This window comes from Miniopterus natalensis, chromosome 1, assembly GCF_054644295.1.
Source record: "Miniopterus natalensis isolate mMinNat1 chromosome 1, mMinNat1.hap1, whole genome shotgun sequence".
NCBI classification, from domain to species: Eukaryota; Metazoa; Chordata; class Mammalia; order Chiroptera; family Miniopteridae; genus Miniopterus; species Miniopterus natalensis.
Genome location: NC_142081.1, coordinates 187,507,406 through 187,651,584, shown reverse-complemented (window position 1 = coordinate 187,651,584; position 144,179 = coordinate 187,507,406). Strand labels below are relative to the sequence as shown.

At 40.2% G+C, this 144,179-nt stretch overlaps 1 protein-coding gene, 1 long non-coding RNA gene and 1 pseudogene across 3 annotated transcripts; 1 reads left to right on the top strand and 2 right to left on the bottom strand.

Annotated features, from left to right (window-relative positions):
- Window positions 1-30,621: 30,621 nt before the first annotated feature.
- On the bottom strand, window positions 30,622-37,770 carry LOC107541222 (uncharacterized). Its single transcript, XR_001603596.2, has 3 exons — window positions 37,687-37,770; window positions 32,292-32,452; window positions 30,622-32,202 (listed from the first exon to the last, which is right to left on the bottom strand). It is a non-coding gene; the product is annotated as an uncharacterized LOC107541222 (long non-coding RNA).
- Window positions 37,771-39,075: 1,305 nt separating this feature from the next.
- RBPJ (recombination signal binding protein for immunoglobulin kappa J region) lies at window positions 39,076-123,572 on the top strand. 2 transcript variants are annotated; one of them, XM_016218223.2, is made up of 12 exons: window positions 39,076-39,154; window positions 72,706-72,888; window positions 88,303-88,341; window positions 96,596-96,691; window positions 103,717-103,882; window positions 108,786-108,960; window positions 112,463-112,600; window positions 112,753-112,865; window positions 117,065-117,205; window positions 118,649-118,804; window positions 119,174-119,277; window positions 119,424-123,572. In XM_016218223.2, the coding sequence occupies exons 2-12, from the start codon at window positions 72,872-72,874 to the stop codon at window positions 119,737-119,739; spliced, it is 1,461 nt and encodes a 486-aa protein (XP_016073709.1). In that variant the 5' UTR covers window positions 39,076-39,154; window positions 72,706-72,871; the 3' UTR covers window positions 119,740-123,572. The 2 variants fall into 2 exon arrangements, with proteins under 2 accessions (XP_016073709.1, XP_016073708.1); XM_016218222.2 differs by lacking the exon at window positions 72,706-72,888 and having other exon boundaries at window positions 39,109-39,154.
- LOC107541227 (zinc finger CCHC-type and RNA-binding motif-containing protein 1 pseudogene) lies at window positions 65,422-66,289 on the bottom strand (annotated as a pseudogene).
- Window positions 123,573-144,179: the final 20,607 nt, after the last annotated feature.

Below are 144,179 nucleotides of genomic sequence, written 5' to 3'. Positions count from 1 at the left end.
TGCCTCTTTCATGTCAAGGCTTCTCTGACTCCTCAGATCAGAGACGCCGTCCCTCCCCACTTGTCACGTCTCTCTGTGTCCAACACTGTGTTTTATTTTCTTTCAAGCACTCAATACTCTGATTTCATCTTTACCATTTATTGGGTAACTAACTTGTGCTATAGCATCTCTCCCCTAGAATGTAAGCTGCAGGAGTATCTTGTCATTCAATGCCTAGAATGATACCTACGCGTGGACATCTTCCAATAGTGTTCCTTAAATAAGCGACTGAATGAATATACAACCTTAGGCATCACCTAAATTCTATTCCTCGCTTGGTTACCATGTCATGGAGTAATCTCTGGCAAACACTGAACTGCTTTAGGCCTCAGATTCCCCTATGAATAATTAGTAAACTGGACGAGATGTTTGTTAAGGGCTCTTCTTTTGTATTTCCATGCTTCATATTCAAGTATTATTTCACACTTTTCCTCCATTTCTTCTCTTCTTCCCCCCCCATCTTCTCTCTCCTCCTTCCTCTTCTCTCTTTCTTTCCACCCCTCCCCCAGCACTTCCTTAAATTCATGAACAGTTCTAAACCAGTTGGAGATTTTTTATGCATAAACACAGACCTCGCAAGGATGTACGATCTCTAGACACTGAACTGCCCTCACGACCACATGTTGTAGTGTTTATTTTCCCTGCCCAGCCAACCCCTTCCAAACCACACCCTTCGCTGCCAAGCCACAGCCCCACCCTGCCTTTGGAAATAAAAATGGAATAGAAGGATCCCTGGCTTCTGAAAAAAAAAGCACAAATTTTAACTAGTATAATGTTTCTGAAGAAATCAGGGTGCCACTGAGAGGCCTGATAACAACTTTATAAAATTTCTTAATATAACAGAGTTCATGACAATAATAGGAGACAGTGATGTGAAATTTTAGCTACTGCCAGAGACAATTTCTAAATTATTTTTTCTTGTCCATGCCTAATTGCACTGACTGTCCTTGTACATGCTTAACTTGTAGCCATTTAGTTTATACTATGCCAGAAATATACATTAAAAACAATATAGTGATGATTAGATAGCAACATTACACACTGGTCCTTATTTCAGATCCTGTTTAAAATGGTTTCAAAATGAAAAAGGAAATTTCTTGCAGGTCTAGAAGAATTGAAGTAATATCAGCTGCAAGGATAGATTCTGATTTGCTAGTAAGTGCATATCTACAAACCAAGTTTCAAAACCCCATGAAGACTTAAAATCACAGCGTTTATGAGCTGGAAGAACACTGTGGGCTTCGTTAACAAATGAGGGCATTGAAACTCAGATCAAATGACTAGGCCAGGGTCAAAGAGCTTATTAGTGCTGGAGCTGGAACTAAACCTCTGGTCTCCTGGTTGGTGACTTTCTCATCACATCAAGCTGCCTTTCTGAGACCTGGTAGTTACTTGCAACTTTCAATCATCCATGCCAACCCCGTAGATTAGAATGTAAAATGATCAGTCCATTAAATGAGAGAGCACTTGAGGAATTAGAATGTTAGTTGTTATGTTATTGTTATACTACTTGCTAATATTTGTTTAGTTTATGTGTCAGGTACTCCACTATGTGTTACTTGTATTATCCTATTGAATCCCCAACTAGCCCTACGGGGATTACATTACTATGTGTCAGGCACTTTTCTAAGCCCTTTATATCTAATAAGCCCTTTAATCCTCAAAATAGTCCTATAAAGTAGTATTATTACTCCTATTTTACAGGTGAAGAAACTGAGTCAGAAAGAGGCTGAGTCATGCTCAAGTCCAAACTCAAGTACACCCCCTTAAACCAATGCCTATGCTGCTTCTCTATGCTATACCACCCACCTATAGTTTCTACTGTCCCATCACCACACCGTTAGGAGAAATAATAAGTAGCCAACGTGAGCTTCTTCTCCCTGCATTCACCTATTTTCTCAATATTAGCTGGTGGTAGAGACATTTAAAGAGAGGAGCTAAAAAGAAGAGAAGGCCACCTGCAACCTGAATAACCTGGACAATCCAGGATTTTATCATATCAATAATGCTTAAACTTCAACAGGTTATGACTGTGGCCCATGAAAGTATGTTTTCTACACATGGTGGCTGGGTGAAAACATAATCTGTAAATTACTATCTGAGCTAGATTGTTTCTGCAAGAAGTAGAAGAGACAAGCTCGAGTTACATTAGTCAGTGGGAAAGAATATATGGATCCCGGCTGGTGTGGCTTAGTGACTGAGCACCGACCTAGGATCCAGGAGATCGTGGTTGGATTCCTGGTCAGGGCACAGGCCCGGGTTGCGGGCTCGATCCCCAGCAGGAGGCGTGTAGGAGGCAGCCGATCAATGACTCTCTCCTCATTGATGTTTCTCTCTCTCTCTCCCTCTCCCTTTCTCTCTCTGAAATCAATTTAAAAAAAATTTTTTAAATGACCAGATACTGGAGGTTTTTGAAGTTGTTTTGTTGATGATGTTGACTTACAAGGGGATGGAAATAATAGCACCTTGCAGTTGCAGACCATTTTGTAATTTTGAAGTGCTCTGCATTGAAATGTCACTTTCTTACTCCTTTGTACTTCCCTGGGGCCCTGACTCTGCCTAAGCATAAAATGCAAATTCTTCACAGTCTCCCTCAAGGCTCCTCTCCTTTTCCATGATGCCATCTTGGTTTCCTGAATCCACCTCAATCCTGTTTTCTCTGAGCTTACCACCTGCTCATTGCCTATGCTGTTCATACACGGCACCTCTTACTATAATTACTTTTAGGAAAACATACATTTTTACTTATTTGTGGTTAACTCCTCATGAGCAGAGAAAATGGCCGATGCCTTATTCCCTAAGCCACTTAAAACAGTATATCTTGCCTATAAAAGGTATAAAAATATAGGAGAGGGGGATGCATGAGAAAAGGCATGATTGTGCCCACTTTATAGATGAGAAAATTAAAACACACCTTTTGGGAATTGAGGAAAATGTTGCATTGGCTCATGGTAGCCCTAAACCAAGGTCCAGAAGCAAAGAAAGAAACTGTTTAAAGGTAGAAGAGAAGATTGGGAAAGAATAAAGTGAGCAGGGAAAGAATGTGAAGAGACAGGAGGGAAAGAGGTGCATCGACTGAGGGTGGAGGTGATGGACAAGCAGGAAAGAGGAGGTGAATTTTTTTTAAGAGGGAGAAGGTAGGAAATAAAGGCAGAATAAAAAGCTAGGAAAGCGTTTTTATAATCTCTTGAAGAAAATGCTTTATGTCAACCAGAGGAGCTAATCTGGGCTTTGGGAAGTAGAGAAGAAATGAGGAAGGCTCTACCCCCTGGTCAAAGGTAAGAGAACTGAGAAAAGTAAATAGAAGATAAAGGGGAAGAAGAGAGGGAAGTGGTGGGTCCTTTTTTGGTTATTAAAATTATTCCAAACAAAATCAGTTTTTGACAACTGTGCAAAATCAAGAGGAAAAAAGAAAACCACAGTGAAAGGAACTGAAGAGTCCAGATTGTTCTTGTCTTGTTACGAAGGAATATCTGACTATACTTTTGAAGTTCCTTCCGCCTTCTGCTTTGTTCTGATAATAATGTAGACCCAAACAGCACCCTGCAATATCAAATGTTTTGTCAGGACCAGGGATGTAACCAGGTAGGTGATGCTTTGAATCAGAAACTCTGTGCAGTTTGGATAATTGTAGGCAAAACTTCTAAAGCATGAGTTTAAATTCTCTGTCATCACGTAAGAACTTTTCAACCATTTTAAACCAGAACTTTCCAGTGACTGTCTAGTTAGCAATGTTTTATGACCATCCTAAACTGATTCCCATAATGAAAAATTATCAGAGAAAAATTAGTTCTTGATGGATCTCCAAGTCCCCACTGTAAAATATAAGAGGACCTGATCTTCCCCAAGTCGTAGTTGCTTGTGTGTGCTCCAGAGTCTTGGAGTCTGAAAGGGGTGGGGCTTGGAGATGGGACAAGGCTTGTTCTGGGTTTAGCTTCCCAGAGTAAATGCAATTCAGCAGCTAGAATAACAGACTCCCAGTTTAGGAATTTGCCATGGACGCTGCCCAAGGATCATTCCTGGACTCCTCTGAGTGCACTGGACTCACTGAAAAAAAGAAGCAACTTTTATTCGTATGAAAATGTCAATAATCTATCATCACCTGAGCAAGAACAATAGATTTCTAAGTGCATGTTATTGCCAGAGGCAAAGGAATGAATTTAATTAGGCTTTTTCATGTCAGGAAACTTTACAATTTCAATATAAGAGTAACAGCTGACTAATTGCTGTAGTCAGAATAAAAAGATCTTCCGACTTAATTTACCTGCCCAATCACATCTGACATTCTTATAATAATAAGTGAATTTTTAAAGTGTAAGCTTCTAAACCAATGCTTCTATTCCAAGAATTTGACTGAATTTCCTAAAACTTGGTGGAGTGAAGTCTGTAGTCTGTGTTGATTTTTATATGGAGGGAGGAAGGAACAGTACATGCCACGATTTAGCTTCAATTTCCCTCTCTGCTTTATTTTCAGCCCCGTCAGAAAACCACCCTCTCTGCTTGCCTCACTCCTTTGTTTTTCTATAAAAGTATCCTCTTCTGTGTAAGGTTCTGGTCCAAAATAGTCAGTATTGGAAGCTGAGCTGTTTTTGCTTCATTTCTGTGGCCTGAGTCACTCTCTCCAATACCAGGATGCCCTCAGGGAAGATACAGAGGAAATGATGTAATTCTCTTTGGTTTCTTTGACGCTTTGGGCTTTTTCTTTGGGCCTGAGCCTTAATGAATCTGTGTTCTAATTAGCCAGCAAGGAGCACGAGGAACTAAAACCTGGGTCTCCTCCCTCCTCCTTGCTAAAGGCACACACACCTTTTGCTCCTTCAGGCGGTTCAGGTGATTTTGCCAGAATTCCTGCATGAGTCTTCTGCGTGGCATTGTCCAGCAGCTGGAAACAGGGATTTTTAATGCCTATTTTACCACTTGGAAACCAAAAAGTAGAAAGTGTCTTGTCCAAGGTCAAGCAGGACTGAAAGGAGAGGGAGCAGCATCGGAGAGGGGTTGGGGACGCTGGCGGGGAAGGGAGCTGTGAATATCTGGCTCCCAATTCCTCTGCTCCCCCCTCCGCTCCTCCACACAACCCCCTTCCTATGCAAATGAAGAAAGCCCAACTCTAAACTTAGAAGATCTGTTTAGAACAGATTTCATTTTTGAATTTGATAAATGTGTGTTCAATTCCTGGATATTTGGACACCGTATCATTTTATAAGTAGAATTTGAATCAGCCTTGCTCTTAATTGTTTGGCATCCTGGGCTGTTCTCCTGGTACTTTGGCAATTGACAGATACATGCCCCTTAGTTTGGTGGTGAGGGTGGGGGTGGGGTGCTTGGACTAGGGTTTGCACTGTTCCCCCACTTCAGCTAACTGGAAAACCAGAGCAGCTGGGGCTGTTCAAAGCACTCTCCCAAATACCCTTTCTTCTGAGCCCCACTCGCGGAGGCTGCCGGGAGGGCCCACACTTACAGCTATTTTAACATGTGGCTCTCCCTGTTGAAATGATCTGTTTAATCAGTGTCTCCTCAAACAGACGTCAGCCTCTTAAAGGCAGGAGCTGTGTCTTAAATCATTTTTATAATCCCAGCACCGTAAAGTTCAGTGAAGTTCATGAAATGGCCTTTTGAACTAAACTCAGGAACAGGTAAGGAGGCAGAGGGAGAATCCAAGGGAGGGAAATGAAGGGGGAGATAAGGGGAGGGGAACCCCTGAGGGAAGGAAGGAAGAGCCAAGGTCAGTGGGCATCCCAATTTATTTCCAGGCAGCTAGCATTTATTTTTAAGAAGGATCCAGGCCCTCAGAAGGAGGCAACGTACTTGCTAAAGGGCTAACGGGAAAATTGATGGAAATGGAAGATTCTGGCTCAGAGGGTGACCCGGTGTTCCTCGGCAGGTGAAATTACTGGTGTGTGGTCGAAAGGCTGACTCCTGGCCCCGCCCTGGACTGGGACTCAGAGTCTTTGGGAAGGGGAGCTCAGAGATTTTTCAACAAGCGTCTCAGGTCCTAGAGTTTGAAAAGCACTGGGTGTAGTCTTTCCTGAGTGCACTTCATCCGCCTTCATAACACTCGAGCCCAGTTCGTGTGGAGGGTTTTACATCGGAGACCAAGCCTTCCGTGTGAAAGCCAGGTTTGTTGATTTTGGGGAGACCAATGAACTATGATATCCTTTCATTCGCTCTGCACAGCATCACGCCACATCCACGTGTGTGCGTGCACAAACATGTATGCACATACATACAGGCATGCACATAGGCATGTGCACACATGTGTACACATGCTTCCTGTGGATTGCGGGTCCCTGCAGTGCCAGTGCCTTGGATCACTTGCCTTGTCTCTTAAAATGCCTCCTGACCAGGGCAGCCCTAATCAAGACTGAGGATAGAAATCAGAGGGGCTGGGGGAGAACTGTTTAGGGCAAAAACTCTTTGGACAAAATTCCTCTTATTTCAGACATTTGACTTCTGTTTCTAGATCAAACCAAGAGATATTTGCAGAAACGAGAACATGAAAGGTTACTTATATTTTCTAAAACTCCCTACAGACTTGGTGACAGATGAACGTGCATTTTGCCTTCCTTTCTTCCCAAGTGATTCATCCTTGGTTGCTGAACACCTGCTTAAAACAGGGCTTTCTTCTCTCTGTCCTCAGGGCGTGCCAAGCATGTTTGAAACCATGAGGTAGGCCTAATACCAGGGCAGGGGTGGGGGGTGGGTGGAGGAGAGTCCCATTTGATCTACATAATGTATTCATTGTTTGAAATCCTCCATACATTGCACAGTAAGCTGTGGTTGGGTTTGTGGTGTGAAACAGGGAACTCAGGCAAACTCTGAGAACCAGCATTTCCATGCCCAAGGTGAGTGTCTACATTGCAGAGGCCGAACCCCTGTTAATACCTTTGCTCTCCCCTCCATGAAGACAGCATTAAGTTTGGGATTTTCTTTGCCTCCAAGTTTTTCAGAGCGACCCACCAAAAAAAGGCATGTTCAAGCAGCAGAACTGACTTGCAATGAAAATTGGCCTCTGTTCCCCAAGTTTAGTCATTTGCGGGACTGCGTTTTGCTCTCTCCCACTTCCCGTCCGGGTTGCCTCAGTCTCTTTTTTCAGCTCCCCGTCAGTTAATTCACATTTCCTGATTTGGCAAACAGCCCCCCACCCCCACCCTCCTTTTTCTTGGGTAAAACTTCCTGAGTTGACTTTAAAGCAAACTGTTACCTCACCCAGGAGCTTTAGGAGCAAAAATGGCATTTAGGTTTAATTGCATAGAGCCCCACAGTAGTTACCACTTTATAAAACTCAAGTGACTTTTTTCCAAGCTCCCTGGTTTCCAAAGCCGGCTGGCTGCTGACCTCCAGGAGGGCGAGCTGCCTGGGCGCCCAGCACGCCTCCCGGCCTTGGCAGGCTGCAGGCTGCAGGCTGCGAGGACACAGGCCTCTCCAGCTCCCACTGCCTGAAAAAGTCGGCAGCTGAGGGAACCAGATCCCCAAGGCCGCTCTGGAATTTCAGAGGAGGGCATATGCTACACGCCCGTGGACGAACCTCTCTGTGGACTTTTTCACCCAGAGATGACACCCCCCTTGAGAAGGGCCTAGAGGAACAGCTGCCTCTGTCCCCGTGGGCCTTGGGGCAGAAGTGGGGAAGTGGGCAGTTTTCATCAGTGGTGACCACAGGCTCTCCGGGCCCGTTGCAGACACTCTCAGAGCCGCTCCAACCGTCTGCCCCGCTCCTGGAGAGCTGCACGCAGCCCAGGCTGGGCCAGCTCCTCTGCTGCTTTCCCGGGATCTGCTCAGGACCATGCTGGCGCTCGTGCCAGTGTTGGCCTCATCTCTGATTTTAGGGGAAAGAGTTTATTGATCCACGCCCCTGCAGCCTGTGGGTCTTTGCTCAGATGTTACCTTCTCCGAAAAGAGGGCTTTTCAGACCACAGGTGTAGTCCCCACCCCAGATGCATCCAATGCTCCCCTCTTCTCTGCTTTTTCCTCCAGAACCCTTGTCCCCGAGCCTTACAAAGTACCTTTGTTCTCTTCTGCAACCGACCCCACCCGCCCACACCCTCTGCCTCTAGAATAGATAATTTAAGCCTCAGGAATTTGGGCTACTTTGTGTCCACGGCTGCACCCCCAACACCTAGAAAAGCGCCTGGGACATACTAGGTGCTCCATAAGTATTTGCTGAATAATGAAGGAATTTGAGAGATTTCTGAAACTGGAAAATAGGAATGGGAAGGTATAGTTTTTGATCGAGGAGAATCTTCCTAATGGGCCAGGGCTGGAGTTGGGAGATCAGAATGCAGGGAAGAAGAGAACCTTAACGGGGCAGGGAGCCGGCTGCTTCCTTCTGTGTTTACAGTAAACTAGCGAGTTAGCTGTCACTGTTGACATTTCCTAAATGAAGGAACAGAGGCACGGAAACTTCACGCGCTTAGCCAAGGTCATACCCAAGGTCACACAGAGAAAGCTACCGACCACCTCGGGGATGTCTGACTCTAGCTGTGTTGTTTCCACTGTGCTGTCTTCGGTTCCCTGACTTCTGTTTGGGACAAAGCCTGGTAATGTGGCATCCTAAACCGATTCAACTAAAATGCACAGACCTGGAGGCAAACCCCGGCTCTGCCACTCGTTGGCTGTGACAAGGCCAGCCTCCGAGTCCCTGTGGGTGCCCGTTTCCCTCTGAAGAAAATGAAAAGGTAGGACCTGGCAATCGATGATTCTACTTACTCCTGCCAACGGCCGGGTGGGGTAGGAAGGGAATAAGTATCGATAGCTCCGGAAGATGAAATTAAAACCCAGAAAGACTGCATGACTCACGTGTGGTTAAGCAACATGTCAAGTCAGTGGTCCAGAGAAAAACCACCCGGGCAGAAGGTGTTTCAGCCTATTACAATTGTCATCTCTTCTCCAAACCACATAATTTTTATGGCTCAAAAGAGATATTAAGATAGCATGCTAACCTTGAGCTGTTGTAAATTTAAAGGATCTATTTTTAAAGTCTGATTTAAAACACTTTCAGGAAAGTGACTAAAACAGAGCATTGGAGTTGGTGGCATGCTGGCTGAGCTCTGGGCGCTAAGGTGCTGCTTGGGCCAGGCTGGCTGGATGTGAGGATTAATAATACTCCATGTCCTGCTGACACTGGTCCCTGAAAGGACACAATCCACAGAAATCTATTAAAATACAGTCTATGGAAATCTAAACTCACCTTGGGCTCTAGGCTTGTCCTTGCTCTGTTGTTACACATTGGAATGCTATCTCTGGTGGTTATTTTCTATTTATTGGTTTGCTGGCTAAATGCTCTATGAGAAACACTTGGGATCATTGAAATGTGAGAAAGACAAGTCTTTGCTTCACCATGAATCAGACACACAGTAGTGGTTTTGAGTGTTTGATGTTTAATTGAGCACATACTGTGCTAAGAAATAACTTTAAATAAGCAAAATTAAAGTTAGGTTTAGTGTCCCTGTATCTTCAGAGAAATGTTATTTGAGCGAAAAATGAAAATATAAATCCTTCTCTGTTTCCCTCGCAGCAACGAGAGTTAAATAGTATCTTCCTTCTTGGGCCTGTAAAGTCAGTTTTGAATTTTTTCCCCTTTTGGCTAGAGAGCATTTTATCTTTGCTGGCACAGAATCATTGGGCCACACAGTTTACTATAAGTGAAAAAGCCAAACTTGTGAAAATTGGGCCCTGATCCCTCTCTGTAAAACTAGCACTCATGAAAAATCCAACTTTAATGGAATTCCTTAGTTTATGATTTAGGAATCTCCGCTCCACCCCCTGCCCCACCAGATAAGAGCCTCTCTCCCCTCTTGGGTCGGGGGCTAGGCTACAAGCCTGAGGGCCATGGGCTCTGGGTTCTCCAGTACATGGCCCTTGAGGGCCAACCTGGCGGAACTGTAGGTGCCCAAGAAAGTCAGGCAGCCTCATGGAAAATCTGATTTGTGTGGAGGAAGATATGAAGGGCACACAGGCTTACAAGGGTGCAGGGGGCTGTTCATCTCTTTGGCGGGACTTGAAACTATCTTGGATGGCAGCAGAGGAAAAGATGGCGAAAGTTACAGAAAGGAGAGACAGTCTGTACTTACAGGCTCATATTTTTCCCTGAGAGAAATGCCCTCCTGACCCTCTTTAGCCCCAAAAGCCCAGAGGAAGGGTTTTGCTGGCACAATTAGTGTTTTTTTTAATGTATTGCTTTTCCCCATAGGTTTCTGTCATGCTTTTAAAAATTGGATCCAGCATCTTTACAAGTTATTTGTGCATGATGTCTTCGTGTTCTTTTTTCCAGTTGCTGCTTATTTCATCTATCATCTATCTACTTATCTGTCATCATCTATCTCTCATCTATATCTACCTGTCATCTATCTATCTATCTATCTATCTATCTATCTATCTATCTATCTATCTATCTATCTACCTATCTATCATCTATCTATCATCATCTATCATCTATCTATCTATCTATCTATCTATCTATCTATCTATCTATCTATCTATCTATCTATCTATCATCTATCTGTCTTTCTATCTATCATCATCTACCTATTGTTTTCCAGGCTACTAGCTCCTGTGAGGAGTATTTATTGAGTACCTACTAGGTGCTACGTAGTGTCTATGGTATTGTGATTGGGAATCCCCAGTTGCTGGCATTCTAATTCTAATTAGGAGCTCTTCAACAATTCTGCCCCCATATCCTCTCTCTGCTGCTTTTGCTTTCTAGTTACTTTATCACAGATGCTTCATGTTCATCTTCAATTTTTCATCTAAAGATAAGGTCCTAAAATATAATTTTCGGTAAGGTAAAATCATGACCCTTGTACAAATATAAAATAACCACATGCTCAAGACTTTAACTCATTAATTCATGAGGGAAGCAGAAAGATGTTAATTCCGGTTCAAAGGACAGTGTGAAGAACAAATATATATGTAGGCAAAGTGGAATGCTGGAAGAATTTACTAATAAGTAGATGTGAAATTGCCTGGTAGTCGGTACTCAATAAATGTTAGCTATTTGTTTGTGTAAATGTCTGCCATACCTGGCAAGTCTTCATAAATATCACTGAATTAAACTTCACTGAACAGAGCGGTGGGTAGGGAGGGAGGGGATGGAAACTCAAGCCTAGCCATGAACATGGAGGGGCCACTTACAGAAGACAGGTTTTGCATAGCAGGCTGTTCTGCAAATGATACTTGAAATGTTTATGCCAGTTTCTGTAGTTGCTTAGACTTGCTTTAATTTAGGATGAATCTAAGACCAGACTAGACAAGCGGTGATGAATTTCAGTAAAACCTCCCAAGAAGGTGGCAGGTTTTTGCATGTCACACTTGAACTTCTCATTTTTAGGTAGAGAGAGGTAGAAGGGTTTTTGTAAGTGAAGTTGAAATTGTCTTTCAGGATTAGAATCATAAAAGTTGTTGGTATTCCAGATGGCAGTGTTAAAAAGAAAAAGCACTCTTTGGTGGCCAGGAGAGTCCCATTTCTTTCCTAGTCTAACCACAGATAGTGGTACTTGTCCAGGTCAGTTAATTCTCTGTGTCTCAAATGAGCAGATCATACTTTTTAAACTGTTCTATGAGGTGCTTTAGGAGATTTGCAAACATTTGATTCAAATTTTATTTTTTACTGTTTAAAAATTAGTTATTAAAAGGAAATGATTTGATTGATGCCAGACAAAGCATTTTTCGGAGGCCCCACTCGCTGCCTCACCCTTTCTCTAGTTGGCAGAGAGCACAGTGAGAATGGTCCCCTCCGTCAGGGTGGAGCCCTCCCCGGGGTCCTGCTCGGGATGAGCTGTCAGGCAGAGTGGGGTGCCAGGGGTGGGATGAAAACCCATGTAACGCTTTCATCGTCTTAACATTTCCAATACCCTGCAAATAGCTATTTCTCTTTCATGATGTGCATTAGGCGCCTGATATTTTACCTGCCTTTCTCATGTGAACCTTCCGAAAGGAAGGCAATGAAATAAAATAATTTAAAAATTGAGCTGGAAAGCCTTTCTTTTAAAAAAGCAAATGGTTTGGCATAATGAAAAAGTTCTCGAGTGGACACTGGTAATGACTGTAGAAACTTGTGAATGGACTTAATGCCATTGAATTATACACAATGATTGAAATGGTAAATTTTATGTTGCTTATATTTTATCACAATAAAACAATTTCAAGCAGATGTACACTCTGCTTAAAAAGAGTTAAATCCAGTTCAACTCAATACTGTATTAATTTTTATAAATTGGAGACTTTCCATGTGCTATCCAGTTTCTATGTAGATTTTGAATAAAACATTTCCTCCCATCTCTATTTACTTGAAGAATATTCTGAGATTGAAAGGTGACTTTTAAAAAATTGTTACCATATGAAACTACATTTATACCCAAATAGAAATTTTCTTAATATTTACTGATTAACCAAAACTAAATACAAAAACCCATTAGATAATGAGGCCATCATTATTTTTCCATTAGGTCCTATTTCTAAATGTTTGTGTTAAACAAAAGCAACCACTTGGAATGACATTATAATAAGGAGCTGTTTTAATTTTAACATATGAAAAACAATTTATGCTAAAAATGCCATTTTAATCTGTTATATTTTATGATATTGTTGAGAATCCCGCTGCTTAGAAAAAAATACTTGAAACCACTATACTACATCATCTTGAAATTCTGACTTGTTTATTATAATTTAAAAATACTTAGTGTTTGAAAAAGATTTATATTCTGTGGGTTGCTTTTAGGAGCCAATGACAAAACAGTATAAGAAAGTGTATATTTATCTTCAGGATGGACAAAAAAGATGGAATTATTCAATGTGCTTATCTCCTGTCTTCAACTGGCTACATGCAAACAATCATAGACACTGGAGCTCTAATTTCTTGATGTCTGGGCAGAAGAATTATGCTAATTTAACAGTTTTTCTGTCTTGGTCTTATGAAGTTATTTCTTAAAACTCTTTTGTTCTAATTTAATCCCCCATTCTCTCTGAGTTATACAGCTCTTTCAAAGAAAGTGCTTCATTCTTTCCAAATTACCTACATCAGGAAGGTCCTCCCACCACAAATTTTCATGCAAACTCTATGAGTACATGTCTATCTAGGGAGACCATCATAGTTTTATGCAATTCTCAGGGAATTCTGCAAGGTGCAAGTAATCGCCTTCATCCTGAATCCTTTTTTTCTTTTTTGCTAATGTAAATTTTGCCTATGACTCATCTAAAAGGGAATTTTGTTATGAACAGTAGGATCAGGTCACCAAGAGAAACAAATGAACATGTCCATGTCTGGTACATTTATTTCTTCTGGGATAAACTGCCAACACCATTTAAAATTCCCACACTACTATGAGATGGCACTTGAATTTTAATTTCCAGTTTAGTATTAAACATGAGAACATAGAAAAAAATCATCTGATGGAAAAAAAATTAACTGGTACAAGATAATTTAATGATACATTTCATATTCAAATAAATATTTGAGAAATTTAAATTATGACATATCAAATGAGCTTGATATATTTCATAATAGTTTAATATTACAGTAGAGCCCTGGTTGGGTAACTTCATCCCAATGCACAGGGTTGCAGGTTCAGTCCTCAGTCAGGGTACATACAAGAATCCACCAATGAATGTATAAATCAGTGGAACAACAAATCAATCAATAAATTAAAAATTAAAAAAAATAATAAAAGGAAGTATTTAGTTGAGACCAGGAAAATATTTGTTTCCCTTTGTTTTTTAAGAGTACACTCTTATTTTTTAATTAAAGATATGTTATAAAATTTTTTAAAACAAAAAGGGTCAGAAGCTACTAATTGTCTCTTCTTTCCTACTGAATATATTTGAATAAACTTTGAATACAGTGCAAGTTTTTGTGGTTTGGCAGGTCACCTAATCCCCAAGTCTCCATTTTCTCAAAATATTCAAATTAATTGATATATCCATATTACAGGATTAAATATAATAATGATTATTGAGAGCACCTCTTGAGCTCAGTTCTTTTTAATCTTATTTATTTTATTGTTATATGTTACACTACCTACCAAATTCGAAATTGAGAAACAAGGAGTGAAGAGAAAAAAAAGGCTACGAAATACAAGATTACTGACCTCACACTCATTCATCAGAACAAGCTATAATATTTTCCTTAACAGGTGTGCCATTGGATTTTTAAAGGTGGTCTTCCACTACTAACCCCTTCAGCCCTGCGCTTCTTACTTAGTGGATCTAAATTTTTGGTTTGGCAACTAACAATTGTTTGGGTAGAAACAGACATTATCTAGTCGAGAGTAGCTCAAAGCATCTTATCCGGTCCATATCAATTCTATTTTCCCCCTCTTTTGTTCAGGATGGGAAAGCCTACTGTGTGGTCTCCATCCCTAGAATGAATAAAGCTTAAATGTTCCTTCAAACATGTATCTCAGAGTCCAGAGTCTGGAGAGGCATTTCTGCATTTCTGCATTTCTGCATAGCAGCTTCATCCTCAGACAAGTGCTCTAAACCCCCACTCGCCCACCACTGCCACAGTGACACCCAGGCCCAGTGATCTGGAACCAACAGCATCTGCCCCTTTCTTTCGGTTTTCTATTGCTTCATCAGAAATCACCCCCTAGCCCTAGCCAGTTCGGCTCGGTAGTTAGAGAAGGTCCTGGGTTTGATTCTGGCCAAGGGCATATACCTCACTCAGCTGCAAGCTCACTCCCCGGCCCCCGGTCAGGGTACGTGCGGGAGGCAACCAATTGATGTGTCTCTCTCATATCGATGTTTCTCTCTGTCTATCTGTCTCTCTCTCTCCCCCTTCCACTCTCTCTGAAAAGCAATGGAAAAAATATCCTCAGGTGAGGATTAAAAATTAAAAATAAAATAAAAATTACCCCCTAACTTAGCTATTTAAACAATAAACGTTTATTATCCCCACCCCACTGCATGCCTCCCACCCCTAGTAGAGGAACAGCTGTGTCTACGTCAGTACTGGTAAAATCCTCACAGTCAGTTCACAGAGTTTGCTCCAAGAGCTCTCCGCCTTGAAATTTTAGCAAATATCACAGCCTGGTTCTTTTCACAGTTTGCAAAGAGAGAATGCATGGGAAGGGCAAGGGGTATCATTTGGTGCCAAAGACAAGTACGACTCCCATATTTAATACATGCACAATAGTGGCTCCAAGGGTCATGATCGCCATCACTTCTGAATTTCTCACTAAAACCTCTGTGAAAATGGCATGTCATCAAATGCAGATTCCAGACAAGTACTCAGAACCATCTTCCAACCAGATTGCTACCTCCTTAACCTCTTACACAGACATTCTCAAGCCATCTCTGTCTAAATGTCAATTATTATGTATATGCCCAGGGTCTAGTACAGGGCCTGGTGCTCAGGAGGAGTTTGTTGAATACATGAATAAAATTACCCATTAAGGGTGCATTTAAGAGTTTCACCTAAAATTCTTTAAAATGCTCTTTTCATCCTAGCTTATCACAGACTTACATTAGACACCACTCTGGGGGAGCGATCATAGAACATGGATTGTAGGCTCTTGGCCAAATACAGTTTTCTGTCCCACATGTGATCTCGCTGCGCTTCAATATCCCTTAAGTCATTGTTCTGACTTCACTCAGAACATCCTGTCTCTACCAGATTGTGAGAACCTTAAGGGCTGGAATTTAGGCTTCGTTCATCTTCTTGGATTCTGTACAGTATCTGACAAGCAGCAGGTGTCCATATCAACACTTATTCTTTTTGTGCAATTTCCTTATCTGAAGGACACCCTTTCTTTCGTAAAATGGTATCATAAACTAAAAACTATTGGTTGGCATGATTCCAGGTGAAAAAAGAAAAGGAAAGATAGCATGGCAGAGTAGAAAGAGAATAGCAGCTTTGAACATTTTACTGTTAGATCTGCGCTCAAAAGTAACAGAGCTTTTAATTTATTAATTTATTTATGAATTTATTTATTATTGATTTGAGAGAGAGAGGAAAGGAGAGGGAGAAAAAGATTAATTGGTTGCCTCTCGGATGCACCCCAACTGGGGACCGCACCCGAAACCTGCCTGAGAATGGAACCAGCCACCTTTCGGTGCACTGGGCGGTGCTCAACCAACTGAGCCACACAGGCCAGGGCAGTGACAGAGCTTTTTAGATCATTAAAAAAAGAAGAAAAGAAAGATGACAACAAATAAATGAAGATCAGGGAAGGGTCTAGCCCAAATTTTGTTATTCATTTAAGTGTCCTTGAGCATCTCGTTTAACTTCTCTACATCTCAGTTTTCCCATCTGTAAAGAGAGGGAACTGCCACCACATGACGAAGGTGATTTCCAATGCGATGATTCCAAGATATTTGGCACCTGAATTTCTTTTCATTAGAACATCTGAGAAGAGTAAGTTTTGCTATTTGTCCTTAGCAGTGTTCTTCAAAGGATGAATAAACCCGTTCATCTATGGATATTTTATTAGTTGTCTGTTGCTATGTAACAATTACTCCCCAATATAGGCGCTTTAAGCAAGAATTCAGGTTTATTCTCTTGTAGAGTTTCTGAGGGTCGGGAATTCAGGAGTGGCTTAGCCAGGTGTTTCTGACTTGGGGTGTCTCAGAAGTTAGTAGTCAAAAAGCTGGCTGAGGGGAGAACAGTCTTCTGAAAACTTGCTGGGGACAAAGAGTCCGCTTCCAAGATTTTGCACTCACATGACTGCTGGCAAAAAGCTTCAGTTGCTCATCACAGGGACCTGCCTGTAGGGCTGCTCGAGGGGTCTCGCAACATGGCAGGTGGCTTCACCTACAAACAGTGATCTGAGAGCGAGAGCAAGAAGCCGCGGTGCTTTTCATGGCCCAGCTTCATGTGTCACACACTGTCACTTCTGCCACATTCCCCTTGCTAGAAACAAGTTCCTAAATACATCCCACACTCTAGGGGAGAGAAATTAGGCTCTATTTCTTAAAGGGAGGAGTGTCAAAGAATGTGTGGATTTATTTGTGAATTTGTCCAGTTATTTAAAACGCCCACAAACGTCACGTATTGTTGAAAACAGAGTGGCTGTGCACTGCAAGGCAGAATGTGGAAGTTATAACAATGGACACTTCTACAGTGACTCACTGTTTAGAAAGCATCGCCCCATGTTTCTCATTTGGTTGTCACAACAACCCAAAGGATCAATGGCATTAATGTTCCTCTTTAGAAATGAAGAAATGGAGGCTAGGTGACTTTTATAAGGTTATTCAGCAACTACATTGTACAGCTGGGAATTAAGCTCAGATTTTCTGACACAAAACACAAGATCTCTTCACTGTTCCACACATGGAAATGCTGTCAGAAAGGCCTTCACATCTAGACAAGTGTCATTGGCACGTCTGACGGTTCCTTTCTGCCCACCAATTGTTTTCTTCATTAATTTAAATTATTGTCAATTCTTACACACTTCCAAAATTGTTTGAGGCAGTTGAGAAATAAAATATTTAAGAAGAAAGCAAGAGAAGTAAATACTTCTAGGCACCAGAGTTGATCAGATTACAACACTTGGCAATAAATTTGGTTTGTATTTTTCTGGCAGCAAAGGTAAAAAGAGAAACATGATAGGCTACAGGGGTTTCGCTTTCTGACAAGAGCCAGCATACATGTTATCATTGCCTGAAACTGAATTCAAGAAGGAATTTATCACAAGGATCTGCGTGGAGATAATACCATTTGACACCACTTGACATTGTGGTCAGTATCTTTCATTGTGCTTGTGTGAAAGATATTCTCACGCCAACCTTGTGTTTAGACAGATCTCGCTTTTAAGTTGGCGAATATATTTGAGCAAGACACTAAGGAAAATGTGGCCCAGGCATATTGCTCTCAAATTTCTTTGCCAAATTAAGGATGAAACTTGGAGAATATATAAATGGATGGTTGATCTGTCTGCTGGACTCTCTCTCTTAAATGTCAGGAGTCATAAGTGGGAGCCCTTGAATGAGCTGCCAAATCTTATTTCTTTGTCTTGACATCTTCTAACAGGCACCTGTAGTACAAATGTTCTATATTTTTAATTACATTAGGGGGCCTTGGATATTTGCTCTAGGAGAGCAAGAAAGGCTAATATAATGTAAAATTGTAAGTTGGACCACATGAACTCTCAAGTCCCTTTTGGGGCCAAAATGCAATGATTCTGTGACTTTAAGGGTGGGATGCCAATATGCATTCTTGCCCCCATGGAGAGCCAGCCCACTTAGGCCTGGCTGTGAGAAGCAATCCTGTCAAAAACCTTGGCCAATTTTCCCCCCTCAAAGGAATTTCAAAAATATCCAAGCTCCTGTGTTAGTGACTGATTGAAACCAAAGCTTTATACTGCATGATATCAGATCCTGGAATAGATAACTTTAGCCTGAAAAAAGTTAAGGCAGGTGCAAGCAGCTGTCTAGTCCTGCCTTAAAAGAACTCAAGTTTAGCTCTTGTAATAATGTGCCTTTTTCCAAGTACTGTGGTTCTATCAGGATCTCTCTTGACAGCTGAAAAATACACCCTAACTATCCCCCTAAAAGTAGATGACTTAGTGTACTTTTATTTAGATGTTATAGTACTTAGTAATGTTTCCATTTATTAATTGGAATTCCCCTTCCAGAATAGAACTGTAAATAAAATGAATAAAAACTAATAGTCTTTATTTCTGTTTTAAACCAGTTTGTCTTCCTCCAAGGAAGTAGGTAGATAATAAAGTAAATAATCTTTCATTTTAAAAATTAAAAGTATTCTCCTTGGACACTATTTATGTGCCCTGAGAAAATAGGTATTCACTTACAAGTTTATTACCTGTATTTATTTCTATAATATCTGGTTGAAGAGTATTCCAGAGAGACAAAACTAATTTGCATGTTAAAGGTAGAGAGAAATGAGTGTTAATCTTCATGCAATAATCCGAAGTTGAAAAGGAGGCGGTTAGAGTGGAGAAACTACTTGTCAGAATGACTAGTAGATTTATGTTCTCTTTTGGTCCAAGGTTAAAGTCTAGTCGCCTTTCTGATTCAACAAGGCATTGTTCAGTGTAATTTTTTTTTTTTACATCCAATAGAATTATAAATATTAATTTTCATGGCATATAGAAAACTTAAAAAGTTGGAAAACTACTAAAAGATGTTATTACAAAGCTGTCATAGAGTAAAAGAATAGAGTTACAATTGTACAAACTGCAGAGCAACGGAAAGAAATTAAGAAATTAATTTGTACTGAGGGAAATGCACTCTGGGGAATTGTATGAACTGAATAAATATTTACCAGGAAGAAAAGCTGGTGAGGGCCTTTCTAAGCAGAGAAAATGAATGGCCAAGCAAGTTGGGGATCCCTGCGTTCAGGAATGAAAGACATTTGAATGTGGCTGGGGCACAGGACTCAGGGAGAGTAGGGAGAGCGAGCAGAAGCCACAGCCTGTAGGGCCTCATGGGCCAGTTAAAGGTCCTTCTACTGCTCAGCCCCGGCCCCTTCTCAGGTCCAGTGAGCTCTCAGCACTCTCCTTTCTTCCTTGACTGCAGGCCCCCAGTACTCTACTAGCTTTCCTCTCTTTGATAGCTGTCGGCACCCACCTTTTCTCCCGCATCTGTAATGTGGTGCCCTAAAGCTCCTAGCTTCTTTGTTTCCTATAAGACGGCACACAGCCTTTTTGTTAAATAATTTTCAATGCTAATTTTAAGAGATCACTCTAGGATGTTCTGTAGAGAACAGACTGGCGGGTTTAGAGGCAGAGGAGAAGTAGGAAGAAGGTGGGAAGGTCAGGCAGGTACCTAGAGAGAGGTGATGGTGCCCTGGACTAGAATTCAGTGGGAAGATGGTAAAAATTATTAGATGTGGGGCATAGCTGGAGAATAGAACCAACAGGACGTGCCAGTGGATGGACAGGGTTGATGGCAGAGAGGAATCAAGGATGAACTACTGAGCACCTGAGTGGGTGTTGCCCTGTTTACCAGCCTTTTTGCCCTACCTGCAAACGACCTCCCTCTAGGCATTGCCTCTGGACTGACTACCTTTGGGCTTTGCGACGAATCACTGTAAATAACTGAACATATTTAAGTAGGAAAATGACAAGATAATTTTTCTCCTCTCCCATTAGGCTTACATTTCCTCTATCAGAATGACTTTGTTGCCTGATGACCAGTTTGCTGTCTCGGAAGCAGGGGTGTGAGTGTGTGTGTGCACGCACATGTGTGGGGGAGAGGAGTGCTTCTCTCCCATTCACAGTACGAATTGCTTCATCTGGTTAGTAATTGTCTCTTTAGAAAGTAGAGAGTTGGGCTTTGATGTGATGGAGTGCAGGACTGAAATGTTGAGGAGATGGGAGAGGAAAATGCTGATGTCAACTGTAGTTGAAAAATAAAATCAAAAACAAGATAAAATTAAAAAAAATTCTGATAGTGGTAGAAGAGGTAAAAGAATGCAGGGCATGCAACAGGCTGACTTATTTCATAGGGAAGGGGGAGGGGTGGAAGGTTAACAAAAGAACTTATATGTGTAACCCACGGACACAGATAATAGTGCAGTGAAGGCTTGGGGAGGGGGGAGGGGGGGAGGGGGGTCAATGGGGGAAAAAAGGGAACATCTATAATACTTTCAACAATAAAGATAAAATTTTTTTAAAAAGAATGTGCAGGGATTCCTAAAGCACACTTCACCCTACCTCAGCCAATTCTCTCTCCCAAAGAATTGGTTCTGTGGAAAAGCAAGTCTGCTGGAGGTCCCTCCCACCCCTCCTGGCCGTAAAGCACCAAGGAATCAATCATAGAGCTAATTTGGGGCTTGGAAGAGAGGCGATGGCTGTAGATCTTCAGCAGCTCAGTCCCTGCCCATCCTGTACTCATATGATTCAAGGATGTCCGAAGGGAAAGAAGTAGCCACTTGAGGGAGTCCCTCTCTCCACAATCTGGCCCCTCTGCTGGGTTCACATTCAGACTGCGATGCTGTGGAGTTACCCCAGGGGGGAAATTGAAGGAATTGTATAACCACAGTAAATCACATCACTCCTGCAACGTTCACTTGACATCAGTAATTGAGAAAACACACTCCTCCCATTTAGAACTGCTCTGACAGCGGCTGGATTCATGAGCCCGGATGAGTCCCTAAGTGTGCAACGGAGAGAAAGTGCTCTCTCTGCCTCCACGGAAGATCCTTCCTTTGGATCTGTCTTCAGTGGAGTTTAGAAGGACTAATTGGACTCCCTGAATTAGCAGTTTCTGTAATCACCAGTAGAAGTAGCATAGCTTCCTGATGTCATTGCTTCTGTAGAATAGACAAGTTGCTAACATTTAGTGCAGTGATCTCCCGCTGTAATCACAAGGACACAAGGCTGTCAGTCACATCCCTACCCACTCCACCTCTAACAATGCTGTTGTTGTTTTTTCCAGTACTGGGTAGCTGAGAGTAGACTTGAGCCTAAGACTCCACTGTTGAATATAGCTGCTAAGCATAAAGCTGTGAATGGTGGCACTGTTTGGGGGCAATATTAACCAGGTTCAATATCAGTCAGGTGGCTTAGTGCAGAAGGTCAATACTTAAGGCAAGTATTTACTCATTTCTTCACTCCAGTTCATGAAACTTTTAAGGAAGCTGCCATATATTACCTATTAATATCTTATTCTTTACCTTAGTGAATAACAAATGATTTTTTTAACCAGTGACATTATTTTATATTGCATTTTTTTCTAAGTAGCATATTTTCCTTTGTGCCTAATGTAAGGTTGACATGTGCAGTTACCTATCTACCACACCCTCTCTGAAAATCAATGTCAACAATAAAAGAAAGAGCTTAATGCAGAGGCCGTAATTCATTGTCATTCTGTTAACAAGCAGCATCCTTTTGAAATAGCGATCGTGCTTTCAAGGTCCTGCTATTATTCAGGCAGGGACTCAAAGCCATCACTTTCTTGGATCACTTTCTTGGCATACGTAGAAGCCCAAATGTAAGATGTGTTCTGTGGGCAACTGTCTGCTTATTTTCTTTCCTAGACAAGTGGTTAACCCGTGTTTCATATCCTGTGTTTATAGAATTCCAGAAAGGTTATGTCATAGAAATCACTGGTGCGTGTGTGCGTGTGTGTGATTTATAGAGAGAATGTAAACTGAAACATTTTGAGGAGAAATCCACCAGTTTACGGCGACTGAGAATGTGGATAGAGGAAGCTGGCCTTAGTTTACATGTGTTGTCTATTGTACTCACTGTTTGCTGTTTTCTAAGCAGTGGAAAGTGAAACAATACATCCAAGTGGCAACAGGCGAAAGAGCCAGAGCCTGAAACAACTAAAGTCAGACACACTGGTTCATTAGGTCTATCATTAAGTCTTTCATTTTGTCCTAAAATCTAAAAGGGTTCTTTAATTAGCATCGGTTTCTAAAATAATCAAAGGGTACGAGGGAAAAAACCTAGAATTTCTTAGAAGAAAAACGTCCCAAGGGAGCTTTTATATTTTTTAAGCTTTTTCATAAAAGCTTTTATTCTTTTGCCTTTTTAAAAAGTTGCTATTAAACTGTTTATCCCCAGGAACTTAACTATTTTTGGGGTGGAGTGAGGGGGCTATTTTAAATTCAGGGTTTTGTTTCTGATTTTAAAATCACAATTAGCACAATCACTAAAGTAAATGGTCTTCCTGATATCCATAGTACAGCTTAATGTTTTAATCCACCTAAACACCACTGAATGCTATAGGCCATTTTGAAAACATTCCCTAAGTCTTGGAAATGGCATGCTTTCTTTTATATTCTTCCAAACACTAATCCTTGGAAAAAACACATACCTTTTCTATTCAGTGTTTGCTATTGTAATTGAAGTAGGGCCTCTTTGAAAAAATGCAAAATTAAGTTTAACCCACAATTGAGTCGCACATCCTGTGGTCTTAGAATTTTAAAATTTTATTCAAAACACACATTATAAACAAAGTCTCCCAGATGACCATCTAGGGAGGAATGTGGCAAAAATCCAGAAACTATTGTAATATTTGGAACTAGCATAAGCACAAATAATCAGTGTTTTTTTCAAGAGGGAATTATGGGTTGCAGTTTTACAAACCCTGCGGGGATTCGCACGAGGTGGACAAAGCTAAATTCCATACGAATTGGGTACTTCCAAAAGAAATCAAATTCTTTATAGTAAGAGGAAGAAGAGGTATTAAAAGGATCTTATTAATAACTAATATTTGTTCAATATAACCATAATTCTACTTCCAAAAGAAACCAAATTCTTTATAGTAAGAGGAAGAAGAGGTATTAAAAGGATCTTATTAATAACTAATATTTGTTCAATATAACCATAATTTAAGGAAACATTCTGGCTTAGAAATTCCTATAAAACTCAAGTTCAAAGCAGTACACTTGACAAGCCTGTTCTTTCTTTGACAAGCCTGTTCTTTAAGGCCTTAGTTTGGTGTTATTAACAGTGTGGAGTGATTCGGGGTGGGAGGGGGCTGTGGGGAGGCCAACAACAGCCAACACCAAGAATGACATCACCAAGTCAGGAAAGTCCAAATTTTAGAAGCAGGAAGACCAGTGTAGTTATCGAAATACAAAGTAATATCCTGAAAAAGCACTTTCAAGAACTAGATCTGTAAAATGAATTTAAGTAGAATTAAGACTAACCACTACAGAGGCACCTGAAAGCTAGCCTTCCAAGAGAAACGTAGGACAGAGAAAGCTGTATTAGTACCTCAAAATATGCAACCTGCCCTATAGCAACATCACGTTCCCCAAACCCCTCCAAAAATGTGAAAGTAAAGAACTAAAAAAAAAAAAAAAAAAGGCAGTGAAATAAATACTTTATATCTCAAAAGATAAAAGATTCAGGGACAGAGGAGGGGAGGAAGAGTCAACTAAGAAGCTGCAAACTAGTGACATTTTCAAAATGACTTTTCTTGGCTAAGTTTAATATTATTATATTTCTGTGTTTCTCATTTTATACCTCAGCTAATTTTAAGGGTCTGCTAAGTTCATCAATTCTTCTAAAACTGTTTAGAAGAACATCCATATCTAGACGATTTGTTCTAAATTTCACACTTATTTTTAACATCATTATTAACACATTGTGTAGATGTGCAGACACCGATGGTATCTAATAAGTAATTGAATGTGAGTAGATTTTACCACCTCCGTAATGTTTCGGTTTCAGTTTTAATACACCATTCTGAGAAATTTTTTTGAACTAATATAGCATTTTAGGCTGTTTTGCTCTTAATCATCATGAAAATGCATCATTTCACTGGGTGGAACAAAGGAAAAACACTTTCTTCATCTAAATTGTAGTAAATTTATAATATACAAACAGGAATTGCATTATTCTAGCAACCAGGTAGCTTCTCAGAAAAGATAGTTAAAACTGCTTTTAAAATAATTTAGTATTCCCATTACAAATATGTAATTATCTTTCCATATTAATTCTGATAAGAAGTGACCCTACAGGTAAAATGAAGTGGGAAGTTATAAATTTTTAAATAATGCAGAAACATTTATTCCAAATCGACTCCCTACACAATAATTTCTTTAAAAACGAAACTTCCTGATGAGAAAGCAAGGTTTTGAAGGCGTAGGCAAGGCGTGAAATCATGGGTTAGCTGGCAGTGTCGGTAAAAAGGCTCTCGACTTGGGGGCATAAGGATGGCCGGCTTCAGATCTGGTTTGTTCACTCCTGACCTCAGTGTCTGTGGACAAATCACTTGAACTTCGGGAGCCTCACCTCCGACATCTATAAAATAAACACCCAACTCCCAGGGCTGGGCATGAGTGTGTCTGGGGTGGGGAGTGGGGATTATAAATGTGAGTAACTGGTGTGTGGCTTTGCCCATTTATAATCGGTACTCAGAATTTGAATGCTCATAGCTTTCTTTTCTCATGTATTCTTTACAAAAGAAAGTAAATATATCCAAGTCTCTACCTTTGAGAGACTGTGGTATTTACACATTGCTAGTCTGAAGAATGAATTTAAAATTGTAAAGGTGGTTTTCTACTTGTATGGTCTAAAAACCTTTGGAAAAGAATTACACAAAGTACTTGGAACAGCTTAAGGGCGATGAAAGGAATTTACTATTGAGAGGGCAGTGGATCTAAATGAAGTCAGCTTCCCTCACCCTCTCCAATTTTTCACTCCTGCTTAATTCTTTGCATAGTTATTATCATTATTAAAAATGGTCTTATTTATTTGTTTACCCTTTTATTATCTATGTCTCCATCCTTCAATACAGAAGGCAGTAATCTAGCCTTACTTGCCCAAACCTGTCTCCCTAGTGCCTAGAACAGTGCCTGGCTCCTAGAGCATGTACAGTAAATACTCCTTTTTGAATACGTGGGTGACAGAGGAAGGGACTCAATAAGGTGAAAGTACGAGAGAATAAACTGAGGCACAGGGCCCTGAATGGTACAAGTATATGGTGGAGTAGAGGCTGTAAGGAGACAGTTTCCTGAGTTGCCTGATGGCAAATTTGGATGGTTATACTGAGACAGACTCAGTTTATCTGGCCTGTGCTTCCGGACAGGGGCCTTCACTTCCTGATGGGATTTTAGTCCTTGCAGCCCTGACGATGATCCTTCAACTGTGGACCCTGAGACAAGACTGAGCCAGGAAAGAATGAAATAGCTATTTGAATTCCAGGGTTCCTTCAGCTCCTTTAAGGTGGAGGCTTAAACTGACTAAACTTTAGAGCTGGAAGGCATCGCTGGGGTTTTCTTTTCGGTGTCTTCCTCCTTTCCTCCACAGTGGAAAGTAAGGAAGTCCTATTTCAACTCCACCCCACTCCCATCATCAGCTCTCTGGAGTGGACTAGAGTGGCGTCCTGTTTCTGCGTCCTCAAAGTAACATTCGCACACCCTTCAGGTAATTTCCCTTCCAAGTCCCCAGGTCTTCGGGTTCTTGACTCACCAGTGGTAATGAAGGTACAGTGACTCAGCAGGCGGCACAGGGCAGGTTCCAGGAAAGGGTAGAAGAGCCCTCCCATTCACTTTCTGGCCATTCCTGTAGCTGTGTGAGCTAAGGAAAGTTTCTTAATTTCTTCCTTAGCTGTTAAAGGGGAGTAGGAGTCCTGTCCAGGAGTGTGGGCAGATAAGATAAAATCATGTACGTGAAGTCCCCTGGATTAAGCTGGCACTCAATAATTCCAGCTCTCCTTTTTTACCTTAAAATAAGATCAGTTCATTTACTTGGGGTCAGGAACATACAATATAATATACAGAGGATGTACTATAGAATTGTACACCTGAAACCTATATAATTTTATTAATTAATGTCACTCCAATTAAAAAAACACACCATTCCTAAGTGTATCTGAGAGATACAGTTTACTTATGAATTAAAAAGTCTTTTTCTCAGGCTCTTACATTATGGCTTTCATGTAATAAGGATGGTTTGTAGTTTTAGAGAAAAGTTTTCTGTTCAAATCCAGACCTTTCAAAAAAAAAAAATGATTACCTTTTCATTTGACACTTTTCCTGTTTCTAACCTTAAGAAATCCAGAATAGTATTTGACAAAAACTATTTTTAAAATTTGTCGTTGACATCTGTCCCGTTCCATTTTGCGTTGTGACTTCTTCATTTAATGATAAATTATCTTTTAAAAAAATCAGTTCACTTCTGAAATGTTAAGGAATCTTATTCTTGCCAGAAATATAATTTCAAACTTGCTATGAAGCTAGAGGGTAAACCAACTCTTCCCTGATTTTCTATGGAGTTTATTACTTATTTGCTTGTATTTGAACATTTATATCAGCCTATGACTAATATAAAGGCTATGATCACAGTGATTTTTAAAGCATCTAATTGAATAAAGTTAAATTATTTTTTTCTGCCTTTCTTGTTAACAGCTTTATTGGGATATACTTTACATACTATATAATTCACCCATTTAAAGTGTACATTCAGTTGTTTTTAGTATATTCACAGAGTTGTACAATCATCACCATAATCAATTTTAGAACATTTTCATAATTCCAAAAAGATGTCCTATGCCCTTTAGCAGTTACTTACAACACCCTCCAGTGCCAGACTCCCTAGCTTTAGGCAACAATCTACTTTCTATAGATTTGCCTATTCTGGGCATTTCATATAAACAGAATTATACAATTTGGGATCTTTTGTGAGTCCTTTCATTTAGCATGTTTTCAAGGTTCATCTGCATTGAAACATTTATCAGTACTTCATTTCTTTTTATGGCCTAACATCCCATTTTATAGATGTACCATATTTTATTTATACATTTTCCAGTTGATGGATATTTGGGTTGTTTCTACTTTTTGGCTATTATGATAAATGCTTCCATGAATATTCATGTACAAGTTTTTGTATGGACATACGTTTTCAGTTCTCTTGGGTATATATTTAGGGGCGGGATTCCTGGGTCATATGGTAACTCTTATCTTTAACCTTTCAGGTTCATACACCAGCAGTGTATGAGTGTTTCAATTTTCTACATCTTTGCTAACACTTGTTATTATCTGTATTTTATTATTTCCATCCTAGTGGGTGTGAAATGGTACTTCATTGTGGTTCTGCTTTGCATTTCCCAGATGGCTAATGATGTTGAATATTTTTCCATGTGCTTATTGGCCATTCGCACATCTTTTTGGGAGAAACATCTCTTTAGATCCTTTGCCCACTTTTAAATTGAGTTATTTATCTTTCTATTATTCAGTCTTAAGAATTCTTTATATATTTACATATTCTTGACCCTAGATCTTTATCAGATTTATGATTTGCAAATATCTTCTCCCATTTTGTACGGTTTCTTTTTCACTTTCTTGAGAGTGTCCTTTAAATCACAAAAGTTTGGTTTTGATGAAGTCAAACTTACCTATTTTTTCTTTTGTTGTTTGTACTTTTGGTGTCATATCTAAGAAACCACTGCTAATCCAGGGTCATATTTACCCCTATGCTTTCTTCTAAGAATTTTACAGTTTTAGTTTTTAGATTTAGGCATGATCCAGTTTAAGGTCATTTTTATATATGTTGTGAAGTTCAGGCCTAACTTCATTCTTTTGCATGTGGATAGACAGTTGTTCCAGCACAAGTTCTTGAAGACTATTTTTCCCCCATTTAGTTGTTTTGGGACTCTTGCTGAAAATCGACTGACCATAAATGTGAGGGTTTATGTCCGGACTCTCAATTCTGTTCCAGCGATCTACGATCTACATGTCTACCTTATGCCAGCACCTACCGCACAGTCTTTTTTTTTTTTTAATTTTTAAAAATTTATTTATTATTTATTTATTTATTTATTTATTATTTTTGTTTCTTTATCTTTATTGTTGAGACCATTACAGATGTCCCCCTTTTAACCCCACTGATACCCTCCACCCCACATCCATCCCACCCCCAGGCCCTCCCCACACCAATGTCCGCATCCATGGGCCATGCCCATAAACATGCAAGTTCCCTGATTAATCTCTCCCCACCCACACCCTGCTCCCCGCCTTCCCTCTGAGATCACTCACTGCACAGTCTTGATTACCGAAATTTTGTAGTAAATTTAAATCCTCCAACTTTGTTCTTTTTCATGATTGTTTTGGCTATTCTGGGTTCCTTGAATTTCTATATGAATTTTAAAAACAGTTTGTTCATTTCTGCAAAGTGGACAGTTGGGATTTTGATAGTGATTATGTTGAATCTGTAGATCAATTTGAGGAATGTTGCCATCCTAATAATAGTATCTTTCAACATATGAATGTGGAAAGTCCTTCCATTTATTTAGATCTTTCAAAATTTCTTTTAAAAATGTTTTATACTTTTCAGAGTATAAGAATTATACTTCTTTTGTTAAATTTATTTTTAAGTATTTTATTGTTTTTGTTATTATCATGGGATTGTTTTGTTAATTCTATTTCTGAACTGCCCATTGCAAATATAAAGAAATACAATTGATTTTTGTATATTGACCTTGTATCCTATAACCTTGTTGAATTTGAATATTGACCTTATTATTAGCTCTAATAATTTTTAGTAGAGTCCTTAAAATTTTCCATTTATAAGATCATGTCATCTGCAAATAGAAATAGTTTTACCTCTTCTTTGCTAAATTGCCAGGTTAAAATCCAATACAATGTTGAATAGAAATGATACTAAGGGAAATCTTGTCTTTTCCTGATTTTAGTTGGAAAGCGTCAGTCTTTTACTTTTAAATATGATGTGAATTCTGAATTTCTCATAGCTATTCTTTAGCAGGTTGAGGAAGTTGCCTTCTATTCCTAGTTTGTTTGATGTTTGCTTATCTTTTGTTGAAGATTTTTGTGTCTATATTTATTGGTCTGCAGTTTTCTTTTCTTGAGATGTCTTTGGTGAATTATTTTTTAAAATAATAAATATGGCAAAAAATCCACAAGAGTATTTAGGTCTTCTCTTGCCTTGGCCACCCATCCTTAACCATTCACTATTACTAGTTCATATCATTGATACGTGTGTGTGTGTGTGTGTGTGTGTGTGTGTGTGTGTGTGTCTGTATAAATTGCCAGGTATTTAAAAATAAACTTTTGCATTCCTTAGCATTTATATTTTTGTAAATAATGTATTAAAATTATAATTTGGTACTCTGCATATTTGACACAAAATATTCTCTATCAGGTTGTAATAATAAAATAATTTAAATTTCTATAGCAAAAAATAAACAAAGGACTCACTGACAATCAAAACTTCTACTTCTAGCCCTAGCCAGTTTGGCTCAGTGGTTAGAGTGTCGGCCTCCGGACTGAAGGGTCCTGGGTTCAATTCTGGCCAAGGGCACGTACCTCGGGTGCAGGCTTGACCCCCCAGCCCTGGTCGGGTGTGTGCAGTAGGCAGCCAATTGATGTGTCACATCGATCTTTCTTTCTTTCTCTCTCTCTCTCTTCTATTCTCTCTGAAAAGCAATGGAAAAAATATCCTCAGATTAGGATTTAAACAAAACAAAACAAAAATTCCACTTCTAGCAGTATAACTGTGTGAGCCATGCTCTCTGAGCCTCATCTGTAAAAACAGGATAAAGTTACTTACCTGCAGCTTTGTCTGGAGGATTGACTGAATGTTTGTAGGAAGGTGTAGAGTCAATCATATTTATTGTCACTTCACAAATTATATATCACAGTATCTCTTTAAATAGAGAGCTGATCTGCTGTGTTAGATTGGCATACAGCTTTTTGAAAACCCTCCATGGCATACAACTAAATACTTCTGTTATAAGCTCTTTCTCAGAAGTTATCTTTCAGTTCTTAAGTCCTTTGTTTTTGCCTAGATTCTGTGATTTGGTGCCTATTTCGGAAACTTGGAAAGTACCATGCAAATACAGATAGAGCTGTGCTATTTAAAAATAAAATACTTAGTATTTGCTGGTGAAGGAAAATATGATGCTATGTAGGTAAAACTATGTGATGAAAATCAGATTCACATTTCATAAGAACATTTCTGGAGAACTTTAGACTTGAAAGTAGAAGCCAAATGCTTCTCCCAGATGATCGTTTATAACTCTCACTGAAGTCAGAAGTAAATCTGAGGGTAGCATTAAAGCCAAGTGTTTGGAAAGCTGGGAGAGAAAACAAAAGCATGCATAAATTTCCAAACTTTTCCAAATTACTTAATGGGATGTGATTTGTAGTTGAGACCTTGAGAAATATATTTCCACTAGTGGGATATTTATAACACCTTAATGGAATTTATTTCACCTTCCACTGGATGCTAATCATGAGAGAATTTAGTTAAATAAGCATTTAAGTAGCAAAAAGTACACATAGGGATTATACCAGTTACAATATCTAACATGGAGTCTTTAAACATTCCTTTAGAGTTTTGCTAATGCATTTTACAAATTAAATACATCATTATGAGATTGAGATGAAACTTTTCAGACATATCTACTGCATAAAACCAAGTCTGTCCTCAATATGTAGTAAAAGCTTAATTAGAAAGTATCTTTTTTCCTGCAGTAATTTCACAAGATTTTTAAAAATTCCCATACATTGACATAACAAATAAAATTTAAAAATTAATTAAAATGAGAACTATTGACATACTGACATAACAGTAATATTAAAAATTACAGTGTACATGTCGATTATGACATTGAAGGGGATTCCTGTTAGTCATCTGTCTTTGACAGAGTTAAGTATTTCGCAAGATGGGATTGTTTATTCTCTCAGTGTTTGTCTATGCTTGAACAGGATGGTTCCAAAGTTGATCTTCTTAGTCCTTAGTCTATTTTGGGCAAGGGCGCTAGCCACAAAGATCAACTGCAAGTTGATGTTTATCATTACACTATCTGTGACACAAAACAGTACAGATGCAGAGTGAAACCTTTCTGGTAGGCTTGCTTTGAAAAACTGATAAAGGCCATCCGTGCCCAAGGTTAACAGTAAGACAGGCCAGAGGAGAAAACGTAGGTATCTTTTTTGTTTCATTGATTTGCTATGTAGCCATAGTCAAATTTTTACAAATAAATGTGCCAACCCCAAATAAATACAATTAATTTATTTGAAGACAGTTCTATTTAATTATTTCCATAATTATCTAACTTGACCTGTGCAACAAATCTGTAAGGCAGGTAGCATTAGTCCGTCAAATAGAAAACAATACCGAGCATTGGGTGTGAGTGGGAGTATATCCTAAAGAAGTAACATTTACTGAGCACCTACTGTGTACCCAGCAATTTCATGGAATATCTCAGCTAATTCTCAAAATGACCCTAAGCAATACGTTTCCCATTTTGCAGACAAGGAAAACTTAGCTAGCCCAAAGGTAGGCAGCTGGCCAGTGGAGAAGGAAGGACTCAGTGGTTGAGGCAGTCCAGTGCTCTTTCCTTCATACCCCAGCTGTGTGTTTTTTTAACTATGGGTGTGCAACATTGCCTCAACACAGAAACTCAGGCCACTACAATCTATGCTACATGGCAAAAAGGAAAGTTTAGGAAATCAAAGTTTAGATATAGTCCTTTACAAACAGATCACTGGAATTTTATGATTCATATGGTGTTGTCATTTTTTGTATAGTCAGGGTTAACTGGCTTTATCTTGCTCACGACATATAAAGAACAAGATATATCAATCACACATGGTAACATTTTCTTCCAATTACGTTAGCTATGAAAACTTCTGACAAATTATTAGATTTGTACACATTCTTCTCATGAAATGTGCATTTGATTCTATTCTCGTTCCACGTCACTGGAGTAAACGGCCCGTGCCTTTTCTTGTTTCACCTTCTTGAACTGCTGCATATGTTAGCAAGTTAAGCAAAGCTTGACTTGGGCCTGCCAAAAAAAAAATCAAAAAAATCTCAGGGCCAAAGAATCCCGTGAAAATCAAACGCAACTGGGAAAATAAAAGGATGAATACTTACTTTTATTTTTCAAGTTCTCCTGAAGCCCCTTCCATGATTCATTTTCAGTGTTCTCTTCATTTCTTGTAATCCTAGAGTTAGAGCTTATTTTCCTCACAGAATTGCACAGTCTGATGAAATCCTTCTTGCCACTCTTTCAATCTTCTGTACTATTTATTAACCTTGATTAACACATAGTAGAAAAGAATAGGGATACTGTTATTTTAAAAAGAGAGACATAAAGATGAATGAAAACCACAAGTTAAGAAACTTCTGTGGAGTGAAAGCTCCTAATTTCTAATGTTAGTTATCAGTAGGCTTTCTTCGGCACATAGCCACCTCACAATCTGATCACATCTTTACATCCTCAGAGGCTCTCACTGGCATCTACAACATGTTTCCCAACCTGTTTTGGACATGTGAGCCTCTTAGAAATTAAATAACAGTAATAATGATATTGACATTTTTTGTAGGATCAGATAAAGAAATGAATGAACGCTAATCTGGATAAAATCATCACTATATTTGACCAATTTAAAATTGATTTTTGACGTTTTAAAGACATTTTAACATGTTTTGCAAGAATTTTCATCAGATGAATGCAACTTCTGGATTTATTAAATAAAATAATGATAAAAACTAACACTACTATTACAATTATGTTACAGGTATCATTCTATGTGCTTTAGACATAATAAACACTTTGAATCTTCATAGCAACCCTATGAATTAGGTGCCATTATCTCCATTTTACAGGTGAGAAAACTGAGGCACTGACAGGTTAAATAACTTGTCTAAGGTCTTACAGCTGGAACCACGCAATGTGACACTAGAGCCTGTCTGTGTTCTCCATCATGAGGCTGCCTAGTAAAATTTTCAGTATCTTAGCATGTCTCATTAATATGAGATGGTATAACTTAATCTTAGAATGAAAGCAATATTGAAATGTGTCACTGTGTTTTAACAATCACAGCAAAATATGACCCACTTGGGAATGTTTATCTCACTGCTACTGAATGCTTCACATGCCCACTGGATATATACTTAGGGGCTGACAAACTCATTCCTCTTCCTATTTACATATTTCATTTATTGTTTTTTAAAAATAAACTATATGCCATACTCCCTTTAATGAGAAACTCCTTAAGAAAGATTACACCCAACTCCTACAACAAAGATTCTCAAAGTTTGGTTCATGGACAATTTGCATCATAATCCCTGACCTGCCTGCTAGAAATACATGCCTGCTACTGGGTTCAGCCCAGATTTCCTCCTTTAGTTTTAGGTAGTGGGACCCAGGTGATTCCGATGCCCACCCCACTAATTTTGAGCCCGTCCCAGCTTCTATGTGCACCAAACCCCCACCTGGAGTTCCCCTGAATGCAAGATGCTTTTTTCACACCTCAGAACCTGAACAAGCTGTTTCCTGTGCTTCTCAATGCTTCCTCCTCTTCTTGTCTTCTGAACTCCCACTTAAGAGTCAGTTCAAAAGTCACCTCTGCAAGGTTTCCCTGGGCCCATCAGGCAAGAGTTACATGCTTCTTCCATTGTACCCCAATCCATTAAACTCATCTCTCTATCCCAGAATTACATTGCAACTGATCCGTGAACTCTGTTACCCAGGAAGTCGCCTGAGTCCCCTGCATTATCCACCTTTACAAACCATCAAAGATCATGACTGATGTAAACCACCAAAAATCAAGACTCTAAACTTGCTGTTTGAATAAACGGCAAATTCAGTGTTAACAAAGGACTGGGGTGAAGTACTGACAGTTCTACAGTTCCTAATTCTACTGAGATGGTATATCATATTCACAACCTCTATTAGAAAACAGCTCTCTAGCAAGTGGGAGAAAGGAAACAAATTTATTTGGCCAATTTTTTCTTCTGGTACATTTATTCCTTTGCTTTATTTCCCCCCTTTTTTATGTTTTATATTTTGAATAGGCAATACATGCATTTGGTACAAAATTCAAAGAATCCAAGATAGCCCTCTCTGAGACAAGCCACCTCCTCACCTACAGTTCTCCAACCTTTGAGTCCCTCAGAACTAAGCAGTCACTGTTACAGGTTCTAGTGTGTCCTTCCAGAGCCATTTTAGATACATATAGGCAAATAAGTATATATTTATCTATCACTATTTTTCACTTTGTTTTTTAAAGTTTGTGATTCTTCCACATAAGTACATAAAAAGCAGTCTTGGCTTATTAACAGATGCATACTATTCAAGTCTATAAATATATCATGATTTTTTAAAAAATAAGACATCTCTTGTTTGACATTTAGGTTGTTACCAGTATTTTCTTCCATCAATGATGCTGCAATACAGGTAATTTCACATATGTGTGAGTATCTTTGTAAGACAGATTTGTAGAAATGGAATTGTAGGACTAACGAGTAGAGTAAGTTTTATCAGAATGGTTTTCATAAAGATTACACCCATTTTCACTCCCACTAGCAACACATGAGAATACCTGTTTTGTTTTGTTTTTTAATATCCTGCCAATAGTGTTTTCTTTTCTGAGGTTCTAAAATGCAGAGTAATGGAAACCCTTCAAGTAACTGTAGGCTCATCTACTGGTCTAACCCAGAAGTAAGAACTTTTTTGGCAGAAAGTCAACACAGGTGGTTGCTCTATAGGCTCCTTTCTCCTCTGCAGGCAAGCTGGCACTGGGGTATTCATTGCTGGTCTAACTCAGATACTGTTTTGAATCTTAGAAGGCTTAGTGAGCCTTCAGGATCATTTCCATTCCATTCTAAAGCGGAAGACATCCAACCTGGCCGGGTAGCTCTGTTGGTTAGAGCGTCCTCCCCATTCGCCAAGGTTGTGGGTCCAATCCCCAGTCAGGGCACATACAAGAAGCAACCAATGAGTGCATAAATAAGTGGAACAACAAATCAGCATCTCGCTCTCTTTCTCTCAAATCAATTTAAAAATATTTAAAGTGGAAGACATCCCATTCATTCTACAAATGCTTACTGAGTTTGTTCTAGTGCCTGAGGTTTGAACAATTAAAAAAATAGACAAAAATCCCTGCCCTTATTTAGATTACATTATAATGGGAGTAGGCAGAGAGTAAACACAATACACAGATATGATATATGGTATGTTAGTTTATAAGAAGTGCTGTGGGAAAAATAAAAAAGGGAATGGGGACTATGAGGAGTCACTTTTGTGAAGGGGGTGGTAGGGAAGGCCTCACTGAAGTGACACTTAAGCAAAGACCTGAAAACAGTGAAGGAATGAGCCATAAGGCATCTGAGGGAGAGAGCAAAGGCAGGGTTGTTATGTTCTAGGAACAGCAAGGAAGGCTGCCGCTTAGAGCTCAGTGAGCAAGGAAAAGAGGAAGAGGTGAGTGAGGTCAGGGAGGAGGGGCTGGAGTGGGGGGTTGGGTGGCAGGGGGAGGGGTGTTGGGTGGCAGGCGTGATTGTGTGGGTCCTCACAGTGAAGTGGGAAAACCAGTGGAGAGTTCTAGAGGGTTACTCTGAATGATCTATTGAGAACAGAATGAGGGAAGGCAAGAACAAAATAAGAACCAGTTAGGAGACTTCCTGTAAACCACGTGAGAAATGAGATGGGTTAGACCAGACTGGTAGCCATGAAGGTGTGGAACTGGTTGGACTGTGGGTATATTTTGAAAGTGGAGCAAGGGTGATTTTGTTAGATTGCATGCTGGATGTGAGAAGAAAAGAAGGCAAGGATGACTCCAAGGTTCTTGGATTAAATAAGTGGAAGGATGGAGTTCTCACTTATTGGGATGGAGAAAGAACACAGGAGCATGTTTTAGGGTAAAGATGAGCTGTGATTTGATTTGTGGTTCCCACTGGCTTTCCATGGTTGGGGTTCTCATATGGCCATGGTTCCAAATTAGATTAATGGCCTGGACTAGACCATGACTGAAATGCCTTCTTGGGATGAAGGCTCCAAGGAATGTGTGCCTATGGGCATTGTCTTCCTCCTGAGCATCTTGTTTTAAATCATACTTGAACTGCAATATTGCATTAAATGTCCTTATATATACTTTTGCTGTGTGAAATATTTAATCAAAGGGATAGGTTAATGTACACACACACAACGAACAACCTTGAAAACAACTCAAAAAGTCAATTTCTTGTCCACTACATAACCAGCAGAATAGGACTTACTGTCCTCCACAACTCAAAACTGAACTCATTTTTACATTGGTGGGTCTATGAAGTTACCAAGACACCAGTTCCTAGACAATGCTAAGCTAGGCTGGTACAGAAACTACAGCAGGGCAATCTGAAATGTGCCTGATTGGAGAATTTAACCAGAAATTCACTGGACAAATAAATAATCCAAAAAGAAGGGATGCATTTAAAACAGCAATTTTCAACGGATGCGGTACAAGAATTTCTAAAACATGCAATACCTGAGTATTAGTCAGGGGCATTGACCTCTTTTCCCTTAGATCATCAAACAAAAAAAATGGCAACAGCCAACGCAATAACAGTCGTCCATTGTGAATGAATCCAAATTATACTTTTTTGTGTGTCAAATCAGGCACACAAGACTTTTAGTAATTAGTTGTGTGTGCCATGAGATGAAAAAGGTTGAAAATCGCTATTTAAAACCACTGTCGCTAAAGCACCTGATTAAACAATACTTAAAATGGAATGGATATTTCATCAAACACAAAGGTGAAGGAAAGCAAAACCAGTATTTTAAGTCACATTAGTGAGAGCAAAGGGGGGAAAAAAGAACAGAAACTGTTATATAGGGATCATCTGAAAAGGCTAGGAAGAGATTGGTGGCGGAGGGGTGGCGGGGGAGTTGCTTAAAAAACTGTGTCCACGAATGGAAGGCGACAGCTAGGGAGCAGCTTTTTGCTTTTTTTCCCCCTCTCCAAATCGCAAGGCCAGCAGGTAGATCAGAAAGAAAGCCACCGATGGCTAGAAGAGAAGCTCAGAGAACCCGAACTTGTTTCAAAGCAGGAGAAGCGGTGGCCAGACCAGGCGCCTTGGAGGCGTGACTCCGACCCGACGCCGGGGCGCCGGCTTCCGGAGACTCGGGGGACAAGCGTCTAACACATTTTAGGAAAGTACCAAGCTCGCGGAGGGAGACAGGAAACCTCCTGCCCCGGCGTCTGACCTCTCGCCGTGCGCCCTAGGAGGTGTTTCTCATCTCCCGGCTTCCCCTTCTTACTTCAGACCCCCCCCACCCCCGGCCCCTTTTTCTTCCACCAAGTGTCAGGCCGCAGGCGAGCGCGAGACGTCGAGCGCCCGCCGGTGTCCCTCCGCCCCGCGCTCCCTGCCACGCGCCCACCGGCTCCGCCTCCGCGTCTAGTTGCTCCCTTCCCACCCCTCCTCCACCTTCCACCCCCGCGCGGGCCGCCTGCCCGCGGGCCGGGCACGCGCCGCACGAACGGTTCCTGGAGCTGCGCTAGACAAACACCTGTCTCGCTTGGGCTCCGCGAGATTTGGGGAGAAAGCATAGGCAACGGCGGGCGCGTTCTCGCGAGGTTTACGAAATTTCCCACGGCCCGTGTTGTGTCTGAGTCGAGTAGTGGAAGGCGGTGGGAAGGAGTAGCGTGAGACTGGGCTGCCCGCATTGGGCGCATGCGCAGTGCCGGTCGCGCGTGCCGCGCCAATCCTGCAGCGCGTTCAGCAGGTTTCGGGCAGCGAATTCCAGTTCTCCGGGTTTTGGGGCTCCCTGCTGGAGGCAGTGCTGGTTCTGGGAATCTCTAGGAATTGAAAGGGCTCGGGGAAGGGGGCGGGTAAGAAAGGGGTGCTGCAGGTACGGGGAGGGAGTTCGGGCCCAGCTCCTTTTTGTTAAAAGCCCAGTCGGGCCAGGTTTGCTCGGAAGGCTTCCAGGCTTAGATCGCTTGCAGGACAGTGTCGTCGACTGTGCCAGGCCCACGGGAGGGTCTGTCCCTACATACACCTGGGTTCACACACGGCTTGGGGCTGTGGGAGACCCAAGGAAGGCTCAGACAGCCGGAGCTCTCTGCCCAAGTGGGACCTTTGGTTGGAGTGCGGGGCGGGGGAATGGTGGATCTCAATTCCCAAGCATTGTTCACCGCCGGAGAAAACTGCGCGGCTCTCTGGTGTGTGTATGCAAGGTGGACATTAGGGCTGTCTTTGCCAGAGGTCTTGGCCTGACCTCATTTCATACCCAAGAAGAAAGCTAAGGCGACAGAGCTCAGCTGCAAAAGCTTTCCATTTGCAGCGTTCTGGAGGGTCGGACCACATTGTTCTCTCCGTCTCTCCGCTAGCATGGGGGGTTGCAAGAGCGAAGACAGTTCCTGGTTTGTCACTCGTCCAACTCCAGGCATCAGCAGCTCCAGCACCTACCGCTGATATTAGCATAAAGGAGGCGTCCAATGAACGCTTGAATGAATGAAAAGGGCTGGGAACCGGGGTGAGCGGGAAGCCACTTGGAAAACACCCATTAGAGGAGGTGTTTCATCCAGGCCTGTGAAACGCGGCAGATTTTCCCAGGACCTTCCCCTCGGCCCCGCCTCCTGACCCCTCCATTCCCCGTCCCCGTTGTAATCCCCTCCGGTTTTCCTCAGTCTCCACGTACGTCCCTCTGGGCGCGTCTCAAAACCCGGATAACCGGAGCTCTCCCCATGGACCACACGGAGGGCTCGCCCGCGGAGGAGCCGCCTGCGCATGCTCCATCGCTTGGGTAGGTTTCCAGGGAAGGCAGCGAACAGGATCCCCTATTTCGAGGGCGGCGCGAGGCGTCTGGCTCTTCGCGTCGGCTGCGAGGGGAAAAGGAGCGCGGGGGCTGGGTGGAATCGAGGAGTGAGGAAAAAGGGAAGGGGCGGGGGAGAGGGACCAGGGAAGGCGTCGGGGGAATCTCGCGAGGGTTGGAGTTTTGGCGAGAGTTTGTGGAAGATGGCGCCTGTTGTGACAGGGTAAGTCTAGGGGAATCGGAGCGCTGGGAACCGGGAAAGTTGCGGGCGTCTCGCAGCCCGCGTCTCTCCGCGGGTTCCGAGACCGCGGCGCTCTTGGCGTCTGGGGGCCGCGGGGGTGGTGACGCGTGCGCGGAGCGCGGTGGTGTGTGGCCATGCGCTGCCCGCTCTGCGCCGCCGTGGCTCGGGCTCCGGCGCGTGAGGGCGGCGGCGGCAGCGGTGAGGCCGGCGGCTGCGGGAGTGAGTGCGGCCCGGCGCGCGGGGCCCGCTGGTGCGGTGTCCGCCGGGCGCCTCCCGCGCCGCCGCCCGTGGGCCCTGCCTCCCAGCCCCGCGCAGCTTTGTTCCCGGGGTTGTCGCCTCCTCTTTGCCCGGCCCGTGCCCTCCGGCCCCCGGCGCTTTGTCTTCCCCGGTTGCCCCCCGCTACTCTCTCTACCCCCGGCCCTTTGTTTCGCCGCCTTGGGCGCTTTGTCCGACCCGTCGCGCCCCGCATCCCTCCTCTATCACCTCCCCTCAGCTGTCCTTCCGTGCCCCTTTGTTGTTTCCCTCTCCATTCGGTACCTCAATGACCTGCCGCAAACCACACACCAGATTTCTGTTTTTCTTTTAATATTTCTTATGTGTTACCCTCTCACTTTTCTGCTTGGTGCTTGATCACCCCCAGAGGCTTTGTCTTCCTCATCCAGTGGCTTATTCGCTTGGCACCCCATTCCCCTCCCATCATCGGTTGATTATCCAGTACCCACGGTGTGTGTCGGTCGAACTGTCTCAGCCCAAGGGACCCCATCTGGTGCTCGTACGTGCACACAGACCCTGGGGTTAGTTGTTTTTGTGGGTCTGAAAGCTGCGTGGGGATACTTACTTTCCTCCTGGGCGCTCCTCCTCCTCTGCGCACCCCTTTCTCTCGGGATTGCACCCCCTCCCCCAATTTCTCCCAGGATTACAATGTCTCCAGTTTTCTTCGCCGCCTCTCTCTGGGCCGGTGGTGGTTTTGCTTGTAAACAGTAACCCTGGAGAGAGATCGGGTCTTTGGTTCTTGCCCCCCCCCCCCGCCAGGTCCTTGGTTTCTGACGTCCTAGGCCAAGGGCAGCGGTCGTAGCTTCGCTTTTGGCTTACCTGAGGGTATTGTAGGACTGGTGGAAGAGGCGCAAGGCTTTTTGTTTGTTTTTCTGTTGGCGTATGAGAATAATTTCAGATACCCACATTAGTTACTCATTTGGTATGTGAGTAGAGCAGTTAAGTGAATTTTGATGTTAAAAACTTGTGAATGTTGGGATGGAGAATTTGAGCATTTTCTAGACTCTAGGTGTGGAGTTTATTTTACCAGTAACTCCTGCTTTGTAAGGAAAAAGGAAGGCATCTTCCTTGTTAATTGATATCAATTGTTCTACTTTTTCTTAATCATTAGGTAGTTTGCAATTGTGTTCTTTCACTCTGTAGATTTATGACAACCTTTCCGCTCCATCTTTGGAGTTGAAATGAGTCAAGTACTTAAGACTGCAGTTTCTGTTTGTGGAATGCATTAATGAAATGCAATGAAGACATTTAAGTAATAGTCTTAAGGTGCTGGCACTTCTAGTGTTAAAGGAGCTTTAAATTTTCAGAGTGCTTATTGTTATGCTAGCATTAAAAGCTTGGAGTTGTGTGGGGGGTGTAAGGGGGAGGGCTAGGGGTGCGTTTAAATAGGCTGAATATTCTGGTGCTGGGACTAAGACCTATTAATTCGATTTACCAGGATTTCTGCCCTACTAGTTGATCACGACTTTTAGGAGACATGTTACCCATAAAATCATCTGGAGTGTCATTTCATTTATAAACTGAAGTTCTATATAAAGTACTACTATTAGGGATATAAAAGATTTAGTATGAGGAATGTTGGTGTAGTGGAAAGCATTTTATTTTTAGGTTGTGGTTAGAATTAGTAGTTTGAATTTTAATTTACCAAAAATCATGTTTCATGAGTGATAAATAGGTGAGGCTTTTGTGAAAATTTGCAGTTTAGGTTCCATGAGTGGATATTTACCAATAATTTGTCTTCCTTGTTCTTAGTGTATAATCATTCTTTTGAAGGTAAAATTTTGAGCACACTGTTGTTTTGCACTATAAGCGAATGTTAAGTATTGTAGTAGTGGAAAGACTTGTGTATATAAGAATGATCACACCAGTATTATAAAAGCAACTTGTACAAATCAGGTTGTGTTAGTTGTTTCCACAATGTGTAAGACCTGTATATTGTGATCAAGTAAAACAGTGCTTTTACTAAATTATATCAAACTATAGCATATTTAGAAACACATGGCATGAACTGTCGTTGAGAGGCTTGCTTTCTGATTTTTGATGATTAAAGTTTTAAATTTATTCATGCATATTGCAGATATGCCTATAGAGAGTATATTTTCAGAAAAAATATACAGCTCACTGGCAGTATTTCAGATTTATTCTAATTTATGCTTCTAGGTGTTAAATTTTAAGCAGTTAGGTTTGTTAAAAAGTTACCTGTTGTCCTATAGTAACAGATTTCTATCAGTGTCTTTTAAGTAGCTAAGGAAAAAAATGGTTTGGGAGAAAAGCCACTCTTGCCAGCTGTAATTCATTAAGTCATTTTTGGCACTCTGGATAAGTTATTGGGGGAAAATGGTGTGTTTGAAAGTTCTTGCAAGTCGTCTTAATTCTAGCATTTGGTCATTTTTAAAAATAAAATTTAAAAACCTAGAACCTGGCTTTGAAACATTATTTTGCATTTCACTTTCTCCTAATAATGAATTTCATGTTATTTCAACTAGGGGCAGTATTTTCTCATGGATTAACTAAAAGTTGTTATTTTTGGCATCAGGGTTTGTGATTATTTCCAAGTTACTTTACTTCCCCGGGCCAGTTTCCTAACTGTGTAGTAAAATGGGAATTGTAACAACTTGCCACATCTGCACAGGACTGCTGTGCTTTAGGATTTGCAGAGAGCATCCTTGGGTGAAAGGTGTGGTTAGAGTCTAGGAATTGTTACTGAATTAAGCTGATGTGAAGTAGGTCATATTTTATAGGAAGTCAAGTAGGAGGTTATGAACTAAGTTCTTGGCAAGTCACAGTGGTGATAGTGGGATGGAAAAAAAACCCAAATATGTACTATAGTTTGGATAATAAAACAGATACTTTTTTCCTCCTAAAAGCTTAGAGGGAGAGGGAGAAGTAAAATAAATTACAGGATGGGGGGGGGAGGTGTTGTGTAAAAGACTGAAGATCTGTCAAACTCAAATGTAATAAACAGTAAAATTATGGGTTGCTTTTCTCTAGTGACTTGCTTTTTGCATGTGGTAATATTTTAAAAAAATAGTAGTGCAAAATGTTTTCCCAAATGTTTTCAGACTAGGCTAAGTCTGTTAATAGTAATGATTAATTTTCAGTGTACCTTATATTTTGAATACTTTGTTACTTGTTTTCAAGAATATTTTGTAACAACCACAACCGTAATTTTAGACTTGACCCTTGGCCTAGGAAAGTGTTTTGCACTTGGAATACTCCTCCCTTCCCCCGCCGTGTGTGTGTGCGCGCGCGCGCGTGTGTGTGTGCGCGTGTGTGTGTGTGTGCGTGTGTGTGCGCGCGCGTATGCATGTATACGTATTTGTTCCTGGTAGATGGTATCACGTCCTAACTGGTTCCCCAAGCTAGGTTTCTGGATTCCTCCCACACACTAACCCTTTACATTTAATCACTGAAAACATAATTTTTTCTTCTGAAAAATTGCATGAATCTGTCTCCTTCATGTTCTCTTCATTTGTCACCTAGATTAATTACAGACATTGGCAGTTTCTTCTTTCTGCTTCTAGACTCATCGCCCTTTATACACCTCCCACAGTCTTTCTAAAGAGCAAATCTGATCACTTCACTCCTAACTTACAAAACCTTTCAATGGCTCCCCCTAGCAGCCTTCATTAAGAGAGGCAGCTGAGTGGATAGTTTATGAGCTCACATTTAGGATTTAATCTGAACTGGGTTCCTGTTCTGTGTCTGCCACTTAAAACCTCTGTAACTTTGACAGATGATCTAACCTCTCCTTGCCTCTTCCATCAATTGCAAGATATCTTGTAGCTCAGTGGGTTGTGAGGATTACATGCAAGAAAATACTTTATTGGATGCCTGCCTGGCACATAGCAAGTACTCAAAAAAATGTTAGCTAGCATAGCATATAGGATTCTCTATTTCATTTCCCTTTCTCCAGATGAGCTGTTTGCGTTTCTCTCCCTTCATATTCAGTGTTTCAACCACATCTAAGAATTTGGTGTTCCCTGCATGGAATTAGCAGTTTAATGCCTTCCGGTGCTTGAAAAGTGCTGGTGTGAGTTATCATTCAAGACCTGGGTCTGAAGATATTCTAACCGGATCCACCTAGCTGCATTCAGTCCCCCTCCTTGTGTGTTCTTAGAGCACCCGGTAATTTTCACATGCAAAAGCTATTAGTTACTTGGCGGTAGATAGCATTTTCTTCTTAATCATTTATATATTCTTAGACTCAAAAGGGTGTCTAAGGGACATGATAGGGATTCAGTAAAAAGGTTTTTTGAACAGAGGACTCAGAATACTTTGATGCAACATGGTTCATGTAGGCATAATTTGATATATGCAGGAAATTTACTGAGTCTATAGGGAATTTAATTGCTGAAGTACCCAAAGGAAGTGATATTTTCAGCTATAGGCAGTCTCATAGCTCCTGAGAACATAATAGTAAAACTCTTAGGCAAAAGCTCTTTTTGGATTATTAGAAAATACTATATCATTGTACAAAACTGACAGCCTTAAATTTCACATTTTTTTATGTTCACAACTTTTTAATGTTTATCAAGTGTTTCTCAAAAGGTTACATTATATTTAAGTGTTTTAAGTACGTAGATGTATAGGCTTACTATAGGTTACTATAGATTACTATAGATTACTTTTGTAATCTATGTATAGGCTTACTATAGATTACTATAGATACACTATAGATTACTTTTGGGGAGATCCATGCCATAAAGCCAGATAATTAAGTTGATCATCTTAAGAGCGACTCAGGTCTTGTGGACATACTACTTACAGGTGATTTCTCCATGCTTCAGGTTCTGTCTCTATAAAATAGGAAGTGGTAATTTGGTTGTACTTATCTGCCAGACATGTGACTATCAAGTAAGGTAAACTATGTGAAATTATAATTGTTAAATAAAACTTTGTGTAAGTTATTTGTAAACAGTAAAGCACTCTATAGAATATTGTAACAGTTGGTTTCTCCTAGTAACCCTTTCACAGTCAGGGTTCAAGTGGACTTTTTATATGCAACCTGTGGTTTGTGGGTCATGTTTTAGGAAGGCAGCAGTGTATTTAGTGCAGAGGACCGCAGCCCTTGAAATATGTGCCTTGGCGTTTTGAGCAGACATACTTGGTAAATTACTGCTTGACCACAGATGTTGTCATTGAGTCACCCCCAACTTTTTGGGGTCTGCTTTTTACTGCATTCTTCTCTGCTTGGACAGCCGTAATAATGTAGGAATGTTGAATGCCCATCTTTCAGACACCCTGCCCACAGTTCTGGATGCCCCATAGGCCTGGCACAACATCATGCTGTCACATATGCCTCGTTAGGCCTGCTTCTGCTCCAGGGAATGAAATGATACCCTAATGGTGTGAAAAGAGTCATGTATGTCCTGAACGTACTACTGGGGGAAAACAAGCATCGAAGTCTCCATGGCTTGGTTTGTATAATTGGTGCTAATAACCCATCTGTATAAATATTTGTGTAGGTTTGTTATGTTGAGACAGTGCATGATGACAAGTATGACATTTTTTCATTTAGATTGGTCATGTTCATGGCAGTCTTGGGAATATTTACACTGTTTTAAGTTTACAAAAATGAGAAGATAGAAACCACTGCTGCTTAGGTATTCCAAGTTGCAAAACCCTTGCAGTGAAAATGCTGCACCTGTTGGACGTGAGATGAAATATACTAGAAAATCAAGTTGACCCTTCTAATTCCCTTCTCATGCTTCCTTTTCTATATTCAATAGTTTTAATTTGGCCTTAGAGCTAATTTTTTTGGTGCATTGTACATTAATTAGATTATAGAGTCGTAAATAAGTTTCTCATAAAATTTTTGTATAGCCAGGAAAAAATGGTTATCACTTTATAAAACCCGTTTTTTTAAATTAGTGTGGTAAACATTGTGTTATATAACTACAATATTTGTTGCCTTACATAGTATAGAACCAATGTGCTGAATTAAAAAAAAAATTATTATTATAAACTTATTTTGGAGCTAATCTTGCTCCAGATAGAACATACTAGTTTTAAGCTGGTTTGCATAAATGAAATGAGTATTTGTTCCCTTTTTGGAAAACTGCAGACCCACTTGCTTTATTTTGCCAGCATACATTTTTATAAAAAAATGTTTCTATTGATTTTTTTATAGAGAGAGAGGAAGGGGGGAGAGAGATACATTGATGTGAGAGAGAAACATTGATTGGTTGTCTCCCACACACACCCATATTGGGGATCGAACCCGCAATCTGGGTGTGTGCCCTGACCTGGAATCAAATCAGCGACCTTTTGGTGCACAGGATGATGCTCAACCAACTGAGCCATAGCAGTCAGGGCCCAGCATACATTTTTTTAAGTGGACTTTATTTGTTGGAGCTGTTTTAGGTTCACAGCAAAATTGAGGGGAAAGTGTGGAGATTTCCCATGTATTCCCTGCCCCCACATATGAATAGCCTCCTCTATTAACAACATCCTCCAGCAGAGTGGTACATTTGTTATAACTGATAAACTTACATTGATACATTATTATCTCCCCAAGTTCATAGTTTACAGTAGGGTTCACTCTTGGTGTGTATTCTTTAGGTTTGAACAAATGTGTAATATATCTGCAATGCGGAGTAGTTTTCTGCCCTAAAAATCCTTTGTGCTCTGCCTGTTCATTCCTCCCTCCTTCCTAACCCCTGGCAACCACTGAACTTTTTATTCTCTCCATAGTTCCAGCATACTTTTTCAAATCATTTAACTTTTGGTTAGAGTGTGAGAAAATTTTTCATGCAAAAATTATATAGTTTTATACGAAGCTCCTGATCCATATAGCAAATGGAGGAAGCAGAAACATTGAGGTCCCCAGGCATGAAGGAAGGTTACAGGAAATAAGGAGTATAACCATGCTTTAGTGCTTCTCCTTTGTAATTGTTTTAATAACATTATATTGGAGAAATAGTTGCTGGTATGGACTAGTCGAAAGTTCATAGAAAGTGGAAGAGTTGGTAGGGAGTGGTAGGAAATAAAACTGGAAAGGTGGTGGGGTCCTCTTAGAAGACCTTTAATGCTAAGCTAAGAATTTGAAGATCAGTCATTCATATGGGGGGGGGGCCTACTGAATGCTTTCAAAGAAGTGAGGCCGAATGTAAACAGTATAGTAAAATAAATTGGAATAGGTGGAGACCATAAGAGAAATATGATCAAGGTTTGATCTTGGTAGGCCCAGGAATGGAAAAACAAAGCAGCTCTTTTTGAGGCAGGGTTGTGTAGGGAGCTTTGGAATCAGTGCATTATCTCTAAAATAGATCTGTGGCTATGAGCATGTCACTTAATCTAAGTCTTACCCTTGTCTAAAAATTGGAGAAAATACTTCATGGTATTGATGTGAGGATTAAATGAAATAGGGGAAATAAAATTCCTAGCTCAGTTCTAGAAGTAGTAGGTCCTTCTCCTTCCCCTTTGTGGAGTAGAATGTAAAGAATAAGATGGGTTAGGGAAAAACAACTGAACAGTTAAAATCTTAGTAGTGAAGTAATTAGAAATGGGAGTCTGAGTGAGGTGAACAGGTGTAATATAAGAGAACTTACCTAACAGTGTTTTGTTTCTTTTAGCTTTTAAATAAATGCTGCATACTTAGCATGCTTCTGTTGTAACATTTTAACATTTCTGCAATTTATAAATATACCTGTATTGATTATCTGTCTATCTATTTAATCTGTCAGTGAGCTCCATAAGGACAGGGTCATTATTTTACTTATCTTGCATAATTATGGACCAACTCCTATGGCCAGAATGTTGCCTGCTGGATGAATGTGACTTGTATGGATTTAATAATATATAACACTTGCCACTAGGTGGCATTTAGTTTAAGTGATAAGGCTTAGTTACATTCAGCAAAGATTGGTTTTTCAATCTCCAGATTGAAATTCTTCAGAATCCCCAGAGAAACTGACCGCTGGATTTTATGTTCAGTTTTCTGTCATTTCAGGACCGTACTTTTTGAAGTTAAATATGAAATATATATCAAATAGAAAAACTTAGAGTGTTAAAAAATAGAAAAGCATAATGGCATTAGAATATGTCCCGTAGAAAAGCTGAAGGGAAGCTCAGTGAAATTCACAAGGGACTAAATTTCCCATATCTCAGTGTATTTAAAGTGAAGCCTGATGGTTAAATTTTAGGGCCATGGTTTTTCTTAAGATTGGATGGAGGAGATGGAATTTGTTTCTTATCGGACTTAATGAAAGATGCTGAAGTATCCTCTGTAGGGCTACTGGGCTATGATGCTATGTTCTCATATTTATATTCTGGTATATTGTACTCTCTCTGTTGTGGACTAACATAGCATAAAATGTAACTACATCCTGCCGTGACAAATGTTGTAGATTATTTCAATTCATTGGATTCAGTAAACTTCAGAGCTGGAGAAGACTTTTCTAACCTTATGTTCTAAAGTAACCACTCTTTTTTTTTTTTTTTTAAATATATCTTTATTGATTTCAGAGAGAGGAAAGGAGAGGGAGAGAGAGAGCTAGAAACATCAATGATGAGAGAGTCATTGATCGGCTGCAGCCCGCAACCTGGGCATGTGCCCTGACCGGGAATCGAACCCTGATCGCCTGGATCCTAGGTCGATGCTTAACCGCTGAGCCACGCCTGGCTGGGCTAAAGTAACCACTCTTAAATATAAGTACAGGCAAATTAAATAATTTACAGTTAGCTGATGGCTGAGACACATTCAATGACTGAGTTGGTTCTAGTTCCTGGTTTGATTTTGGGGGAGAGAATTCTGCTGGGTTTTTTTTTACTCTTTTCTATTTGTATCATTCAGCTGCCTTTTAATGTTACATGCACTTTGTTTTAAAAAGTCCCCCCCCAGCCCCCGTTTGTGGGGACTTAAACCAAGAATACATATCGCAGCCCCAAGCCTGGTAGAGTGTTGCTGCCAGTGTTGCTTAATAACTGGTCAGCTCTGAGCCTGCCTGTTCTTTCCTCCTTTGCTATTTTCCCACTCTTGGTGCTGCTTGTGTTCTTTATCTTGTATTTCTGACTGACCAGGGTGGCCTCTTTGAGAACACATTTGTTCTCACTGCACCCCTCCTTACCCACTGTGCTTTAGTTACCCCTACTCAAGAACTGCCTGGGTTCAGTTACCCCTGGCTCACTGCAGTCTCTCTCTTGCCACCCTAGTTTCTTAGTTTTGCCACCTGCACTAAATTCCAGCTATCTGAATTTGTAACGCATCTGGAAGAGAAAATGCATCCACAGAAGAGACTGAGAAAAAGGAAGACTCATACAGAGAAGGAGGCCACAAGTTGAAATTTTATACCGAAAGATGGGCTTGTTTATGAACCTGATGATTTTCATACAGTGATTTTTTTGATTTTTTTTTTTTTAGAGTATGTCAGGACAGTATTACTCTCTTGACTATGGGATTCATTAAAAATCTGTGTATCTGTCATGTGTGCTTATATGAATGTCAAGGAAATGAATTAAATGAATTTTATCGTTTGAAAGATAGTACTAATAGTTATGGTAATTTACTTCCAATTTATACCTAGTGTCATTATTTGATTAAATGGATAGTACTGAATTAGTGGGAGTCGCGGCTTCACTATTGTAATGTTTAAAAAACTCCAAAAACCTGGATAGCTATAGCTTTCAAAGTTTATTTCGTAATTATGGGTAAACAAGCCATTCTTCATCCTGGCCTTCCTCAGTGATACACAGTGTGATGTGTAGGCTTATCCTATTTTCTTAGCTGTAACTCCTGGAAACTGTCAGTTGGTAAATATATTTTAAATTACATTGGAATTTAAATTCGTGTGGTAGCTTAGGTGTGCAGTTGATTTTTTTTTTCATTTCATTTTTAGCTTATTTCTATAATTATTTCAGGGAATTGACTGTCTTGTGGAAGTTTTTCTTAAGGGTTAATGTCATCTGCAAACACTCATCTTGATTATTTCTCTGATTGGAAAAATATGTGTTACAGAACCTCAAAAGTTATTTAAATATATCATGTAAAGTGAGTCACTGTAGTCTTCCATCAGAAAATTAACTGCTGTTAACAATTGGGAGTATATTCTTTAACGTGTTTTTTCTTCTTCTAATGGAAATGCTAACATTCTCTTTTATATTAAAAATGGAATAGTTTAGCAAACATAATATTAAGGAGATTTGGGCACTGACATTTGGTTGAATATTTGCTGAATCCTCAATTACACAATGAGGGAGATGATATCCATTTTATGGATAAGTATGGAATTTAGTTCACACAGCTTTGCTTCTGCCTGTGCCATTTCCACTACCCTCAGCCTACTGATAGAGCTTTTGTTTATCTCTCCACCTAAACAGTAATCACTTGAAAGCTTCCAAGCTCTCTACTAGGTGGCAAAACTGTCTCAGGTATAAGACTAATACAAGGCTTAAAGGAAAAAGATTATATTCTCTATTAGATTACTTTAAAAATCTATTATCTAGCCCGGCCGGGCGTGGCTCAGCGGTTGAGCATCGACCTAGGATCCAAGCGATCGGGGTTCGATTCTGGTCAGGGCACATGCCTGGGTTGCGGGCTTGATCAATGACTCTTTCATCATTGATGTTTCTATCTCTCTCTCCCTCTCCTTTCCTCTCTCTGAAATCAATAAAGATATATTTAAAATATATATATATTAAAAAAAAACCTATTATCTAGAAATGCTTTCAAAGTTAGACTTGACTAGTCTTCGACTTTAAAGTTTCTCTGAAGTAGCATAGCATCATTTATCTTGAAGTAAAATTTACTGTGTAATTTTTTAAAAACTATGTTTTATTGATTTCAGAGAGAGGAAGGGGGGAGAGAGAGAGATACATCAATGATGAGAGAGAGCCATTGATCAGCTGCCTCCTGTACCTCCCCAACTGGGGATGGAGCCCACAACCCAAGCACGTGCCCTGACCAGAATTGAACTGTGATCGCCTGGTTCATAGGTTAACGCTCAACCACTGAGCTGCGCCTGCTGGGCTATCCTGCTTTTTAATCCCACATTTTGTGTTCCTTTCCTGTTTTGTTTTTCTCACTTGTATGTATCAATTTTTAGCAATATGTTTTATTTGCCTTTTTGTTTTGTCTTTCTCTCCCCCACTGGAACATAGTGCATGGTATGAAATAGATATTCAGTATTTGTTGAATGAATGAAGTGCTCTTAAACAACATTGCCTTTTTAAAAAATAATATATCTTTGCTTTTTTAAAAACAAATTATTTTAATCCTCACCCACCTATCGTATCATTTAGTGATTTTAGAAAGAGGAAGAGAGCATCAGTGTGAGAGAGAAACACTGGTCAGTTGCCTCCCATACAGGCCCGACTGGGGGTTGAACCTGCAACCTAGGTATGTGCCTTGAACTGTACTGGGAAATGAACCTATAACTTTTTTGGTGTACTTGGGAAGGTGCTCCAACCAACTGAGCCACCCAGCAGGGGTAGCAACATCACTTTTTGGAAAGCTCTGTTCTTTGCTCTGATTTCAAATCCTGCTTTTACTACTGTATGTGATACTTAAAAAGTTTTATGAGCCCCCTGGCATTAATACAGCTTCATCTAATGTGTTTTAAATATACTCTGGTGACTGAATGTGGTAGTTAGTCGCCTTGAGGTCTGTTGCATTTAGCGTTTGCCATGTCTGGTGGGGAAGGTAGTATTATTGTCTTACACAGAAACTTAACCAAGTTCACCTGCTAGTTGATGGGGGAGTTGAAATTCAAACTCATGTCTCTGGACTCCAATTCAGTTGCCATGAACATCTAGCAGTTGTGAAATTTGGGGTGTAATATTGCTTCTGGGCATTCCTGCTCTTCCCCTCTCCACCCCCACCTCCAGTTTTGTAGTTAACCCTTAGTCATCCATCAACACATGATTGGCTGTACCACTACCCAGAGTAAGCACCTTCCCTCAGTCCAGGTAGAGTATATAGCTCTGACGCAAGAGGGTAACGTTGTAAAGGAAATTGGTTTATGTGGATTTTTTTTAAATCAACTTTATTTTTTAGAACAGTTTTATTTGGGGTTTTGTCTCTGCATTAGATTACACAACTTTGGAAGAAAGGTTGTAGAAAGAACACAGGCTGGTGCTCATGATACAGATTCTGTTCACCACTAACTAATTTGGTGATATCTCTGCTTCACCTTTATTCAGTGTAAATGATACCTCGTTGATCTAGGCATTAAGTTAAACATGATACTACACGTGTCGGAGAGCTTAGAAAATATTTCTTACACTATGTAAATGAAAGATAGTACTATTCAGAATTACTCAAGTGTCATGTTTCTGGTATTCCAGAAACATTCATTCTTTCTATTATACTGAAGTACTTTTAATTTTGTTTTATGTAAAAGTGTTATATAAATGACATTTTAAAGTTTTTGCTGTCAAGTTTTGTTTTTCTAACCAAGACAGCAGCTGTGGATGTGGCTTAAAAACTGATGAGCATCTACAATGCTAAGCCTTTTGGAGCAATGAAAGGCTGCTTACAAATGGTAACCACAGTTGCAATGAATTCTGTGTTTGTTATTTGTGAATCCCTAAGGGTGAATGTGTTTTGAGGGGGGTGAGTTAGGATAGTACAAACTGAGAGTGTTTCTGTTCTGGGAATCTTTGGAGCAGTCATTCTGCTACTGCTCTTTCTTTTTTCTGACTTTGAAGCAATTTGGAATATTTTGCTTTACTCTTGATGATTCTTTCGCTAAACGTATTATTTGGATATGTGTAAAGGTAAATTGCAATTTTAAGATGTTATGGACATGGTTTTTGTCATCAGATATTTTTGCTCTCAGCAGTTACTGTGTATGATCGCACTTGTGGATGATGCCTTACTTAGTCTACTGTTTAAAGCTATAAATGTTGGGCTGTTTGGAACTAAATATTTTCTATTTAGTATGATTAGCTCATACATGTAAATAGTTTTAGGTATAGAGCATATACTCATCTTTATTTCAGAAGTATATGGTTTTAATATGTTGAGTAGATCCAAATAGTTAACTGTAAATTATTAAAAGTAGTTTTACTCAGAGATATTAAAGACCACTCCTGGAGATGAGCTACAAGAAATGAGGGAGCTGTGGTATATCCTATCAAAAAGTCTAGAAGAAAAATTTCTCAAAAGAACTCTAGAAATATTTATTTAAGAAAAAGGAGGGGGCGGGGTGGCACATAATAAGAGCAATAGCTGAAACAAATGAAGATCCCTGACCAAAACATACCCTCCTTTGGGTATGTGGTATTCTGGTAAGTATTTCTGAAGGTCTTAGAGTATATATTTGCAGATCTCTGAACTCTTTATGTACTTAAATTATCATAATAGATTCACTTTATTTGTAAAGGCAATGCTTAACATACTTCCTCATTATAAATTGTTGAGCATTCAAGATATTCAAAAAGTATGGATTAAATATGCTGTTAAAATTAACTTCTTTGTTGTTTAATTGTCTCATTCTTCCTAGTGGTTGAAAGAGTTTAAACTTTTAGTCACATCTGTTCTTTTATTGTGTGGGACATGTTTTCAGGAGGGTTTTATGCATATTAAAAATAACTATTTTTTGTGAATTTAGTTATTACCCACAGTCACTTTGAGATATAAAAGCATTCCCAGTGAGTTACTTCTGATTCATAACCAAATTTTAGCAGAGCAGATGTAGACTACCAGTGGAATAGTTAGCCAAAAAATATTAAGGGGTATGAGAGCCCTTTGTGTAACATTTTACTTTAATTTCTTGGCCAGTTTATGTGAATAATTAAAGTTTTGAGGCAGTTAACATTTCTTTTCTTCCCTTGGGATTTCACAGTTGTCACTGATAGCTGTAATCACCAGGGAAGGAGAAGTAGTATTTCTATCAAACAGATGGCTTTTCTAGCACTGGTTCCTAACAGTGCCTATCGAGGTTCATATTTATGTTGGATGATTTCCTGGTCACACCAACTTGGTATACTTTTGAAAGATCACATCTGGTAATAGAATATGATGTAGATATTAAAATGATGTAGCAGACTTCAAAACTTCCAGAAGTCAGAAGTGTAATATACAGTTCCTGTGCTCCTGGGGAAGGTAGTCTGCTCTTGGGAGAGGAATCACCTAGTAGTGGATATGGATGCCTCAGCTGTCCTCAAGGGTTCCGTAGCTACCTCTTCCACTGTTTGACTTTCATTAGCTCTGACCTCAGTGTGCTGTTTTCATTTCTGCTTTAGTCCGATGGCCAGTCCATCCAGTGCTTTGAGGCATTGGCAGGTGATTGTTAGGTTTAAGGATAGGTTTCTGTTGTGTATGAGGAAGGCTGGCTGAAAATACAGTGTGGAGGGGCTATGATTACAAAAGCACATCTTTTTTCAGCTCTAACGTGGAGATTTTACTTGTTATAAATGGGATTATCTTGCCCTTTTAAAATGTTTTCCTTTTCCCACTGAAGATATAAAAACTTGCACACACACACACATATTGGGAATACACAATATGTACTTAGTGCTCCTGGAGTTTCAAAAACACAGTCAACTGCTAAGATTCTAAAAACTTTACATTTGTAGGCTATATTCTATAGCAAGAAATGTTTTTTGAAGTCATTTCTCAGGAACATTGGAAGAAACTCAGTGACACTTTGGAGATATGAGGAACAGGTTGCCTTTGGAAAGGTAACATGGGGCTTTATTTTTTTAATACTGTAACTGGTTGGGCAAGTTTTAAGAGTGGATAGAGCCATGGTGGATATATCTTGACTTAGAGCTATTAAAAATTATCAAGAAGAAAAAAAATTCTGTTGCTTCACACGTTGGGGTGGGGGTGATGGTGCCATTTGTGGAGATCAGGTGGCACTGAGAGAAATGGCATAGTAGAGGAGTGATGGTGTTGGTGAGAAGTTTTTGGTTTTGAAGATGTTGAGTTGAGGCCCTTGTGAGAGGACTAGATGAAGATACCCAGTGGCCAGTTACATGTATATATATTATGTCTGTGGTTTCTGGAGTTCAGGAGAGAGAGAGGTCAAAGTTGGAAATACATATTGAAGACTATTAGATGGTAATTAAAACCTCAGGAGTGGGTAAAATATCCTGGGGAGAGTTGGAGTTAAGCAGAGACAACAAGCCACTGGTGAGCGTCAACATTTAAAGAAGGGGTAAATGTGTAGAAACCAGTAAAAGAACAGTAGTAACAAAAGAGGTGGGACAAAAACCGAGACAGTGCAGTTTTACAGAAATGAGAGTACTTTCTAGAAGGAGGGAAACTGCTCAGTTGTGTCAGATTCTGCAGAGGACAAATGAGATAAATCCAAAAGCTCACCAGATCTAGGACTTCAAAGACCTTGGCAAAAACAAATGAACCGGTGGGAGCTGTAATGTGGTTTGTCATGAGTTGAGGAAGTAGAGACTTTTTCATGAGTAACTGTTCTGAACGTGGTGGTGAAGCCACAGGTGCTGTGATGCTGCTTTTTAAGGTGGAATAGGCTTGTTACAAGCCTAGTAGGCTGGAAAGGAAAGAACAAATAAAGAGGTAAGGGAATGAAACAAATTGAAACTGCTATTGCTGCTGTTTCTATAACATTGTGTAGCTTCTGGTGTGTGAATGGAAAGCCTGAGTGAAAAGGGGCTTTGTTGGGGAGGGGGATACATAGTAATGCTGTGACTGAGGACATTCATGAATTTGATTTAACTTTTCAGAGTCTTATCACAATGACTATCTTATTTTAATGAGGGAAAATACTCTATATTGTTTTTTCTCCTGGAAAATGTGGTATTCATGCTCTGATTCTTTCAAAAATTTTGCATGTTGTCTAGTGATGAACTGAGGTGGTGGATTTAGTTAATTCCTGTGAAGGTAAAGAAGGATGCCCGTGTTTGGGGTCTTTATCCATATACTGCCAGAGCTGTGTAGCACATGCAGCAGTTTGTTTTGTGTTTGCATAGTCTCTCTTGTGCTTGCTCACCCATTTCATTAGAAAGTGAATATGTATCCCAGTATATGTGAGTATGTATTAATAGATTATAGTGAAGCGTTGTACTTTACTAATATACACATTAGAATATGTACAGAAATTTGAAATGGTAAAAAACATTGTAATAAAAGTGAGGTAAAGTTTTAAAGATGCTTTTAATAGAATGGTAGAAACCCTTTCTTTGTATCTTCACAAGTATTTTTTTAGTGATAACAGTGTATTTTAAATATCATTTTGTTATTTTTAAAATTGTGATAAAGTATGCGTAATACACTTCATTATTTTTTAAAATCTTAAAACTTTGTGATGGAGTCATTCAAAGGTCTAGTTCCAAGTTCATTTCATTTCTATACAAATTAAGGGATTTTCATAGCTGAAAGCCATTGTTTGAAATGCCAGGCTTATCTTAAGAGTTTTTAATTTTATAAAAATAACTGCTAGGTAGCATACTCCAGAAGGTTGCTTGTCTTCACAGGAAAAGTAATCAATTTTGGGACATGTTTGTATAAGAAAAACGAGTAACTCATCAAGTTTCACAACCTTTCTGAGTGCTTTGCCACAAGATAAAAAACAAATGTTTGTGCGGTACAAGAAATTTTTGTGGTTACTTCCTATCTTAGGAAGATACATTGTTTTGTAAAACTAACTGTCCATAACATCTGGTGGTACTTTGTGCCATTCTGTGGTCATTTGCTTGCTAATGAAAGATGAAATGAATGTGTTTGTGCGATAGATCTCAGTAAGCTTTTAGAAGTTTTTGCATTTCATTAACAAACCAGCAAAAACCATCTATACTGCTTACCAACTTTATGGCAAATTTCCCACACTATGTAACTTTTCTTAATAGTAGTTTTTTCTCCCCACCCCTTATCTTCAACAATGTTTTCTGTACATATTTATACAGTAATTTATTTATTGACAGAAAAACATTTTGGTTTATGTCCATATTGTTTCCCAAGCCCTAATTCAGCCCTTTCTACCTTGACAGGAAGAACAAGTCCTTCCTCATGATATGTGGCTTCTTAATCTTACACGATTTTATAAGAAACTGCTAAAGAGGCATCTAAACATACATAGTTAAATTCAGTGAAATTTTTCAAAGTACTGAATTGAAAATCATGACTTTCAACTTTGCCAGAGAGAAGAAACTCACTACATACAGAGATGTGACATGTCTTTTAGGTACTAAATTTTTTAAGTATCTTACTAATTGTAATTGCTTTCCACTGTCATGTGGTCATATTTCGAGGCAAGGTGTACATGTAGGGTGAGGTTATTGTTGATAGTAGATATGAATCTATATTTTAAAAAGTTATCTTGGTTATTTCTATCTTCTTTTTAACTTGTCTTCTTATAGCCATTTTTGATTCATTAATCATTATTTTTACTTGGTAAAGAGGGATACTGGAAGGAAGAGGTACCCCACTCCCATTTACTTCCTTACTGTGCTTGAGTTAGTATTTTCTCCAATACCTGTTCTGTTGTGGAAATCTTAAGACCTTTGCCTGTTTGCTGAGGGCTCAGGTCATTAAACTGGGTAATTTGTGATAATGCTGAAACAAATCAGTCAGTGAGAGCACCACTGTCAACCCTTTCACCTTGTGGACACCTGCCCTTCCCTCAGGTTGGGATCATCTGACATAGACTGACTGAGACCGGGTGATGTACCCTAATTTACGAGTACCAACTATGTTCACGCACTAGGATATACAAGTGGACAAAACAGACACAGACACACACACACAAATCTCTGCAAGTGTATAGAGGTTACATTTTAGTGAGAGAAAAAACAAGTAAGTAAAATATTTATTGAGTTAAGGGCTTTAGAAGAAAAAGAAAGTTGGGAATAGGATAGGGAGTGTCAGGAAGATGCTGCGCCAAGATCAAGTGCTCGACAAGATCAAGTGCTCGTGGAAGGTCTCACTGACATAGTGACCTTTGGGCAAAGGACCTTAAGGATAAGAGGAGAATGTGAGGCACGTATGTGTGGGGGAAGAATATTCCAGCAGGAGGGAACAGCAAATGGGAAGTCCCTGAGGCAGTGTGTGCCTAGATTGGATATGGTGAATGAAATAAAGATAGGAGTCGAAGGTGACTTCATGGGTTTGGGCCTGAACAATGGTAATTGCAGGGTTGCTCTCGTTTGATAGGGGAAACTGGTTTGGGTGTGAGATTGGGACATGAGGATGTTTGCAAACGAGTAATTTGCTTGGATTGCTTCTGGATTTTGCATGGTGACAGATTTAAAAATGTCAGGCAGGTCAACTCTTGGTAAGAAACAAGATTTCAAATACCTATTTTACTCTAAATTGGTGCTATTTAGGGGAGAATAATTTATTTGCCCAAACTGAACGTAATTATAAAGAAAGGGAACTTTTCTGTAGTAAACCAAAATGTTTTTATACTAATTTTGATTACCTAAATAATTACTTGAAAATTTTTGCTTTATTCTATTAAAATGCATAACTTTTCTCCCAACCTTGCAGATTTAAACAATAAATGTGATAATACTGTACAGATTAATACATAATCTCTGACATGTGAGGAATGTAAGTACTGAGATTATTTAAATAGAAACAAAACTTGGGAGGCATAAAGGTCCAATGTTAAGACTAATGGGAAGAAGACAGAATTTTTTTACCACTGTGATACTGTGATTTATGAGGAGTATATGTTTGAAAATGTATTCCTCTCACATATATTTGGTCTTCGTCCACAATTCCTTGCTCACTGCTCCTAAAACCCTTGGAATTTTGTAAGCCATCCCAGCAAAAAAAAAAGGTGCTTTTTGTTAGGTTAATGAAGCTACTTTTGGAAAACGACAAAGGAGGGGGGCTTGTTGCCTGTGGGGCCAGCGGCCTTGCTATTAGAGGGTTGGAATTTTCAGTCCTACCTCCCAACCTCCAGGGAGCAGGCTGTATGTTGAATCAATGGCCAGTGACCAATGATTTAATCACTTACAATGAAGCCTCCATAAAAACTCAGATGACGAGTTCAGGGAGCTCCTAGGTTAGTGAACACGTGAAAGAGAAGGGAGAGTGGGACGCCTGGAGAGGGCTTGGAAGCTTCTTCTATTTGGCTGTTCCTGAGTTATGTCCTTTTATAATAAAACAGTAATTTAATAAGTAAACTGTTTCCCCGAGTTCTTTGAGCTGTTTTAGCAAGTTAATTGAACCCAAGGAGAGGGTCATGGGAACCTCCAGTCTATAGCTGGTTTATCGAAAGCACCTGGGCTTTCGACAGGCATCTGAAAGGGGAGAGAAGTCTTGTAGGATGGAACCCTTAATCTGTAGGACCTGACTGTCTCTGGATAGATTGTGGCAGAATTGCATTGAATTGTACGATACCTTACCAGTGTCCAGAGAATTGCTGCTTGTTGATGTGGGAAACTCCCTTCCCACACTGAAATGGGTACCAGAACCCATTTAACCACATACTTAGGTCTCCAGGCATCACTTGAAAGAACTCTTTCAAGAATGCTTATGTTATGAACAATTAATTCAGGGCAACTGTATCTATCAAAGTAGCTGCTTACAGGCTACAGTTATCTTTCTATATGAGCTTTCTGTTTTGATAGTGTGTTTGTGTATTTGGAAATATATGCACGCTGGATAGGAACCAGTGCCTTAGTTTATACAGTAGATTACTCAGTAGGGTCACTCTGTCGTGTTAGCTCATCTAGTAGTGATGCTAAAAAAGGGTGTACCCAAAGAGCTGCTTTAATGGGTGTGTTTCTCCCATGTCTGCTTTGTCTGGGATCACATTGAGTTGACACTGATCTTTGTTTAAAGATCAACAAAAAAATCGTCTAAGCTGTTTTAAATTCAAAGTAGTATTCTCCACTTCCACATTTTTGTCCTAATGGTAGGGTTTTAACACAAATTCATTGTTTTCTCTGTAGGATTGGAGTTTATCTCACATCTTTTAAAAACTGAAAGCAAAACCAAACAAAAAACTATCCTGGTGTTTTATTTAGTCCATATGTACTGAAGGTTCATAGGGATTGTTTTGATGCATACAGGAAAACAGTAACCAATTCTGCTAAAAAACAAAGGACTAGCATTTGTAGTTTGTATTACCGTCAACCTTTGGATTCTTAAACTTTAACCTGGGTTCTAGCCTCCTCCTTCTAGTTGTAGGTTCCAGAAGGGCATTGCTTCTAAGGGACTATGTTTATTAAAATTAAAAATCTAAGCCAGTGTGTAATCTTCACTAATCCATTGTTTTTAATTCAGGGGGAATTTTTTATTTTATTTTTTTCAGCTGTTTCATCTCTACAGGCAGCTTTGTTAAAGGTTAACCCAGTTGAAAGAGTAACAATTCCTGAAGCCACCAAATGAACTACTACCTACGAGAAGAAAAAGGTTTTTTTGTAGATTTTCACGTTTTCCCTCCCCTTAAAATATTCATCTTTTGCTAAGGTTTTATCTTTAATTCTACAGAAGCTTGTTCCAAATCACGTCAAAACAATATGCTAGGAAAAACCATGCATGAAGCAGTGTGACTTACTTTTACACCAGCATCATTCTATTTCTATTTCTAGTTTCTTAAGAAGTAACTCATAAGAAAGAAACACCTTGTAGCAGAACAGATTTCATTTTTGTTTTTATTTGATTTGTTAAATGCATAGGGTGAGTGGCAGGTACTAGTTTTGGAATCAGAAAGACTAGCATTTGAATTCTGTCTCTGTCACTTAAATGTCACTTTCTGCAAGTTACTTGACTTCTTTAAGCTTCAGTTTATGTATCTATAAAATAGAATATTAACTACTGTACCTACCCATGGAGTTGGTAGTAAATAAGTGAGGTGATACTAGATAATCTTCTTGACACACTGAGCTTACTAATAAATGTTAGTTCTTACTTGCAGTTGTCATAATTCACAATATTCTTCAGAGCATGACATAACATAAACCACTACCAAAAAACATTGTCCAGGAAGTTTAACATTTTAAAATAATTTTTACATTCTTACCAATTTTATTTAATATAAAATATTTACAAGAAGGTAGGATTTTGTTCTTGACATCAAATATGGGTCACAAGGATCACATACACAGAATGTGGTAAATGATATTTGCATTTTTATTATTTGGCAAAAATTTACACAGGAAACTGATCAAATAATCAGAATTTGCAGAAGCCGTAATTGCATTTAGACTCATGATGTAAAGTGGATATAAAGGTTTTTCTCCTTAGGTTACAGTAGAGATGAACATTTTCCTATTTAAATGCCATTAAAGGTTTTATACTTTTACTCTTTTGCCTGTGACATGTCTTGGTTTTTGAGGTTTATTCTGTCTTCTTAACTCAAAGCTTTCATTTAACCAAATAAGTTGAAATGGAATTCCATTTAAACCATTTTATTGATCCTTCTTATTTGGTTTGATATTACCTGTTGACATTTTTATTGGGAAGTTAGATACATCCCACCTGTGAACTGTCTGCTATTGTGCACTGAACTGTTTTCAACAAATTCTATTCAGGATTCATTTCTTGAAAACCTGTTACAGTCAAGAACTTTGAACACCTTATGTTTTTATAAAAGATGAGTTAAGACAGTTTGGTTGTCGGTAGTTTGTGCCTTAGTGGGGAATCCAGCTGTGCTCATAATTAACTATAATGTAAGGAAGAACACACAGGCTCCTGTAATAGAGATATTTCTCAAAGGAACATTGAGGTACAGAAAAAGGAATGATGAATGCACACTGGGGGTTTCAGTGAAGGATTCATGAAGGGTTTCTTCCTCTTCTTATTTTTATACTTTTGAATTAGACTAGAAAAGGTGAGTTCTGGAAATCTGGAGGCAGGAGATTTTATCAGGAATACCTGAGTACTGACTCCGTCCTCTGCTATTCCCAAGCCAGATGTGGTTCTTGTTGGAAACATAAGTTTATTCAGAAACCAGCAGTGCCCAGTGTTTGTAAACATTCCTTTAAATGGAAGAAAACAAAAGTCAGTAGACAGGTAAGCCTGAGCAGTGACCAAGTAAGAATGTGGCTTTCTCAGCTCTGCTGGAGCTGGCCCTGAGGAGTGTGGTACTGACGGCTGTGAGAGCCCTAGGGAGCCTGGGCCAAGATAAACCTGTGCCAGGATAGGCTACGTGCACTTCTGCTCTGTGTGGCCACCTCCATTCAGTTCTGGCTGAATGGAGTAGGGAGTAGATCATGCCAAATAGGTCAGGAGTGAGATTGTCTGTCTGTCTTCTTGTCTATGTGTCCACTCTTCCTGCCTGTTTGTAACACATTGGAAATTTTACACAATACAGGAATATATATCTATATCTTTATTATTATAGTTTTAGAAACCCCCAGTTCTACTCCCTTCCCCAAAGGTAACCACTGTTAAAAATTTGGATGTATTCCAGACAATTTTCCACGTACTTAAATATACATAAAAGTACGTAAATGTAGTTTGGGGTTTTTTTCAGAGCAGATGGACTTATATTATTGTATTTGTATATTATGTATTATGTTTACTTTTAAAATTTAATAATCCTTGAATTCTTTTTTTTAGCATGCATTTAGGATTATTTCTGTCTTTAAATCTGTATAGTATTCCATATCCGTAATATAGGGGTAGCAGAATTTAGTTCCCATTTGGCATACAACTAGATGTACTTCTCTTTTAGGAACAACACTGTAGTAAATATCTTTGTGTACCTTATGTGCAGGAGTATTTTTATAGGACATATACTTAGAAGTGGAATTGCTGGTTGCAAAGATATGTACATTTATAGTTTTGATAGATGCTGCCAAGTGCTCTCCAAAAGCTTGTATTAACATATCCATATTTATAGCAGTATGAGAGTTAATGAATAGATTTCAATAGGAAAAGCATGGAGGCAGGTGAGGAAAGAGAGAGTAAAGAATCTGGTACAGAGTATAGAACGCAAGAGCGGCTTGTGGAAGATGAGTTCAGGAAGATAGGTTGGACTAGATAAAGTATTTTTTAATGTGTTGTTCAGAACTTTAAGCTTGAATAGACAATGGAGGCTTTTTGAAAGGTTTTATACACAAGCTTTATTTCAAGATCAAGAACTGTGAAGGCTAGATTTTGAGGATGGGAGGTTGGCTGTGAGGCTGTTACAATGATCATCTGCTGTTTTGAAGGTGTTGGCATTAGAAATGAAAGGAAGTCAGATTCAAGCAGTGATACAGAGATAAAATCCGTGAGACTTGGTGGCTTAGAATGAGAAGGGAAATGATTGAATGTTGTGGCTATTTAGTGGATAGGTGGTGCCTTTTATGAAGATAGAATGAGAAATAGGTTTGGGGTAAAATAAGGAAAAAATTTACTAAAATATAAGGAAGAAAATAAGTTACTATCCATTGTTGATGTATTTCCACAAAGTATGTTCAGTTTTTTTTATTGTGGTAACGTAAAATTTGCTATTTTAACCATTTTAAAATTTATTTTTGAAATTTTTTCAGTTGCAGTTGACATTATATTAGTTTCAGATGTACAGCATACTGGTTAGACATTTATATAACTATGAAGTGAGCTGCCCCCCCCCAGTCTATATCACCTGGCACCATACATAGTTATCACAATATTCACTATATTCCCTCTGTTGAACTTTATATCCCATAACTATTTTATAACTGCCAATTTTATTTAAACCATTTTAACTGTACAGTTCAGTAGTATTAAGTACAACCATCACCACCATCCATCTCCAGAACATCTTCTGTCTTCCTAAACTGAAACTCTGAACCTATTAAACAATAATTCCATCTTCCCTTATTATAAACCCTTGGTGATCACAACTCTACTTTCTGCCTCTGAATTTGACTGCTCTAGCTACATCATATAAGTTGAGCCATACAGTATTTGTTTTTATGTGACTGGCTTATTTCACTTAGCATAATGTCTTCAAGGTTCATTCATGGTATAGCATGTCAGAATTTCCTTTTTATAGCAGAATAGCATTTCATTGTATGCATATACCACATTTAAAAAGTCCATCCATTTACTGATGCTTTTGTTTGTTTTTTAGGGGATGTTCTTGTTTGTTTTTAGTTATTGGAGAGTGAATACAATAAAGTCGAGTTTGTAAAATTGTTCAAAAACACTGCATTCTTTATATACATCTGTTTGTTGTCACAATGATTACAGAAGATCTTACTTTGCACAACTCAAAAATATCATGGCTTTTGGTAAAATGACCTAAAATGCTTATCCTATTTGTGGTAGGATAAGCAAAGTATTATCATAATATTACCATATGGTTAAAGGTATAGTACAAAGTTAACTGGATTTAGAAGACCTGGAGTTCTTAATGTAATCATTGGATTATTGTGAGGGTTAAGTAATACATACAAAACTATGTACACTTTGAAATGCCCAGAGCAGTTGTGTTATAATACATGTTCTAGGCTAGTTGACTGAAGAATTGTTTGGAAAGAATTTGAATTATTAGATAGATGAAATAAAACAGCCCCTGCATCTGATGAAATAACTTAAGCAATATGGGTATCATAAAATAGGAATGATTGAGTTGCTATCAAGTAGGTCTTACCTGTTAATTGTGAAACTATCTCCAAAATCTTGATGATTTTGTGGCAGTGACTTTATAATTTAGGGTAAAATAAGAATAGCTGGGTGAGAGTAAGTGTATCAGGGCAGTTCCTTTCTCTTTGTATTCATTACTCTCTAGAAAATACAGATTCTCTTTCCAAGTTCTCTGTAGTCCATTTCTATTTGATCAGAGTTGTACTTGTAGGCCTATAGCCTGAAATTGTGATTTCTGTTAATACATTTTAACACAGTTTCACCTCAGGGAAATGTGCTAAGTTTTGGAATTCATTAACATAAAATTTTCCTTCATGTTCCTTTCCTATTAAAACATATACCCACACAAATTGCTCTATATCAAGCTTTCATAATAGTTGGCATTGGAAAATTGAAAAGCATGAAGAGAATACAACATATAAATGAAGAATGGTAATAGAAAACAACATATCAAAAGAATTTCCTAGAGACTCTTTTTTTTAAAAAACAAACAAAATTCTCTTGAAATTTTATTAATATTTAATAACAATAAATCATTCAACTTTTTCAAGTCTTTATGAAGCTTTTGTTTTGCAGATGAAATTTATTTTAAAAGTCCTCATGTAAACCAATCAAGACGAGTAAAATTTATAATGAACTCTCAAACAAATCTTTCTTGTTGTTAATCCTCACCTGAGGATATTTTTTCCATTGATTTTCAGAGAGAGTGGAAGGGAGGCGAGGAGAGAGAGCAACAACAATGTGAGAGAGATATCATTGTTTGACCTCTTGCTGGCTCAGTGGTTAATTTGCATCAGAGAGATGCAAATTAAAACGACAGTGATGTACCACCTCACACCGGTGATCAATAAATCAACAAACAAGTGCTGGTGAGGATGTGGAGAAAAAGGAACTGCTGGTGGTAGTGCAGGCTGCTGCAACCACCATGGAAAACAGTTTCCTCAAAAAATTAAAAATGGAACTGCCATTTGATCCAGTGATCCCACTTCTGGGAATATGTCCTAAGAAGCCTGAAACACCAATCAGAAAAAATATATGCACCCCTATGTTCATAGCAGTGCAATTTACAAAAGCCAAGATATGGAAACAGCCAAGTGCCCATCAGTAGATGAGTGGATAAAAAAAGCTGTGGGACATCTACACCATGGAATACTATGCAGCTGTGAAAAAGAAGGAACTATTACCCTTTGAGACAACATAGAGGGACCTGGAGATCATTATGCTAAGTGAAATAAATCAGTCATAGAAAGACAAATATTACATGATCTCACTTACACGTGGAATGCAGTGAACAAAAGAAACTGACAAACAAAATAGATCCAGAGTCAAGGAAGCATGCAACAGACTGACTAATCTCAGATGGAAGCGGGGGAGGGGGCGCGGGAAGAGATTAACCAAAGAACTTATATGCATATAGGCACAACCCATGGACACAGACAATAGTGTGGTTAAGAGTGAAGGCCTAGGGAGGGGACTGGAGCTGGGAGGAGTGGGTCAGTCGAGGAAAAAAAAAAGGGACATCTGTAATACTTTCAACAATACATTTTAAAAAATTATTTGGTATTATTAATTAATTATTTGGTATTAAGTATTTTTATACTCAAATTCTAAAAGCAATCTTTAGTCCCAACTGAACTTGATACTCTAAGATTTCAAAAAAATTTAATGATATTTACATAGTAAGTATAATTTTAATCACTAAGTTCTTCCTTATCACTGAAATATGTCCTTTTCTTTATCCTTGGGCGTCTTGAATCATCAGATGTTGAGGGACCCCCTGAACTGGGTTTCCATTTTTTTGTTCTTCCTCAATTTTGGCTTGCTGGAAAGCTATGGCCTGAATGAGGCTGTCAAGAGCAGGATCCTCCCCTTCATCTTCACTTTCTTCTATTTCTTCAATTTCTTCTCTGGTTCAGGAATTTTCTTTTTTTTCTTCTTCTCTTTCTTCTTTGGAGGTTCATGTTCTCCAAGCATATTTTTAGGACAGGCATAACTTAAGTGTCCACTTTCCCCACATTCATAACACTTAGATTTATCAAAGTAGTTTTGTCTTCGGATGAATTCAGCTGCTCTTCCATTATCAGTAGCAATGCTTGCTTTTATGACACTACCAAACAACTGTTTGTTGTTTATTGACCTGGTACAGTTTTGTGCAGAGTCTTATCCAAAAATAAAATAAATGCAACATCTTTACTCTTCCTGGTATCTTTATCTTTCATTATAGTAACCTTTACAACTTTGCCATACTTGGAAAATATCCGGTACAAGTCATTGTTGGTCAGGGAAAAGGGCAAGTTGGATACATACACTGTGCTTTTACTTGGGGCCAATCCACCACTCATTTCTTCAGGTAGGGCGAGCCCGGGAGATCTGAAGAGTGTGAGCCCTCGGCTCAGTGGGGGCTCAACCCTGACAATTCTCCGCCCCTCGCAGTGGCCTTGGCATCGCGGGTACTGGGAAGGGTCAAGCCAGCAGATGAGAAGGTAACGGTCGTAAAGCCTTTCCCGCCTAGAGACTCTTAAACTAGTTCTTTCTAGGATGACTAAAGGATAGTTCTTTAGCTTAATTTCTTTCAGCCTCATTGTAAAAGATAAGCTACTAGAAGGTAGTTGGTATTTAAATGAGATGCACTTCATAAATGTGTGTTAAATTTATTATTTCTAAGCTTTGGGTTTGAGACGCATTTTGGTGGCTGGAGAGCATCAATAATAGGTTATTAGCTAAAATTGCCTTTATTGTTTTACCTCTACAATGTTTGAATATGGATGTCTCCCTTAAATTAGTTTCTGTAATTAGAAATTTTCTTAATATTTTTACCATATTATAACAGTCACAAGTGCGTATCGCAGAGGATGCATAATTAAAATACTAAGATTATTAAACTACTTGTTTAATACATAATACTTTTACCTTGTCGGTTCTTTAAAAAATCCAGCTGCAAGCAAGAACTAGACTAACTTGTCACATCTTGTACCCTTTGCAGAAAGTTCTGATAAACTGTTAGATTATCTAAGCATATTCAGCTATTATGTCTAAACCCAACTACTGAAACCCCCCTCTTTAAGTCTGAAGTCTTCCCCATCTCAAACTCCATGCTTTAGGTTGCTTCGGCCAGAAGCCTGGACTCACCATTGTGTTCTTCCTTTTTTCCCTTCAATTCCATGATCCAGTGTGTGAGCAGGTGGTGTTAGTTTTGTCTTTAAAATATGTTCACAGGTTCATCACCTGTGACACTTCCACTGCTTTCACCCTGGTGTAAGACACTCATCTTTAACCTGCCTGGTCACAATAGACTGCTGCTCCCCTTACGCCTCACCGGCTCTGTCTTCACTCAGCAGCCAGACTCATGCTGATCTTCCTTGCTTAGCTCTTGATCTCCCTCAACTCAAAATTGGGAGTAAAAAGCTCAAGACCTTCATGATATGTGGTATCCCCAAGAACATGTGTGCACACTCCCACCTGTGCTCACAAACTCAACCTCAGCCTCTCATCTAACGCCTCCACGCTGATCTCTTGCTGAGACACCGTGCTTCAGGGCCCTTGGACTTGCCATGTATTCCATTCGTATGGAATCCTCCTTTCTCCCTCAGGTCTTTGCTCAACTGTTACCTCAGCGAGGGCTTATTTAAAATTGCACCTCAGCCCTGGCTGGTGTGGCTTGGCCAGTTGGGTGTCATCCAGAGCCCTGGAAGGTGGCCGGTTACATTCCTGGTCTGGGCACATGCCCCGATTGTGGGCTCAATTCCCAGTAGGGGGCATGGAGGAGGAGCCAATGGATGTTTCATTCACATATCACTGTTTCTCTCTCTCCCCCCTCCCTTTCTCTCTCTCTTAAAAAAAAAAAATCTTAATAAAATTGCACCTCATCCCGTCTTCCTTATCTTTTCCTTACGTTTCTCTTCATAGCATTTACCACCTTCTAATTACAATGCAAATCATGCTGCTAAGGATTTTGGTCTGATTTATACACTGAGGTGTTATCCTCAGTGCTTTAAAAAAAGGACTGACACATTGTAGATGTTCAAGTGTTTGTTGAACTAGTGAATTTGTCAAAAGAAAGGAGAGAGTGCTTGAAGGCATTTCTTAGAGCCACAGACTTGATCACCCACACAATTGGAATAAATGAGTGTGAAAAAATTTTTAGACTTACAGTATTACATTAAACTTGAGCATTACATTAAACCCTTCCTAGGAAAATGTTTTATTTTGATTTTAGAGTAGTGGCTTTAGCAGTAACACCACCAGATTTTGCCTTCAAAGTCAATAAATGTTTATGCCTACTCTGGCGGGCGTGTTTTCACAGCTCAGCATTATTTAAGCTTTACAACTGCAGTTTTGTACTGGTATCATCTACAGATAAGTTGTGACTGGTCAGAAGTTATATATCCAAGTAAGTTTCTAACCTATGACTCCTGACTCCAAGTTCACAACTTGATTAGCACAGTTTTTATCACTCATGCCACATAATCTATTAAGCCACCAAAATTCACATTTTATTTTAAACTAAAAGAGACCTAAGCAAAAGGAGAAAATGATAGGGAGAAACTCAATTCACCCATAAACATTTTTATAAATATACATGTAAAAAGTACAAAGAAAGTAGAGGTAAATTTGATTTATGCTCTTTAGCATTTTTTTAGTTTCCTCAAATTCTAGAAAGGAAAGAAGCTTCTGTTGATTTGCTTGTTTGGAATAAATGCATCATCGTGCTTATGGGCAGATTTACTTTATTATTACTTTTTCTCCCCTAATCAGCACTTTGGGACTACTGTTCTTCTGTCTCCTCTCTGCTGTCCCACCCTCCTAGCTTTGGTCTCCAAGCACGTACACTAATCCATTTGAAAAAGGATGTGTGTGTGTGTGTGCACACGCGCGCACGTGTGCATTTATATCTAAATTATACCTGTCCATGCTGTGCCATCTAGAATTCTAACAAAAAATGCAGGCATATCCCCATTCAACCCTGGGTGTTGGCTACTTTAAGAGCAGGCACTTTGATAGAAGTTTTTTCAGTGTTACTGAAAATTAGGATATGCATTTTAAGAAAAGAGCTTCTGCAGTTGAGAGTTCCCCAAAGTAAAATTAGCTGAATGTTTCATATTTTAGAATTGCTAGATTACAAGTGTTTTTTAGTTACTGAGTCTCATTGATCCTGAGTTCAGCCTCTTAGCTATAGATGCTTGACATCCCCTTGCTCCAGAGTTTAATTGGAAAAGAATTACAGTTTTACTATAGAGATGGGAATTAGAGCAGTTTATGATTCCTGGAAAGGTTCTTTGAAAATTATTCAAAACCAGGTTTAGCTTTATATTTGAAATCCTTATTAGCATTGGCAAAACTAGTTTAGAATTGAAATTCCTAGAATGTCATTTTCATACTTTTGATAGTAGCAACGGTTAATTTTCTGTCATTATATAATAAGACTGTTTCCAAGTTAGTTGACAAAACTTGTTTAAAATTCAAGTATCTGTAGTAGAACACATCCCCTAAATTTTAGCATCTAATTTAAAGAGTGCATCAACTCAATTTTAGTATTTTTCTTCTCAAAAATCTCTTACAATAAGTCTATGAGATTTATGTAAAAACACCAGCTTGGCTCAGCATGTAGTATGTAATACATTGTAGGCACTGAACATTAATAATTTTTGTTTTTTTACTCCAAATCTCACCTATTTATTTTTTATCCTTTTTATATTATATTTTATTATTTATAGTATTCTTTTAATTATTATGATGCGAGGTTAAATTCTGTTTCAACCACTGCTCCTGAAATAACATGTGCAGAGGTCCAGAGACTGGAAACACCGTGGTATATTCTGAGAAATGTATTCAAAGTCCAGTATGGTGAGAACATCTGTTGTATCTGTATGGGTAGGAGGAGACCAGAAGCTGGATCAGGAAAGACCCTGCAAGGATGCAGCTATCCATTCAAACCAAATCCAGCAACCTATATTTTTTCATACTTCCTTATTAATTTTGTGTTCGTCCCTTGTCAAAACTTAATTTCTTCTGGAGTGAGTCTACCTAGGTATATTTTAAAAGCTGGAAAATTTCTGTATCACCTTTTATCTGTTTGGACATTAATGCTTGTAAAATGAGTTATACAGAATAGTTATGCTGTTAAATGGCCAGTTAATTTTATTACTGTAACAGCTTTCAACCCTTGAATATAATTCTGCAATACTGTGTTTCAGAAATTTAAAAAATGGCTTCTTTGATCCATCTAACATGTTACAATACATTGGTATAGTAATTCTGTTGATCATTTCTTCAGTTAGTTTTGGAATGCAATATGAGCACATGATTTCCATTCAAATCTTGAAGTTGCTTAGGAGTTTCCTGTCCTCAATTTGGGGGATTTTTTTCAGTGCTTTTGGTTATTCTTTTAGTTTAATCATGTTTTAAATAAAGCATTGTAGAGAGCTATCCATCTGCTTTTTCTGGTCTTTTTTATTACTGCTTGACTGAATGGCCTCACCTCCCTCAGCTAATAAATGACTTCACTTCCCATGAGGCTAAGACTGGTAGCAGTCCATGGGACAGGGCCAAGATGGAAATTTGGCAGTACTATGAATTCCAAGTCAGCTTTAAAAGATCAAATACATAACTTAATGAAAATACTGGATTTCATTTGTAGGAATCAAATGAAGTTTCTTATTTGAGTATTAAATATAATTCTGATCCTTCTTACTGGCTTTAGTAAATGTGTGTATAGTCTTGCTAAACCATAGCTAAAAATCTGTTTATATGTATTGACTGGGTTTTGAGTAAGAAGCATTTATAAAGTTAGATTATTGCTGTATCATTCAGGTTGAAAAATAAACTTAAGTGTTGGTGGTTGTTTTTTTTTTTATTGTTTCTGGAAGATAGGTTGGCATAGCAACATGAGAGAGTGGGTTTTAGAGTTGGACATGTGAGATCGACTTTCCCACTACTTTCAAGTCTCTGATATTTGATGTTGAGTAGATCACTTAAATCTCTCAGAATGTGCCTCAATCTACTCACCTGTAAAAGGGGGCAACTAGTCAGTCTTGTGAGGGGTAGATCAGGATAAAATAAAATAACATCAAGTGCTTAGCATGGTACTTGGCATGTTGTCAAGAAATGTTAGTTTAGCCTCAGTACCATGCCCTCCCCATAACACTGCTCCACACAGTATCGTAGTAGAAAAGTGCTGTAATTCCGGCTGGGAGCTCTAGATTTAAGCCCTAGTTCTTTTATTGCATATATTCTTGGGTCCAGTCACTTGATCAGAGAACCTGTTTTTTTCTCTGTAAACAGGGGTTCTGAAAATTAAATGAGGTAATGAGTAAGTGTGTCAGACCTAAGCTTTCATTCTTATTATCTAATGTTCATATATACTGCCTTACTTCCCAGTGGTTAACATTCTTATTTGAGACTGCACTTTAGGAACATTAACCTGATGGTTGTGTGTAGGGTGCATTTATTTGGAGGCAGAGAATATAGGAAATTATGTAGATGTCCTTCCAGGAAGTTGTATACATAATACAGACTATTAAGTGATTTAAAGCTGCAGTGGGAACTCAGGGTGTTGCACTAATGTGGTAAAATGATAAGTTTAAAAAGATGGCTGTGGCTGCAGTGACTTCACTGGGCTAGGGCCCTCGTGTCTGTTCCTTAGTTTCTTCCCACCCATTCTTGTAGCTCTTATCCAGGTGCAGCTCTGCCACCATTGTCAGCCTTCTGAGCAGTGACCTGCATTTTGTAACCTGCATTCTCCACAACCTACAATAGACCTAAATCTTCAGGAACATGCAGTTTTTCTGACGGGCTCGAAAGGTTTTCATCACTTTGACGACCCTTTCGGACATAAAGTAGTTTCACTTTCTCCTTTCTTAGCACATGCCTGCCACGTGCCTTTTAGCTCCCATGAGGCCTGAGCCCTCTTCTGTTCCCTGTGAGCTGGGCCACAGGCCAGGGGTAACAGAACCTCATGCTTCCTCTTTCCTTGGGAGCCCTTTTAGAGCTTGCTTTTATCAAAAATTTCCTGATCAGTCATCCCAAAGTAATTTTAATTGTTCATAACATGGATGTGTGTGTATTATTGATAGTTTGTTAGCTTTACTTTTATAAAGCTTGAGTATTCATTCATTCTTGTAACTATAGAATGCCAAACTTGAAGCAAAAGTAGAGTGAATTCTTAGATTTAAAATGTGATACACTTTTTACTGTATCATTTTAATAATGAAATGTTTTTAATGTATTTGTATGAGAAGGGTGAGTGGGGTGAGGAAGAACCTACCAAGACAATCAGAAAGCAGCAGTAAAACTTGACAGCCACATAGATGTTCATTTTATACGCATGCTCTTCATAGAAATAAGCTTTGGAAACAGGAGCTCTTTTTAATTTAATGACTCCCATGTGATTGAAATGATTCACTAATATTAACACCAGGAGGGGCATTGTTTGAAGGAATCCCTGCAGTCTATTAGTGAATTCCTTTTTATACAGGTGTGGGTGATTTCCAGCTGTCATTCGACACAGAATAGAATAGTTGGTTAATCAGAGGTATACCTGGCATCTACCTGTCTTTTAGGTTATTTTTCATTCCTTGAGAAGAAAATAAAAGAATCAGCTGGGTTGGAGATTTTTGTGGGGTGTTGGTAGATCTCAACAAAGCAAGGGCTGTCACTCTGATTGCTAAGCACATACTCCTAATTCATTTAGGGTTCACATGAAAAACGACAGTGTTACATAATTGTAGCAGCAGCTTTGTTTTTCTTAGTTATGGCAGCAGTTAACACAGTGTACTAGTGGCTTAACATACCAACATTTAAGTCCTTATTTTTTGTTTTTGTTTTTAAGTCATTGAAATTATGAGACTATCATTCAAATGGAAGCCTTGTAGTTCTTCGGAACCATTATGATCTCAAAAGGAAAAGAGAATGATACAGATACACTGGCTGAGGTGTTTTGAGGTGCATCGGAGTGTCCCAGGCTGTGACTTACCTTAACATGTTCTTGAAGCGCCATGGCGTGGATTAAAAGGTATGCTTTAGAAACCTCCCAGTGACCCCAAGGTCATGGATAGAATGAATGTTCATAATTCCATAGTTAATTATCTCATATTTTAAGATATTTTAATATTTAGATTGCAGATGGGTTATGGACTTAGGGCAGTAGTATGTTTATTAGGAAAAAGCCATATATCACAAGCTTGTTGAGTGAATTTTTTTTCCCCTTTGAGATATGGTTAGAGAAGGCACTGGTGTAGATATTTCCCCTAGATTTTAATAGTAATGAGCTGTGATTTCTTCAACCGAATAGTTTAGGGATTATTTATGTGTTAGTCTGTAATTATCTGTCTGGTCTCTGTCATAGACTAGTTTCTCTGCAGTGCTGTCGTTTCATGGTAGCCTGAACAGGAAGTAGTTGGATAAATTCTTCAGTTGAGGTATTAATTTTACCAATCAAAATGATCCTTACTTGGACCATTTATAGTTTGTGCTTGCTTTGTCTTTTATAAAGAATTTTTTACTGAGAGGGAAATGAGTAATTATTAATAGTGGGATTGTATGTATACAGTTAATCATTCATGTGTTTGTGGTGTGTAGTCCTGCTGTTATTTGTGGTTGCTAGTAGTGGTAATTCTAGGTTTTGTATTCCCCACTTAACCATCACAAATCTTTTAGGTTTTTATGTTCATAATATTTTATTTGAGTGATGTAGACAAAACCATTTCTTAATTATTTGAACCCTTGCAAACCTCCTAATTTTGTACTGTGTGCTTGGTACGAAATGATTTCTTAACAGTGGGAGAAGTGAATCAACCCAGGGAGGATGCTAAATTCATTGTTACGTCAGGTTCAGCATTCTTTATATTTAGGTAATGAAGGAAAGAAAATATGTTGGGAAGACCGAGGTTTAAATCATGAATAGATAAGTTGAATAGAATGCACTAGTGGAGTCTGTAATCTTTATCAGTCAGGCTATCTTATGTTAAGATCCTTTTGACATGTCATCAGTTAAATTCTGAATGGAATTTAGTTATTAAATCTAAGATAAAACTGCTTTATATTAAATTCTAGTTCATAATGAGTGATCTAATCAAGTTTCAGGGTAAAGTCAGCTGCTTATTAACCAAGGCAGTCATTCATTTGAAGCAGGCGTTGTATGTCTGACGGTACACAGTATGTACTGTTCAAAAAGACCTTTTCTGACATAATTATGATATTTGATACATTGTTTACAAAATATATTTCTCTATAATATTTGCTAATTCAACTTTAAAAATCTCTTTTTGGTGTAGCACTTAATTACTTGCTTGTTTTGTTTTAACTCCACAGTGGATTTTTGATGTACAGCTAGAGTTGGGAACGCCTGTTCTTTTAGGAAGAGTTTATTGTAACTTAATGGTGAAGAGCTTAGGCTCTGGGGCCAACTGACCTGTTTCACATCCAACACTTTGTTGTTGTTGTTATTATTGTTTTCAATCCTCACCCAAGGGCATGTTTCCATTGATTTTTTTTTTTTTTGAGAGAGAGAGAGAGACATCCGTGTGAGAGAGAAACATTGATTGATTGCTGACTGGGGATCAAACCCGCAACCTTTCGGTGTTCAGGACAATGGTCCCCCCAACTGAGCCACCCAACCAGGGCTGTTATTGTTTTTAAAATCCTCATCCGAGGATATGTTTATTGATTTTTTTTTTTTTAATATATCTTTATTGATTTCAGAGAGAGGAAAGGAGAGGAAGAGAGAGAGACAGAAACATCAATGATGAGAGAGTCATTGATCGAGCCCACAACCCGGGCATGTGCCCTGACCGGAAATCGAACCCTGATCACCTGTATCGTAGGTCGATGCTCAACTGCTGAGCCACGCCCGGCCGGGCTGTTTATTGATTTTTTTAAAGAGAGAGAGGGAGAGGGGAAACGTCAATGTGAGAAACCTATCAGTTGCCTCTGTATGCGCCCCAGCAGGGGATTGAACCCGAAACCTGGGTATGTGCCCTGATTCGGAATTGAAACCACAGCCTATTGGTGTATTGGGTGATGCTTCATCCAACTGAGCCACATGGCCCAGACTTACTTTGTTATTTTGAAAGGCTGTCAGAATGACCTGGGGAAAAAAATATAAATTTATATATTAAAAATAAAGTATATAATTTATATGTTGCATTTTATGTATATAAATTATATATACTTAGTGTAGGGTTGTGTGTGTTGGAAGCCAGTGATTAACAACGGTGATGATTATTAAATGCCAGAACAGGAACCTCTTTTGGGGGGTGGGGGGGTGGAGTACTATTACATTTTTTTGTATTTCTTGAGTCTTATACTTTCTCCTGTGATCTTCCTAGAAGTAAATAAACAGTCACTATTCAACTGACGTTTTCAGTTTTTTGGGCTTTTTCTCATCAGTGAAAGAAGATGATTGACTTGCGCATCTTCTCAAGCTGTGATTTTCAAGTTGCAGGTTGTAGCCCATTCATTAGTGAGTCAAGAAATCGATTTAATGAGTTATAACCAACAGTAAGATGTGTTAGAATAGAAAATGAAATATCAGAGTGCACTGAATATAGAAAACAGTACTTTAAAAAAAAAACTTGATTCAATTTAAAAAATGCTGAGATAAACAAAATATATACACATTTATATGCGTATTGATTGGATCATTTTAGTTCCATTAAGTATGCCTCCCGTAGTCATAGATGTCCCTCAGAAGTATTTGTTTTATGTTGTGTCACCGTGCTGAAGAAGTGGCCGGGATAGACCCCAGCCTGTGGTTTGGGTCTAGTCTGTCCATCACCTTCAAGGATTCCCCCTACCTCCTCCTCGTTGAAATGGTGAAGGGTGTTCCAAGAGATGATCGGAGGAGTGGAGAACAGGACATCATAGCATTGGTTTTTGAGTGGCATTAACCAAAGCTGTTTTCTCAAATATAGTGATATGTATGTTTTAAGATTGTGTCTAAAGTACAGTTTCTTCCTTGCTAGAAAAGAGAATAAAGATTTCTGGTAAATTGTTTCTTAATAGTGGAGATTCTACATTACCTTTCTACACTTGTGAGTTGAAAGTGGAAGAAATCTTTGCCAGAATAAAAGGCCAAAAGATAATAAGCACAATTCATCTTTCTCTGCAAGTTCTTGAAATTGAGTCAAATATACATAGTTCTTGCTGTGAACTGGATACAATATACCAAACTTAGAAATCATGCTTTGAAATTACAGAAGGTGGAGTAGAGTAACTCCCAGCCAGTGGGTCCACTGCCTTGCTGGTGGTGCTTGTCTTTGAACTGGTGTGTACAGGCATATGCTGCTATTTATTGGTGGAGGCAGAGAACAAGAGCCTGTGCATTCAGAGAAAGGAAGACTTGAAGTCCTTTTTTCTATTTGTTTCCCCAAATCCCCCATCCTTACCCAACCTAGTCTACTTCAGAGTATCCAGTTCTTCCTACTCATATCAGTAGCATTGCTTGGCTTTTCATCATTATTTCAGTCAGGTTTCTTCCCAATTTCATCATTTTCTACCTCATGCTACTTGTCCTGTTGAGATTGCAGGGTTTCCTGCTGTTACTTTGTGGTGTTTGTTTCTTCAAAACTGTGTCCCTTTTCTTTGGTTGTCGTCATGCAAAAGAGCAACTTGCAGTCTTTTTCTTTGGTAGGTTTTTCCTCCTAAGGTATAGTTTAGAAGGAAACTCACACTGCATTCTAGTTTAGGTGGCTGAGGCAGCAGCCTCCACACATTGAGGACTAGAAGAAGGAGCTTACCATATTAGACATCACTGATTTCAGTATACTTTTGGTTATTAAAAAACAGATCAAAATCACTGTAAGAATGAAGATTAGCTGCTTTTGAGACTAGTTGAAAAAGGTCTTTTAGGTTCTGAAGTTAACAAAGTTTTAAAATCTTGAGCAATTGGCAGTATTACAATACCATTTTGCAGGTCTGTGAGATCTGGGATATCTAAATAGAAGAGTACTTTAGAATCCCATCTCAAGTATGAACCTAATTGAAAAGTGGAATATATATACTGTATTAGTAACTGTCCTGAAAATCGGGGCCTCTTCCTTTTGAAAAATACAATGAAGTCAGTTTATCTTGTATTGTTGAACTGTTAGGGGATCATGAGGAGAGTATGCAAGTGACCAGAAAAATGTGCATTTATTTCTTCTTCAGAATGCCAAACTTGTTGCTTAAATAAGGAATACAGCTTTCATTATGGACACCTTATCAGATTCTTACACATTTCAGCAAGTGAGGCTTTGTTAGCTGATGAAGAGGGAAGTGCAAATAAAATAATGGCAGTTTCCAAGTACTCAGGTGTTGCTTTAACAACTCTCATGTCAACATATAGACTGAAAATGTGCTACTTTTGTGTTTGACAATGGGTGGATGAAGGTGATTAAGCTAAGCAGCTAGATGAATTAAGTGTGCATGAAATTTAGCTTTATCAAAACTCTTTTATTGTTGAAATACCTGTGGAAAAACTAAGTCACATTAGTACTGTATATGTTAAACAAGGGTGACTTGGAGCAGGTAGACTCAACTGGAGCCAATTTTCAATCCGCCAACTTCCTTCCCCTCAATTACACACTTTTTTTTTTTTTTGGTTGACTCATAATGGGTCTTGTATTAGCATTTGAATAAAAAATTGCCTGCGTGAACTTGCTGGAGACCTGCACTGGTATATGCAGGTTTTCATATGTTAAACTTAAAAATCTTGGGTTTTATTGAGCAAAAATGCTAGCCAAAAGACTGGTCTTGGGACATGGAGCCTAAACTGCCAGGGGAAGGAGAAAGAAAGAAGTGGTCTGAAAGAATTTATTTGAGCTGTAGGCAAAAGGGTGGGAGGTGGTGAAGCAGGGCCAGCAGAGTCCAAATAAATAAGTGTCCATTCCTGTGGAGTGGCTGGGGTAGCAGTCTGGAAAGCCCACAAGAGGGCTTCTGCAGGTAGACAGTGCCTGGCTAAAAAAATGTGTGGGAATCGCCGCCTGAAATTAACCCAAAATTCCAGCTGGCAAAACAGGAATGGGAGAAGTCTTTCTTTGTTGTTTTTTATTTTGAGAGTATATGTTTATTAAAGCTGGGGACAGTGAAACAAGAAAGGGTTTAGGATTGAAGGAGCAACAGGAGAGAAACTAGGTGGGGGTTGCTTTGGCTCTTTAGAAATGTTATAGGGAAGAAATGAACCAAGGCGCAGCTGCGATCAGCTCACTGGAGAGTCAGAGGAAAGGGGGCCTTGGGAGCAAGTTCAGGGGGTTAGGTTAGCCCAGGATGAGCTGCTTCTGCCAATTGCTCCCCTGGTTGCAAGTCTCCCAGGAACCCTTAGAGTTTAGGAGATGCACACCTGAGAAGGAAGAAGAGGGGGAAGTGAAAGGCGCAGCCGTGCTCCTGGGAGGGAGAGTGCCCCAGAAGTCATTTGTTACAGCTCTGTCGCTTTCTCACTCATAGACCACTGTAATTTAAAACATAAGAATTTTTCTGCCCAGCCAGGCGTGGCTCAGTGGTTGAGCATTGACCTAGGATCCAGGGGATTGTGGTTCAATTCCTGGTCAGGGCACTTGCCCAGGTTGCGGGCTCAGTCCCCAACTGGGGTGTGCGGGAGGCAGCAGATCAATGACTCATCATTGATGTTTTTACTCTCTCTCTCCCTCTCCCTCTCCCTCCCTCTCTCTGAAATCAATAAAAAGATTTTTTTTTGTAAAATTTTTCTTATTTTCCCCCTTTTCATTCAGATCTTTTGAAGAAAGCATCATTGTAGAATGTCTGCTTCATTTTAATTATGTTTAAATGGCCCTTTTATGTTCAGGACATTGTCCTATGTTGCTGTGAAGTCTTATTCCTAGATGGTCACGTCCCAGGGAGGAGGGAAATCCAAGGATTGATGAGGGATGTTTTGGTGTTTCAGCCACTGATGAAGATTTTGATTTCTTTGAAGAGTAACTTTTTCTGGAAAGGTATAATGGTGGCTAGTTCAGTCTGTTGAGCAAGCACTGTTAGCTGGGACTTTATTTATGGACCTACATAATTGAGAGAACCAGCATGTATAGCAACAACAAAAAAAGCAAAGTATTGAACCAACTTGTAATAGTTTTATAAATAATGAGGTTATCACTGCTGGCAGCCGCCTAAAAGGTTACTGTAAGCAGTTAATTATCTAAGTAAGAGGTATTTTTGCCCTAGCCAGTTTGGCACAGTGGTTAGAGCGTCGCCCACGGACTGAAGGGTCCCCCTTTTGATTCTGGCCAAGAGCACATATCTCGGCTGCAGGCTCCATCCCTGGCCCAGGTCAGAGTGCAGGAGGCAATCAATCAATGTGTCTCTCTCGAATTGATGTCCCTCCCCCTTTCTTTCCCCCTTCCACTCTCTGAAAAGCTTTGGAAAAAATCTCCTCGGGGTCAGGATTAAAAAAATAAGTAAGAGATATTTTCTATGGGAAGAAAGAAAAAAGTTAATGATTAATGTAAATTATCAATGCAGTTTCTTAATATAAATTATCAGTGCAGTTTCTGGGCCTGTCATTCTAGTTTCTAGGTGGAAGGCTCAGAACTTCTGTTGCTGGAGTGAAGGTGCAGGTGGTGACAGTCTAATTCTCCTGCCTACAGTTGGAATATCTCTGGTGATGTCATCAGATTCTCAGGCTTACATAGCATCAGTTACTGAGATTGTTTAAGCATGACCTGTTGTGGCAATTTCTCTGAAGTTTATGTCAAAGTCATCTAGCTGCACTTTAAATCCAAGTTGTGGGGTGTTAGAAAAATGGAATGTTCAGAGGGCTGTAGCCCACTATTTAAGAAAATAAAAATTCAGAATGTATTCCAGTTTACAGGGGGAAAAAAACTTGAAAGACAATTAACTGAACTAGAATCCATAAATATGCATTATAGTTTCTTTTGAAATGCAGTTTTTCTCTAAAATCATCATTTTTATCCAATATTGCCAAATTAAGACTCATTTATTGCGTGAGTCTAGTTTTAATAAATTTGGCTGGATTATTTGTATAAATATAACAAGAATAGCAATTGATCATATTGGCTCTTTAAGTCTGTTCACACATGACATTCTAGTCATAGCCTTGGTAATAAAGCCAGTTTTCAATTGTGTCCTGTTTAAAGAGAACAGATTCTTACTGAATTTTTGTAAATAACCATATTGCCATGAAAATAACACTAAGAGTTTCCAAATTCTGCAGGGATCAGTTGGGCAGAAAAATATAAATGACAAAGGTATATAATTTACAAAATTGCTCTAGGTCATTAAGTAACAAGATTAGCAATGTTTCAAACAAAAAAGCATAAAATTACCCTCAGTCATTCAGTCCCATAATTCTTGTTTATCTTGATCATTTGCCAGTATTTCATGATTCCAGTTAGAGTTCTGCAGATCTTCATCCAGTTTAGAGGTATGATCTGAAATTTTCTCAGAAACCTTTGTTTTAGAATAAGTCATTTTCTCCATGGATCTTTCTGAAGGTGAGACACATGTGCAAAAGCATGAGAGTAAAACAATAACTGAAAATGGTAAAAGTATTTAAAATGACATGTTATAGATCTGATTATATAATGCATTTGACAAAGAAGTTTGCTTTTCTCTAACATAACCTTTTGAGATAATTAGAATTACAAATGAAAAATATGTAAAATACAACTTAATTGTTATTTCTTTATTTGACAAAGCTTCCCATGTAATTTTAGTAAATCAAATAGGCCAAATTAGTTTAAATTTCTGTTTTATAAGGAGAGAACAAGTCTTTGAGGCATTCGAGGGCCCCACTGAAATAACCCAGAAAGCCAATTCCAGGTTAAGAGAGTCTCCTTTTAAAATTTGAACAATATTAAATTATCCATATTAAGTTTTAAACAATATTAAATTATCCATTTACCCAAAGTGACAATAAAAGATAAACAAAATACAGGTTACCTATTGTTAGTAAAACCTTAGGTCTTAGAATTGAGACTCTTGTTTTCTTGAGTAAATCGAGTACCTGAAGAAGACACTATAAAACACAACTACTTTTATTTTATTTTTTATTGATTTTAGAGAGGCAGGAAGGGGGAGAGAGAGAGAAGCACCCATCAGCTGCCTCCTGTATGCACCCCAGCTGGGGATCGAACTTGATACCTGGGTATGTGCCCTGACTGGGAATTGAACCCTAGACTCTTCCTTTCACAGGATGACGATCCAACCAACTGAGCCACACCAGCCAGAGCTGAACAGAACTGTTTTAATAAAACATAGCATCTTTGCTTTCTAGGTAGAAAACTTTATCTTATCTGGAGCAGAACAATAAGTATAGGAAAAAACTGTCTTTTTAACTGAGTATAAAACTCTGCTTTTGCATCAGCTTACTTTTGATATTTAAATTTGCTTATTTAAGTGAATTCTAATCTTATTCAGCTTTACCAAATGTAAAATTTCCCTTTTGAAAGATTTCTTTTTAGAAACCTATAACTTTCCTTGTCCAATTTAGGGTGTCTTTTCCTGCTCATTCAAAAATAACCAGCTTAGGACAAATAACTCAACATATATCCATACCTTAGGCCCAAGAAGCTAGCTTCACAAGTATTTTCTCCTGCCAACCTAAATTTAGAAGGGAGAAAAAGGTTCTGAGCAATCTAACTTGTCATTTTTAGTAAGGTTAGCCCATTTAGACAAAAAGAAATGTGCACAAACAACCTTGTTTATTTTAAAAGCCCTCCAGTGTTTTGGGGGAGTGGCAGGGGAAGTTTTGACTCACATAATTTCAATTGCTTTCAACCAATTAAGACTGAGAAAGCTGTTTTCCTGGTAGGTAGAGTGCTGCTTCTTGAGTGCCTCTCTCCAGTGGATCAGTGACTGCTCTTACAAGCATGAAAAAGCCCATTTTCACAGTTTCCTAACCTCATCTTGAACATTGGTGGTGGTGACCAGGGGACGGGAAACAGTAATTACACGCAATGGCCACAAGATGTCACTATAAGCTCAATTATCTCAGACAAAGCTAATCTAAGACTGTTAAGGGCTAAGGGCATCCCCTTAAACCCACCAGTCTGGTGAAGGAGGAGGGATTCTCCACATCATGTTCTGGTGCGAATGTGGACTCCACCCCAGAGGGACACCAAGAGAACAATCCCTCATCATGTTTTGGGTGCTACTTCCATAAGCTTTCCCGAGGGAATACCCCTACCATTAAAACCATGTGCCTCAAGGTGTAGGTTTGCACACTCCAGGGTATCAGAGAAATAGAAAAAAGGAGCACACCTGGGGTCTGAGGAGCATCAAGGGGGCTCTGTGGATGTCACACACTGACTTTGGGACAGCAGCGTTCCTTTCTCTTTCAAAGCTTGGCCCCTCATTTGGGTGCCAAAATGTTAAACTAAAAATCTTTAACTCCCATGGCTGAAAGTCTTTTTCAAAGTAAGGTTTTATTGAGCCAAAAATGCTAGCCAAAAGACCAGTCTTGGGGCATGGAGTTTAAACCACCAGCAGCATGGCTGGGTAGAAAACCTGCAACTTTGCCTTGCCTGAGTTTTGCAAGGCTTTTTATATGGGAGTGGGGGTGGGGTGAGAAGAAGGTGTCGGAAATATTAACTATAGGCAGAGGGGTGGGGAAAGGTGAAGCAGGGTCTGCGGCAGAAGAAATGGCTGCTTTTGTCATTTGGCGAGGGGCAGCAATCCAGAAAGCCCCCTGTAAACAAGGGGGGAGGGCAATTAGGTGCCTGGACGAGATAATCTGCCAAAATAGCCATCTGTAAATTAGTCCGGAACTCCAACAGGCAAAACAAGGAGTGTGAGAAGTCTTTTGTTAGTTCTGTCCCTTTCTCTTTCCAGCCACTGTAATTTAAATTAGAATCTCTTGGAATTTTTTTCTTATCACTTATCAGTTTGCTTTAGACTAAGTAAAATGACATGAAGGAATATAAACTTCTAAGGACTCCTTTTCAGGTGTATTTTTGTAGCCCCATTTAGATCTTGATACCACTTTATAGAATTTGTTAGAAACTGGATTATCACTTTTTTGAAGTGTCAGCATGCCTTATCAGCGAACATTGCTACTGTTGAGCAAGTAATAACTGTAACCCTATGGCATGGTGGCTTTGCAAGGCAGTTTTCATGAGAGCATGTAAATTAAGAAACATTTAAACCTGTAGAGAATTTTTATGAGTTAATTTGAGCCAAACTGACAATTGCCTGGAAGCAAACTCTCAAGGATTGAGAAAATGCTCCAGAGAATGACTGTTTTGCACCTTATTTTATACATCACGATCAAAAGAGGAGAAACCCTTCTGTGCACAGGACAGTGCTCCAACCAACACTGGTCAGGGCTTGATGATCTGTTCTTTTTAATCACTTCATATTGATTCTCTCTTCAGAACCTTTCCTTTGCCTGTGCTGAGCAGAGCCTCCTTGAATGGTTGTTGAAGTTTTAGGCCGCCTGTAGTGCCACCCAAGGCAAAGCAGTTTGCTGTCAGATTTTGTATCAGCCCTGTGCCCCATGCTATGTATACCCAGGACTCCAGCAAGGCTGGCTGCTGGCCTGCTCCTTTGGTCCTAGCAGTGCACGAAGGCAGCCTGACACGTTAATGGCTCAGATACGCTTTGGCAGAAAGCCATCCTTTAAACTTTCAATTGTGGTTAAGACCACTTCTTTAGAGTGGTTTTTGAATTTACCGCAAATGTAGGTTTGATTATTATAATATGGCATGTGATAACAGAAAGCTAAATTACAATTCAAAAGAAACGTATTGTTTTGGGTATTAACACTCAAGCAGAAAGGCATTTCCTTATTCATGCAGTGGTGTTATTAGAAACATTTTGGAAAGCTCTTCCCCATTCTGAACGTACAAATTTTAATCATTTTATTATTTTTGCTTATTGAATATTCTCCCTTTTAACTCAATGTCCTATTTTACATGTTTTAAAATGATAATTGTTATTTTTAATTTTTCCCCCTTAGGGACAGGCTCCTTTGAAACAGCTTATCTTCTTACCCAAATCATAGCCTTTCCTTTATGCATTAGACTTTCTTTGGGTTGTCCTATCCATAAGTGTTCTGATCTACAGTTCTTAAAAGGGAAATAAAGGGTTGATGCACCTCAAATCCAAATACTTTAGAATAGCAAGCCGTGTGTGTATTAGAGGTTTGGCTGTTTAAGAGATTAGCTGAGCATGGTTTAATGGAGGTTGGGCTGGTAGTGTGTCTGTATAATTTCTACCAACAGAAAAATGAAGACTGCAAAACCTCTTTGTTAAACTGAACATCTCTGTGTAGACTCTGGGTCCTTTTCAACTCAGAAAAAAAATGTACTTTGTAGAAAATGACTGGTAGTGTAAACACTAAAGTCATGAAACTTTAATAGTTCCCACTGCAGTTGTAACTTATTCCCCTTGTTCAGGGAAAATGAAAGATTAATTGTCAAATTTATGCAATATATACATGCAGTCGCACACATGCCTATATACTTAAATGTGTGCGGTAGCCAGGTGTGGCTCCCATAGCAGATGTCTTGGGATATTCTGAATTTTATGTATTTACAGCTATAGAAAACACCTTCCATTATTATTATTATTATTATTATTATTATTATTTTTGGATAGGTTTGTCACCACCAGGTTTCATGTCAAGCAGGATTAGGCCAGCAGTTTGATAGGAAATTAGTGCTTCTCTGAGTGTAGCCTTTTAATTCTGATGTAATTTCAATTTATAGAAAAAGTGCAGAATATTACAAAGAATTTCCCCCAGATACTACAAGTATTAACATTTTTACCACATTTGCTTTCTTCTTCTCTCTCCCCCCCCCCCAACCATTTGAGGGAAGAAGCAGACATGCCCTAAATACTAAAGCTGGCATTTCTAAAAATAAGGACATTCTGTTAACCTCTGTACAGTTACCAAAACCAGAGAATCAAATTGATATAATTCTGTTCTCTAATCTGGTTTTATTCAGATTTTATCAGTTGTCTAAGCAGTGTTCTATATAGCAAAAGTAAATTCTAGATAGTATGTTGCATTTAGTTATCGTGGTTCATCAGTCTCTTAATCTGGGCCAGTTCCTTGTTTTTTGTGTGCCTTTCATAACTGATGCTTTTGTTGACAATTCCACAATTTAGGTTAATGTTTCTTCATGTTTAGATTCAGGTTCTGCATTTGGGGGGCAGTAATATCATAGAAGTGACACTTTGCTCCTCTTGATGCATCACAATAGGAGTCACTTGATGTCAGTTTGTCCCAGTCATTCTCTTGATACATAAAATTGGAGTATACGTGAAACACTCATCGTCTCATTGCTGCCTCTTGCTGAAGCCATCCATAGGTTTTCGGGTGCATAATTTTCATATAAGGTCTTTATATGTGATGTCAGTGGATGTCATTGGTCTCACAACTCAGTTGTGCCATCTGGACAATGAGGCTTGTGGCTACTGCAGATTTACCGTGGGAAAAATCCATCCCCAGGTGTGGATTTTTGGAAAGGTACCCTTAACCTGGTAATAATATTGGAGATACCCAAAAAGCCAGATACTGAGAATGGCTGGAGGTGATGGTCTCAGTCACCCTGCATTTATATCTTTCCACTATTCCTGCTTCTTTACAAACTTGCTGATAGTGTGTTATAAAGTTGTTTGTTTGCTTTTAATTATTGAAAAAGAAAAGACACAATAAGTGAATTTTAAAAATCAAGGAAACGGTGCTTTTCAAATGTTCTATCCAGTAGAGGAAAAAGAAGGGGAACATGTTACTCTACCTGATGGGGCCATAGTATATTCTATTTGTGAAACATGTTACATACATGTGATAGTCCAGGAGAATACCTCATGCCTTGATCATTTTTGTTACAGCAGCCAAGGTCCATTGGTTACACCTGGAAAGTTTTAAGCAGTATTGCTATTTAATGTGGTTCCTAGGGTAAGAGCAAGTTCAAAACTAGTAATTGAAGTATGACAAAGGCTGACATGTCTTGCTCAAAGTTGTGTGACTTAATAGGCTGTTTTCCATTTCTTTTTTGCAAATACTGCATCAGTGGACCTACTAAATGATTTCATGAATTTTCTCAGAAAACCCCTTTTTGTATTCTTCCCCCATTCCAAGAGATAAGTTACCATTAGTTTTAATGATAAATGGGCATATGATGGAATATGCATTAAAAGGAGAATTGGGATGCACTCAACAATTACTGGAGATGCTGTATTATATACTGAAGAAGCAATTTGATGTTACTAATGTTGGTAAGATTCCTAGCCTGAGGATGATTCCTGACTGAGGATAGAACGGTGCATCAGTGTTGAAATGCTGTTCATGTTCAGTAGGCAAACGATTGGGTTCTGTTGTTCATGTTTCCTATGGGGTAAGAGTGGGTGTTGGACAAGTGTATTATGTAATCGTTGACACGTAATGTATATTCCAAAGAAGACCATTGTTAACATTAAGTTGTTAATCTAATTTTGAAACCATTGCAGAGCAGCAGGAAGAAAATTTACATTTGAATTCAGAATGTAATCAACTAGTCATGTAATAAACCTCTGTTAGGCCCTGTGTTAGATCCCAAAGGGCGCTTGGTGGTTCGAGTATTAGTAGCTACTACAAAGGGTAGTGGCATCATGGAAAAGTTTTATCTCATTTGTTAAGTGTAAAATTTTCAGCATTATAAGTCCTTAGGTAGATTCTTGCCACATCTCACTTTGTTTCTCTTTATAAAGTTAACTCTGCTCTTAAAATATATATGCAAAGAAGTGTTTTAAAGATGTCTTAAACCCCGTGGGTTTTGTAAAATATTCTATGTCTAACCTAGTGAGGCCGTTTTATTTTAATCATATGCTGTAATGCTACATTTAATTACTTTCTAAGGTTCAAAAAAATTTTTTCTATGAAAAAATATTTAGGAGTAGATTTTTGCCTTTAAGTCCATAACTGCAGTTCATGGATTAGCCAACAGTTCAGCGTTTTAAAACCTGTGGTCTTCAGCAGCTTTGCTGATGTTACTACTGAAACGTTGCATTTTTTTTTTTCCATTTTAATTTTAAAAATTGAATATTCTATAGTATAAAATCAAAGAGAATAATAAGTCTTTCTTCTTAAAGAAATGTGGATTATTTGCTCATTTTTTGGTGCTACTTCAACTGAAGCCACTTTTCAATATTTCAGGGTAATGAAAATACCAAAAAATTCAAAGTCACAGACACCCATTGATTATACATTATGAGTTTATAGACAGTGTCATATAGCATTAAATTACTCAACAAAATGAACTGCATGACCCTGGCCAGTTTGGCTCAGTGGTTAGAGCGTTGGCCAGTGGACCGAAGGGTCTCGGGTTCGATTCCGGCCAAGGGCACATACCTCCGTTGCAGGCTCCATCCCTGTCCCCGATCGGGGCACATGAGGGAAGCAAACAATTGATATGTCTCTCTCACATCGATTTCTCTCCCCCCCCTTCTCTCTCCCTCCCACTCTCTCTGAAAAGCAATGGAAAAAATATCCTCTGGGGAGGATTAAAAAAAAAAATGAACTGCTTGGGATTCTAAGACTTTTATCATCAAAGTTAATAACTTTATGGCACATCACAAATACAGAGAAATCTTAAGTCAAGTTAGGCTCCACGGCCTGTAACTGTGATTATGAACAAGCTACTTAACCTGTTTATAACTGCAATGTTGCTTAAAAAAGAAAATGAAATTTTATGGGTTTTTCAAGTGCCGTGCCTCCAGTTCTCTTTCAGAAAGATCTGATTTCCTATTTAAAGGAAATAGTAGGTTACCACATAGGAGTTAGTTTCTTTTCAAACTTATTTGTCTTTATTAACATCATACTTAATTCCTTTATTTAGTTATTTTGGCCTAACCAGTTATAGCTAAAAAATAGTACTACAGCTCACCCCTGAGTAACTGGCTTTGCCCCCTGCCAGCCCGTCGAGGTGCTCCTGTCAGTCCATTTAGCCCCTTCTTCAGGAAGCACACACACCATGGGCTGGCTGGGTTAGCAGGTGCGTCTGAATCTCAGTTCTCCCTGCCATTTACTTTGTGGCATTGGGCAAGTTGCTTTCTACATCTTTTAAAATGGGTGCATCCGTACCGCACAGGATCACTTTATAACGATTAAAGAGGGTAGTGTGTAAAAAATGGATAGCTTCGCGCCGGCATCTGATAAGCACCGAGCTGTGCACACCCTCGGCTGTGTTTCTCTGGGTGCTGCGGATAGTGGGGGGTCTTTGGGTCGTGGTCCTGCAGGCACCCGAAGTCCTCGCCTGGCGGGAGGGCCGCGTGCGCACAGGGGTGTGTGAGGCCTACTCAGGCGGCGCCGCTTTTGCTTAGGAACCACTTTTGTGTTCTGCTGTTCCTGGGCTTAGATGCTTGCGAAGGGCACCTCTTTTCCCTGGCAGGTGGGGCTGAAGAATATGCTATGAAGGAGCCCTCATGCTTCCTGAAGGGCTTGCTATGGAGTGTGTTGTATGCCTGTTTAATTTTTTTTTTTTTTTTTCCCCAGAAAATTTGGTGAGCGGCCTCCACCCAAACGACTCACGAGGTAAGTGCCGCGTGGGCCAGCCTTTCACCCGACACACCGGCGAGCCGTCCCCTCGTTTCCAAATCTCTTAGGTGCTCTTGAAAAGGAGTTATTAATGTATTGGTATCTAGATTGTAAGCTTGTTCCCACCCTCCCTACCCCCCATAAAATAACAGGGTGAGAGGATATATGTCAGAGGGGAAATGAAACCTTTGAATAACTCATCTTGGGTATTATATAGTTAATATAGCAAGGGCTACAATGTAAAAACCGTTTCCCATATCTGGTTGCATTTAGACAGTCACAATTTGTTGATGATAAGTGGGACTTGAAAGATATTTAATAAATGCTTTTAGAAAAGAATTTTATAGAAAACACAAGATTGTACCCACTTTAGTGAGTCTGTAAATATACTGTGTTTTAATTATATAAATTAATTTTATAATATTTTAATTACAAATCTTAAATTTAAAAGTATTAATTTTGAAGATTATTTTTTAAATTTCTAACAGTGGTTATAAAATAAAAAGTAAGACACCCAGTTCTACAGTGTCAGTCCTGGAGTTAATGCTAACCCTGCATTGTGAGTGTCTTTCAGGAGGATCGTAAGCATGCATAAACACATGCCTGTCCCTTTTCTTTTTATCTGACATCATACTTGGCCAGTGTTCTGCACATCATCTTCCTCATTCTCTACGTTGTCTTCACACTGCTTTTATTTAGTTTTCACATTAATGGCCATTTGGGTAATATCCACATTTTTCCTATTATTAAAAAAGCTGTTGCACTCAAAGAATGATGGAGACATGCGAAAGGGATTCAAAGGGAGCCAGCTTGAAGAGGCTTCCGTTTAGCCTAGTCATGGGCACTTTGATCATCAAAATAAATAATGATAGTAATGGATTAAAATCCATATAATAAAATGACAGTTTAGAAGTCTACACTGAGTTAAAAAATGATTCAGTAAAATGAAGCAGAAGAGATAGCTTTTCCATACAGAAGAAATCCACCTAATGTAGAAGGAATGATGGAACCAGGAAATCACACTTTGGGAACCACTACAATCATAATTGTTTTAGGCAAAAATCATCAGTGAATGCTTAGTGTGTCCTCACAAAGTGTGTATCATTATAAAGCGAAAAACAGGAACGTCAATGAAGAAACCTGGCAGACATCACCTTAATTTAGTTACCGAAATTAACTCCACCAGCAATGGACAAATAAATGTTTTGTGCATCCTGAGAAGGACACAACATTACTACTTATGTGGTGTTCTTGCCAAAAATGTGTAAGCTAAATATAAGCATAAGGAAACATCGGACACATTTAAATGAGGGGCATTCTGTAAAATAAATGATATTTACTCTTCAAAAATTTCAAGATCAGCCTGGCCGGGCATGGCTCAGCAGTTGAGCGTCGACCTAGGATCTAGGCGATTGGGGTTCGATTCCCAGTTAGGGCACATGCCAGGATTTCGGGCTCCATCCCCAGTCGGGGACGTGCAGGAGGCAGCCAATAAATGACTCTCATCATTGATGTTTCTCTCTCTCTCTCTCCCTCTCCTTTCCTCTCTCTGAAATCAATAAAGATATATTAAAAGAAAAAAATTTCAATATCATTCAAAACCAAAGACTGAGGAATAGCAGATTAAAGAAGACCAGTAAGACATGACAACTAAATTCAGCTAAATCCTGGACCAGAAAAAGTTTTCTTTTTATCTAAAGCTAGAGTCAGAAAACATTTCCTGTAACGGGCCAGATAACAAACATGTTAGGCTTTTTGAGCCACAGTGAGTCTGTTTCGACTTCTCAACTCTATTCTTATATTCCTAAATTAGCCACAGAAAACGTGTAAATGAATGGCATGTCTGTTCCAGCTTAACTTAATTTAGAAAAACTTTTGGCCACCCTGATTTTGCCTCAGGGCAATAGTTTCTCAACATTGCACCCCCCACCCCCAAATAATGGATATTGGTGGGACAATGGCAGTGGCAACTTGTGAATAAAATCTGTAAATACAAATATTGTATGAGTGCTATTGCATTGTGATTGTATAAGAGAGTATCTTTGTTTTAGGAAATAAAGACTAAAGTATTTTGGGTAAAGGGATTTTATATCTACAGTGTGCTCTTAAATTATTTCAAAACAGTATACAAATATGGTAAAATGTTAACATTTGGGGAATCTGGGGGAAAGGGGACTAGGAATTTTTTGTACTACTTTTGCAACTTTTCTGTAAGTCTGAAATCCAATATTTTTTTGAAAAATCCTTTAAAAAGGCATTACATAAATATTCCACATGAAGTGGGCTGGAAGACTATAACTTGTCTCACAGACTCATGTAAATATATTTTCACTTATTTTTATATCTTTTGAAAAAATCCTAGGTGGAGTTTCCGAATTCACATGTATAGGCAATTTAAAATTTAATTGATAAATATTTTTATTTCATTACTAGCAGCAGTAGGTTGGAGTTGACTTTTTTTTTTTTAATGTATCTTTATTAATTTCAGAGAGAGGAAAGGAGAGGAAGAGAGAGAGATAGAAACATCAGTGAGGAAAGAGAGTCATTGACTGGCTGCCTCCTGCACGCCCCCGACTGGGGATCGAGCCCACAACCTGGGCATGTGCCCTGACCGGGAATCGAACCCCGATCGCCTGGATCTTAGGTCGACGCTCAACCTCTGGGCCATTCCCGGCCGGGCAGAGTTGACTCTTAATAATAAAATATATTTTGATGAATAAATTAGTTACTTGAATGAATACCTCTGTAAAAATAGCAGTCATTACAGTGATAATGAGTATGAGGAAAGTTCCTTTCCTTAAATACATACAATAATATAGTTAGGTCCCATCTACATGATCATGATTTTCTATTTACCCTGGAAGCAATTTTCCCTGTTTGGAAAATTTTAGTAGCTTTTAGGACTTCCACTTCTGGCCAAGATTGAGTAATAGAGACTGGAATTACTCTCTGGCTTGAAACAACTAAAAACCTGGACAAAATATATGAAACAGTGGTTTTCAAGATATTAGGTGGCAGGCAAGAAAGGGCAGTGATCCTTGAGAGACAGGAGACAAATGAGGTGAACCCTGAGGTTGCTCCAGTTTAGTGCCTGGAGAGAGTTTCCAGGACCTGATATAGGGAGGAATCAAGTGGAACCTAGTAAGCACCTTGAGTTGAGATGGAGCCTGGAATCTTGGGAGGCCAAGGTGGCTGGACTTTCCAGGGCATAGAACTGGAGAGGAAAGTGCTGTGCAGAGTTTCCTCTACCTTCAGCTTTGTATTGATCAGCACTTGTGTGAGGAAACTACTCAAGGTTGGGGGGAAACCAACCTAAAGAATTAGAGGAAAGAATTCCTAAAGCTCACTCAGTACTACAAATTGTACCTGTTCCAGTAACCAGTGTGGAAAAGCCTTATGATTCTTGTGCATCAACTGGAGTACTCAGAATGGTTTGCTTCAGCAGTGGTTAGGCCTAGACCACATGTTGCTCTGGTTTCACCTAGCAACTTAAAAACAAGATTAAAAGGATCACACTCTTTCCAGGTAACTGTGTACAGAACAAAGCTCAAGAATATTTACAGGAATAGACAGATATCCAGCATTTGAAAAGGTAAAATTAATTATTGAGTCTTAATATGTAGTCAAAACATACCGTTCATACAAAGAAGCAGGAAAATATGGCCCATAATGAAGAGAAAAATCAGTCAAAACCAACCCAGAAATGACAGATGATAAAATTAGACATTAAAACAGTTTATCTTTGTCTATATGTTTAAGATGCTTAGATCAGGAGTTTACAAAATTTTTCTTTAAAGGGTCAGATGGTAAATAGTGTCATTTTTGTGTGGCTCATACAGCCTCTGTTGTAACTACTCAACTCTGTTGTAGCATAAAAAGAGCCATAGATAATATGTAAACCAGTGGAATATAACTTTATTTCTAAAATAGATAGTGGATTGGATTTGGCCTACAGGCTTTAATTGCACATCCCTGAGCTAGGAGAGAGATTAAACAAGTTAAACAGAGTACACGTGGAAGATAAAAAAGGGAAGATCCAAATCAAATTTTTAGAGATGAAAACTGCAGTACTAAAGATGAAAAGATACACTTTGTGGGATTAACTGCAGATGTGCACCACTGATCAAGAGATTGGTGAACTTGAGGGCAGCAATAGAAACTGTCCAAAATGGAAAAAAATCTGAAGAAAAAAGATCCTTAGCTATGGTTTATGTTCAAGTGGACTAATATACATGTAATTAGAGTCACTGAAGGGGGGAGAGTATGACTAAAAGAACATCTGAAGAAATAATGGCTGAAATTTTTCTAAATTTGACAAACTGTAAAACAGTTTCCAGAAACTCTGAGCCCCAAATACAAACTGCCTAAGCACATCATAATCAAATTGCTTAGATTAATTATGTACAGAGAAACAAAGAGAAATGACGAGATTTTTCATCTTAAAGCCTGCTAGGTAGAAAGAAGACAGTGGAGCAAGACAATTTCCCAAGGGGGAAAAACAAAAGCGACCTAGGATTCTATATCCAGAGGAGGCAAGTAAGACTTTTTAGACGTAAAAACTGAAAGAGAATCGCAATTGGGCATGAGCTGCAAGAAATGTTAAAGAACTCCTTTAAGCAGGACTGTCATACCAGATAGAAGCCCTAATTATGTACAGCTTACGGCTATAGAAAATGAGAAGGTGACATCACTGCAGATCCTACAGATACTTGGAGGATAACAAGCAAATATTATGAAGAATCTTCTGCCGTTAAATTCAACTTTTGAAGGAACATGCAAATTCCTTGAATCCAGCAAACTGCTAAAGCTTACTCAAAAGGAAACTGATACTTTTAATAGCCCCATAGCTAAAGAAATTGAATTTGTAATTATATATCTTCCCACAAGGAAAACTACAGGCTTAGGTGATTCCACTGTTGAGTTAATTCTACCAGGCATTTAAGAAATAAATCATGCCGGTTCTATATATATCGTTCCAGAAAGTTAGCAGTGCACATGTCCCAGTTTTTTCTGCGAGGACAGCATTGCCATGTTAATAAAAGCAAAGCCGTTACAAGAAAATAAAACTATAGACCAGTATTCCTTATGAACATAGAAGCAAAAGTCAGCTAATTTTCAAAATGAATCCAACAATATGTAGAAGGGACAATATATTAGGACCTAAGTGAGGTTTATCTCAGAAGTGGAAATCAGTTAATGTGATTCAATGTATTAACAGAACAAAAAAAAGGAAAATCATATGGACATCTCAAGGGATTTAGGAAAAACTTGACATTTTTTTTGTTTGTTTTTAATATGGTTTTACTGATTTCAGAGAGAGGAAGGGAGAGGGAGGGAGAGAGAAATAGCGGTGATGAGAGAGTTGTCACTGATTGACTGCCTCCTGCACGCCCCCGACTGGGGATCAAGCCGGCAGCCCAGGCATGTGCCCTGACTGGGAATCAAACCTTGATCTGGATCCTAGTTCGCGGCCCGGCAACAAATCATCAATTTTCACTTTGTCATTATTTTTTAACAATTCAGTAATACAAAGTAGTAATTCTACAGGTAAGATGCTTGCAGCCACCTACATTATGTTTTCCAGTGATACAAGTTCATTCTATATTAAGACATTGAATGATTTTGACATATTATTGGAATATTTTGGGGTTTTTTCATGTAGTGTTTTCAACTCAGGTAACTTCCTTCCCCGTCCCCCAGACATTTGGCATACCCAGAGACATTGTTTGTTTGTCACAGCTCAAGGAAGGGTACTGTTGGCTCTCTAATGGGTTGAAGCAAGAGATTCTGCTAAACACCGTACAGTGCACAGTACTGGAATCATTTATGGATGCCAGCATTAAATGGTCCCTTGATACTGACATTCAGTTGTTTTACCTCCATAGTCAGTTTCTTTCTTCATTCCTAGAGCGTATTTCCAAATAGATATCACAGTGGCCTCTCCGATTTTATAAATAATTTGTAAGGCTTTCTGTTAGCTGGCATTTGCTAGGCTTACTATAAGTGACTTTGACCTCTGCAGCATCTCACCTTTTGACTGCTCCCCTCTGTCCTTCGAGGCTGTGTGCTTCCATAGCATCTCATAAACAGTCTCAGTTCTCCCCTTACCAGTTCTTCATTTGATACATTTGTTCTTGACCCTCCCATCGCTGCGTTTTCATTCTGGGAGATTCCATTGACTTCCGTGGCTTCATTTGCCAACTATATACCAGTGAATCCCACTTTTGCAGCCCAGACCCCTCTCTGGAACTACAGATGGGTAACCTGTTGGATACTTTCAGTGTGGAGGTCTGGGGCGCTTCAGCATTGACATTTGTCAAACAGAACCTGTTAATGTAGACCCGCTTCTCCCTAAACACAAGATACAAAGAGTTATTAAGTCATTTCCGTCTTCTGTGGCTTCTTTCCAAGTGTCAGCCATTTTCCAAGTTTGTCTTGTCTCTCTGCTCTCTAATGCTTTCTCTATTCCACCACTAGAATTAACTAAGAAGGAAAATTAATAGTTTAAAAAACCTCAAGATCTCTTCTTGCCTTTGTGTAGATTGAAAGATCCTATATTTCTATAATGGGGTAATGATAAAATTAAATGATTCTTTTCTCAGTTCTCAAAGAGATGGAATTTTATTTTACATTTTAAGTTTTTCTCTAGGTGTCTTAAAATTTTATTTACTGCTACCATTTTGATTCTCATCTATCAGAGTGATATTTGAATTAGCCTAAACTTTCATGCTATTTAGTTTACAAATGTCAGATTTTTATGGGATTTGGCAGGCCTTCCACAATTTGACTCCCCAACCTGTCTGCTTTACTCACTGCCATGGCTCACAGTGGAATCTGAAGAGAATTTGAGATTCTAATTCCTGACTGCCACTTATTCATTGCAAGGCATTGGGCAAGACATTCAACATAGTATTAACAATACTTACCTTTTTGAATTTTGAGGACTCAATGAAATAATGCTTAGTCCAGAGCCTGGCACAATATAAATACTCAGGAACTATTAGCTGCTGTTCTGTTGTTTCGGCTGCCCTACTCCTCAGTTTGAATATCTCACTGTACCCAACCGGGCAGGGTCTGACGTGACTGTCCACACTACTCCCAGGTGCCGGAACGCCTTCTCATTGTGTCTGCTCCTGTTCCTTCAGAATTTACCTCTTCTGAGAAATTTTCCTAGCACGTAGTCCTTATCACCCCTCCTCTCCTTTACACAGTCTTTCCCTTATAGATTCTTCTGTTGATACTTCTCTTTGGATCATGTATTTCATTACAGTTTGTTTTCCAAGCTGTTGTCTTCACTGAACTTTTAAGCGCCCTTTAAGGGGTAGGGATAATATGTTGGATCCCATTGTTACTGCCCTGCCTTATAGCTAACAGGTTTTCGTAAATGCTGTCTTCTGTATTACCTCATATAATCCCTCAACCACTTTGTCATTGGTCAGCATTATCGTCTGTTATCAAATGGGAAACTGAGGCTGGAAGAAGTTAAATTATTTGCCCAGGTCACTTAGTTTCTCTAAATGAGACAGTTCAGAATTCCCCACCTTTAATAACGTACTACTATTGTCTAGCTATCTTAAAACATTTGTCTTTTATTTATAATATAAATAAAACAGCATTTAACTTATTAAAAGTGTTTCTTGATGATTGTCTTTGAAACAACTTTGCTTTAATTTGTAATGTGCGGAACATCTCCAGAATTAGGGTTCTGCTGATACAGAATAGTAAGTTTGATCTCTGTAGACCTTCTGTTCTTTATACTCCATCGTACTGCTTAGCAGAGTAATTGGATAAATAGTTATATTTAACACACGACTTTTTAATATAATTTATACATAATAAAAGGTAGTTGGAATACTTTGTACTTGAAAGAATTAATGTTGTTTTATCCCAAAACTTAATTCAGTAATTGTGTTTTTGTATGATAGTCCTTTCTTAGTCCTATGTAAGGGTTGTTATTTTAAGAACATATAATAGTAAATTTGGATGACCTAATGATTTTTTATGGCTTTGTATTCAGTGAAAAACACTCATTCTGATAAATAGTTTAAAGAACAGTATAGAGTTGAAGATGAGCAGTATTGCCCCCGTCGTATAATATTTTTTAAATTTAGGCCATGGGTCTGTCTTAAGCCTTATTTTCATTTTTAGATTTGCTTGTTTTAAAAATACTCATAAGCATTTTTCTCATTACAGGGCATAGTAATATTCTAAATCTCACCCCTGTAATAGTAGTATTTGTGTTTCACTTTAGGGAAGCTATGCGGAACTATTTAAAAGAGCGAGGGGATCAAACGGTCCTTATTCTTCACGCAAAAGTTGCACAGAAGTCATACGGAAATGAAAAACGGTAAGATTATTATTTTCTGGTGGATAGTTCATTGTAGCTGTCACATGAATTTGCAGGTGACATGTTAATATGCAAGTCAGAGGATGGTTTCTCTTGGGTCATTTGCAAGTACAAAATGAAAAATAGGGGATTTGTCTCTATTGAGGGAGAAACAGTGAATTGTGGCAGATTTAGTAAAGATCATCTGGCTGAATCCCTAATAATCACAAAACATAATAATCTATAATTTTTCTTTTGGGCTGCATGATGTTCTGTAAGTATTTCTGTGATATATTAGCTCATTCAAAAAGTAGCGTTCCTTTTGGTGGAAAATGTAGTGTCATAAACAAATGTGGCCCAGAGTGCCACTTCAGAAAGGAAAAGGCTAAGCAAGCCTGGATTGAACTATGGAGTATTGTAAAGAAGCGCTCCCGTCCTCTCCCCCGGCCCTGTGCCTGTTCAGAGTAAGAAAAAAATGTGGGTACTACAGATGACTTAGAAATAAGATTGGCCAAAACTAAATTATTACAAAGTGATCTTTATGTTTAGTACTTGTCACAGTATCTTATAAATTTCAGCATTTTTTATGTATAATTGGAGACTTCGGTTTGTTTTTTCACTTGGTTTCTAGAATTTTCTTGTTAATAGTTTCAAGTTAAACATTTCGTGGACAAAAGGCTTGCTTGTGGGGGAAGATGAAAGATTTTTTTGAATTGGCTAGAAAGACACCACACTAAAGTGGGAAAAGAAATGAAAACTCAGGTTTAGGTGTTGGGTTGAAAGGAATGGGTGGAATAGTAGAATTTGTGAGATAAAGGAAATCTCAGCGTATATATAAGAGAAGTGAAATGTAAATATATAATTAAATTAATTTACATGCTAGGAGAAAAAGTCTCTTTCTAAAGTTCTCTAAATCTGAGCTGAAAAGAAGGTGAAACTATTTATCTCAGAGGACAAACAAGTGAAAACAGTATTTAGGACTCAGACTGCCAAGTGTTCTTTTTTTATCATTATTCAGACTTGCTAAATTTATGACTATTTTATCTTTACTAATAGAACTTAATGATCTGATATATAGTTAAATATTGGAAAAAGTTGGCATCTGCAGTTTGGGAGATAGAAACCAAATCAAAATAGTGGCCCCCTTTTTCATGACGCTGATACTGGAAATTCAGTGTGTATGTGAAATTGAGTGTGTATGCATAGCCGATCATCTGTTTTTTGTGTTTTGTTTTTCGTAAGCAAAACAGAGCAAGATTATACCTTCATCACTTGAGCTGAGTCTCAAATTAGGCCAGCCATGCACCTCATAGTGAATCTCAGGAAGAAACAGTTTCCCAGTCATGAGCCAGGCATTGTCTTGGAAATGCCTTTACCAATGTTTTTAAATTGTAATTCTCAGAATAATCTTGTAAACGGGTATGTTACAATCCCCATTCTGTGAGTGAGGAAACAAGATCAGAGACTACGTGTGCCCAGGTTTACCTTAGTTAGAAATTGATGTAGCCAGGATTAGAACTCCTTGGTCTGTAATTCCAAATTTCTTATTCTTTTTATCGCCCTAGTTTTCATAGCCTTGCATTTTGTGTGTGAGTGTTGGTATTTAGATCAGGGCTTGAGAATGAGGAGGTTAAGATGCCTGAAGAACACAAACTTTGTAAATAAACATAACTTTGCCTGGGATTATTCCTTCAGCATGAGCTTAGGGAGGCTGGGCTAGATTTAATGGAAGTATGATTAGACACGTGTTTAGTGTATAGCTGCCAACTTTGGCCTTGCTGCTTTCCTTTCTCTGAATTTTTGAAGATGCGTTTTAATACCATCTGATTCATTCATTAACTGATGTATTCTTCATTTCTGATGACCTGTTAGGTGCCAGGTACTGTGCAAAAGGATCTTTACTGGGAATTTTAAAAGTTAAGAATGTCATTTAATACTATGATGGATAATAGGCCCAGTGGAGATAACAGAAGGGAAGAGCTACTCAAAAAATTACATCTAAGTCCAGAGAAGGTTCCTGTTTATTAGTCACTGTTAAAAGTATATGAGTAAGAAACTAGTGGCTTACCAAGTTAAAATGGGTGATTTAAGGGTTATCTTTCATTGTGGTTGCCTTTATTTTCTATTTGGGTATGGCCTGGCCACTCTAAAACACCAGTCAAAGGAAAGCTTGAAGAGCTAAGCTTCTAGCCTTCAAAGAATGAAGGCTTCAAAGAATGAAAAACGATAAAAAGACCTAGAGTAACTACTTTCCTATATTTTTACATATATTTGTATTAACGTTTCTAGAGCAGACATGTATTAGTTTTACAATAAAGATGGAAACCTGTTAAAGTTACCTGTGTGTTTGTGTGTTTTTTTTAAAGTATTAATAATAAGAAAATATTCTTGCAGCCCAGCCTCCTGGATGACTGGCAAGGCTTTTTCCTGGAAGAGGTCTGGTCCCTTTCTCTTTGGCAGAGTGCACAGTGGGAAGAGGAAGGTGTGCCTTCTTGCTTGTTGATCCAGATTTGGGCTTTTCTGAAAAGCTGCTAAGGCATAAAACATGAAATAACCTGGGGACATGACCACAGCCTTCTTAGCATACAAAATAGCTCCAGTGAATGATGCTAGAAAAATTTGGTCAGGAAATTTTACCCTAAAATTATAAATTGTTCTTGAGCCTGATAACAAAATGTGTTTGCTTAGCACATCCGGTACCACATTTATGTTAGTGGTTGGTTTTACCTTTTCATTGAAGAAGGAAGATCTTTTCAAGGTGAAAAAGAAACTTTTAAAAATTATTTATGTAGAGGATATTTTCCATTAAAGAAATGGGAATGCCATTTGACATTAACATTGTCAAGGAAAGTACTTCAGCTTTGTCATGGGAAGTACTTAAGCAGTAGTGAAGGTGATGGTGATGCTGTTGAGACAACAGTAAAGCCATTTAGATAATTAGACTATGATTCTGAAGTTGGACCTGGACCGAGAATGTGTTCATTGAGACAACTGTGGTGCGCAGACAGTTTCAGGTTTTCTGGTTTTATTTGTTTGTTGCTTTAAAAAAAAATTATTTTTTTTCAATCCTCACCCGAGGATATTTTTTCCATTGCTTTTCAGAGAGAGAAACATCGATGTGAGGAGAGACACATCGATTGGTTGCCTCCCGCAAGCGCCCCGATGGGGGCCAGGGTTCAAGCCTGCAACTGAGGTACATGCTCTTGGCCAGAATTGAACCCGGGAAACAGTCCACAGGCTGACGCTCTGATCTCTGAGCAAAACCAGCCAGGGCTGTTTTTTGCTTTTGAATTGAATAGTCAAAGGGTAATGATTCTGCAAAGGTAGTCGGGTCACGTCCTGTCCTCAGTGTGCTTGGATTTCATCTAACCTAACTTGTTTTAAATATTGAGCTGAACAAAAAGGCTGATTTAAATCTGTAGGTATTTTTCAGATCTCATCTCAGGATATGAGGGAAACGTTGAATCATTCTCTGAAAATACAGAGATTGAGCTAGGAAATGAGTAAAATCATAACTGTGTTTATATCACCACCAAGTGGCAGAAAAAAGTATTGTTTGTCATAGTTGCTTAGATACAGATACAGCTACTGGGAAAGATTAGGAAATAAAGGCACATTGTTTCCTAGGATATCTTTTCATAACAGCTGTTAAACTCTACACTGGCCTCTTGATGGTCAACTTTTCACTCATTGAGTGTTTGTTACATATTAACGAACTACTCAAATTCAAAAAATCAATTTCACACCTCATTATAAAGGTGTATTTTAATTTTCATTGTTAACTAGGGCTCTTTTTTTCTTATCTCCCCTTTATTTTCTTTTGTCTGTATTCTTCCTCTTTTTTTGTACATAGACTATTTTATTATATTACTACGTACTACTGAAGTCTGTTGAAATGAAAATTTGATTCATTAGCTGTTTTTAGGGAGGGGTAGCAATATTAGGATGTTTAAAATATTTTTTAAATGACTCATCACATAAAAATAATCTTTGTTTCGATTATATTGGATTTGCTATTTTCTTGCATCACAACTTTTTTGGATAGTTATAGAGTCGATTAGAAAAAACAAGGCTAGTCAGAGGCAGTTAAAGAGTCTTTTGTTTATTACATGATTGAAAAAGCGCTTTTAGTAAAGAACCTTGCTTGGTCAGTGTTGTGAGTGATAAAGGATTCCTTGCCTCTTGTCTAATTGTATACCCCGTTAGTTCCATGCCATTTTATCAGCATCCTTTTGAGAGAACCAGTACTACAGGTTTTCTCCTCTTTATATTTTCCAGATGTGAAATAAAAGTACTTTTTACGAAAACTTGTTGCAACTTGGCTACTGTATTTAGTACAGTATATACTAAGCACAGGACTTTGAATTTTTATAGCTGATATACCAATTTACTAAGGAGTCTTAATATCAGTGTTCAGTAAAATACTAATAGGAGACAAGTTTCCAAAATTGATGTCTTCTCAACTTCCTGAGAGTGTGCCAGTGATGTGTTTGAGTCTGTGCCTGATAATCATTGGGCAGCTCTCAGCAGTAGAGGCCGGAAAGATCCCTGGTGTAGCCTTGAGTGAGCCAACTCCAGAGCTAGCCCAGCTAATTCAGGAGTCTCTCCAAACTTGTAGTGACCCGGAGCTGAGCCTCCTGCCTCAGCTGTGACCTCTGTGTCCAGGTCACAGTGAGTGCAGGCAGGAAAGCTGCTCTGATGCTTTAGATAAATATGAGAAGACTCTAGAGGCTTCCCTCCCTACTCAACTTGACCCCCAAGGCCTGCTTGGTCTGCGTTCCCATTACCTCTGGCTTCATCTCTTCTTTCCTCCTCCTGCCTGCTCCAGCCGCCTGGTCTGTCTGTCATTTCCCCACCACTCATGGTGGTCCTTCCGACTTTAGAACCTTTACACTTGCTCTTCCCTCTGCTGCTGCTTTTCCCTCTGATATGCATGGCTGTAGGTTGTGACTCAGGTCACCTTCCTACAAAAGCTCTCCCCAGCTGCTGGATCCCTGACGTTTTAACTACCCCTTTTCCTGCTTTATTTATTTTCTCTCAGGACTTATCACCAGCTAACAGACTATATACATTATTTTACTCATTTACTTTTTTAAAAAATTGTCTGTCTCCCTTATTAAAATGTGAGTTGCACCAGGACAGAAATTTTTGTCCTTTTTTTTTATTTATTTAAAAAAACCACTACTATATTTCCAGCTCCTGGTCCAGACTGGGGGTGTAATAAGTAATTTGATGAATTAATATTATTTAATAAACCCAGTTCACTTCTTGTAAATTGTATGTAGATTGCCTCTAAAGTAGTCCTTAAAAGTTGAGCAAAAAGTACATGCCGTCATATATTTTAATTCACTTCAATCAGTGTTGCAGTGGGTGCTGAGAGGGGAGCAAACAAGAACTAGGTGTTGCTACTGGTAGGAAGGGCTGAGCGCCAAATCCAGCCTGTGGTGTCAGTATGCACATATACACATTCACATGTACAGTTTTTTTAAGTCTGCACATTGTTGGCTTACAAAGTGTTAAAAAGCATAAATTTTTGGCCATGTTTTAAAATTTTATTTCAGGCATCTATTGAACAGTTGAAAGATGTGACCAACACTAGGTCCACATACCTGTAGTTCAGCAGTGTGAGTGGATATCTACTTACAGGCTTGCCATTCCCCATTGTTTTCTTATTATCAGAGCCACATACCAGTGGCTAATTAGCATTGTATTTAAGCTATTGTTTTTCTTACAGTGGCCTTAAAAGAATTAAAAAATTTTGTATACTCATAACTATGCAAAAAGTGGGAATTACCAGGAGGGCTGTATGGTTCAAGAAAGAAGGGAGGGAACCTCTTTCTTTGGGTTATTAAAGAATATTTCTACTTATTTGTTGTACTATTTATATGTTGTACTGCTTATTTGGCTACTATTTGAGTAGGTATTTGAGTTTTTAGGACCCTTATGACACATGGCATAAATGTTTTAAAGTATGTACAAATCAGCCTGTGTAATTGAGCAAAAACAAATTCTAATCTATGTAAGGTCTGGATTGGTGGTCTGAACTATGTAACATATGGGGCTTGAGCTAGGCTTTGAAATAGGTGTTTTTAATTGCTAAAGACAAGATTATAAGGAAGTTAGTTTTTCTAGGTGGGAAGAATTTATGAGGGCAGGTTTTTTGCAGCTGGTAAAACAAAGGTACAGTATTGGTAGTCTGTGAGTTAAAAGGATACAGTGTATTCTTTCAGTCATTCACATGCATCAGGTGTTGAGGGTGTAAGACACAAAGCATAGTAATTCAGTGATCATTCCCCTTGCTTTTAATTCTACCTAGTTTTTTGTTTTCTTTTTTAATATATCTTTATTGATTTCAGAGAAAGGAAAGGAGAGGGAGAGAGAGAGATAGAAACATCAATGATGGGAGAGTCATTGATCTGCTGCCTGCTGCACGCCCCCGACTAGGGATGGAGCCCGCAACCCAGGCATGTGCCCTAACCGGGAATCGAACCCTGATCTCCTGGATCCTAGGTCGATGCTCAACCACTGAGCCACGCCCGGCCGGGCACTACCTAGTTTTATTACTATTTTGAAAGTTTCTACTTTAGGCATTGCTCTAATTCTATTTTCTAGGTTAATTATCAAAGTTAAGTGTAATATCCATAGCAATAATGTCATTAATTAATACTCATCATTTTGAGACCTTATCTAGTAATTACAGATTCTGTGATGTGTTAGAGTACACATTTATAATGAGTTAGAGTACATTAGATTTGCTGAACTCCAATAGTTTAGAATTCTGAGCTATTTTGAAAATTTGAAGAGCTATTCCCTGCTCTAAAAAGTAGTCTGAATGTATAACTCTAATACAAGTGAACCTTATCTGAACCAATGTAGTCTTAATGGAAGTCTTGATTTCTGTGCCAGCAAGACGATTATTTGCATTTTAAAAGGCTTCGTTAGGAGCTAACTTAGTGCAGTTCAATATGATTTTATATTCTTTTGTTCGAGACAAGGAAATGCTTTTTTTGAATCTAATTGCATTATTTTTGTTTTAATTGTTCCAGGTTTTTTTGCCCACCTCCTTGTGTGTATCTTATGGGCAGTGGATGGAAGAAAAAAAAAGAACAAATGGAACGAGATGGTTGTTCTGAACAAGAGTCTCAACCATGTGCATTTATTGGAATAGGAAATAGTGATCAAGAAATGCAGCAGCTGAACTTAGAAGGAAAGGTAAATTAAGGCTGTTGATTCCCCATAAAGGCACCAATATTGTCCCCTTATTTGTTTTTGTGGTAGTGGTTTTTTTTCCCCTATGGCTATTGATAGCAGTTTTTTGAATACATAAATCAGAACCAGAAATAAACTTCTCAAATAGCTGTGGTCTAGTTATGATTCATGGAGCTCAAGCTGTTGACGTCTAATGGTGGCACTCAGCTTGCTAGCAGTTCTAGCAGGCTGTGAGTTAGATTTCCATTGGAAGTAATACATTTAGGAGGCAATCACTTATCTGACGGTGTGTTCCTCAACGATAAATACAGAGTTCAGTAGTATTTTACTCTGCTCTCTTAATCTTAGTCTTATGCTAGAAACAAAGTGATATAGATAAATTCTTAGAAGCATTTACATGGGTTATAAAGATCATAAATGCTTTACCTAGCCGTTGTGTGGAGTAGAACTATGCTGTAGGAAAGCACAGCCATGATTAGATTTACTCAAACGTTTAGGGATTTTCTTTGATTAATTTTCAAGGGAATGAAATTTATGAATTAGTTTTACTAATTGTATTTGTAAACTTAGAAAGCAGTCATTTCAATCTGTACCTTTGGTATTTAAAAATAGTTTTTTATTGACTTAGCACTTAATATTTGTTTTCCCTTGATATTAAAATTTGAAAAATGGTTAATTCTGATCTCAGTGACCACATAAATGTCTTTTAAAATAGTGCATAAGAAGCTATTTTTTCATTCAATACATCTTTATTGAATGTCTTAGTGTTTGCTGTATTACAGTTGGCACTAGGGATGGGGGATGGAGGGCAACATGGAGGGTGGTGAGCTAGGGGTTTGTGCTCTTCAAGTTCAGTTTCAGCCCTTTTTTAGATAATGAGCAGTAAGAAGCCTTAATATCGGCCCTTTCCAAATACGAGTATTTTTATGTCATTGGTTTCGTTATAATTTTTATCAGTAAGACTTGTCAACTATGTATTTCAAGTTAGGTTTACTATAAAACTTATTACAATAAATGTTTCATCTTAAAAGAAAATAGAGCAGTAAAAAGTGTTTCTAAGTTATGACCCTTGAGCAAAAGTGAAGGTTATATTTAAGTGGTGGGCTTACCTAATAGGCCTTGGCCATGTCTTATCTGTTTTCCTCATAGAAAGTCTCTGAGTTCCATGTCTGCAAGCTATATCTTTACATTTGGTACTATGAATGATTAATCAGATTAGATGGATAGTTATCCAGAAGCCAGGGATTCTAGCGACCAATGTATGTAATAACTATGTTATTTCTCACTTTGACCAATTCCAGCTTTCAGCAATTTTAAGGGAAGTAATATCAAACAAACAGCATCCCACTTGCCTTTCCCAGCATCATGGCTTAGTATATCTTGCTCCAACTTCTACCATTGTATCCTTTCCCTAAGCCCGAGAAATTCACAGAGGAAGAAAAAGAATGTCTGAGAGCTCATGCATAATGGTTTTTTAAAAACTTGCTAATAGGGTAGCACAATGCCTCTAAGCCAAAATAATATGTTAATATTTAGCTTGAATGAAAAATGGTATTAGAGAAGTCTATATAAAGTAAGACTGGTTGAGAGTCAGCAGAAGGCATTCCAGGCAGAAAAGAATGACATAATCATGTACTTGGGGCATCAAGGCATAAGAACATGGTATGCTTAGGCCAAGTAGGCAAAGATGGTCTGAGCAGTGGAATGCTGAGCTTAAGAAAGAGCTCTTTGCTCCTATCTGTCTCACTTAACCTCCATTCATTTAAGGTAATGTTATTTTTTTCAACATTGAATGGTACAATTTGTCATTATTGAAAAAGAAGGAATATTTTACATTATTGGGTATTTGTACTTATTTTCATTACAATAGAGCTCTAGTATGTATAGCCCTTATTTTTATAAAGGCCATGACATTTGACCATGTTTCAGATCCGAGATTTCATTTAATGATATTGTTAATTTGTTAAGTATTCATTGCCTCAATTTCACATCTTGCATAGTTGGAGCTAGGTAAGCTCTGCAACATATCAATTACTTACCTAATTAGCACACTTGTGTCTTCTTACTTTTAAAAATTACACCCTCCATACCTTTCTTGCTAGCTTTGTTTGTTTCTGTAATTCAAATTTTATAATTTAACTATTTCCACAGTATTTTTGCAGCATTAGATCTGGTATTTCTCACTTCAGGCCAGATGTTTGAGTCATTTTTAAGTTAAACTGTTATTTAGAGAAAGGTTTATTGTGTGCCATTTTCTAGAATTTTGTTAGCTAATTTAGCCTTTTGGTATGACGGAACAAATGTAACTAGTTTTTATTTACTCACTTTCTTAAAGCCACCATACTTTTTTGAGTCACTGACTTCTCCCTTTTTCTCTTATGGAATGTGACAAGTTTGTGGTCAGTAGCATTATATATGTTTTTGTTATAATAGTTCTAATAAAATTATCTCAGGTATGATTTTTATGTGTGCCCGTGTGTGTATTCAAACTGCTTACCTTTGTAATCAGAGATATATTTCCTTTCTTTCCAAGGAGATATGTGTGTTTGCTTTTTCCAAACAAAATAAAGCCCTTTGTGTATAGGTTCAACCTTTGTTACTCTTTTTCCTTTCCTGTTTGCCAGTCTATTTTATCATTTTTGCTGGGTTTCATTATTTTCTCTTTTCTGATATTGATTGTATCCCTTAATGTTAACACTCAAATTAGTGATCTTAACATTTAAAAGTTTTCCCATTAGAATGTCATTGTCTCCATTTAGATACATATTTCATTTTTGTTCACTGTGACTGCTGTAGTATACTGATACCCATATTCCTAGGCTTTGCCTTGTATTGCAGAATAATTCCATAGTTTAGGCTTAATTTGACCATAAGTGCTTTTAAAGTATTTTACCCATGGCTCCTTCCACAACATCTGTGAATGCTTGGAGATCCTCAGGTGAAAGGATCTGTGTGAATACAAAGCTCTGTTGTTTTTATTTATTTTTATTATTATGATTAGCTTTATCCTAATTTTGTCTTCTGCAGAACAAAGTCTTGCAAAGCTTTTACCAGCCTTTTGGATTTATAAAAATGTAATTTGAATGTAAAATATTTAAGATGGCATCTAAATTTTTTAATATAACATTGCTATTGAGAAATAAAATAAACTATGGCATTATTTTTGTTCTGCTTCTAAAATTGCCTTTGAGTAAAGTTTAAAGATTAAAAACCTAGAGCACATTAGCTTATTTCTTAAATCAGTACCATTTGCCCTGCATTTTAAAAGAAACAACAGAGGTAGTCAGAAACTTGTTTAGCCTAATTTTAAAGTAGAGCATTGATCTTTTAAAAAATATAATTTAGTCTGATCATGACGCTGAATAAATGTGTATTTTTTTAAATGTGCTGTGTGAAGTTAGTCTGCTCTGAAGCCATCTTGGTAAATTACCCCAACAGTGTGAAGTTAGAATTCCTTCAGGGTGATGCCAGGTTCCATTTGAAATTTATTTACAACCTGCTTGGGCACAGAAGCCATTGTCTTCAGAAACCTTGGTGTAGTTGAATTGACAGTTACTGTGTTGTGGCCTGGAGTTCACCATTAAAAGGGTCACCCCAGCAGATTCATGGAGTTTATTTAGTTATTAATGATTGTTGGCACATCCTATGCAATATATCTAAATTGAATTATGGTACCAGATAAAAATATAGATGGGTATGAAACTTGTGTATCATCCATTATCATGTGTAATCAATAAACGATTTAATATCCTCTTGAAAAAAAATATATATATAATTTAGATATTTTAAATATTTAAGCTGTCTTTGAGCATCATTTGTCCAACCTGGAAAAGGAGATCAATAATTTAGCCCCTTCCTTAATTCACAGAGATCAGGGGAATAGGAAAGATCTTAGAATTGTCATATATGGCCCGGCCGGGTGTGGCTCAGCAGTTGAGCATTGACCTAGGATCCAGGCGATCAGGGTTCGATTTCCGGTCAGGGCACATGCCCGGATTGTGGGCTCGATCAGTGACTCTCTCATCATTGATGTTTCTATCTCTCTCTCTGCCTCTCCTTTCCTCTCTCTGAAATCAATAAAGACATATTAAAAAAAAAAAAAAAAAAATTGTCATATATGTTTGAAATAGTAGCATTTTCAAGTGTCTTTGCTGTTTTGCAAGTGCTATAACTCTTTAATACTATATTTTTAAATATATAGTATTTGGATACCCATATTCCTAGGCTTTGTCTTATATTGTAAATACTAAATTGAAATAATGTCTTGCTGTGTTTAGTTTTTCTAGTACCTTTAAATTCAATTCTTGCAGTGATACAATATGAATTATCCCAGTGGGCAAAGTTAACAATTTTTAAAGAAGAGTCCTTTAAGGTATACTCATATAAGCTCTTTCTGGAATAAGATATTTTGTAATCATCCAGTTAGTACTGATGTTGTTTTTCTCAGACTTATTGGTGGTTACTCTGGTGTTCACATTGTATGCACTATTTGGGGAAGGATCACTGCTGAAATTTTTAAATAATTTTATTGAATTGTGATAGCCTTATTTATGTTTTCTTTACAGAAAGAGTCTTAGATTTTTTTAGCTATAAAATTCTGTTTTTAAAAATTACCACTAATATTGATAGTTCTGTGATATAGATGTAGAGCTATATAAAACAAGAAAAGACTGTTTAAGTCTTTTAAAGAGGGTAAAATGGTTCACAGTGTTAGTGTTTTATATACTTCATAAGGGAGGCTGTACTTTGTTTTCAGAGATTAATTTCAGTAATTTTTATAGTTGGTTGTATTCAGCTTCTCATTGAAATTGACTTAAACCTGATCAGACCTCGCCATGACCACACAGAGTGTAGATACATAACCAACAAGGTTTGGTACTATTAAAACTTTCCTTTTCTTTCACAGAACTATTGCACAGCCAAAACATTGTACATATCCGACTCTGACAAGAGAAAGCATTTCATGTTGTCTGTAAAGATGTTCTATGGCAACAGTGATGACATTGGTGTGTTCCTCAGCAAGCGGATAAAAGTCATCTCCAAACCTTCCAAAAAGAAGCAGTCATTGAAAAATGCTGACTGTATGTATGCTTCAGTTTTCTTTTCCCCCCAACACCCACTGTGAATTAAGATAAATTTATTTTTAAATTAAAAATTGCCTTTTGATAGCCAGTTCATTCTTTACTAATATTTTCGTGGCCCTCACTTTATCTGAAAATGTCACATTCATTAACTGCTGCTTTATTGTCTTTTTAAAAAATTGAAAATGGATAATACCTAGTCTAGGAAGTAGTGCCCACCTAGAGCTGGCTCCTCACTGCTCCCCAGAGGCATTTAGAGAAACAGGAGTTCTTTTCCTTTTGCCGTCACAGTGACTGCAGGGAGTGATGTTGACATTGGGTATCTTGGGCCAAGATAGTCCCCATTCCACAAGGAGTTGATTTACTAAGAATGTCAAAAGCATCTCTTTGAGCAGCAATGTTTATCAAATGGGCTTTGGAAAACCATCCTGAGAACCTCCACAAAATGTTTAGCATGGTTGCTCTGGCAGAGACTGCTGTCTCATCAGCAAAGTCTTAGATTCTCAAAGATAAATAAACATTTCAACCCCTACACCTGTTTTTCTTTTTTTCTTTTAACTTTTTATTATGAAAACTTTCAAACTTAGTGAAAGGGGGAAAGTAGTGTAAGGTGACTATGCACCTGGCCTCAGTGGGTTTTTAATCCATTCTGTTTCATTGTCTTCATCACCACCAGCACCTGTTTCTCCTCCAACTGTTGGGATATTTTAATGTCAGTCTCAAACGTCCTATCCTTTCAGCTACCATTTCTGCAAGTAGTGGGTCTCTAGCAAATAACTTCCTTTTTTAAACATCGTTATACCTAACAAAGTCCACAGTTCTTTGGTGTAAAAGCCAAGACCCTGCAGATTTATCACATTGTCTCAGAAATACTGTTCACAGTTGTGTTTTTGGGTGTTTTTTTTTAACAATTAATTTACTCAAAACTGGATCCAAACAAGGATCATGCATTTTTATCTGTAATAGTTTCTTCTCTCCCGCTCCAGCCTTTATTTCTTTATCATTTATTTTTTAAAGAAACAGGTCATTTTTCCTTTGGAATTTCCATATTCTGGATCTGGCTGATTACATATTTCTGCGTCTTATATTTTCCTTAAACTGGTGGTTAGACCTCAAGACTTTTATTTTAGATTTAACTAGTACTATATATGTTCATTCCTATAGAATCAGAGGTCATATTAATATCTGATCACCCCACTTCTTGTCATGTTTAGATTGAGTATAGTAAATTGAGTCCAATCTACCTATGACAAAGTTCTGAGCAGCCTTTAATCTAATGGTTGTAGAGTCATTGATGATGACTGCTTAAATATTTCATCAAGGGCTGCAAAATGGTGACTTTTCTCATTCTTTTATTCATAATGTCTGCATTTATTAGCTGTTTGCTTGAAATGTAGTCAGTAGAGGAAAGGCGGGATAAATGCTTGTTTACTAATTTGCAGACTAACGATACAGGATTTTTGTTTTGTTTGCTTGCTTTTATTTATTTTGTTTTATTATGAACTTACAGGTTTTTATATACTACTGGATGGTTTTTAGTTCAGTCAGCCATTGTTACTATAATTCATTTTATTTTACGGAAATTTTCAAACATACTAAAGTAGATAGAGTTGCATAATGCAGTGAAACCTTCTGTGTTCTAATTTCAACAGTGATCTTAATTTCATCTTCATTCTATACCCCTGCCCTACTCTGACTTTTCTCTGCCTTCATTTTAGTTTGATATGAAATCCAAGATATAACATCTGTAAATATTTGTGTGTCTCTAAAAGATAGGGTGTCTTGTTTTTTCATATAACCACAATAACATGACCACATGAAAAACAAACATAAAATAACTATAAAAAGAAATAATTTCATCAGATATCTAGTCAGTGTTAAAATTTTAAATTGTCTAAAATGCCATTATTTAGCCCATTGTTTGAATCAAAATTTAAATAGGTAAACCAACTATTACAATAAATATTCTGTTGACATGTCCTTGAGTAACTGTAATCTGTGGATTCTCTCTCCCCCTCCCCCTCCTCCTCTTTCCTTGTAATTTATTTATTCAAGAGACTGAGTCATTTGGCCATGAGAGCTTTCCATAGACTGGATTTTGCTAATTTCATTTCCTTGGTGTAGTTTAATGTATTTCTTGTAAACTGGTGGTGGTAAAGAGAAACGGCCTGACACTAGTTAAAGGTGGTAAAGACAGATTTTACTCAGTACTGTTGCAGTAGGGAAAAGAGACTTCAGTGTACAATTGAGCTCAATTCCAAATGCAACAAGGGCAAATGGGGATTTATATGCAAGGAGCAGAGTGGGGGGTAGGGAGAGTCAGTGGATGGAAAATTACTAAGAGCAGACATCCAGGGGAAGGGGAGGGGTCTGACAAACCAGTCTGACAGAATGCTTGCTAAGGGCAGGCCTGCTATGTCAGGTACACAACTTGGGGGCGGTGAGGAACTTGATCAGATAACAAGAGTGGGAGGATGGCTTAGCAGGATTCTTGGAATAACTGGGCCAGTGACTGGACCCAAGGAAGAGGCCTAGTTGAAAGAGGGCTCAGAGGACCCTCTCTGAAGTTTGGTCAAGGAGAGAGCCTTTGTCAGTAGTCAGTTTAGAGGATCAGAGTTAAGTGAGTTGTTCTTTGGCTCTTTTTGGTTACTGGAGGGCAAGGCTCAGTTCATAGTGGTGAAGGGGTCTTGTTTCGTGAGGCAGTAATGTCATGTGTAGCCAGGCTGTTTCTAATTCAGGCTGCCGGATTTTATTCAACCTCTTCAACTTTGTATTTCTATTGACCATAAGTTTCTTGATGGCAGAGAACATCTTACTTACAGAATATTTTCCTTCTTACATAGATGTGGCTGTTTTGTGTGGGGTTTTTTTGTTTGTTTTTTAATTTTTGCAATGAAGGTATTTAGAAGAAATAAAAATATCTATTAATCACAATATCCAGACCCTCCCTATGAATATTTCCCACAGGATTGGATATGAACACATGGAGACACACCTGCAATCACATAAAAATAGGGGCATTTACCTAATGGAGCCACACATACCAAATGCTTTATAGTCTGCTTTTCCATTCAGTGACATTCCAGGAAGATAAATATTTTCTTATAAATGCATTTAGATACATGTTATTTAAATAGATAATAGATATTGTAATTTATTAGTCCATTTCCACTGTTGGACATTTATTATTTTAAAAATAATTTAATGAATAGCAGTGCATTAAACACACTGTATATTTCTCATTTAAATATGATTTTTATGGGCATATTTTATATCTTTACCTTGACATTATTAATGAGAATTACCTTGACTTCTGGGGGGATATTATCTGTATTTTTTGGAGGGTTAAAAATTTGTTAAAAGAATGTGTTAAATTATATTAATTTAATATAATATAGATATTAGATTATAATAAAGAACAATCATAACTTGCCAGGTACCGATCCCTTCTTTCGCCCTCTCCCCTGCAACCACATAAACAGGAGAGTTTTTTTCTTTGCAGTGTGCATTGCCTCAGGAACAAAGGTGGCTCTGTTTAATCGACTTCGATCTCAGACTGTTAGTACCAGATACTTGCATGTAGAAGGAGGTAATTTTCATGCCAGTTCTCAGCAGTGGGGCGCATTTTACATTCATCTCTGTGAGTATAAAAATGTGCATTTGATGTTTCTAGTGTGAAATTGTTAAATTCTTTTTTATAATAAGACATACAGATATATTAAGTTCTGTTGTTTTCCTAAGCAGATTAGTGAACCCTAAAAGATAACAATTTGGTATCTTTTCCCACCGCAGTGGATGATGATGAATCAGAAGGGGAAGAATTCACGGTTCGGGACGGCTACATCCACTATGGACAAACGGTCAAACTCGTGTGTTCAGTTACCGGCATGGCACTCCCGAGACTGGTATGGCTCGCCTTTTGCATTAGTAATGTGTGTAGTGAAAATGAAGAAAGCAGAAATGCTACAACTTTCAAATGAAAAATAGACCTCAAGCTCATTCTTTTCCATTTAAAAGGAGATGTCAGTAATCACTGCTATTTATAATTGACAGTTATACCCCACTTTACGTTTAAAATGCTTTAAGGCAAATAGCCAGTTTTTATGAGTACATTCTTAATGACTTCCTGTTGACTATTTCTAGTAAGTTTTGGTGGCATTTTCCTTTTTGGTTGTATATCTGAACATGTTCGATAGAGGGCGCTATAAAGTTACATTGTAATTTCTTATTGTAGATACACTGCTGAGTGGTAGGACCAAGTTTTAAAAAATACAGTTCTCGTTTCTTTAAAAATATGAGTATAATTTTTACCAACTTACTCTCCCACAAGAAGAAAGATTTACTAAAAATGAAATAAAGTTGGTATTTATTACTCTGGGAGAGAGGCATATTGTTTAGGGCTTTTCGTTTATTGGGGAGGTCATGAAACTATAAAAACTGCTTTTCTTACCAAAATGAAAGCAAAGGCCCCTTGTACTCCCTCCCACATGCCCACCCTCTTTTTCTGAAACAGCATTGTTGCAGTTGTATTATAGTAAAGATGGAGGGGACTTTTGAGTAAGTTTTATTCAGGGTCAGGTTGGGGGTTGAATAGAAGAACATTTAGTATTACTGTTCCTGAAATATGCTTTATATTTGTCTCTGAGATATTTCATTGGCTTATATTTTCTGGGACTATTTCAGCAGTGGCTAGGTCTACAATTAAATAAACACAACATTTCTTTTTCTTGTTTTTGTTTTGTTTTATTTTTCTATGTCATGGTTTTACAAGGTGGTTTTACTGCCCATTTCAATTTAAGCTAAAATATGTCATAATATTAATTTATAAAACCTTAAAAAACTGAGACAAATTATAATAAAAAGGGTAAAGGTAGGGAGAGAAGGGTGTAAAAACAGTGAAAAGACGCAAACAACCTGTCAACATTTACTCGAAGTCTTTTTTTTTTTTTTTTTTAATATGTCTTTATTGATTTCAGAGAGAGGAAAGGAGAGGGGGAGAGAGAGAGATAGAAATATCAATGATGAGAGAGTCATTGATCGAGCCCGCAACCCGGGCATGTGCCCTGACTGGGAATCAAACCCCAATTGCCTGAATCCTAGGTGGATGCTCAACGGCTGAGCCACGCCCGGCCGGGCGAGGTCTTTTCATTTGTTATGTGTCACTCTTATTTGCTTTGGCATTAAATGCCAAAGGATGCATTTACTTAGACAGATGGTAGTGGGCATCCTGGTTTTTTTTATTGGTGAGAGCTGGTTCATTCAGCAGTATCTATGTCCAAAGAATTATTGTTGGGGAAAAATGGAACCAAACATGGCCCGTGTCCTGAGCACGCTTAGTATACCGCCAGCTGGTAGAGACACTGGATGCCCAGCCAGCAATACTGCAGGCGTATTGCGACTCCACCGGTGGGAGACGCCTGAGTGAGTGCTTGTAGACTTACAGGAAGTTTCAGGCTTGCCTCATTCAAAAACAAGTTATTTCTCTAAAACCCTTGTTAAATGTAAATATAGCTTTAAGACTTTAGAGTTGCATTGAAGCATTTTGCTTAAGTTCCATTAATTTTACAAACTTAGAAGCTTTAATAAAAATATTGACTCTTTTAAACTCAAAAATTAGTGGTGGTGTAAGTAGAATGACAAATATCCTGACAGACTGCAGAGCTAAAAAATATGTAAATACGAAGAATGTTAACTTAAAGATTGGGACTTTTTTACAGTTGTGGCTTAGCTGAAGGAAAATCTTAGAACATAAGTGAGGGGCGAATCAAGTGATGAAACTCAGCACCGCTACATAATACTAATAGCACTGTCCTAAGGTCTTTTACACATATTGATTCATTCAGTCCTCACAAAATTCTGAGAAGTTACTGTTAAGGATGGATGTTCATTGTGGAGCTAAGTATTAGAGTCCTACGTGCAGACATGCATTACACAAGTAGCCCTGAAACTTCCATGTGCCAGGTGAGCAAGACAGACTTCCTGTCCTCATGGAGCTTACGTTTTGATAGGGAGATAGAAAAAATCAGCTAAAGAAATACCCACATAATGAATTAAAAGGTTAATATAAGTGATTTAAAGGCAGATTTTAAAAGGATAACTAACGGATTAGGAGTTGGGAAGGTGTTTTAGAGTAATTAGAACAGTCTCTCTGAAGTGGGGATGTTTGAACAGAGACCAGAGTGAAGTTGGGAAACCACAAACTGGTAAGGAGAGCATCTCAGGCAGACAGAATCTGTGTAAAAAGAACTCAAGGCAGGAATGTGTGCGGACCCGGAAGAGGGACTGAAGGGGCAGATGGCAGGAAATGAAGCTCTGAGGTTAGCCATGGGCAGCATCTTGGAAAGTTCCTCTCTGTATCTAGCGTGAGGACTATATTCTCTCTGTGCGACAGGAGGCCACTGGCGGGTTTTAAACAGGGAATGATGGCTGATCTAGTACAGAAGGATAATGCTGGCTGTTCTGTGGAGGAGAGAACATAGGGTGTCACGGTGGGAGCAGAGATTCAGGTGGTTGGACCTTTGTCCTAATTCAGGCAAGAGTTGACGATGGTATCTTGGACTAGGATTGTAATGCTAGGGTAATGAGTGTGACTGATCTATTTGACAGTAGACCAAACAGAATTTGTTGACAGACTGGATGATTGGGTGTGAGAGAGAGTAAGGAGTCAAGGGGTGACTTTGCATTGGGTGAATAGTGGTGCCATTTATTGAGGGGTGGGGTGGGGGAGATTTATGTTTAGGGAAAAAATCAAACATTCTGTTTTCGATTAAGAATCAGGTAGCTTATTAGACATCTTAAGTGAAACTGTTGACTAGGTAGTTAAATATACAAGTTGAGTTCTGGAGAGAGGAGAGAGCTGGAAATGTAAATTAGGAGTTGCCAGCCTCTAAATAGTATAGAAAGCATAGAGTATGGAGAGAGGAGAGGAGGTCTGAGGACATGGCTCCGGGGCACTGTAAGGGCCAGTTAGAGCCGTGGTCTCTGAAAGGAGACTGTGTCAGATGCTTGGAAAGCTCATAAGGTGAGGAGAGAGATGCGCCCCTGGGATTCATGTGTCTGGAAGTCCCTGGCGGCCTCTGCAAGAGCAGTTGTAGTGAAGACTTTGAGACAACAGGCTGGAAGGACTTCAGGAGGTTGCATGGTGAGGAAGAGGAGTTTTCTGTAAAGGGGAGGGAAATGGGATGGTGAAAGGGAGGCATGGGGACGTGTAGTCAAGGAGGGGTTTTCTTTACTTTTGAGTTTAAATGGGAAGTAGTTCTAAAAGGTTTTTATACTGTTTGGAGTGATCTTCATAATCATCAGACACTTAGTGATTACCTTTTGTGTGACAAGTGACATCTAAGGTTTGGTAGGATAATTTTTCAGATATCCATATGTGTTTTGTTGAGTGTTTGGATTATAATCTTGTGGAGCATAATGGAAAGAGTTCAGGCCGGGCAGGCAGCCAGCCCGGAATCATATTTTGGTCCTTCAGCTACTAAGCAGGTGATTTTGATGAACCTACTGATCTTTTTGAGCCCATTTCTAATCTGCAAAATGATACCTATTTTAGGTTTTAAAAAAAATATACATATGTAAATATTGGATAATGTACTGCACTGACTATTACACCCATGTAGCCTTTAGAGATAGTTTTTCCTTTGATGTTGGATTGTCATTTTTAATTTTAAAAAATTTGTCACTGTATTTTATTGGAAGAGTCATCTGAACTTGCTACTCAAAATATAGACCAACGGGATTAGCATCAGCTGGGAATTTGTTAAAATGCAGAATATGAGGCCCTACACAAGATCTGTAGGCTCAGGACAGATGTGTGACTTATACGCACATTAAATTGTGAAGGCACTGGTCTAGAAAGCAGGCTCCTGCCCTGGTTTTAGGTGCTTGTGGAGGAGGTGACAGCTTCCACCTTCTAAGATGCTTGCGACCTAAAGGCATTTTCTGTACTTAGTCTTATTGTTTGTAAATGTTTGTGTGAGCAGGTATATGACAAGTAATGGAAGTATTATTACATAGCTTATTCTTCCGGTGTACTCCTGAAAGTATACCTAATGAAAACTCTCCATGTGTGACAACCTTTTCTTGTTCAATTGTTGAAACACAGATAATTAGAAAAGTTGACAAGCAGACCGCGTTACTGGACGCAGATGACCCCGTGTCACAGCTCCACAAATGTGCATTTTACCTTAAGGATACAGAAAGAATGTACTTGTGCCTTTCTCAAGAAAGAATAATCCAGTTTCAGGTATGTTTCTAAATTAAGGTGAAATCTAAAATGTGTTAGGTCAGTAGTATACAGAAACATAAAGCTCTTGTTTACTGTTGATTGCATCCAAATGCATGAAGCTGTGTTCAGATATTTATCCCAAGTCCAGACCTACACGGTCTTCAGACATGGTGATTATCCTGCCCAGGGAAGAACTCAGAACTGGTCTCAGAAAACAGTTACCATGTAGCTCGGGGGACAAAAAGCCCCTTGGTTTATCTAAAAGCAGATTTTTGTGTTCAGTGAATCCCCGGAAGTGTATGCATGCATTGTATATGGATGTGCGCGTGTTTGGGGGAGGGTTCGTAATTCTCATCGTATTTATAGTGGCGTCTTCCACGATAGTAATGATGACATGCTTCAAAAGCTAAGTTTCAACTACATTTACTCAGAAGGCTTTCGTGAGGACATTTATGACATGGTAGCTTATTTAATAGGAGAGTCATACTTACATGTGAAACTTGTTTATAAATATCTGGAGACACGGCCACACACAGCCGTCTCCTTAGCCCAGCACTGACAGGCTGGTCCAGGTGTTGTAGTAGGGTTGGGGGTTATTGATTCATCTTGGTTTCTCCTTCAGAAAGTACATAAGTTTCTAGCTGTTTTCTGAACAGGAGAGTCTCCTAAGTCTCTCCCTTTCTAAGGGATCCCTAAAAAGGTTTTTTAAAAAAAATCCTCATCTGAGGATACGTTTTCATTGATTTCCAGAGAGAGAGAGGTAGAGAGACAGAAACATCAATGTGAGAGAGAAACATTGATCAGTTGCTTCCCATACTCACTCTGACCGGGAATCAAACCAGCAACCTTTTGGTGAGTAAGACGACACTCCAACCAACAGCCACATGGTCAGGACAGGGTTTCTAAAGAGTTTTAGATAGCTGTTTGCATCACAGATACTGACCTTTTATTTAAAAATTTATACAGGTACTGGTGTACTCTGAAGTGGCTATTCTGAAGGTTATCAGTTATTTAATATGTCACTAAAATATATTATGATAAAAACTGTATGTCAGGTTTTCATGTTAATATCCTATTTGTTTATATAGGGATTGGCAAAGCACCATGCTTTTTGCTTTTTTTAAAATATATCTTTATTGATTTCAGAGAGAGGAAGGGAGAGGGAGAGAGAGAAGCATCAATGATGAGAGTCGTCATTGATCGGCTGCCTCCTGCACGCCCCCGACTGGGGATGGAGCCTGCAACCCAGGCATGTGCCCTGACCAGGAATCAAACTGCGATCTCCTGGATCCTAGGTCGATCCTCAACTGCTGAGCCACGCCTGTCTGGGCAGAACCATGCTTTTGAAGTTTATAACTTTCTACTAAATTCTTTTCATGTTAATTCTAATCTATAAATGTTACTTGTTAAAATTATCTTCTACTGCAATGCATATAAAAATTTCTAAACTTTCTTCATAAGGCCACTCCATGCCCAAAAGAACCAAATAAAGAGATGATAAATGATGGAGCTTCCTGGACAATCATTAGTACGGATAAGGCAGAGTATACTTTTTACGAGGGGATGGGCCCTGTCCTGGCCCCTGTCACACCTGTGCCTGTCGTAGAGAGTCTTCAGGTGAGACCACCTACTCACAAGTTGACTTTTACCTCTTTGTAACTTCTCTTAACTATAACTTAGCCTAATTTTATTTCACAATAAGTTTGCGTTTTCTCCAAATACTGTGTTTTGGGTATTTTGTTATACATTATTGGTTAATAGAAAAACAAAAATAGGAGCCTACTTTTATGCAAGCAAATTTAAATTTAATACCAACTTGTATGTTATCTTGATGTTTTTAGCTCACTTTGTCTTTATAATCGTGATTTAAAAGAAGCATTTTAATTACCCATTTTTCACAAATGATAAGTGAATAAGAAACTAATCTGTGCATTTTAATGAGAAATGAAAAGTTTTCTCAGTGTTCGAATTTTCTGTGAATTGTAGTTGAATGGCGGTGGGGACGTCGCAATGCTTGAACTTACAGGACAGAATTTCACTCCAAATTTACGAGTGTGGTTTGGGGATGTAGAAGCGGAAACTATGTACAGGTACTTGGTAAAACTTTTTGCATCCTCCAGAGTTTGGTGGGGGTGGGTATATGAGACTCTTTCCTGATACTGGTTGTAATATATTAAGCAGCCCAGTTTTAAGTTTTAGTTCTAAAATTGGTCATGTATTTGTGTTTCCTCCTCAGATGTGGAGAGAGCATGCTCTGTGTCGTCCCAGACATTTCTGCATTCCGAGAAGGTTGGAGATGGGTCCGGCAGCCAGTCCAGGTTCCAGTAACTTTGGTCCGAAATGATGGAATCATTTATTCCACCAGCCTTACCTTTACCTACACACCAGAACCGGGGCCTCGGCCACATTGCAGTGCAGCAGGAGCAATCCTTCGAGCCAACTCAAGCCAAGTGCCCCCTAATGAATCAAACACAAACAGCGAGGGAAGTTACACAAGCGTCAGCACAAATTCAACCAGTGTCACGTCATCCACAGCAACAGTGGTATCCTAACTACCGTCTTGTTGCCAGGACTTAAACTGACTCTAGTGTGGCAAAATGTTGACAAAGAGAGAGAGAGAAAAGTGAACAATCTTTTGTGGTTTCTTGGGAAAACTTTTCATACCAGGTGATACTATTCAAAAGCCCCATTACCTGCAAGTGCTGATTTGAAGTGCAGAAGCCACAGTAAAACAAACAGAAAAAACATCAAAATGTACAAACTATTGGAAATCGATTTTTTTCAGCTGTTATTTTTGGTTGGTTTTTGTTTGTTTTTGTTTAAATGGGCAAGAAGTAGAGATGTGGCTGGAGTAAAAGTTAATGGAACTAGAAGACACAAATCTAACATAGTTTTTATGGACCAAGGAACTTGTATAAGCTTTAGTAAAGGTACATTTTCACCATGCCTTTTTTATCCCGCCATGTGTAGTACACCTTTGTTACCAAATAGGTTCTTGTCCCTGCCCTCTGAGCTTTTGCTCGCAAGTGCATTCAGGCTGCAAGCCTGATCGTGCTTGCTGAGTCTCCTTACCGTACTCTTCCAGGTTTTTATGGTCTAAGGCTGGAACTGTTCTTTTTTTTTTTTTTAAAGCTTAAATCTTATGACTCTTCATGAGTTGAAATTGTTTTGATTTCAGCAAGTCAGATCTTGTAAAGGCCTACATACTTTTTTTAAGATTATATGAAGTCTGTGCAAAAGCTTTAAGAAATGCCTCTGCCTTGCCTGCAATACATGCAACATACGTGAACTAGTCTCCATTCTCAGACATTTGGCAATTTTTCTGTGTTTTCTTTAAAAAAAAAAAAGTATTTATAGCGGTTATCCAAGTGGTTCTAACATTTACATGGAATTAAATGTAGCCATTTGGTCATGAATGCGTTAGTGGCATAGAACATGTTGAAGTGTTCTCTCCCCTACCCCATCATACATGTGTCGCCATGTTTCAGGATGTGTTCAGGTTCCCCTCCCTCCTGATCTTGTACATAACTTGTATTATGTGTAAGTTAAACATTTTATTTTGAACTTGTAATGTTCCCAGTGATTTCATTCAGTAGGGTGTTTTCTGCCTTCTTGGCACATAATAAAAAATCATAGAAGTGTTTGCTACCAGGTGGTAGATGGTGCCCTTATTGTATGAGGAAAATCTCAGCAAAAGCATGTTTTTATTTACTTTTTTTTTGGTAGCCTAGTCCAAGATGTCATTGTAACCTTAAAACAAGATGCTCTTATTAGATGGTGAACTAAAATAGCTGGAAGGCAGTACTTTAGAAACAGATAGTTGTGAGATTATAAAAATGCAAGTGTAACTTATCTTTCTGTTTCTCTCTCTGCTTTTTTTTTTTTTTTTTTTTCTCCCTTCGGTCTTTCCCAGAGCTGAGCGTCTCCACAAATGTCTCCTACTCAGAAAACAGAAAACATTTCTTTACCCTTCACTTAAGATTTGGTTGCATTGGGGCTGTGCTGGCCTTGCGGGCTAAGCTCACCGTTTCACATTGCTTCCACTTCTGTACTTTGGTCATGCCTCTGTTCGGTTCCTTAGAAATTGCAGCAGACTTGTTGGACTACATTTAGTACAGGAACCATGTGTGCAATGTTGTAGGACACAGCCTGGTAACACAATCATCCTTCTTAGAGTAAAAACTACCTCTAGACTGTGGTAAGCTTTTTACTGTCCCATAAAACAGGAGCCAAAGTACCTTATGAACGCAAAACTGTAAGTTCAGTATTTCCATACAGAACATTGTCTTTCTGGTGTCCTGGGCTATTTTGAAAAAGTTTCCATCAGTAGATTTTTTCAACATCGCTAGTAGCATTTTTTTTTCCAGCTTTGCTATCGTCACTTATTCTTTTGCTCAGACTATGTCATTGTAAATACGATTCCTAACATCTTTAAATCACTTTTCCTCAGTTTTCAAGGGGAAGTCATTTATTTGTAAAGCACGTAAGTGGTTAAATCAGAGTTACTGTGGTTTTCTCTTTCTGCAAGCCTTTTTAATTACCGCAGGCTGTATTAGACTATATATAGCCTTCTCTCCAGATCTGCTCTAGTCACTAGCTTCTCTCTTGTAAGCTAATCCCGCCTCACTCTTTAAATCGTGTCAGTGATCAAGGGCAGAATTCAGTGTGGCCTTATTATCTCTCTTTGTTTTCACTGTTTACTGGCTTTTTCTTACAGACTTGCTTATTTCTGAGTAGTATTTATTCCCTCTGTTGAGTCATGCCAGCAGCCTTTACACAGGGCTTTCTGTTCAGTGTACAGATATTTTCAGTCCTGCTTTATTTTTAATGGTTCACAAGTTTCTCCACTTCGCAGGTTTGGTATTTGGTTACAAAGTTACATTAAATTAACTGATATCAGATGAGCTACTTCTGAAGAACAAACTATTTTTCCCCCAGCTTTGCAGCTCAAAATAATTCTTCAAGTTTATTAAAATTAACTTTCGCTTTTCTGTTATTTAAGTATATCTTATTTCTGCTGTTTCTTTTAATAAGATATTTGAAATATTAGCCTATAAACTCTTCCTGTTTGTTTTTCTGAAAGTCCAAGAATGTACTTACATAGGCATTTCCCCTGCTATATTTTGTCATTCTGCACACCACAAACTAAAGACTGAAATGATTTGTCTGTTGTAGTTACTGTTAAAGCAGTTCTTTTGTCAGCTGCTTAAAAAAATCTTTTTCATGGATTTGTAAATCATTCTAGTGTTTAATTTATAGGAGCCTTGCCCTCTCTTTGTAGCAGAAGGTTGGTCTCCCTCCCCCACGGTGGCTTTGTTAGAGATGCCAGTCATTTTCCATCGTGAAGACTCTTAGAATGGCAACCACTTCAGTTAAAGGATAGTATGTTTGAGTTCTTGATTTTTAAATTCTGTTTTAGAAGTGTATTTTATGCTCTCATGATTCTATGCAGTTTCTAAAAATATGCATAGAAGCTGAGTCTCATCCAGTATGTTTTATTAGTTCCATTGAATTGATCACACATTGGGAAGGCAAGCTAAAGGTTTTAAATGGAAAATGAAAATGGCCCTTTGATTTTGAATGACTTCAGAATTGAACACTAGTGTAATATTTAACCTGCTGCTGACTTTCCTTAAACTGTGGCAACTGAAGGCATCTTCATATTTATATTAATTAGTGAACTGTTTGTCTCTCTTACTGCACAGACTTATTTGCGATCATAACTGGTTAGTTTTTTTATTTTTCTAATGAAACTGGTACTATCTGTGCCCTCACAAAAAATTCCCAATGCAGTTTTTGAAAACTAAACTAATTAGTCATGTTTAACCAGATAATCCATGGGGGAGGGAGGTTCCCTTTTGAAACAAAATGCTACTCAATCATTAACCAAGTTACTTACTTTTGATTTTGAAAGCAGCTGTTTCTGAGGAGTACTGAACAAATGTGTGTACTTTTCTGTGCCAGACTTTTGACTTTGTTTCAAGCACTGTAATGTGGGTTGGATGGTTAGAAACAATAATATATTAGGGTTTCTATTTAACCCTTTCAGGACTGAACTGTATCCCCTTCATTAATTTTCCCTGTGTTGTGATAAATGTTTGCCAGCATTCAGTACTGTGTTGGTCCAAATGTAGGTTAATATGCTCATTTTTAGCTTATTTCTTGTACCTTGCAGCATGCTCTACACATTCAGTCCTTAAGGGGTTTATTTTACAAACTGTGCGCCTGTAAGGTTTGTTAGCAATAAGATAGAAAATTGAGCAAGTTTATACCATAATTTTGTAGAAAAAAAGAATCTGCTCAGTTCAATATTTCATTCATGAGAAACCTGCAATACGGGCAGTTTCAAGGAATAAATAAAAAGGAAATGTAAACCATTGTAAAAGTCTTCTGTTGAATGTGCCTGATGTGTGCATTATTGTCTTGGTTTCGGAATACTTCACAAAGACAGAATTAAATTCCATATTAAGGTTTGCGCATTTACAGTCCTTCCTCTCTCCATCACAGCAGAGTGGTAGCTGTGCTGGTTTCCTCTCAGTGTTTTATTTTTTTTTTTAATTTTTTAAAATATGTCTTTATTGATTTCAGAGAGGAAAGGCGAGGGAGAGAGAGAGATAGAAACATCAATGATGATGAGAGAGTCATTGATAGAGCCCGCAACCTGGGCATGTGCCCTGACCGGGAATCGAACCCTGATCGCCTGGATCCTAGGTCGACGCTTAACTACTGAGCCACGCCCGGCCGGGCTCTCTCAGTGTTTTAATTGTGCTGCTTCGGGTAAAGAGAGGTCTCTTTCCTCCTTTGTAAATGGGGAAGTGGGCTTTGTCACTCTGGGGGCCTGTCTCCCAATTCAGGAACATTTCAGGCTAATCTCAACTAGACTGGAGAATATCTAATTGCAACTTGCTTAATACAAGGTTGCCATTTGGCCTGGTGTACTAAAGAACAAGTGGTTGTGCTTTTGCTGGGGGCTCCTAATTAGAGAGAGTTTCCCTATTTTGTTTAATAGGGAAACAGTAAAAGGGGAAGTTATATATTTTTTAAATCATAGTTTATTTCTTATCTGACCTTCCTCCAAAGAAAAAAGTATTGAATAAAGTTACCAGGATTTTGCTAAAGACATCTTGCTCTAAAAATAGTAATTATTAAGTAAGGAACAATTTAGTTGGAATTTGAGTTGTGAGGCCTCTAAAAGGCTAAGATTGATAGTGGTTACTTGGCTTAGAATTCAGAAGAGCAGAGTAAGCTTGTACCCCTTGCAGTGCATGATCACTCTCCAAGCAGTCTTATGAAAGATCATTGTGTGCATGCAGGCATATTGTCATTGACCCCTAGATGGTTGTCAGTGACAGGGATGGAGAGGGCAGGCTGCACATGCTTCTAGTGGTGAGTGATCCCAGAAGGCAGTCGTCGTCTCTAAAACAAAAACAAACTAGAAACACTAAATAGAAACCCTAAAAAAGTTTAGTGCTGGAAAACACCAAGGGAGACAGATTAAGTTGATGCATATAAACTACAAATGAGGTGATTCATCTTGACTTATACGTCAGGTCCTGAAGCCGAAGGCCAAGAGACAGAACTGCCATGGGCCCTGTCAGGACCCGCAGGACTGGACAGTTACACCCCGTTCCTTGTGCTAAGGTCGGGCAGTTCATGTGCCTGGCACATAGGTGGTCAGTAGTTAAAGGAGTTGTATACACTAGAAATCATGACTCATCTTGGTTTCTAGAAAAGCAGACATACTCTTACAGAAAAGGGCTGGGTTTTAACTACAAGAAACATTTATACTAAATAGTTATTTTACAAGGATTTTTTTTTTTTTTTTTTTTTTGCTTTGCGGAAGTAGTACTTTAAATGTGCTATTCTATGGGAAAAAAATTAAAGGTAAGTATAAGTTCAGGTGTATATCAAGTTCTCACTAGCATGATAAAGGTAGTCCCTGTTCTTAATCTTATATTAACTTGAAAGTGTCCAAATGCCAGGTGTTTGGATTTTTAAATTATAATTGTAATGCCCGGACCTCTTGGCTGATGTTCTTAATCCCCCTATACATATAAATATGTACTAAATTACACAGCTCTACAGAGTCATCCTGGATACTTCAAAACATTTTCCGTCTTCTGGGTGAAGATGATGGATCTTAATCTCTTTCGTAGCCAAGTCTAAGGAGGACAAGCGTTAGGGGGACCAGCACTCAGGAGACAGGAGAAGGAAGGAATGCCCCCCACCTGTGATGATGCTCAGGTTACAGGCGCCACCTGCCACTGGTTTATCTCAGAATCAGCCACATTCTGCAGCTCTCCACTGTTCATTGGTCTCATTTGTAATGGGGGCGGGGGGAGGAGGGCCAGAAATCCCTCAGCGGTGGTCCTGGCTCTGCAGCCTCAAAGCCTGGATACCTGCTTTGATTGTCCTCGGTCGGGTTCAGGCCTGGTTTTTGTTCATACATCCCAGAAAACAGTGATGGGGTTGTTTTGCATTTAATACTTAAAAGATCTTAAAATGTACACCTTCATATAATAGCCTTTATTGGAGCTTTTAAAATCAGAAACCAAGACTGTTTAAGGTAAGATTTTGTAAGAATAGTGGAAACTTAGAATTGAAGGGAAGCTTGAATCATGCTTAGAAATATCCCAGTGCTGGGAGGGCTGTGCTGACATAGGTGGGGTCTGGGGGTTTCTAGGGGGCCCTGCAGAGAAGAGCTGGCCCAGTTGGAAGCAGGGACTGGGGAGCAAGGCTGGGGGCCGGCAGGAGCACCTCGAGGCCTGGTGCAGCTCAGCACGTGGCTTGACTCAAGATGGGGAAGAGTGAAGGTGGGGAGGAAATGGAGAGAGGAGCAGGTTGGGGGTGGGGAGGAAATAGTTTTCGGTAGGCTGATTTTGAGATTCCTATTAGACTCCCAGTTAAAATGCCCAGTAAGCAGTTACACCTCCTGGTCTGGAGCTCACGCTGAGGTCTCTGGGAGTCAGTCACACAGATGGCGTTAAAACCCTTAAGCCCGGTGAGACCACCAAGGGAGGTGAGAAGGTAGGAAAGACGTCCAGGACTGAGCCCCAGGCAGCCCCTGCTTAAAATCACACTTCTCAAACTGTTGTGTGTGTAGGAACTCCAGGCGAGGGTGTTAAAATGCCTGTCTCAGTAGGTCTGCTGGTGTGGGTCTCCATGTCCCGAGTTTCTAAGGGACTCCCGGGTGACATGGATGCCGGGGATCTAGAGACCCCCCACTGAGGAGGGAGGGCCTCGTGTGTCCCAGACAGATGGGAGTGATGGACGAAACGAGCGTGCCTCTTCAGTCCATAAAAATGATTATTTTTAACCAACATCAGTTTTCCAAGTCACTGTTAACTCTAATGGTTTTAGAATTAGCCTCATTGTTTCTTAAGTACAGAATTAACATTTCTCTTCACACTTGAGAAGGCCTTATGTTCCAGATCATAAGTGGGCGAGTCAGATTCTCGTCACAAGCTGAGAATGTGGCCTATCCGAAAACGGAAGCGTTCACACCCCAGTGCAGTCAGGATGCACGGAGGCCTGCGTTGTGTAAGGATGCGTTAACTCTGGGCCTTTCAGCATCCGAGGCAAAACTGCTGTCCCCAGAAATTACAGGAACATCGAAGAGCTCCTGATTTTCACTCTTTGGTTTGGAAAAAACCCAAAACCCTTCATTTTTAATTGGGTTCCCTTACTCATGAGAGCAATTCTACAAATTCAGAGAGGCTAAATTATCACAAAAACCTAAATGCGTGGCGTCTGCACTAACGAGGTTTCACGGACAGAGACGGTGCTCAGCTGTGCGGGAGCCACGCTCTCCTGTTAAACCAGAGAAGCCTGGTGGTGTGGCTGGCGCTGGGAAGGCCATCTTCCCCTCACTGCTACTTTAGACCTAAATGAAACAATAGACAATTTCCTTCTAGGGGGTGGGATTGCGGATGGGAGGTGAGCTGAGAGCCGCACAGTACAGGGAGGGATCCCCAGAAATGTAACAGCCCCCCACCCCCTGCGCACACCCGCCTCCACCACGCTCCTGCTTGCAAATATCTCAACAAAACCAAGGAGTCTCTTGGGAATGTGATGTCTAACACTTTCTGTCACGAGATTTGGATGCTGGCCGAGTGTGTAAGGAGCAGAGCTCTGCACCCCGAGGAGTTTGGTTCCCCCCGGCAAGCGGAGAGCAGGGCGTGGCTTTGCGGGCAGGCGCTGGCGCCCCGGCAGCTGGAAGCTTTGCTGTTGAATTTCTTCCTTCTAACCTGTGCAACAAACGTGGAGGTGTTTTTAGAAGATTCAAAGCGGCCCATTAGGGCAGAGGAAATACCGTGTGTTCTGAGCTGTTTGAAAGAGACTGCAAACCCGTATTCCGTTGGCTAGACGCAGAGGCTTCATCAAAGTCGCTTTGAGGTGTCGCCTGCCCCCTTCCCTAGCTCAGTGACAGCGGTGCCGCCTCCCCTTTGGAACTTCCTTGCCCTGGGCTCCCGGGACCCCCGGCTTCCCCGCTCAGCAGGCTGTGCTGGGTCCTTCCCCTTCCCCTTCCCCTTCCCCTTCCCCTTCCCCTTCCCCTTCCCCTTCCCCTTCCCCTTCCCCACGGGCTAATCCTCGGAAGCCTCGGGCAGGGGCCAGGCTCCTCTTCCCCAAACGCTCCTCCCGGTGATCTCTCCCTTCCAGTCTGGGGGCTCGCTCCCCGGTTCATGTTTCCCACCCAGGCTGCTCACGCGAACCCCAGGACTGGGGAGCTAACTGCTTGCTCGGCATCTGAAGGGTAACAGGCGCCGCAGACTTGGATCTAAACTCCCGCGTGCTTCCCCCGGCCCCGCTCCTCGGCCCGCCGCTCCCCGGGCCCAGCCCGCCCTCCCCTTCGGTGACCGGCGCCTCCTCCTTCCAGTGGCTTCCGTGGCATCTTGATTCCTTTCTTGCTCTCGCCCCACATCCAGCCCGTCAGTAAAGCCAGCCAGTGACTCCTTCAAAACGTGCACAGGCCCTGAGCCCATCGCCTCCCTGAGCGGAGCCGTCGGCCCTCAGGTGCACAGTCACCGCTCCCTCCCCGCTCCTCAGCCTCCTCCCTGCCTTCCTAGAGCCTGCTCCCCCCAGCAGCTGGGGTGATTCTTTGAACAGGTGTCCCCCTGCCGCTGAAAGCCCTGCAAGGACCCCGTCCTGCTCCGGGTGCGGCCCTCGCACCCCCACCTGCCTTGCAGCCCCTCTCCCGGGCTCACTGCACTCTGCTGGCTTCCCTGTCTTTCCTCGATTTTACCAAAAGTGCTCTCACCTGGGGCCTTTGCTTTGGCGGTTCCCTGTGTCTGGAACAGTCTTTGTCAGATGTCCCCAAGATCTATGCTGGCCTCGCTTCCCGCCGGTTGCCATCTCTAAACACCTACAACACCGCGTTTGTGTTCCCATCGCGCCCTGTCCCCTCGACCTGCTTGGTTTTTCTTCAGGGCAGTTACTGCCACCTGGCATTTGGTGTATTTACTGATCCACTTGTTTATTTCTGTCTCCTCCAACCAGCATGAAAGCTCCTCGAGACCGGGAACGTGTTTCTCACTGTGTCCCCAGACCCTAGCATAGTGCCTGGCACATAGTAGGTACTCAATAAATACTTGCCAAGTGGGTGACTGTTTTCTGGTCACACCACTGGACGGTGTGTGCAGTCTACCTCCACCACCCAGATCCCTCCTTTAATTCAGAAGCTCGAGTAAGAACGGGACACTGCAGCGACAAGCATCTGGAAGAGACAGGAACCATTCGGGACCAGAGACAAGAATATAGACATTGGAGTGAAGGAATCCTTGGCAGCCAAGAATATGGGTTGTAAACAACCAATTTGGTGTTTTTTTTCAATGAAGTTTATGTTATTAGGAAAAACAAAGTGGGTAGGACTGTCCACTCATTGGGGGATAGTTTGTTAGGGTATTAACTAATTTGCATTTAACGTCGGGGGTTGGATTTGTAAATATTTTCCAAGGAGGTGGTTCACACAGCCTTTTGTGTGACAATCAGGATTTTCTTACGTACCTAACGGTACCGAGTATTTGTGGAACCTGTGCCAGATTTATCGTCTTGAATTCTCACCAATATAGAGAGAAAGATGCTCTTGTCCCCTTTTTCAGATGAGACACTGGCTCAGTGCACAGACGCTAAATAGCAAAGCCAGGAGGTGAACTTTTTCCAGCTGGCACCAGAGGACCTGTTAAATCTGTGGAACACCAGTGACATCTGTCAAACACCACATAAACGACTACGATTAAGTTGTTTTTTTAAGTAGTTACTTAATAAACAGAATAGTCCGGTGTTCCTGTGGCCCAGGGGGGCCGTGAGGAAATTAATGAGATGCTCAAGGTGCCTGGAGTAGAGGAAGTTTGGGAACCTCTGCACTTGTGGTTAAGAATGAGTGCTTTGGTTTAACCCAGTATTTGCTACTCGATGGAATCAGGGCCTCTCCCCCACTGTAAGCGTTTTTATTTTTCAGCCAAGTAATGCAACCCTAAGGTTAAAGAAAATCAGAGGGTCCTAAAAAGCATCAATGAAAATCACACTCGCACCACCTCTCCCGGTCTCTTCCCGCTTCCAGAGCCGACCACGTTCAACTCGGCTCTCTGCTGGCATTTACCTCCGTATTTCTAAATACTATGCATATGCTGTTTCTTGATGTGTTAACTTTATCTGCCAACCTCTTGCCATGGTAGATGTGGCTTTGCTTGTGTATACCTGTCTGCCCATTTCTCTCTTCCTTTCCTCCAAATATAATTACAAAACAATTTTCATTTAAGTCATTGGTCAGTGTTTAAGTAACATTCTTCATCTGTAAAATGCGGGTAATGATATCTGCTTGCTGAGATTGCTGAGGAAGGTAAACATGCAATTAATTGAATATGTAAAGTGGTTGGCAGAAGGCATTCATGTGATGCTGAGTCTGATTTGGATCATGTGGAAACTCAGCTGTAATTTTAGGGGAAGGCAGCTGCCTGGGAGAGAAAGGGCAGACGTGTTTCTGTTGGAAGCCAACTGGCATTTATCACCTGGTGCGGGAGGTAAGGGGCGTCTCACCTATGTATGAGCAGCCATCTGAATTCTCTAGTAAGAAAGATGAATGCGCCCTGTTCCCAGTCTCCCAGAAACTGTTTGTCATCATGAATTGAGCTTCACAAAATTTAGGAGGTGCCCCAGGCAGCAGAGAATATAAAAGCTGAGCTGGGAGAAGTTAGGCAGATTTCTCCCTCTCTGCCATAGAAGCAGACGCTCTGCTTAAGGAAAGCCGAGCTAGGACTTTGAATTTCTTCAAAACCCAGAGGCATTTTAATCTACAGATGGCTAGAGAGGGGCTTTTGAATGAAGGGACTGAATCCTGGAGGGGAGGGGAGCCTCCAACTATACTCTGCACAGAAGGTCAAGGGCATTGAACTCAAAGAGCCTTTGAGTCAGTGATGGGTCCAGGAGGTGGAGACTGAATCGGGGCTCACTGGCCCGCGGTGAGCCTGCTCACCTTCAGGATAGGAGGCCACCTTCCCTGGGGAACAGGTGAGGTCACCAGCCAGCCACTTCTCTAAACGACTTCCTTGGCTTTTTCTCCTCTGGGAGCTTGAAGGTGTCCTAGTCAGCGTGAGATAAACCCGTGTTTGAGGCCACACAGGTGTGCGGGATCCCACAGATGCCAACAGCTAGAATATAAGGGCCCCAGCATCCGGGTGTTCTCACGCTGGGCAAGGACAAGCAGAAGCAAATATTGAAAAAAAAAAAAAGTTTAAAAGCAAATGTTGACACTAAACTGAGGACTCCTTTGAACCAACATGAGGAGAGATAGCCAAACAAGCCAGGCCAGCTCGGTTCCCGTTGGGGCGGGGCAGCCCCCGGGAGATTAGCAGTATTGATTGCTGGTTTATTTTGTGAGATAACCAAATTACAGGTTGATTATAAAATTGCGTCTCAGCGGGTCTCCCATCAGCCTGTCTGGGCCAGCGGGCTGTGACCCTAGAGCAAGCTGGCTGGCAGGGCATGCCCCCCAGCACACCCATCTGTCTGTGGCTTCCCAAGGCCACCGTGGACTCCTGAGCGAGGGCCTGTGACAGAAAGAGAAACTGCCACGTCTGAGCCCAGAGCCTGGCGCACAGGGAAGCAGCCCCCAGGAAATGAGATTCGGTCCCCATTCCTTGCCCAGGCGCTTCCTCTCTAAAAGCCCATTTATATAAAAGTCTGCACCTTGCAAGTGCAGGCGCGTGGGGGAGGGGCAGGGCCACAGGGCAGAGCGACCTGGGATGACAGCTGGGGAACCGAGGTCCCAGGCCCAGCCGCTCCGAGATGGACAGGGAGGGATGGGCCGCTTCCATTTTTTGAAGCACCTGGTATGTTACAAAGTAAGGAAATGGCCCGTAATCCCACACCCCAGAGATATGAAAGCGTAGGTTTGTGCAAAGTCCTATGGGTGCTCCAAACAGCTGTATTTATAATGTCCCCAAACTAGAGACAGCCCAAATGTTCACCAGCTGATTGGAGAATCAATGAATTGTGGCCTATCCGCATGTAATGGGTTGAATGGTGGCCCTTCCACATAGATCCACGTGCTGGTCCTCAGAACCCGTGACTGTGGCCTTTCTTGGAAAAAGGGTCTTTGTAGATGTAATAAGTTAAGGATCTCAAGATGAGGCCATCCTGGATTATGCAGGCGGGTTCCAAATCCAGTGACAGGTGTCCTTGTAAGGGGCATACAGAGGGAGGAGGCAGAGACTGGAGCGGTTCAGCCACAGCCCTTTTGGAAACACTCTGTAGGTTTTCTCCTTTGGTTAGCGTTTTCGGTACGCCTGGTGATTGCCAAGAAACTGACCATTTGCAAATTAAATGTATTAGATACACATGTACCTAAAACATTTGAAAGACAAAATTATATTCTCAAACTTGTTTTTTACCATAAAGCCATGTTTAATGGGGGCTGTGGATATTCTATATGAGCAGGGGGAGTGGCCTCCAAAGGGCCAACGACGTCTTACAATTGTGCTGAGTTGAATGGGGGCGAGTGGAGAACCCCTTTCTGAACCTGCCCTGGTCACATAGCTGTCTTGTTTTTTGTGTGTCTGAAACCTTTCTTGACTCTGTCCGGTGCTTCCCTTTCCCAAAGCCATCACTCTTGTCCACACCTCCTTTATCTCCTGCGTGGGCATCTCCAGTAGCCTCCTAACGATCCTCTCCTTGTCCACTCTGGTTCCCACACCACCTTTCAGACCCTCTAAAGTAGAAATGGCATCACATCGCTTCCTCTTAAACCCAGCAGCCAGTACTGCTGGTCGGCGTCCCAGAGGGAAAGACAAAATTCCCAGCAAACCGAGTGGAATCCTTTAGAGTCAGGACCCTGCTTGGCCGCCCACCTCCCCTCTCCCCCACCCTGCACCACCCACTCTGCCTCCTCTCTCCCTCTCCAGGTCCTTTGCCGGCCTCTCCCTCTGCCTCAATGCCTTTCCCCTCAACATACCTCACCTCGAACTCTTACTCGACTGAGCTCGGTCCAGATATCACTTCTGGGAGCTGCTCCCTGTCACCCCGTCCCCACCGCAGCCCTCCCTCTCCTGGCGCCCTGTCCCTCCGTGCGTGATTATTTGCTCACTGCCTGCTCCCCCAAGAGAGACTCGGCTTCATAGGCGTATGGGCAGGTGTCTTTCGGCACAAGGGCATGGGCTGGGGAGAACTTTTGTCCCTCTTTTCAAACCCCAGGCACCTGAAAGAGTAACTAGCACTTGGTAATTGCTCAAGTAAGCGTCAGTGAAACGATGGCCACGGGAATGAGTCGGTGAATGAATGGATGAGGGAATGAGCGAATGCTGTGCGTATCACTCTCACTCCCCGTGATGCAGCTCAGACCCAAGCACAGAGCTTACTTAGACAAGCATCACCCAGCAGAGTTGCTAATTTTGAGTTTGGAAAATGCCCATCTGGTGCCCAGTGGACACCCTGGCCAGGGGAGGGGCCAGCTCTGGACCAAAGGCCTTCTCTGTCCCCACACCCCTCAGGATCCCAGGCCCTCACCCGCACTCTGGTGGATCCCCGAGTCTACACGTGTGGGACCTGGCTGCCCCAGGCCACCTGGCAAGTGGCATAGATACGGTCTCTGAGGAAAGCTTTCCCAGAAGAGCAGATACGGGAAATGTTATCAAGATCACCCAGAAAAGTAGTTTCTAGAATTACTGCCGAGGGTGAAAATTTAAGGTGGATGAAAGAATGAGAATTCTTCCCGAGGCGGGGCGGGGAGAATCTCCCTTCCAATCGTGATCACTTATTTCCCTGAAAATAAAAGTGGCAGCACCCGCTCTGAACTTCCAGCCTGGGAAGGTGCAGAAGTAGTATGAAGTACTTACCTAGAAATCGAGTTACTACTTGCAGTCTGAAGATATTAAGTGCGTGCTGGTGAAACCAGTGCACCATTTAGTCATTTGACAAATAGTAATGGAACACCTGCTACGTGTCAGGCTTCTGCTTGGCACTGGTGTCAGCTGCAATGCTGCCCTTAATTTGTCCCCTTTCTGGGCTTTCTCAGCATTTTTTTTGCATATGCTGTACTTAAGTGTATGGACATTTAAAAAAAAAAGTATGGATTTTATAGCTGAATGCCTGGGTCTCATTGCTGGTTCTGCCATTTTGGAGCTGTGTAAACTTGGGCAAATTACTTAACCTCTCTGTGCGTCTTCAACCCTGAAGTGGGAACTAAGGATACAACCAGGGCACCGGGGTTTTTGTTTTTTTACCAGGATTGCACAAATACTTGTAAGTGCTGGAGTGGTACCCAGCAGGCGTTAGCCCTGCACACGTTTGTCACTGTTGGTTATTAGCATCTCTGGTGGTACAGACAGAGCCCTCGTGTCTGCCCCACCATCCCTTCCCCCTTCTCCCAGCAGCATGACAGATCTTTATGGGGCATAGCAGCCTCCCCTCCCGGCTCAGCCTCCTGTCACTGTGGGAGAGCAGCATGGCCCAGATGGGAGCCGTCAAAACACCGCGGTTCCGCCTCCGGAGACGGGCCCGGCCAGCGAGGCCCAGGGACCTGGCAGCAGCCCAGCTGGCTTCCTCCTGTCCGGTCCCAGTGAGTCTGGCAGCTTGGGTGGGGGCGGCATTGCTGCCACCCTCTTACCTGACGATGCGACACACACAGTGGAAGCCTGAGTTCAGACACGGGGAACGCGGAGTTGTGGGGTCACTGGGTGAAAATCCAAATCGGGTTCCCAGTTCTTCCGTTACCAGGTCAAGAAATTTCTTCTGGCTTAAACCAGAAATGTTCTCCGTGCCAGGGAAGACGCTGCGAAACCCATCACACAGCCATGGGACACGGGTTTCTTGAGTGCCGTCTACCTGGCAGGACGCGCCTGGTTAGTGTGGGGACAGGCTGTGCCGCTGATGTCAGCTACCTGGCTTTCCAGGAGACACACAGGAAGACCCGGGCACTGTCTCGGGACATTTGGGAAAGAAGACGCTGTCTGCTCACCCCCCGGGACCCCAGAGCCCAGCCCTGTCCATCTCTGCGGCCACGGTCTCACCTGCTCAGGGCAGAGAAGCACTGGGGGGTCCACTTCCCCAGGACAATGCCCGCTGGGCCAGCACAAAGCCCTCGGGCTCCACAGAGGGGCGGGCAGTTGGGACACGTGCGCTTAAGCTGAGAGGAGTTTAAAACGAAACACTAAGCTTGCCCATGGTCATAGAGAGAGCACGCGCTTCCCTGGGACCCACGCAGGCGCTGGGTCCTTGTTTTTCTTTCGTGTCAGCGGGTACCGGCCTCTTACAAAAGATTCTCTTCTACCATCTTCTACAAGTCTTCACAGTGGGAGGGGAAAGCCACCCTTTGTCCACAAGTGTTTTAAGTTGACTTAGTAAAAATTGACATCTAGGGAGGTAAAGATAATGTTACGCGTTGGCCAGTAGATGGCAGCAAGTCTGAAGGTGGCGGGGACGCAGCTTGGGGTTGAAAGGAGCCGGGGCACAGGTGAGGCCCAGAGGCAGGCGGCTCGGGATGAAAGCGTGGACTGTAGGTGGCCCCGGTCCCCATCTTGACGAGCATCTTTGTAAAGCCCATTCGCATCGCTATGCTTCCCGGCGTTTATTGGGAAACAGAAATGGAGCGCCCGCGTTGTGTCCGAGCCACGCAGCTGGGAAGCAGGTCAGCAGCGATATCCGGAGGCTCAGGCATCAGGTGCCAGAGGTCGTGGGTTGGGGCCCATGCGTCTGGAACAGTAGAAAAGAGATGGGACGCTTGCCTAGAGCAGGCTCGACTTATCTTAATTTTCTCTCTAATGATACGAATCACCTGGGATGGGGGTGATTCAATAACCGGGACCCTCCCACCGAAATCCTCACTCAACGGAGTGGAGCCTGAGTTTCTGTATTTCTAACAAGCTCCCTCAGGATGCCGATGGGCTAGTCCTTAGACCACACTCCGAGTAACAAGGGCTCAGAGTCCCTTGAAACTCTAGCTTCTACAGTGGGTCCGTGTCACTGGAACAACCCTGGTCTGTGTGTAGTAGGACAAGAAAATTAGACACCAGCATTCCTGTAGGACCTATTACTCTATGGTCACCTTGCTTTTTACAAGATACCCCATTAAATTCTTTCAACACGCAATCCTGCGATTGCCTTGTATCCCCACTGTACAGAAAATGAACATGAGGATCACAGAGGCTTGGTCACTTGTCCAGGGATGAACGATTAACACGTGAAGGATTGAGGATTCAAACCAACATCAGACTGGTCCAATTCATATTAATTACTCAACTAATTCATGAACCCAAAAAATAATTATAAAATATATCTATGAATTAAGGGCTGTATGAGGCATTAGGACATACGGTGAGCAAAATAGGTGAGGTGCTGGCCCTCATGGAGCCTGTAATTTCAGAAGAAAAGGTGACATTTCAATGAGAAATAACACCACAGAGTGAAAACAGATTCCACACTGTGCCAGTTGCTGCCCCTCTGGTCCACACCTCCCTTACCTCTTGCCTAGAGGACTACAATGATCTTCTTGTCCCCTTGTCTGGGACACTCCTTCCCGGATCTTTACACGACTGGCCCTTTCTTATTACTCAGGCTTCAATTACTTATTACTTCAGCTCCAATGTGACCTGCTCAGGGAGGCAATACTTTGCATGTCAGATAAGAGTGTGGACTGTGGAACCAACACCTGGGTCTGCATTCTGGCTCCTCTCCCCATCAGCTGTGCCACACAGGGCGAGTTACTTTACTTCTCTATGACTCAGTTTACATATCTGTTCAAGAGTGAGAGCAGTGCCCACCCCAAGGGATTGCTCTAAGGATTAAATGAGGTAACGCGCATGAAACACTTAGAATAGCATCCATTATAGGAAGAGCAGCATGGAAGATTCCACTCCTGTTGCTCCCTGACCACCCTGTGTAACTCTGATGTACCCCCTTTTACTCACACTATCACTTCACCATGTTTGATTTTCTTTAGCCCAGTTACCAAGCCATTCATGTACTTACTTGTATGTTGTCTGTCTCTCTACCTCCAAAAGCTAACTAGAGGACCTGGGCATTCTCCATTCTCCACATGCCCCAGGTCCTGAAGCTGAGCCTGGCACACGGCAGGTTCTCAATAACTAAGAGGATGAATGAATAACCTGAGGCCAGGGTTCTGTGGGAAAACATAGTCGTGTTCTCTAGCCCAGGCCAGGCAGTCAGGAACGGCTGCCTTCTACGGGGAATAATTTTCACCCAACTCTAGGCTGTGCCCCAACACGAAAGCCACAGTCTCTGCCATTAAGAACAGATGATGGAAAGAAAAAGATGGGCTCTGTTGGCCTCCGCTGACCTGTTCCTTGAGTAGGATGAGCCTTCCCGGAAAATCTTTAGAGGCTTTTAAGCCCAGAAGTCAAAACTTGAAGAACATTTAGTTATTGGAGGTTAGAGCCAACAGTCTGTCTTGGATCGTGTTGTTCTGTGTCATACCTTTGACATTACACTTAAACATGGGTTTTTATATTTAATAAACAAACGGGCCTGAGAGATTCTCTGGAGCCTCCTGCTAACATAAATCATCTCCTGAACACACGCTGCTATTTGGACTGGGGATCTGGCCAAACGTTAAGGGAGGGTTGGGGAGGGGGGGAAGTCCTTATACACACAGCTGGAATTGCCAACCCATTCTTCAACGTTTCCAAAGCAAATGATAGAATGAAACAGAAGCATGGCTTTTGCTGAGCCCTTTTTCCAGTCAGTCAGAATTTTGAGTCTTCCCAAAAAATCAGCTATATGTTGGGGTCTGCCTCGCCCTAGGCTACTAGGAATATGAAATCAGGAGACCCAAGAATGATGTCCCCAGTCTGTAAATGCATTTCTCACCCATTTGCTGATTCCTGAAATCCTAATAGCAAAATCTGTCTTTCTGCAAAGACACAAGTGGCTTGAAAAGAGCACATGTATTTGGGAGGGAAAAGTCTGTAATTAAAATTCAGTCTAAGATGTAAGAGGTTGACCTTGGACCTTTTAGGTTGAAAGATTTTGATAGGGAGAAGGCAGAGGGTAGAGGATGGGAGCCACACAGAGAGAGGTAATAGGAAACTAGGAAAAGGGCAGTGCATCAGTCAGTTGTCGCTACATTAATGCTGTGTAACAAATCATGCAAAATTCAATGACATATATTAAGCATTTATTTCCTGCTCAAGTGTCTACTGGCCAACTTGGGTTCAGCTGCTCTGTGCTAGGCTCTGCTAGTCTTGGTTCTAAGTGGTGGGTCAGGTGCCCAATCTTCCCCACGTGTTTCTCATTCTTGGATCAGATGTAAACTGAGGAAACATTGAACACCTCTTCAGTCCTATGCTCAAAACTTGCTCCCTCACACTTCCACCTCCCCTCCCGCCCCTCTAAATTCTTTTGAACGAAGAAGTCACACAATCAATCCCAATATTTCTAGGGCAGGGAAGCACAGGCTTCCCATGGAGAGGTGCTGGTGTCAAGAGGAATGATGTTTACTGAACAGTAATTGAATCTTCCACAGGAAGCCTGGGAGGCCACCTTTACCAACCTCACAAGGTGCCTCACATTGAACCATTCCCTTTTAGCTTCATTGGGTCCTCACGGAATTAGGACAATGAATCTCAAATGGGGACCAGGGTCTGTAGGTCATATTATCCTCTCATGCACACAATAATTTTATTCTACGGAGGATTTTTCATCACTGGCCCCAAATTTCAGGGCTCCAGGCCCCACTCACTTTACTTCTTTGGGCCAAAATTGATGAGATTCAGCTTCCCTCTCTGGACCTTTATATTCTTGGTTCAGATACTGGGGGGCCAACATCACTCTCCCCAATAAATCCCCTTGTTAAATTCCCCTTGTAAAAATAATGGGTAAGGGGGCCTGGAGCTAGAGTTTCAGGCTCACCTTAACAAGATTACCTTTCATACAGGAAATTCAATATCAACGGTTATTTTCATAGTTAATCAGTGTATTTTGTCATTGCTGAGCTAAAAATAAGAAATTGACAGATCAGAGCTGACAAGGGCAGACCTAAACACATTTTCCTGTTTGCTGTGCAGCACGCCTGCGCGGGGCCTCTCACCTTTGGCTTTGATCTTGCAATTTGCTGGCAGCTGGGCACCCACCTAGATAAACAAGGAATGGGAACCTCAAGGACTGCGGGACAGCGCGTTTTTCTTCCCCTGGTGGTGTTGGTTCCTGACCAGAGTGCAGAGTGCCTGCTGCCCGGCGGGGCGCTAGTGAATCAGCGGGACCCGTTCTCATTATGAAAAAAAATCACCCAGGGAAAGCTGCCTTGCCTGCAGTGCTGCCGGGAGCCGGGCTCACTCCCCGACCTCCTCCCCTCCCGGGGCAGGCGTGTGCAGCTCTCTGCTCCACTCGTGCACCACGCGGGGGTTGGCTGAGAAAGGCAGGCGAGGGCCACGTGTTTCTCAGGAGTCATTAGGGTAGCGAAGGGGCCTCAGAATGAAGAATTAGCAACATTGCCTTTCCAGTTTTGTGGGCAATGAAGCCCTGGTGAGTCCACCTTTTTTAAAAAAATGTTTTTATTGATTTCAGAGAGGAAGGGAGAGGGAGAGAGAGATAGAAACATCGATGATGAGAGAGTCATTGATCGGCTGCCTCCTGCACGCCCCCTACTGGGGCCCAAACCCACAACCCGGGCATGTGCTCTGACCAGGAATCGAACCCTCACCTCTTGGTTCATGGGTAGATGCTCAACCACTGAGCCACACCAGCTGGGCCTTGGTGAGTCCACTTTTGAAGGATGAGGGGAGGGGTTAGGGAAATGAGGTAACTGGCTCATGGGGTCCATCTCTATCTGGGCCTTTGTGCAAATGACTCGGGGGCTGGTCCATGTCATGGGTACCTATCTTGGGCAAACTCTGGGCGGAGGACCCTGGAGAAGACCAAGGGCACTAGGCCTCCCCTCAGGTGCTTTGGATCGAAGGTTGGAAATAGGAACAGCACCTGACAGAGGTTTACAAACGCAAAGCAGCGTGGTCAGGTGGTGGTGGGTACACGTGTCATTGAACCCAACAAATGCTTATTGAGCATCTAATGCATGTGCTTTCCTCTTTATGAGCTGGCCAGAAGCAAAAGTAACAATTCCAACCGAGACTCATTGGTGAACGACTTTGGCTGACACCTTTGAACGCCATTGACGTGGTAAGTGCTCTTTAAAAAGATGACCTCTATTGTTCTCTGCCCTTCCCTCCAAGGTGGACACTGCCCTCCTCCCCCCATTTCATAGACAGGACTACTGAGGCACTTGCCCAACGGCTCACAGCTAGCAAGGTGAAGGACTCGAAATGAATCCCGGCAGCCTTGCTTGCGGTTGCTACATGACACCGTGTCACCTTGCTGCTTTCTCCCACAGGAGCGCCCTCCGCATTAGGCAGGACTTGTCAAATCAGCCAGCATAGCTCTCCCTGGAAATGCCACAGTTCCTTCATTTATTCCATGATGTCTGGAAAATTCTTTTCCCTGCCCTGGACCACTTTGCTCCTTGCTCAGTCCTAGCCTGTGACTCAGTGGCCCCCCAGTGGCTCACAGGCAGGGCTGTGGTAAGACCTGTTTCCCCATAAGTCCCCCTAGAGTAAGGCAAGTTTCAGAGCAGGCTTCTGAAGGCACATCCCGTGAGCCACCCGCGAAAACGCTACCTGGGGGATTTGTTAACAATGCGCGGTCAAGCCCCACGCAGGACCCTGGGGACAGGCCCAGGAACCTGAATTTGTAGTAAAGTCTTCCCCAGTCCCCCTGCAAAGGCGTGTTTGAGAACAAGGCTTTGCTTCCTTTTGCTTTGTACCAGGACATCTCTGCTTTGGGCTGGGGAAGTTGCTCTATTTATTCAGAAATAAGGACCTACACTTTCAAAGGACAGGGTGGAGCGGTACCTGGGAGCTTTGAATTGCAAATGTCAAGTCCTTGGATCTGGGCGAGTGTGACCCGAAACCTTACTTTCCTTCCATAGGAGCAGGTGTAGGCTCCTCTGTGGCTGGCAGCTGGCTTCCCCAAACACACGCTTCCCGTGTACCAGTGCACATGAATTGTTCCCTGGCTGGAGCACTTGCACCAAATTCAGAGAATTTGCCAGAAGGGTCTAGACCCAGGCACCTGCTTGATTCCCTCCAGGGCACTCAATTCTCTGTTGGGGACATTCTCTGGTAAGTCCTATTCCTGAGCCTTACTGCTTTGCCCCTGTTCCGAAAAGGCAAATGGATGCCTGCTCTGACCTCATGAGCGATGTGGCTCTGGGCAGCTCTCGCAACCTCTTTGAGTTTCGACTATACAATGAGGTTAATAAAACCCACCTCAAGGACCCATGAGGATGGGGAAGAGATGTGCACTTCAGACAGTGTGTTCTGACGTGAGCTGAGGACCAGAGGGGGCTTGCATTTTATGTGAACACTGAGAGACGGATGACTACTTCATGGGTACAGTTATTTGTGCCCATTTCACAGAGAACTGTGAAATCAGGAGATTGAAGTTTCTATGTTGTTAGGGTTGAAGTGTGCACCCCCAAAATTCATATGTGAAGTCATAACTCCCTTGTACCTCAGAATGTGACCTTATTTGGAGACAGGGTCATTGCAGATGTAATTAGTTCAAACGGGGTCATCATGGTGGCTGTAATCCAACACGACTGGTGTCCTGGTAAAAAGGGAAATTTGGACCCAGAGATATGAACACGGAAAATGCCACGTGAAGATGAACAGAGGTGGGGCGATGAATCTACAAGCCAAGCAATGCCAGGGATTGTCAGCCAATCACCAGGAGCCAGGAGAGGCCTGGAGCAGATTCTCCCTCCCAGCCCTCAGGAGGAGCTAACCTTGCCCACACCTTGATCTTGGACTTTCAGCCTCCAGAACTGCACGAAAATAAATGTCTGTGGTTTAAGCCTTCAAGTTTGTGGTGCTTTGTTACAGATGAACACAGCCACTGCTCTAAAGGGCCAGAGTCTCTCCCCAGGGGTCTGCCAGCGGAGCTGTGGCTGAGAAGGTGCAGGGCCTAAGGCTGCCCCAGGGCTGTGACCTTGAGAGAAAGGACACTGTACTCTCTCCACCTAAACCAAGGGGCACCTAGTTGAAGGGAATATTTCAAGTGATCTTAGAGTATCAGAAACACCCCCACAGGGTAGGCTGAGGGGCGTATTCAGAAGAGATGGGCCTGAGTGTGTGTTTATTTCAGCTTCAGATCTACATTCCTTCTGCCAGGACCATTGCCTTCCCTTCACCTTTCATGCCCATCCGGAGTCTCGGCCCCAGGAACTTGGCACCCTGATTGGCCAGAACTGTCCTGGTGTGTATCCAGGGGCCACGGATCCTGGTCAGGCTCTGTTTTCCCTCACAGCAGCCTTGGCAAGGGGGCAGATGTCACAGGGGAGAGCCCCAGTGGTAGACAGAAGAATGGCTCTCAGAGATGGCCCACATCCTCATCCCCAGAACCTGTGGGCACGTTACTGTTATGCAGGTGGGCCAATGTATCACTAGGGTCCTTAGAGGGAGACAGGAGGGTCCGAGTCAGAAGGAGCTGGGATGGTGGAAGCAGAGAGAGAGGATGGGGGAGGAGGGGGAGGAGGATGGGAGACAGATCTGAAGATGCTACACTGCTGACCTTGAAGATGAAAAGGCCATGAGGACTCCAGAAACTGGAAAAGGGAAGAAATGGGCTCTCCCCTAGAATTTCCAGAAGGAAGACAGCCTTTCTAACACCTTGATTTTGCCCAGAGAGATCCATTTCAGACTCTGACTCCAGCACTGTAAGATCATACATTTGTGTTGTTTTAAGCGACAGGAAACAAATACAACTGGGATTCTTTGCCTTGATTCTGCATTGGGAGAAGGGAGGGACTGTAGGGATGGGACAGTCTCCAGCCCCTTGGGTCCCAGCCAGAGACACATCACTCAGAGGCAGTCCCCTCCATCCTCTATCAGGCTCAGCACCTGCTGGGGGCCGGTCCCCACTGTGTCCTGTGTGTGCTGTTCTCCATCATATTTGTCTTCTCACCTCTCAGTCCATTTCCTGACCATTCTTCCCTGTCCCAGCACCTGCCCCACTGAGCCCCTGGATGGGGTTGTCAGATTTAGCAAATAAAAATACAAGACTGCACAGGACATGTTTTGCTAAAACATTATTCATTGCTTATCTGAAATTCAAATTTCAGTGGCATCTGGTATTTTATCTGGTGACGCTATACCTGGAAGATGCCCAGGAAAACACCTGCAGAATGAGGTCTTGGGATCTGCTGGCCCCACTCCGGGGAATTTTTCAGCTGGAACCCCCTTAGCCACCATTCCTGTCTCACCTGCCCATCTCGTTTATCTGCTTCTTGGCTGATTGTTTTCTTATCGCAGCTGCTGCTCTGGGCTTGCGGGATGAGATTAGAGAGAGAGGGAGAGACGAAAGCAGCCGAGGGAGAAGGGGTGCAGGGGCAGGTGAGAGGACTTGGTTGTGTTCTCAGGGCTCTGGCCAGCTCCATAGGTGGGGCATTTCTGAGGCTCTGTCTTCTCTGGCCAGCTCGGGTTGGTTTCAGGTCTCAGGAATGACAGTGGCCCTCTGAGCCTTGCACCTTTCAGGGAGGGAAGGTGTCAGCTAGGGCCACATAACCGAATGCCACAGACTAAGGGGCTTGAACAACAGGTTTATCTTTCCACAGTCTGCAGGCTGCAGGTCCAGGATCCGGGTGCCGGCAGGGCTGGTTTCCTCCGAGGCCTCTCCTTGGCTTGCTGGTGGCCACCTTCCTGCTGCCTCCTCACACGGTCGTCTCTCTGTGCTCACACAGCCCCAGGCTCTCTCTGTGTGTCCTTTCCTCTTCCTATGAGGATACCTGCCATGTTGGATCAGGCCACCTTAATGGACTCATTTTAACTTAATCACCTCTTAAAGGACCTATCTCCAAATACAGTCACATTCTGAGGGACTGGGGGGGCTGGATTTCAATGTATGAATTTTAAGGACATAATTTGTAACATGAGACATGTTGGGCCTCCTGTCCCAGGGTCTGCTCACAGCTAGATGCTGAGATCTGTGGAGAACGTTCATGCATTCCTCTCCACAGGGCCTCCGCCTGACCACGGGTTCCTTCCCCTCCGTGCAATAAGTGTGAGTTGTACAAATGAATTGTGTAAACTGAGGCCCTGGTTGCACCAAATCTGGAAAAGGCACCCTGGCTGCTGCTCTGAGGCTGAGCTGATGTCATAGAATCAGTGGGAAGTGGCCTTCTAAAAACTTCCATCAGGGCTGAGGAGTCCAGGTGGTGGGAGTTGGGGACAGACCTCAGGTTAGAGGTGATTTATCTGTCTAGGGGAGATTTGGAATCTAGGAAATCACAGACCATTAGTGCAGGGGTAGAGCCCAGGTGGGATTTTTTTTTCAGCTGGAAAGGTTGGAAAACTCCAGTCATCCCAGATCATTTTAGGATCCCTGCCATGACTGTGTGGACAGGCCAGTCTAGAAAAGGCCGACTCTTAGGATGGGTCAGGGAGTCATTCTAGTTGTAGGAAAGCCAACCCCGCTCCAGCTGGCCCTCCCCGGGCCA

Excerpts from the sequence above, each read along its gene's own strand:
- RBPJ (XM_016218222.2), top strand. The coding sequence starts at position 39,135 with ATGGCGCCTGTTGTGACAGG. Across the intron at positions 108,961-112,462 it reads GTCATTGAAAAATGCTGACT|TGTGCATTGCCTCAGGAACA; the intron begins GTATGTATGCTT and ends TTTTCTTTGCAG. Across the intron at positions 112,866-117,064 it reads GCATGGCACTCCCGAGACTG|ATAATTAGAAAAGTTGACAA; the intron begins GTATGGCTCGCC and ends GTTGAAACACAG.